Source organism: Erythrolamprus reginae, unplaced genomic scaffold (genome assembly GCF_031021105.1).
Source record: "Erythrolamprus reginae isolate rEryReg1 unplaced genomic scaffold, rEryReg1.hap1 H_1, whole genome shotgun sequence".
NCBI lineage: Eukaryota > Metazoa > Chordata > Lepidosauria > Squamata > Dipsadidae > Erythrolamprus > Erythrolamprus reginae.
In genome coordinates this window covers 865,384-1,009,562 of record NW_027248462.1, presented here as the reverse complement: position 1 = coordinate 1,009,562, position 144,179 = coordinate 865,384, and the positions used below count along the sequence as shown (strand labels likewise).

Here is a 144,179-nt window from a genome sequence, read left to right as displayed (position 1 = left end):
GGAAAGACTCATGGAGCTCAAGAGAGGAGAAAGTTGTGAGGGAGATGAGCACAGTGGGGTGGACAAAAATGTGAGGGAAAGACTCATGGAGCTCAAGAGAGGAGAAAGTTGTGAGGGAGATGAGCACAGTGGGGTGGACAAAAATGGGAGGGAAAGACTCATGGAGCTCAAGAGAGGAGAAAGTTGTGAGGGAGATGAGCACAGTGGGGTGGACAAAAATGGGAGGGAAAGACTCATGGAGCTCAAGAGAGGAGAAAGTTGTGAGGGAGATGAGCATAGTGGGGTGGACAAAAATGGGAGGGAAAGACTCATGGAGCTCAAGAGAGGAGAATGTTGTGAGGGAGATGAGCACAGTGGGGTGGACAAAAATGTGAGGGAAAGACTCATGGAGCTCAAGAGAGGAGAATGTTGTGAGGGAGATGAGCACAGTGGGGTGGACAAAAATGGGAGGGAAAGACTCATGGAGCTCAAGAGAGGAGAAAGTTGTGAGGGAGATGAGCACAGTGGGGTGGACAAAAATGGGAGGGAAAGACTCATGGAGCTCAAGAGAGAAGAAAGTTGGGGAGATGAACAGAGGAAGGGATAAAAATGGGAGGGAAAGACTCATGGAGCTCAAGAGAGAAGAAAGTTGGGGAGATGAACAGAGGAAGGGATAAAAATGGGAGGGAAAGACTCATGGAGCTCAAGAGAGAAGAAAGTTGGGGAGATGAACAGAGGAAGGGATAAAAATGGGAGGGAAAGACTCATGGAGCTCAAGAGAGGAGAAAGTTGGGGAGATGAACAGAGGAAGGGATAAAAATGGGAGGGAAAGACTCATGGAGCTCAAGAGAGAAGAAAGTTGGGGAGATGAACAGAGGAAGGGATAAAAATGGGAGGGAAAGACTCATGGAGCTCAAGAGAGGAGAAAGTTGGGGAGATGAACAGAGGAAGGGATAAAAATGGGAGGGAAAGACTCATGGAGCTCAAGAGAGGAGAAAGGTGTGGGGAAGATGAGCAGAGTGAGGTGGACAAAAATGGGAGGGAAAGACTCATCGAGCTCAAGAGAGGCTCTTTTCACCTTGCTTTGTTGGGACTGCCACCTCTTGCCACCTCTCGCTGTCCCTCCCCCCACTCCATTCTCCTCAGTTTTGTCTGCCCGCTGCTTTTTTTTTTTTTTTAGCCTTAATGTTTTGGATTTTCCTAATGGGCTTGCACGCATTACTGGCTTTTCCATTGATTCCTGTGGGAAACATTGTTTCATCTTACGAACTTTTCATCTTACGAACCTCGTCCTGGAACCAATTAAGTTCGTAAGACGAGGTATTACTGTATATCATTCAACTTCTGCCTACCCTAGATATTCCAATTAAGTGGGAAGCAAAGAATTCTATTTGCCTTAAGTCAGCTGCCATAGCTAATGGTACAGAATACTTTTGTATAGAACACTGTTTGCACCCAGGATAGATATGGAATTTCCCTAAATAATACAAAAGATTTCAAACCCTAGGAAAAAGTACAGTATACTTAATATATTTATTTACTATTGCATATATAGAAGCATCCAGAATTTTTATTTTGAATACTTATTTTATTAAACAGCAACAATATTTAAGCAACCAGTGATAGAACAGGGGATGTGACTCCTCCTCTCTGACATTCAGCACATCTGGAATCACTTCTTGACTGATACAGCAATTGACAATGAATGGAGCTGGGGAATAGAATAGAATAGAATTCTTTATTGGCCACGTGTGATTGAACACACAAGGAATTTGTCTTGGTGCATATGCTCTCAGTGTACATAAAAGAAAAAGATACATTTGTCAAGAATCATGTGGTACAAACTTAATGATTGTCATAGGGGTCAAATAAGCAATGAAGAAATAATCAATATTAATAAAAATCTTAGGATACAAGCAACAAGTTACAGTCATACAGTTATAAGTGGGAGGAAAACGATGATAGGAATGATGAGGGGGAAAATAGTAGAATAGAAGTGCAGACTTAGTAAAAAGTTTGACATTGTTGAGGAAATTATTTATTTAGTCGAGTGATGGCGTTCAGGAAAAAACTGTTCTTGTGTCTAGTTGTCTTGGTGTGTGGTGCTCTGTAGCGACGTTTTGAGGGTAGGAGTTGAAACCATTTGAAATAATTTGAATTTGAACAAGTTGAAACAATAAAGGCTGAGTGGCTAAGTTACTCATTTAACATAGGGGGAAATCCTGGTTAAAAGTGCAGATTTAGGTTTAAGTAATATTAGTAAGCAAATATTTTTCTCCATTTTATTATTAACTACTTAGTCAGCTGGGGTTTGCAGAGCTGGAAGAAAGCCAAACACTGAGGCATATAAAAAGAAGAATTGTTTGACTTGAAGAACAGGGACATTGGAGGGCCAGAAAACTCTTCACCTGTTGGTAAGATTCATTAGACAATTGAATGAAGAAGAGGAAAGCCACTGATAGGATGACTAGGATAAAATCAAGAACACAATTTTCTGATGTTATCTTTTCTCTCCACAACCAGAACATGGAGCTACCTTCTAACCTTGAAGATTTGGACCCCAAATTTGTTAAGCGTTGCTCACTGACAGAAATCGAAGGAGTCTCTTTGCCCACCACAACCGCAAAACACTGGGATCAGATAAAAAGCTTCCAGGCACGGCCGGACGACCTTCTCATTTGCTCTTACCCCAAAGCAGGTAAATGTCAAGGAGATAAGTAGGGGCCCCCTGATATTGAAGTGGGGAGAGGGTTTCTGTCCCTCCAAAAAGGCACTCGAAGTAAAGGTCTACTTGCTGTGCTGCTTAAGCGTTTTATTTAAAGGGTCTACAAAAATTGTAATTGGACCTTTTTTAGTCTTGGTCTTACAAAACAACTGATATTAGAGAAAAAAAAAGGCTTGAAGAAGGAAAAGGAAAAAAATAAGTTTGATGACAATTGATATAGCAGACCAGACTGATGGAAATATATTGTATGTACAGTGATCCCCCGTTTATTGCGTCCCCAACCATTGCGAACAGGGTACTTCGCTATTTTTCAACCCGGAAGTCAAAATACTATCTACGCATGCGTGTATGGGCACGCATGCGTAGATGGCAACCGGGAGATCAGCTGCTGGGCGGCTTTCCTGGGTCTTCCCCCTCTTGCTGGCGTCAGCGAGGAGTTTCCCCACCGCCCACGCAAACTCCTCGCTGCCGCCCGCCCTTCGCCCGCCCACGCCGTTCATTCTCGCCGCTTTGGAGCTGAATCCGGGAGCGAATTCGCTCCCGGATTCAGCTCCAAAGCGGCGAGAATGAACGGCGTGGAAAAGCCGTTCCTTGCCGTTCGTTCTCGCCGCTTTGGAGCTGAATCCGGGAGCGAATTCGCTCCCGGATTCAGCTCCAAAGCGGCGAGAATGAACGGCGTGGAAAAGCCGTTCCTTGCCGTTCGTTCTCGCCGCTTTGGAGCTGAATCCGGGAGCGAATTCGCTCCCGGATTCAGCTCCAAAGCGGCGAGAATGAACGGCGTGGAAAAGCCGTTCCTTGCCGTTCGTTCTCGCCGCTTTGGAGCTGAATCCGGGAGCGAATTTGCTCCCGGACTCAGCTCGAAAGCGGCGAGAGCCAGCACCCCCCGGACCCCCAACCCGGGTTTGGGGGGCTGCTAGGAAGCCCTCCATGCCGGCGGCAAACAGCCGCGCCGCCCCCAATCTTCGGCTCCTCGCTAGCGCTGTGGGAGTAAAAACACCATCTGCACATGCGCAGATGGTGTTTTTACTTCCGCAGCGCTACTTCGCGAAAACCCGCTCGTTGCGGGGGGTCCTGGAACGGAACCCTCGCAACAAGCGGGGGATCACTGTATTCTGATCCAGTGGATTCTGCTTTTCCCCCGCTTCTATTATTTCTCTGGGATGATGTGATATCTCTCCCTTTCCCTCCTTCCCTCCATCCCTCCCTCTTTCTTTCTTTTTTCCTTTCCTTCCTACCCCCTTTCTTTCTTTCTTTCTTTCTTTCTTTCTTTCCCTTCCCTTCCCTTCCCCTTCCCTCCTTCCATCCTTCCTTCTTTCCTTTCTTTTCCTTTCTTTTCCTTTCCTTCCTTCCTTCCCCCCTCTTTCTTTCTTTCTTTCCTTTCTTTTTCTTCTGTTATTGAATTTAATCTTAACTTACTTTTTTCTCTTCTAAGGGTAACATTGGTTTCTCAGAAACTCTTTCTTTAGCAACTCTAAACATCAAGATGGTGAAAAGACAATGGGAAAGAGTTCAGAGCAGTCAAGATGGCAACTATGAGCAGACCACTATAGCCCACCCCTTTTAAAACACACACACACACACAGACACACACAGAGAGAAGATTTCAATTCATGATCGTGACAGCCTTGTTGACTTCGTTGATCCTGCTATGGCTGCCCGTGGAAGAGTAGATCCTCAAGGTTTTAGACTTCCTATGAACTCTCCATTTTATACTCTCTTTTCTTTCCAGGGAGCACCTGGTTGCAGGAGACTGTGGACATGATCCAAAATGCAGACAATTTGCAGAAATGTGCTGAAGCCCCCATCTACAAGCGGATGCCCTTTCTAGATATGTTTCCTCCAATCACCTTTCCTTCAGGTAAGCATCTGCTGAGAGAATGATGAGAGTCTTTGTCAAACCTGCCTAAAGCAGTGATTTTCAACCTTTTTTGAGCCGCGGAACATTTTTTACATTTACGAAACCCTGGGGCACATTGAGCGGGGGGAGGGGGGAGGCTAAAAAAAAGTTTGGACCAAAAAAATTCTCTTTCTTCCTTTCGCTCTATTTCTCTCTCCCTCCCGCTTTTTCTCCCTTCCTTCTTTCTCTCTCCATCCCTCTTTCTTTCTCTTCCTTCCTCTCTTTTTTGCTCTCTTTCTCTCTCCCTCCCTCCCTCTATGTCTTTCTCTCTCTCTCCCTCCCTCCCTCTATGTCTTTCTCTCTCCCTCCCTCCCTCTCTTTCTATCTCTCTGTCTCTCTTGCTTTCTTTTTCTTGTTCTCTTTCTCTCTCTCTTGCTTTCTCTCTCTCACACTCTTTTTCTCTCTTGCTTTCTTTCTTTCTCTCTTGCTTTCTTTCTTTCTCTCTTGCTTTCTTTCTTTCTCTCTTGCTTTCTTTCTTTCTCTCTTGCTTTCTTTCTTTCTCTCTTGCTTTCTTTCTTTCTCTGAGCTTCGCGGCACACCTGACCATGTCTCACGGCACACTGTTTGAAAAACACTGGTCTAAAGAAGCGATGGAGGAAGAGTAAGTCTGAATCCGACCGAACACTTGTAAGAGCTCATATTAAGACTTACAAAGTGGCGCTCAAGGCGGCAAGATGTGCATATCATGCTGCCTTGGTTGCATCAGCGGAATCCCGCCCGGCCGCTCTGTTTAGAGTGACCCGCTCCCTTCATAACCAGGGTGGAGTTGGGGAACCCTTGCAGAGCAGTGCCGAGGATTTTAACACATTTTTCGCTGATAAAGTCGCTCAAATCTGGGCGGGCCTCAACCCCAATTGGATAACAGAGTTGACTGACAACGAGTCAGTCGAGGTAACTGGGGCCCATCCTTGTCCATCTGTCTGGGAGGAGTTTGATCTGGTGACACCTGATGAAGTGGACAAGGCCATTGGAGCTGTGAGTTCTGCCACCTGTTTGCTGGATCCGTGTCCCTCCTGGCTGGTTTCGGCCAGCAGGGAGGTGATATGGAGCTGGGTCCAGGAGATTGTCAACGCTTCTTTGGGGAGGGGGTCCTTCCCGGCTCTCTACAAGGAGGCACTTGTGCGTCCCCCTCCTCAAGAAGCCTTCCCTGGACCCAGCCATTCTTAACAACTATCGTCCAGTCTCCAACCTTCCCTTTAACGGTAAGGTTGTTGAGAAGGTGCTGGCACTCCAGCGGTCCTTGGAAAAAGCTGATTATCTAGGCCCTCAGCAGTCAGGTTTCAGGCCCGGCACGGAAACTGCTTTGGTCGCATTGATGGATGATCTCTGGCAGGCCCGGGATGGGTTTATCCTCTGTCCTGGTGCTTCTTGACCTCTCAGCGGCTTTCGATACCATCGACCATGATATCCTTCTGCGCCAGCTGGAGGGGTTGGGAGCGGGAGGCACTATCCTTCATTGGTTCTCCTCCTACCTCTCCGGTCGGTCGCAGTCAGTGTCAGAGGTCGACCTCTAGATTTCTGCCTTGTGGGGTGCCTCAGGGGTCGGTCCTCTCCTCCTGCTATTTAATATCTACATGAAACCGCTGGGTGAGATCATCCAAGGGCATGGGGTGAGGTATCATCAGTACGCTGATGATACCCAGCTGTACATCTCCACCCCATGTCCAGTCAACGAAGCAGTGGAACTGATGTGTCGGTGCCTGGAGGCTGTTAATGTCTGGATGGCTGTCAACAGACTCAAACTCAATCCTGATAAGATGGAGTGGCTGTGGGTTTTGCCTCCCAAGGACAATTCCACCTGTCCATCCATTACCCTGAGGGGGAATTATTGACCCCCTCAGAGAGGGTCCGCAACTTGGGCATCCTCCTCAATCCACAGCTTACATTAGAGAACCACCTTTCAGCTGTTGTGAGGGGTCGTTTGCCCTGGTGCACCAGTTGCGGCCCTACCTGGACCAGGAGTCCCTGCTCACAGTCACTCATGCCCTCATCACCTCGAGGTTCAACTACTGTAATGCTCTCTACAGAAACTTCAGATCGTGCAGAATGCAGCTGCGAGAGCAATCATGGGCCTCCCCAAATATGCCCATGTTATACCAACACTTCGCAGTCTGCATTGGTTGCCGATCAGTTTCCGGTCACAATTCAATGTGTTGGTTATGACCTATAAAGTCCTTCATGGCATCGGACCAGAATATCTCCGGGACCGCCTTCTGCCGCACGAATCCCAGCGACCAGTTAGGTCCCACAGAGTTGGCCTTCTCCGGGTCCTGTCAACTAAACAATGTCGTCTGGCGGGACCCAGGGGAAGAGCCTTCTCTGTGGCAGCCCCGACCCTCTGGAATCATCTCCCCCCGGAGATTAGGACTGCCTCCACCCTCCTTGCCTTTCGCAAACGCCTTAAAACCCACCTCTGTCGTCAGGTATGGGGAAATTGATTCCCCTGGGCTGTTTCCGCTTTATGGTTTGTATGAGATGTATGATCGTTTTTATATTAAGGGTTTAAAATGGTTTTTACTGTTTTTGTTGTTGTGAGCCGCCCTGAGTCTTCGGAGAGGGGCGGCATACAAATCTAATTAATAATAATAATAATAATAATAATAATAATAATAATAATAATGATGATGATGATGATGTCATTTCAGACTTGGACAATGCAGAAGCAAGACCTTCTCCACGCTCACTCAAAAGTCACCTCCCAGTTCATCTCCTAGCTTCATCCTTTTGGGAACAAAAGTGCAAGGTCAGGACACTTGGAGTGGGGTGGGACTGGAACGGTAGGAAAGCAGCTTAATATAAATCAAAATTCCATGTTGCCTTGGACGGGAAAGGAACACTCGGGCACAAAGCTGGGTAAAATGGGTCACTTTATTAAATATTAACAGAAAGACCTGCAGGAGTCGCTAAATGGGGCGGAGTTTCCTGAACACAAACATGCTTGGGCAACTAAATGGGCGTAACTCCATGCCAGGTCAGGGTGAGGCATGCCCCGCCTACACCCAGCCCGTAAGGCCACACCCAGCATGTGGGAGGGCTCACTCTGCATGACCCGGAACCGGAAATGACATAGGTGAGCCCCAAGGGCACCTCCTTCACACTGCTCCATCTGATGAGGAAGCATGAGTTGTGCAATGGGGGTGCCAATCATCTTACGAAAGATGCCCAAAGGAGAACACACAGTTGCTACTGATACCCTTTCCGCCTCGTTTCTGCCATATAGTGACCCAGTATATACACATCCAATCGTTGAGTCAAAACCTATTTACATACAGATGCACCCTGTAACCACAAATCCTTTCCCTCGTCAAGGATGGAGTAGGTGAAAAAACAATGCTGTGAGCCGCCCCGAGTCCTCGGAGAGGGGCAGCATACAAATTCAATAAAATAAAATAAATGCTATACAATTGCAAAAAATTCCTACTCGGCCCCAAACCAGGCGACCTATAAAAACATGCTGGATTGAGCGAAGGGTGGGTGGGTGTCCATTGTGTGGTGAGTTCGGGGGTCAAGGGAACCGGGGGATGCAGAGCAAGCCCTGATAAAGGGCGCACGCTCCGCCCCCGGCCCCCCAGTATGCCCCAAGCGGCCACTGGGTAGGCTGGGGCATTCCCCGCGGTAGCCTACCCAGCTGATGGCGGTGCCGAGTTGGTCTCTCAATCAGCAATTTCCTGGGTTGTTGACCACTTAAGGGGATGCTGAGTTCAGCTTTGGTATCTACGACTTGATCAAGAATTTATGAAATCTTGACCAAGTCAATGCTCTTCCTTCAACTTTCAAAGTTTGTAAGTGGTTAGGAGTTCTTTAACAATATTTGTGGTTTGGCCTTTTCTTTCTTTTTATTCTTTCTGGACCAAACACTATAGATAGAGCACGTGATAGCAGTGATGGGGTGGGGAACAGCTTGAAAATTGCTTTTGCATTCTCGTTTGTTTGCCCCTTTTCTTCAGATAATCTATATTGCCAGGAATGTCAAGGACACCGTAGTTTCGTATTTCCACTTTTATCACATGAACAAAACCTTGCCACATCCAGGAAACTGGGAAGAGTTTCTGGATAAGTTCCTTGCTGGGAAAGGTGAGTAAAACCATGGCTAAAGAACTACAGCTAGTCCTTGATTTATATCAGTTTGTTTAGTGACTGTTCAAAGTCACAACGGTACTGAAAAAAAGTTACTTATCACCATTTTTCACACATCGCAGCATCCCCTTGGTCAGATCATCAAAATTCAGATGCTTGGCAACTTACTCATATTTATGACAGTTGCAGAATCGCAGGATTGCTTTTTGCAACCTTCTGACAAGCAAAATCCACGGACAAAAGGGAGGAAAACTCGACAACAGAAATGTTGGGCTGAATTATGGTCATAACTTGAGGATTTATTCATTGATTGATGGAATGATTGAATTTCTATGCCACCCCTCTCCAAAGACTTGTGGTGGCTTAAAACATATAAAAACAGTAAATTACAATAACATTAATCCAATTAAATTAAAATTACATAACTATCTGAAATCCCTAATATATTAAAATCAATCACACCCATTCAAACAGCAATCATACAATCATTCCTTGGCCAGGGGCTAAGATTTAATCGGCCCAAGCCTGACAACATAAATTAGTTTTAAGACCATTACGAAAGGCGAGGAGGGTGGGGGCAGTACATATCTCCAGGGAGAGCTGATTCCAGAGGGCTGGGACCCCCACAGAGAAGGCTCTTCCCTTGGGCCCCACTAAACGACATTGTCTAGTTGATGGGACCTGGAGAAGGCCGACTCTGTGGGACCTAACCGGTTGCTGAGATTACCTGTATTTCTTCCAAACCATGTCACCTTCCACCTTGATCAACTGGAAACCATATTATAACCATGCAAAAAAAAACCCCTCTTATTGGGATAATAAAATTATTTTAATTGTATATACTTTAATAATTTTTTTCTAAAAAAAGGAAAAGAAATTATCCAGAAAAAAGGGTACAGGTGTCACCAATTTGGGGGCCATGACTGAAAAAGTTTAGAAGTTGAAAAACACTGTTCTAGCCCAACCCCCTTCTCAAGCAGGAGACAATATACCCGTTCATACTAGTGAAAACGAAAACTAAAAAGCAGTGGTAAAACAACTTCCTACAACAGCTTTCCGAAGGCAAGCTGTTCCGCTAGTTAACTGTTCTTACTTTTAGGAAGTTTCTCCTTAATTCCAGATTGATTCCCTCTTTGATTAGCTTCCATCTAACGTTTCTTGTCTTTCTTTCTGGTGCGTTGCAGAATAGGTTGACCACCTCTTCTTTGTGGCAGCCCTTCAAATATTGGAACACTGCTATTATGTCTCAGTCCTTCTTTTCTCTAGACTAGCCAAACCAAAATCCTGCTACCATTCTTCATATGTTTTAGCTTCCAGGCTTTTAATTACCTTAGTTGCTCTTCTTTGCACTTTTTCCCAAGTCTTAGCATTTTTGTAATTTGTTGAATAAGATGAGTCCTATTCTATAGGTAGTCCTCGATCTATGACTAAAACAGAGTGCCAAATTTCTGTTGCTCAGTGAGACAGTTGTTAAGTGAATTTTTGCCCCCTTTTATGACCTTTCTTGACACAGTTGTTAAGTGAATAATTGAAATCGTTAGGTCAGTAAAACAGTTATTAAGGAAACCTAGCTTCCCCACTGACTTTGCTTGTCAGAAAATCACAAAAGATGGTCACATGACCCAGGACACTGCAACCATCATAAGTCCATGTCAGTTGCCAAGCATGGTATTCACTGGGGATGCTGCAACTGCCAGAAGTCACTTTTTTCAACTTTGCACAGTCACTAAACAAACCTGTATTTTCTTTCTTTCTCTTTAAGAAGACAGGCTGAAGTAAATTTTACAATGTTCTCTAACGTCTGTTTCTAGTGATCTGCGGCTCATGGTTTGACCATGTCTGTGGCTGGTGGGAGGCAAAGAAACGTCACCCGATTCTCTATCTCTTTTACGAAGACATGAAAGAGGCAAGAAACTTCCCTTTCCATAACAAAATTGCCATATAAATGTTGCAGAGAGGGAATTCAATGATACAGGAAAGTCTTTCTCAGTTGGGTTCTGTTGTGATTCAGCCTGAGGCTCCTCAGGGACTGGCTGGAGCTCTGCCAGATCCATGCCCAGAGGAGGAGGACAGTGAACAGGAGGGGGAGGACCAAGCAGATGGGGGAGAGGAACGTCAGGACGAGGAGGAGGGAGAGCAGCTTGAGACCCCCGGGGGGGGGCTCTCCCCAGCTAGTAGCCTGGATTCATTGGATGAAGACGCACAGGCTATAATAGACATGAGGCAGAGACGTGCAGCTCAAAGAAGGGGCCAATTAGAAAGATATTTCCATCCCTGAATTGGCAACAGCTGGGTTTGGGTGTGGTTCTCCTCAGCAGGGTTGAAAAGGCAGGCCCGCCCTTACAGTCTCGTGGAGAGTTATCAACTGGGAGTCCTGTGACCTTGCTTCGATTCTTGGCGTCTCTGATCTTGGCTTGTGGCCTAGAAGCCTGGAAGACTTGGGGGAGGCGTGGGTTTTATTATCTCCAGCGTTGTTTTTGGCAGCAAGAATCCTGTTTTATTGCCTGGCCTTCGTGAAACCTCTGTGAAGGTTCATAGTGTTCCTGTCTGTAAGAACAGTTTTTGTTACCTGTGTTTGCTTTCAATTATATAAACTGCCTTTGCTTTTTACCAGTGTGTCTGGATACTCTTTTTGGTTGGTGTTGGCGTCTGGGGGGACCCAGACAGAACAGGTTCCATGGAATTTTAAGATTTGGCAAGAGTTGGTGGTGTGAAGATTTACAGCATGCACCACAACTTAGCTGCCAGTTTGCCACTTTGTTATTGTTGTAATTGGATGAAAAATGTGAATTGTATAGTGAAATGTTCACTTAGTTTCTGTTATTTTTATGCCACGTTTCCCTAAGGCTTGAAAATGATTTCAAGAATTCTTCCTTTGAGAAAGGCCGCCAAAGTCATTGGATTGAGATGTTCAAACACACATGGTCAATCTCCTATCAGTAACCGTTATCACTTTTTTCCTTCCCATTAACCATTTCAGCCCTTTCCCTAGGATCCAATTCGGGAAATGAGGAAAATAGCCAAATTCCTGGAATTAGAAGTTCAAGAACCAGTTCTGAATCAGATTTTGGAGCACACCCGGTTTGAGGCCATGAAAAGAAACACAATGGCTAATTATAGTACCGTGTCTCTCTATATCATGGACCACACTGTGTCACCCTTCCTCAGAAAAGGTGAGGATGGAAACCAGAGGGGGCAGATGGGGAGAGTGAATAAGCAATCAGATCTTTCACTTTCTAAATATGGCAGGGAGGGTCCTGCCTGGCAACACAGACAGAACCTGAGGTAAAAGTATAGAATAGAATAGAATTTTATTGGCCAAGTGTGATTCGACACACAAGGAATTTGTCTTGGTGCATATGCTCTCAGCATACATAAAATAAAATATATATTTGTCAAGAATCATGTGGTACGACACTTAATGATTGTCATAGGGGTCAAATAAGCAATGAAGAAGCAATATTAATAAAAATCTTAGGATATAAGAAACAAGTTACAGTCATACAGTCAACATGGGAGGAAATGGGTGATAGGAATGATGAGAAAAACTAGTAGAATAGAAGTGCAGATTTAGTAGAAAGTGTGACAGTGTTGAGGGAATTATTTGTTTAGTAGAGTGATGGCATTCGGAAAAAAACTGTTCTTGTGTCTAGTTGTATTGGTGTGCAGTGCTCTGTAGTGACATTTTGAGGGTAGGAGTTGAAACAGTTTGTGTCCAGGATGTGAGGGGTCAGTAAATATTTTCCCCGCCCTCTTTTAGACTTGTGCAGTATACAGGTCCTCAATGGAAGGCAGGTTGGCAGCAATTGCTTTTTCTGCAGTTCTGATTGTCCTCTGAAGTCTGTGTCAGTCCTGTTGGGTTGCAGCACCAAACCAGACAGTTATAGAGGTGCAGATGACAGACTCAATGATTCCTCTGTAGAACTGTATCAGCAGCTCCTTGGGCAGTTTGAGCTTCCTGAGCTGGCGCAGAAAGAACATTCTTTGTTGTGATTTTTTGATGATGTTTTTGATGTTAGGTGACCATTTTAGGTCTTGAGATATGATAGAACCTAGAAATTTGAAGGTCTCTACTGTTGATACTGTGTTGTCTAGTATTTTGAGAGGTGGAAGGGTTTCTTCTAAAGTCTACCACCATTTCTACGGTTTTAAGTGTGTTCAGTTCTAGATTGTTCTGGTCACACCACAAGGATAGTTGTGTAACTTCCCGTCTGTATGCAGATTCATCATTGTCTCGAATGAGTCTGATCACTGTATGGGAAAGACATTTGGAGGTGAGGAAAAGAGATGCTACCTAGGGAATAGTCAGATAAGAGACAACATATAAAGAACGGTTGCAGGGACTGGCCATGGCTAATTTAACGAAAAGACCAGGGGAGACATGATAGCAGTGTTCCAATATCTCAGGGGCTGCCACAAAGAAGGAGTCAACCTATTCTCCAAAGCACCTGAGGGTAGAACAAGATGCAATGGGTGGAAACTAAACAATGAGAAAAGTAATTTAGAACTAAGGAGAAATTTTCTGACAGTCAGAACAGTTAATCTGTGAATGGCCTCACTCTCTCCTCCCAGATTCCATCTTGCTCTAATAGCAGGAAAAGAGTCAGGACAGTTGGAGATGGTCTGGGTGGTGGTTCTGTTCCCAGGCTTTCGGAGTGAAATCACCAAATAAACCCCATTATTTTCAGCTTTAAATCACACTTTTTATTTAGAAACACAGCATTAAGCAGAAAGCAGATTGTTAAAATGTTGAGGGAGTATTTTTTTTCTCTGTGGCGAAATGATCAGATTAGGTTATGGGAAAGACGCCAACTTTGGCCTAATGGCATTCCAGTGAGATAATAAAGGGAAGGCAACATAGAAGAGAAAAGTCAGCTCATCAATTTTCTAACAGTCATGCAGCATCTGGCAAAGGGTTTTTAGCAAGGCAGAAAACAGGTTTCAGGGGGCCATTCTCGAGCACCCTAACTCTAACACATCATCCATGAAGCAATATTGAAATCCAAATTTCCCAAAATCCTTTGCTTTTATACTTGCTGGGAGTGGCGTCAAACCTCCAAGAGTTAAAATTTCAAGCTTATTTCCTTTTACCATACAAGTTCTATTGTCTTCTCAGTAATCTCCTGTATCTAGTATCTAAGAGTGGGTCATCCACACTAATGTCTTCTTCATCCTCCAACTGGGACCACTCCCCCATTGGTATATCAGCCCCCTCTGGTGGTTCCTCAGGTTCATCCAGATCACTTTCTCCCTCACTCTGACTCTATGCATCAGCTGGCAACTCCCTTGGCCCAGGGTACCCAGAGGGGCCTGGCTCATCCTCATCAGATTCTGACATGACCTGAGGTGGACCAGGAGCGCTCACAACAGTGGTTGACCAGGGGGTCTTTCATGTCTTGCCATGCTCTTAGCATACCACATCACTTGCAAAGACTTCCTTCATGACCATTGTCCTAATCTAGTAGATCTCATCTGCTCAGTCTGCCGGAATCTATCTTCACATGTTCGGGATATACAGGTCCCTATGTCACAGACAGCACAATCTGCAGCTGGACAGTAGGAAGGGCAAGAAGCTCTGCATGGACTCACCCTAATTTTGTCAAGCTGTATAAGAGATGCAAGAAATTACATTTTCAGACTTGCAAAATTTTCTCAGTGGAGCTTTAAATTAAGTAAAATGGCCCTATTGGTCTTATTTCCTGTCTGTATACCTGGTAAGGCTGACACCTGGGGAGGCTTTAGTCTCAAACCCTTGATGCGTGTCAAATTTTGGAAAGTGATCCTTGCAATGTTGAAATGCAACTGAGAGGTGTGGGAAAGCAAATAGGAGGAGAGGTGAGCTACTACAAAAGACCAGTTATCTAAATCTTGCTGGATTAGTATAGCACAAAAAGTAGCAGGGGAAACCTGGCAACTGAGTTTTGTTTCTCTCTCCACCCTTCCACCCCTCTGCAGGTATTGTTGGGGACTGGAAGGGACATTTCACAGTGTCTCAAAGTGAGCAGCTGGATGACCTCTGCAGTCAATTGCTGGAAGGCAGTGGCCTGACCTTCCGCACAGAGCTGTAAAAGCATCTCTTCTTCTCCGGACAGCTTCTCAATCAAGCCTGCTTATTATATCAGGGATCTCCAACCTTGGCAACCTTATGATTTGTGGGCTTCAATTCCCAGAATTCCTTAGCCAGAGCAGTGCACAAGTCATAAAGTTGCGAGGGTGGGAGACCCCTGGCATAAATGATTAATCTTCCTTGCATTTAATAAAATTAATCATGGATCCACAATCAAACGAGAATTCAAACATTATTATCCTTAAAAAAAAACCCACCACTGATTCTTGTTTAAATTAAATTTCCTTTTGCTGAAATTCTCTTATTGAGTTGTTTGGTTTCTCTCCCTCCCTCTCTCTTTTCTCTCTCTCTCTCTCTCTCTCCCCCCTCCCTCCCTCCCTCTTTTCTCTCTCTCTCTCTTCTATACTATATGATGGGAAAAGGATTGTCTAGTTTTTTAATTTAAAGACTTCTCTCTAATTTTTACTTAAATTTTCTTTTCAATTACTTAAAAAATTACTAGTAGGAAAAGCATTTCCAAAGGAAAGTGGAAAGAGAAAAAAAGGAAGGCAGCAGAAAGAAATAATGCTTTCCTGATATTCCAATCCCATAGGCAAGAGCCATAGATTTTATGGCTCACCATTTTTATGCTGTTTGGCTCAGCTTCCTTCATGGAAACTGGGGTTGAAATTTGGAAAGATTTCATAGAAACATAGAAGATTGACGGCAGAAAAAGACCTCATGATCCATCTAGTCTGCCTTGTACTATTTCTGTATTTTATCTTAGAATGGATATACGTTTATCCCAGGCATGTTTAAATTCAGTTACTGTGGATTTACCAACCACATCTGCTGGAAGTTTATTCCAAGCATCTACTACTCTTTCGATAAAATAATATTTTCTCATGTTGCTTCTGATCTTTCCCCCAACTAACCTCAGATCGTGCCCCCTTATTCTTGTGTTCACTTTCCTATTAAAAACACTTCTCTCCTGAACCTTATTTAACCCTTTAACATATTTAAATGTTTTGATCATTTCCCCTCTTTCCCTTCTGTCTTCCAGACTATACAGATTGAGTTCACTAAGACTTTCCTGATAGGTTTTATGCTTACTTCTCCCTTCCCGCACAACTTTTGATCCAGCAGGCAAGAAGGAAGCAAGTTAAATACTGTTTGTGCCATTTTTGCAAGCACCAGGGTTTAAAAAGATAAAAATGTCCATAGATATTGTGTTCCCCCTGGTGGCTATGGCCATGTAGTTTTCTTGGTGTATTTCTTAATTGTCATTGTAGACCCAAAATCCTATCTGATGCATTGCCCTATGTCATCCCCAGTGCGCATGTGTGTGCTGTCCAGTTGATTTTCAGCCCTTGTCACTCTCCTCAAGGTTCATGAAAGCCTCTTGAACCCTGGGGATGGCAAAACGGCCCAACTGGAACAAACTTCTGGTTGGCTCGTTGGCCCGTTTTTTTTGCAGTTCTCAGGCTTCAGGAGGCTTTCCTGAATCTCGGGGAGAGTGAAAAACAACCCAATGGGTCTACTGGAAATCTGGAGGCTTCCGTGAGGCCTGTGTGCATGCACAGAGGGGTGGGTTGCAGTGCAAGGGTTATGTGCATGCACGAGGGGAGGGTATTGCATTATGGGTGTGGACATGCACGTGCATGATATTGTGCATGCATGCACCCTTTTGGCACCCTAGCCAAAAAAGATTCACCATCAGTGGCCTGGAGCAAATTCTTTGTGTATTAGATAGCTCTTGGAGAATTTATCACCCAAGGTTTAGGAATAGGGACGGCTAGAGACCAATAGACCAATGAATTAATTCATTTTTTCCTTGACTTCTTTTTATTGTTATTGTTACTTGTGATTTACACTTTTGAAAGCCATTGGGCGGCATAGAAGTCTAAATAAATTGGGCAGCATAGACGTCTACATATATACATACATGGCTTTCCCAAATATGTCCATGTTACACCAACACTCCGCAGTCTGAATTGGTTGCCAATCAGTTTCCGGTCACAATTCAAAGTGTTGGTTATGACCTATAAAGCCCTTCATGGCACCGGACCAGATTATCTCAGGGACCGCCTTCTGCTGCACGAATCCCAGCGACCAGTTAGGTCCCACAGAGTGATTCCTCTCCGGGTCCCGTCAACTAAACAATGTCACTTGGCGGGACCCAGGGGAAGAGCCTTCTCTGTGGCGGCCCCGGCCCTCCGGAACCAACTCCCCCCAGAGATTAGAATTGGCCTCACCCTCCTTGCCTTTCGTAAGCTGCTTAAAACCCACCTCTGCTGCCAGGCATGGGGGAATTGAGATACTCTTTCCCCCTATGCCTTTACAATTTTATGCATGGTATGTCTGTATGTATGTTTGGTTTTCATAATAATGGGCTTTTAACTGTTTTTAGTATTGGATTACTGTATTATTATATGCTATTTTATTATTGCTGTGAGCCGCCCCGAGTCTCTGGAGAGGGGTGGCATACAAATCGAATCCATCCATCCATCCATCCATCCATCCATCCATCCATACATACATACATACATACATACATACATACATAGTTAGATCATTACTAAAATGTTTATTAGCTGATTTGTTTTACATTTTCCACTTTATCCTGCCTTCTGCTTTAATGAAAATGTATAATGCATTTTTAATTCTATTGTTCGGGGTTCCTTGGCATTTTCTAGCCAGGACCTCTTTTCCTGGAGCACTTCAATAAAAAGAAACACAACCTGCACCTCATGTCTGGTGTTTTTCATCAGCTTCGACACCAGGCTCAGACCTCAATTGAGGAGAACAATTTATTATTGTGTAGCTAGTCCTTGACATAATGCAGCTTGTCTGGTAGAAGATCAGCACTCGCGGATAAGCTGAAAATGGCAGCCATTTCTGGGATGTCCAAGGATGAACCACTCTGTTTCTGCTTCTTTAATGTGGTTTGCAGTGTTGTGAAAAGCTCCAGAGGCTTCCTCAGTGCTTCACAGATTGTTTTAGGACAGCAAAACGGGAGAAGGGTGAGAGCCCTCCCAGACCTGGCCTCCATTTTGCCATCACCCCAAAGAATTGTGGGCCTTCTCAAAATGGTGACCATTTCCAGGAGGCAGCCAGGATTTAGTGACCTGACCTTGTCTCACAATGAGGATTGGGGATTTTCAAAAGGTAAAACCCACAACATTTTACCCTCAAACTATCCACACTTGACCTCTCCAGATTCCTAAAAAGTCAGTAAGGGGTGTGCATAAGTGCACTACTGTGCCTCCTGTCCCCTGTCCTATTGTCTCTCCTATATCTCATATATCATATCTACTATTCTTCTATTCTAATCCTCTTATACTACAGTGTTCCCACGATTTTCGCGGGGGATACGTTCCGAGACCGCCCGCAAAAGTTGAATTTCTGTGAAGTAGAGATGCGGAAGTAAATACACCATTTTTGGTTATGGACAGTATCACAAGCCTTCCCTTAACACTTTAAACCCCTAAATTATCATTTCCCATTCCCTTAACAACCATTTACTCACCATTATTACTGGTACTCACCATTGAATAAGACACTTAGTGATCCTGATATTTATAAACATAATTATTTATTAACAATAATTAATTTTTTTGTTATTTATTTACAAAAATTATTAGTTTGGCGATAACGTATAACGTGATCGGGCGGGAAAAACCGTGGTATAGGGAAAAAACCGTGATGTATTTTTTAATTAATATTTTTTGAAAAACCGTGGTATAGGCTATCCGCGAAGTTCGAACCCGCGAAAATCGAGGGAACATTGTACTCTCATAACATCCTTCTATTCTCTAATTGATATATTCTATTCCTAAATTTTCACTTCTATTCTTTCTCTAATATATTTTACCTGAGTATAACCTCTATATAACCTTCATTATATTGTTGTGCATTGGACAAAATAAATAAAATAAATAAATAAATGGGGAGTGAGAGATGGGTGATTGTTGGGGAGCAGGCCTGATATAGCAAGATGGAGAGGCTGGATGGGGCACTATAGTATCCCTGTTATCAGTTATAAGGTCAAATGATGATTATGGCACTGTAGTGGCCATCAGTGTTCCCTCTAATTTTTTGGGGGGGTGGGCGGAAAAGTATAGTGTCTGAGCGGTAGTCCCTTCGGGACTGGGCGGCACTCTTTCCCTCTCACTCTTTCCCTCTCGGCTTCTGGGCAGGTTTGAAAAACTCTGAGTTGATGATGATTTTTAAGTGAGCCATTGCTCACTGCTCAGCTTAGAGGGAACTATGGTGGCCATAACTTTAAAACCATGTACCTTGTTTCAAAGTTATGGCCACCGCAGTGCCATGGTAGTCATTTGTGTAAGTGGTAGTGTTTTGGAGGGGGGCAAGGGGGTCTTTTGTAATTTTATTGGCTAAATGAAGGGTCATTAAGCAAGGGCTACCTGCATTGTCAGCAGAGCCAAATGCTTTCCTCTCTTTCTTACTTACTTCAAACCACAGCTCAGAGATGTTTAGAATGGAATAGAATTCTTTATTGGCCAAATATGATTGGACACACAAGGAATTTGTCCTTGGAACATATGCTCTCAATGTACATAAAAGAAAAAGATACACTTGTCAAGAATCAGGAGGCACAACACTTAATGATTATCATAGGGGGTCAAATAAGCAACTTTATTTATTTGTTAGTTTATTCATTCATTTGTTTGGATTTCTAGATCGCCCTTTTCCAGTGGACTCAGAGCAGCTTACAAAATATTTATTTATTTATTTATTTATCTATTTACCTATTTATTTTACTTACTTACTTACTTACTTACTTACTTACTTACTTACTTACTTATTTATTAGATTTCTATGCCACCCTTCTCAAGATGACTCAGGGCGGCATACAACATTAAATATAACAATATACAAGAAATCTAAATAACTATAAAAATTATAACAATTTGCTAAAAATCACATTTCAAAAGGATCCCATAAACACTCACACACATTATGTCCATTGAGATATGTTCATTGAGTTTCTAATTACAGATAGTCCTCAACTTATAACCACAATTTATTTATTTATTTATTTGATTGATTGACTGACTGACTGATTTTGTTTGCCGCCCTTCTCCTTAGATGCTGGGCGGCTTACAACAGTTAGCAATAGCACTTTGTAACAGAGCCAGCATATTGTCCCCATAACCAGGTCCTCATTTTAAGCTGGTGTTGAGATTTGAACCGCTGATCTGCAGATCTAGCAGTCAGCTTTAGTGGCCTGCAGTACTGCAATCTACCCACTGCGCCAGCCCGGCTCATTTATGCTAAGCAATGCAGTTATAAAGTTAACAAGAGGTATTTAAGCGAATCTGATTTCCCCCTTGACATTGCTTATCAGAAGGTCACCAAAAATGATCACATGACTCTGGGACACTGCAACTGTCATAAGTACATGCCGGTTGCCAAGCATCTGAAATCTGATCATATGTCCATGGAGATGCTGCGTTGGTTGTAAGTATAAAAAACAGTCATGCAGTAAGTCACTTTTTTTTCACTGCTGTTGTCCCCTCAGTCACTAAACAAACTGATGTAAACCAAGGATTACCTATGCATACAAAAAGACAAGATTTCAACTCCATGCTTGTGGAGGTTGAACACTTTTTATTTGACTTTTCAAAGCCCCACCCACCCTTATCACAAAGATAGAATGACAGGCTCTTTTTTCATAATGTTCCTACGGCTAAGATTTAACCCAGGTAGCAAAGGGACTATTGAAAGTTTTAAATGCATTTTATTATATTGATTGATTCATGTTGGTACACCATCAGTATTGTTATCCCCTCATTTAAGCAAATTTTGTGGTTGCACCAATTGAATTTACTTATACATTTTACTCTCAGAAGTACCATGACCATTTTCTTTTAATGTTTTTCCAACTTGCAACTTTAAGATGTGTGGACTTCAGTTCCCAGAATTGACTGGGGAATTCTGGGAGTTGAAGTCCACACAGTTTAAAGTTGTCAAGTTGGAAAAGCACTGTTCTAAATATAAGCTAAATTCAACTACTGTACCTCAAAAAGTCCAATTCATGTCATGATTTGTTATTCCTCTTCATTCTTTTTTTCACCCAGATCAAAACTCGCTGTGGTGAACTGGTCACTGCCAACTCACCACAGCCAATTTGTTGTGGGACAACTGGCCATGGCCAACTTTCTTCAGGACAACTTGTCACAGGATAAGAGCTACACTGATATTGGAAAAATGGTGAAATAAAATAAGGAAGGCAAAAGGAGGGACAAAATAAAATATGTGAATGACAAAAATCAACTTTTTAAAAAAATATTTCAACTACCATTTTTTGTGGACTATAAGACACTCCGAAGTATAAAATGCATTTAGATTTTGAAAAGGGAAAAAAGCTTTTGGCCTCTGCACATCTGGTTTTTATTTATTTTATTTATTTATTAGATTTGTATTGTTGTTAGCCGCCCCTCTCCGTAGACTCGGGGCAGCTAACAACAATAAGAAGAAACAGCATAAAACAAATCTAATATTTAAATTACTAAAAGACCTTATTAAAAACCAAGCATACGCACAAACATACCATGCATGAATTCTATAGGCCTAGGGGGAAGGAATATCTCAATTCCCCCATGCCTGACAACAGGTGGGCTTTAAAGAGCTTACGAAAAGCGAGGAGGGTGGGGGCAATTCTGATCTCTGGGGGGAGTTGGTTCCAGAGGGCCTGGGCCACCACAGAGAAGGCTCTTCCCCTGGGCCTCGCCAAATGACATTGTTTAGTTGACGGGACCCGGAGAAGGCCCACTCTGTGGGACCTAACTGGTCACTGGGATTTGTGTGGCAGAAGGCAGTCCTGGAGATATTCTGGTCCAATGCCATGAAGGGCTTTATAGGTCATAACCAACACTGAATTGTGACCGGAAACTGATCGGCAACCAATGCAGATTGCGGAGTGTTGGTGTAACATGGGCATACCTAGGGAAGCCCATGATTGCTCTCGCTAACTTTATAACTGCAGTGCTTAGCACTCTGCAGGCCTCCCAATCCTTCCACACATCCCATTTATACAAAAAACAAACCTCTTTTTAGTGAAAAGGGGACGCAACAGGGGTTTGGGACAACAAAAATAGGGCCATATTCGGTCTATAAGATACACAACATTTGCATCCACTTTTTTTGGAGGGGGAGAAGTGTATCTTATAGTCCAAAAATACAGTAATTAAATTGAATTGTTGAATTATCCTGCAATAAGTTATTGTGTTGACTGTAGTGAGTGGGCGGCAGTGAGTTAGCCATGGCAAATTGTCCTTGGAAAATTGTCCCATTCCCTTCCTCTAGAACAATGTTCTTCAAGCTTGGCAATTTAAGTGTGATGTCTCTGGTGTCATCTTTCCTGATCCATGCCACCACCTTTTTTCAGCTTGAAGTGTCCTTTTGCGCATGCGTAGTGATAGAATCAGTGCTTTTTTCCTGGGTTAGATGGCTTCTCAGCTGTGTTTCGGCTTGAAATTTCTTTCCGTGCATGCCTTGCGACGCGTATCGGTAGCGAAAGGAAAGTGGAATCCACCCCTGGTCTGCAATAAACATTCAAATTGTTAGCTGGTAGCCAGAACTACTGGCACAGATGTTTTTCCTAGAATCAGGATGCTTCAAGAGTTGGACATGCACCATTTAGAATAGAATAGAATAGAATGTGATTGGACACACAAGGAATTTGTCTTTGGTGCATATGCTCTCTGTACATAAAAAGACAATATACATTTGTCAAGAATCATAAGATATAACACTTAATGATGGCCAAAGGGTACAAATAAGTAATCAAATCATACTGGGAAACATACAATATAAACCGTAAGGATATAAGCTACAAAGCTACAGTCATGCAGTTATAAGTAGAAGGAGATAGGTCAGTGATGGCGAACCTTTTTTTCCCTCGGGTGCCAAAGCACGTGTGTGTGTGTGCTATCGTGCATGTGCGAATGCCCACACCCAGAATTCAATGCCGGCAAAAATAGCCTCTCCCGCATCCTCCGGGGACCCTCTGGAGGCCTGAAACACCCCATTTCCCAATCTCTGGTGGGCCTGATAGGTTCATTTTTCACCCTCCCCAGGCTCCACAGGCATCCCCCCAGAGACTCTCCATAAGCCAACAATGCCCTTCCAGAGCCTCCAGGCGAGCCGAAAATCAGCTGGCTGCCATGCACATTGGAGCTGAGCTTGGATAACGTCTTCGGAGAGGGGCGGCATACAAATCTAATAAATAATAATAATGGCTCACATACCAGCAGATATGGCTCTGCGTGCCACCTGTGGCAACCATGTCATGGGTTCACCACCACTGAGACAGGTGATAGGAAAGATGAGAAGATTAATAGTAATAGCAATGCAGACTTAGAGAATAGTTTGACAGTGTTGAGGGAATTATTTGTTTAGCAAAGCAATTTTCATACAGAACATTCACCCCAGCCATGGTTTTGCCCCTGCTGCTCTGAAAGTGTGGAGAGCAGGAGAGAGGGAAGAATGGGAGTCACTTTGGATAGTGAGATGGTTGCCATATCAATTTAATAAATGAACAAAATATTGTCAGAATATCTCCAATGCTGCATCGGTTTATTTCTGGGGCATTAAAATACCATGTCTCAAGCAGACTTTTGAAAGACTGCTAAATATAGGTTGAAAATGCCACCTGTAGCTTCAGTCTTGGAGCATAGGACAGTCCCCTGTCCTATTGTCTCTCCTATATCTCCTATATCATATCTACTATTCATCTATTCTATTCTTCTTATACTACTCTCATAATATCCTTCTATTCTCTAATTGATATATTCTATTCCTAAATTTTCACTTCTATTCTTTCTCTAGTATATTTTACTCCAGTATAACCTCTATAACCTTCATTGTGTATTGTTGTGCATTGGACAAAGTAAATAAATAAAATAAATAAATAACTAAATTTATTTTTATTTTATTTATTTATTTTGTCCAATGCATAAAACACATTGAAGAGAATAGATATGTAGTAATATAAATAAAGAAAAGGATAGAAGAAAAGATATAAAAGTATAGGAGAACATATATGAAAGGAAGAAAAGATAAATGAGATAAGGAGAGACAATTGGACAGGGGATGGAAGGCACACTGGTGCACTTATGCACGCCTCTTAGGAACCTAAGGAAACCCTCTTAGAAAACTGGAGAGGTCAATCATGGATAGTCTAAGGGGAAAATGTTGGGGGTTAGGGGTTGACACTACTGAGTCATGTAATGAGTTCCACGCTTCGACAACTCGGTTGCTGAAGTCATATTCTGCCTTATGCCGCACGAATCCCAGCGGCCGGCTAGGTCCCACAGAGTTGGCCTTCTCCGGGTCCCGTCGACTAAACAATGTCGGCTGGCGGAACCCAGGGGAAGAGCCTTCTCTGTGGCAGCCCCGACCCTCTGGAATCAACTCCTCCCAGGCATTAGGACTGCCCCCACCATCCTTGCCTTTCGTAAACTTCTTAAAACCCACCTCTGCAGTCAGGCATGGGGGAACTGAGACATCTCCCCTTGTCTATGCAGTTTTAGGTATGGTATGCTTGTGTGTATGTTTCTTATATGGGGTTTTTAGGTTTTTAATGTAAAATTGTTATTTTAGACTTAATATTAGATTTGTTATTACATATTGTTTTATCTCTGTTGTGAGCCGCCCCAAGTCTGCGGAGAGGGGCGGCATACAAATCTAATAAATAATAAATAATAATAATAATATTTTTTTTACAGTCAAGTTTGGAGCGGTTAATATTAAGTTTGAATCTGTTGCATGCTCTTTTGTTGTTGCGATTGAAGCTGAAGTAGTCATTGACAGGTAGAATGTTGCAGCATATGATCTTGTGGGCAATACTTAGATCGTGTTTTAGGCGTCGTAGTTCTAGACGACCTAGGATTGATAGTCTGCTTTTGTAGGGTATTCTGTTTCGAGTGGAGGAGTGAAGGGCTCTTCTGGTGAAGTGTCTTTGGACATTTTCAAGGGTGTTGATGTCCGAGATGCAGTATAGGTTCCAGACAGATGAGCTGTATTCAAGGATGGGTCTGGCAAAAGTTTTGTAGGCTCTGGTGAGTAGTGTGAGATTGCGGGAGCAGAAGCTGCGTAGGATCAGGTTAACAAGTCTAGAAGCCTTTTTGGCGACATTTTTGTAGTGGGCTTTGGTACTTAGATCATTTGATATTAGTATTCCAAGGTCTTTTACTGAGTGGGGGTTGACTGTGAGATTTTGTTTATTCAGTTTATATATGAGGTTCGGATTCTTTTTGCCGATGTGTAGGGTAGAACATTTGCTGGTTGATATTTGAAGTTGCTATGTGTTAGACCAATCTGAGACAAAGTCAAGGTCTTTTTGGAGAGTGGATGTGTTGTCCGTGGTGTTGAAAAGTTTTACCTCGTCGGCAAAAAGAACACGCTTGTGATATGATCGCAGAGGTCGTTGATGTAAAGAATGAATAGAGTAGGTCCTAGTACGCTGCCTTGGGGAACTCCACTTTTAACCGGTACAGGGGTGGAAATGGCACTTCCAATTTTGACAACTTGTTGCCTATTTGACAGGAATGCAGTAATCCAGCTGTGGAGAAATTCTGAGATGCCATAGGATTTGAGTTTTAGGAGTAGTTTGTCATGGACCACTGAATCGAAGGCTTTGCAAAAGTCAATATAAATTGCATCAATGTATTTTCCTTTATCTAGGTGGATAGTCCATATGTTTTTGCAGTGAAGTAGTTGAAGGTTGCAGGATAATTTCTTTCTGAATCCAAATTGTTTGTTAGAGAGTAGGTTATTAGATTCTAAGTAAAGGGTGATTGATTGATTTATAATTGATTCCATGACTTTACATGAGATGTAGCATAGCAAAATTGGTCTGTAGTTGTCAATGAGAGAAGGGTCTCCTTTTTTGAAGATGGGGATGACTACTGCTTTTGACTATAGCTTGGGGAGTGTGCTGGTCCTGAAGGAATTTTGAAAGATGATGCTTAGTGGTTTGGCTAGAGCAGAAGAAAGTTTTTTTTAGGAAGTATGCACAAAGACCATCTGGTCCGACTGATAGAGAAGGTTTTAGGTCTCGGATTGCTTTTTCAACATGGTCTATAGTGAAGTCTACTTGGGTTAGGTCATTGAGAGAGTTTGAGGTGCGATTTGTGAAGATGGGGGATGAGCCATTACTGTTAACGAAGACAGAGCCAAAGAAAGAGTTGAAGAGGTTAGCTTTGGATGGATCCTCATGGTATTCTTTGTTGTTGAGTCCAACGAGAGGTGGAATAGGTCTAGCGTCTTTGAGTTTATTGTTGACAAAGTTGTAGAAGGCTCAGTGAGATTTGGTGCGAAGGAGATTTTCCTCTTGTTTGCTGTGGTAGTTGAGACATTCTGCTTTTATTTGTTGGCAAATGCTTTTGTAGCGTCTTTTGAAGTTGGTTACTTGGCCTTTTTTTATTTTTACGCCAGAGAGATCTTTTTTGGGTTTGTAGTTTCCTTATCGAGACAGGTAAGTTATTTTTTGTTTTACTGCTGGTTGAAGTTAGTGGTACATGTAGTCTGATAAGTCTTTTAACTTGTAGTAAGAATGTGTTGTAGAAATCATCAATAGTGTTGCAGTTAGAAAATATAGTTCACCAGTCGAGAATTGAGAGATTGGCATCTATGAGTTCATAGTTGACTTTCCTAAAATTGTACTTAGGTGACACATTATACAGGTGAAAGTTATCCTGGTGTAGATTGAGATTGAAGTTAATCATACTATGATCACTATTGGAAAAAGGTTCTTTTACATGCAGACCAAAGATTGCGCTTTTGCTATTACAGAATATGAGGTCAAGACAGCTGTTAAGTCTAGTATTGTTTAATACTAATTGGTCAAGTCCCAGGCTGGTGACGGCATTGTATAAGGTAGTGTGGATTGGTTCCATGCTGCATTCATTTAAGGTCCAGTTAATGTGAGGTAGGTTGAGGTCACCAAGGAAGATAATGGGGTAAGGGCAGGAGGTTGCCCATGTTAGCAGTGAGGTTAATTTGGTTGCATGAGTGATGTCGGAGTCAGGAGCTCTGTAGCAAAGTAGGAAGCGAAGTGTGGTATTGAGGGTCTCTGGGAGGATAAGATCAAGTGCAACTTGGATGTTTTTTAGATTGAGTGATTTTTTATAGAATATAGCTACATCGCCTCCTCTGTGGGATTCATGGTGAGACCGAAGGACAAGGTAGTTACTTGATGGGATGATGGAGTCAGGATAGGATGTATTTAGCCATGTTTCACAGAAAAAAATCAAATCAAATAAGTTGGTGTCAAGAAGGAGGAGGAATTCAGACAACTTGTTAATTATTCTTCTTGCATTGATTAGTTTACATTTGAGATTGAGTTTGGGTTCTGAGTTGTAGTTGGGCTGAGTTGAGTTGAATTTAAATTGGAATGGATTGAGGTTGGATTGAACTGAGGAAGTAAGGAACGCACTTTCCTCTTCTTGGTTGGAAGTACTAGGGATGACAATTTGTTGATGAGGGGTGGTGGTTGGGAAGTGTGGGATGGTTGAGGAGGGATGGGATTTTTGAAGGGAGGGTTATAGGTCTTGGTTTTGTTGCATTCAGTTCGGTAGTCTAAGTATAGGTTGGTTTCACCAAGCTCAAGACGTCTCTTGAATTCAGCCCGTAGTTCACGAGAACGGATGCGTTGAAGTAGAGTTAGATCTGGTCTGGATCTGAATTTGTTGTAGTTGTCATTATTTCTAGCAATGGAGTTCATGGTTTTGATGAACAGTTGTTTGGCAGTTTCATTTTTGCAGACTATCCTACAGAAACGAGGGGCCTTTGATCCATCGCTGTACCTAAGTGCAGGGCTGTTTCTAGTAACCTCTAGGATGTCATCAGGGGCAAAAGTTTGAGGATGTAGGTGGCGGATGATGTTACGTATATTTGTTAAATCAGATTCCCCATTTTCCTCAAGGCCAAAAAGAATGGCATTATGTTGCTTTTGTTTGTGCTCCATGGCATCTTTTACAAGGGTGGGGATGTCAGTAGTTGAGCTTGCAGGTAAAGATTGTGGAGGACTTGGTGGAGTATAGACAGGTGGTGGTGGGGTAGTATAGTGTATTTGATTTGGTGGTTTATCTTTTATCAGATCTTGGATAATTTTTTCAATGGAAGCAAGCCGTGGTTCTATGTTCTCTATGTATGATTGTTGAGTTTTTGTTATTGCTGTTAGGGAGAGGATCTCATCAGTTAAGTTGTAGAGTGAGTCAGGTTTGGAAGTACAAGATGAGCAGAAATAATAGAACAAGGAATTATCCTGAAGAAAGGAGGCAATTTGTTTATTTATCTTAAGGCAAGTATGGTGTGCTAATTTGTTGCAGGAGTGGCATTTTTTGGATTCTTCTTGTATAATAATTGAGTCGTTGCACTTAAAGCATAAGTTGCTGATGTTATTTGCCTGGGAGTTTTGAGCCTTTTTTTTGGCCGGGCATATTCGGTCACTGGGTTTATTGCTTTGCCACTTGTAGCTTTATTGTTTTGTATCACTCTGGTTGGGGAAGGGGGCGATGGAATGTGAATGGCCAGAGATGCTTGAGGGTTTCTTCTCTTACAAGGTAAGGTAAGAGTTAATTGCAGTTTGAGGAGCTGCTATTGCAGAGCTGCTAATTGCAGTTTGCAGTTTTAAAGTTGGAAGGAATGCGTTTTCAGGATCCTCCGTTTTACTGGGGATCAGGCGTCTTCCAGGGTCCTTCACTAGCAGCTAGACTCTGGCATTAGCAGGGTCTTTCACTGCAGGCTGGGCTCCTACCGTTGAGTGTCTCAGCTAGGAATCTTAGGGTCAGGTAATTAATGATGGCTCTGCACAGCTGGGGGTCAGGCATCTTCTGAAGTCCTTTTGCAATGGCTGGACTCTTTTTAATGTTTATTCAGAGTCCTTTTGCTGTTGACATAATTCCTAACATTGAGTAAGTTGGGGCGCTGGTGAGTTCAGGAAAAGTTATGCACGGGTTGGGGTTTCTGGTTTGCTCTATTGTGTTCTGGTCATGTGATCGCTTTGTCCTTGGACGGCCACGTGGTTAGTTTGCCGGTAATGGTGACTGGTCAACTCCCTGGGATCCGTAAAAGTCACGTTGGGGCTGGAGGGGCTCTGAGGAGGTAGCTGAGGGACTCTGAGGGGATCCAACTGGCCTCGCTACTCTGCGGAGTAGAGATTATTGGAGGGCTCCGAGTCTTTCCTATGCAGGCTAGACTCCTGCCGCTGTTTCAGTGATCTACTGGGCTGGGAACAGTCTCAGCTGGGGATCTTTTGAATATCCTATGAAAATAGACTAACAATCCTGGGCCTAGAAAGCCTAGAACTACGGCACCTAAAACATGATTTGAGTATTGCCCACAAGATCATATGCTGCAGCGTCCTACCGGTCAATGACTACTTCAGCTTCAACCACAACAACACAAGAGCACGCAACAGATTCAAACTTAATACGAACCACTCCAAACTTGACTGTAAAAAATACGATTTCAACAACCGAGTTATCAAAGCGTGGAACTCATTGCTGGACTCAATTGTGTCAACCCCTAACCCCCAACATTTCTCCCTTAGACTCTCCATGATTGACATCTCCAGGTTCCTAAGAAGCCAGTAAGGGGCGTACATAAGCACACTAGTGTGCCTTTCGTCCCCTGTCCAATTGTCTTTCCTTTCTCTCACTTATCATATATATTTTCTTTCTTTCATATATCCTTTCCTCCAAGTTCACTTTACCCTTATATATATTATTACATGTCTATTTTTCTTCCTATGTATTTGTGTATTGGACAAATGAATAAATAAATTAAATAAATAAATAAATACTGTACAACTTGATTAGTTAGGGATTAGTTAGCAGCAGGACAGGCTTTGTTCCTGAAGGGAAGGTGGTTGGAAGGATTGTTGGGCTTCTGTCTCGGCTTTAGGCTGAGCACAGTAAATCAAGTGGGAGCCGCCACTCCGCTGGGTGCCTGCGCTTGGGGTTTTGATCGGTGGAATCAGCTAGGAGCCGCCCCGCCGCTTTGGGGACTGCCTAGCTGCTGGGTATCAGGTATGAGGAGAGACTGTGGGAATGAAGAAACTGGGGTGCATTGGGGATTCAATTGGTGGGGAGATGCCTCTTTAGGGTGCACGGTAGGATAAAGGGACTGGAGGGTCTGGGGTGCACTGGGGAATCAATCACTCTCGCTGGGTGCCCGATAGGATGAAGGGACTGGGGTGCAAAGAGGATTGAGTGGTGAAACAATCACTTACCGTCTCTGGGGGTCGGGTTTGCGTTCGTTCTTTTCCTCGGTGTATTGTAGTTTCTTTGTGGCTGGAGGATTCCCTTGTCCCTTGCTTCTGATGGCTCTGGATATTGTTGATTTGTTTATTATTATTATTATTATTATTATTATTATTATTATTATTATTATTATTATTATATTTGTTTGTTTGTTTGTTTGTTTGTTTATTTATTTATTAGATTTGTATGCCGCCCCTCTCCGTAGACTCGGGGCGGCTCACAGCAATGATAAAAACCATATATAATGACAAATCTAATAGTTAAACTCTAAAATAACAATAATACATTTAAAAAGTCTAAAAAACAAGAAATCCCAATATATAAAAAACATACATACAGTCATATCATACACAGAGAACTGCATAGGCAGGGGGACGCTTGACGACAGAGGTGGGTTTTAAGGAGTTTAAGAAAGGCAAGGAGGGTGGGGACAGTTCTAATCTCTGGAGGGAGCTGATTCCAGAGGGTCAGAGCCGCCACAGAGAAGGCTCTTCCTCTGGGTCCCGCCAAACAACATTGTTTAGTTGATGGGACCAGGAGGAGACCAACTCTGTGGGACCTAACCAGTCACTGGGATTCGTGCAGCAGAAGGCAGTCTCGTAGATATTGTTGATTTGAATTAGTTTATTTAGTTTGAATTAGTTCAGTTGCAGATTATTTAACTCCATTACTGTGGTTTTTTATTATATAGACTATTTTGATTATTATTATTTTGATTATCTAGACCAGAGGTCCCCAACCTTTTTTGCACCAGGGACCGGCTTTAAGCTAGACCAGTTTTCCATGGCCCGGTGGGGGGGGGGGAGCTAGCTGTCAGCGGCGCCGTAAAAGGGGCGATCAAGAGAGGAATGGGTGAATGAATGGACGGAGGGTGGGAAGGAAGGAAGGAAAGAGGGAAGGGACAGGAACAGAAGAAGGGTGCAAAGGAAGCAAGGAAAGGTGTGAAAGGGGAGAGTAAGAGAGGAAGGAGTGAAAGAAGGGAATGAGGGAGGAAAGAAGGGAGGAAGGAAAAGGAAAGCAAGAAATGGAGGGAGGAAAGGAAGGAAGGAAAGAAAGAAAGAAAGAAGGGGGGAAGGGACAGGAACAGAGGAAGGAAGCAAGGAAACTTATGAAAGGGGAGAGTAAGGGAAGAAGGTAGGAAAGAGAAAGAAAAGAAGAAATAGAGGAAGGGAAGGTAAAAGAGAGAAAGAAAAAGAGCAAGAAAGAAAGCAAGAAAGAGAAAGAAAGAAAGAAAGAAAGGCAACTTCAAAGAAAGGCTCACTGAGCATCTCTCACTCTCTCTCTCTTTCTATCCCTCTTTCTTTCTTTCTCTTCCTTTCTCTCTCTCCTCTTCCTTTATCTCCTCTCTCTCCCGCTCTCTTTCTCTCCCCCCTCTCCCCTTTCCCTCTCTCTCTCTCTCTCCCTCTCTTGCTATCTCTCCCCCCTCTCCCTCTCTCTTTCTCCCTCTCCCTCTCTTTCTCTCTCTCTCCCCCTCTTTCTCTCTCTTCTTCTCACTTTCTCTCTCTTGTTTTCTTTCTGTCTCTTTTGCTTTCTCTCTCTCTCACTTTCTTGTTTTCTTTCGCACGCTCTTTCTCTCTCTTGTTCTCTCTCTTTCTATCTCTTTCTCCCCCCCTTTCTCTCACTCTCTCTTTCTCACTTTCTCTCTATCTTGCTGTCTGTTGCTATCACTCACTCTCGTTCTCCGTTCTTCTCAGCGGTGACGCGCGCACGCCCTGCCCGCCTCACCTTTGCGAGAGCACTTTCGCCCCGGGCTCTCAGCAAGGGGGTTTGCAGGAGAGGTGGGGCCGGCGAAGGTGATATTCAATGTCGGGGGCACACAGGCGTTGCACGCGCTCCCTATCTCCCTGCTAGCCCACTCGGAATATTCAAAATAAGAAAAGCCTTCGCCGGCAAAGGTTTTTCTTATTTTGAATACTCCGAGTGGGCTAGCAGGGAGATAGGAAGCGCGTGCAACCGCCTGTGTGCCCCCGACATTGAAGACCTCCGCTTGACGCCGGCATTTCCTCTCGGCGTCAAGGAGGCGCAGCGGCGGGCGGAGAGAGGGAAGGGGGGGGGCAGCGGCGTCCCTCCTGGCCTTGGCGGGCTGCCCGACCCTCCCCACCTCCTGCAAACGCGGCGGGCGGCGGGGGGAGAGCGAGGAGCCGGTTCCGGCGGGCGCGGGGCTTGGCTGGCTGGCGGGGGGAGCGCCGCTGGTGGTGCGGAAAGGCCGAGGGGGCCCTGGCGCCGCGGACCGGCTGAAAACCCCCAACGGCCCGGTGCCGGTCCGCGGACCGGCGGTTGGGGACCTCTGATCTAGACTATACAGGTTGAGTCTATGCATCTGTCTTCATCGCCATCTTGCCAACTACCTAAATAAAATATAAGGGGTTTCGTTGTGGGGGAGAGGTAACTCTAATTCATGATAGCAGGAGAAGAGGGGAGAAAGGAAGATGGGGAGAACTTTTCCTTTGCTGATGGCCTTGGAGGCCAGAGAATTTATAACAAATTGACTCAGATTTCTTCTTTCTCAGGGAGGAACTGGGACTCCTGACTGTCCAGGAGAAAAGGAATCCCAAAGTACAGTTACAAGGAATGTGGTCTTAAGCTATATTTCAGTAGACTCTTTATTGAACGCACCAAAATGACACAGGCAGATATTAATTGCATTAATTCTCAAGGGTGAAGACTTACAGCTCAGTGCGGAAAACCAGGCCACTGCCTGCTAATAACTGGGAAGAGATTTCATCCACCTTTTCATTTTGAGCCACAGTAAGATGTTCCTTCCAGTCTCCTACAATACCTATAGATGGGAAACAATCCAAGAGAAATAAAACTGGTAACTTCTGTTTTCTGAGCTCTTTTACAACTATTTTAATCATTCAACAATAAAGTGGGCATTCTTCTTTGTTTTGGAGGGTCCCTCCAGGTAACAGCTTGGAAACTTTGGATTACGTAGTAGTACCACTGGAATAACCTGTTCCCAAAGAGATTAAAGGGAGTTTATGCGGGGAGGTGGATTACAAATAGAACACTGGATCCGCATGTCAGTATAGATTGTCAGAGAAATACAGGTAGTCTTCAATTTATGATGGCAATGGAGCCTGCTCTTTAAGGTCACAAGTTTTGATTGTTATGTATTGAATATATATATGTGTAGTTGCATTAAGCCCTGCTAAAGAGAAACTAACCTTTAAATCAGAGGTCTCGAACCTTGACAACTTTAAGACTTCTAGACTTCAACTCCCAGAATTCCTCCCCCAGTCGTGCTAGCAAAAAGGAAGTGTGCAGGAGGTTTGGTAATTCTGCAAAGGGCTCTTAGGGGCTGGGGGAAGGCAAAAATTCCCCCATTTTTGCAAAAAAAGGACCCATTTTTTCACCCATTTCTTTGCAAAAAACAGGGTATGCAGAGAGTTTGGGAAGCCTGCTGAGTGCTCCTAGGGGGTGGAGGAAGGCAGGCTTCTCAAACCTTCTGAACCACCCCCTTTTTTGGGGGGGAAAAGGTCAATTGTTTGCAAAAATGGGATGCAGGGGTGGAGTTTCAGGAAGCAAAAATTGACTGTATTTGGTGCATATGATGCACTGACATTTCCACCCTCTTTTGGGGAGCAAAAAAGTGCATCTTATACAGTGGTACCTCAACATACGAGTTTAATTCGTGCCAGAGCCGACCTCCTATGTCGATCAATTCGTATCTCGAACCAATGCATTTAGATTTGGCTTTTCGCGTTGAGATAACTGGAAAAAATGAAATTCTTGCACCACCTAGTGGACGCTCGGCTCATATCCCAAATTTGAGCTTGGGTGTCGAACAGAAATTTTGCTCGCGTCTCAGCTCCTAACTTGGAATATTCACATGTGGAGCAGCTCGTATCTAGAGATATTACTGTACTCTGAAAAATACAATAATTCATTCAACTCATTTAACTTTTCCCAAAATAACTCATGTTCACATTGTCCAAATAATAAGGCATTCAGATTTTCTATGACTTATGATAGACCAGGGTCTCCAATTCCCAGTCTGTGGACTGACATGGCCTGCCAGGAAGCAAGTGAAACCCCATCCATCACATGCATAACCACACAACCATGCTCCCACTTGGTCCATGGAAAAACTGCTCTTCACAAAACTGGTTCAAGGTACCCCAAGGTTTGGGGACTGCTGTGATAGAGCAGTGGATAGAATGAGGGGTGGAGGGGGGGAGGAAATTAACAACAACAAAACAACATTTTCTCTTTGAATTACAAATCTGTTTAGCAAACTACAGTATAGCCACTTTTCCTCTGCAACTGCCACCCTAACGTGACCAGATTTTAAAATTACTGAAGCGGGGCACCATTGACCGGGGTGGGGGAAGGGGGGGCTTCTTGATTAAAAATTTGGTCTATATGAAGCAAAAAACCCCTTTCTTTTTTTCTGACTCTCTCTTCCTCCCTCTTTCTCTTTCCCTTTCTTTCTTCCTCTCTCCTCCTTCCTTCCTCTCTTTTTTCTTTCTCTTTCTCTCTCCCTTCTTACCTCTTTCTCTTTCTTTCTCCCTCACTCTCCTTTCCTGCCTCTCACTCTGTTTCTCTCTCTCTTCCTCCCTCCACCATCATTTCAGCGAGGCTGGGCTCAGCAAAGGGTTGAAATCGAGAGTCCGTTTTAAGGTCATGCCACACGCCATGGCCGAGTCAGGGGGAGGGCAGAGGAAGAAGAGGAGGAAAGGGGAAGAAGGGGCTCACCAGCTGAGCCGCCTAGGCCTTTCGCATGGAAGAAGCCGGCCAGAAGGACTGACATGGGCGGCGGAGGAAGAGGAGAACTTCCCGAGCTGCCGAGGCTTGTCAAACGCCTGGTCATCACCGCTCTACGCCGCTTCGGTTTTCTCCTAAAACTGCTGGGCAGAGGTCTGTTAACATGGAGATTTGTTAAAATCAGGACATTTTTGAAACTCGCAGGATGTGGGACAAATTACTAAAAAGCGGGACTGACCTGCCAAAAGCAGGACATCTGGTCACCTTACCCTAACTGTTAACTCCAACTGTTTTGCAGGGAAACTCAGAACATTCATATTTGGGCAGGCTTTTTCAAGTATTATGATTGGTTAAGGCCTTGTGGGCCCAGAGTATAAATTAAGGCTCTAGTTTTCAGTCAATAAATGTTGTTGTAGCTATTCTGGTTTGTTTCTTGCCTGATGAAGCCCACTGCACAATATTAAAATAGGCCGATCATATGACTGTCTCAATTTTATGGTTTGGGTTTTTTTTTGCAACAATCATTAAATAGCCAAAATGATTGTAAAGCAACTGCAATGGTTATCAAGCAAACACAGAAGTCTTTTTGTAGAATATTGCTACTCTGTTTCCTCTGCGGGTTTCACGGTTGGGTTTGAGATTAGGGTTGGATTGGATTGAAGAAGTAAGGGGCACGCTTATCTAGTCTTGGTTGATGGTGTGTGGGATTGTTTTCTTATTGGGAGATGTTGGATGTTGTGTGGTGGATTGTGGATCTTGTTTTTTATGTGCTCAGCACGGTAATCTATGTATAAATCCACAATCTGAATCTGGGTCACAAGTAGCTGCAGATAAGTCCATCATAACTAAACAATTAGTACTAAAGTGGAGCTACCTGGAATGAGATGGTTCAGGGCAGAGCCATACTGAATTCTGTCTCTAAAATGTCTTCCCCTCTAAAACTGCACATGAGTGCTTTTCTTCACCACAGACCAGAAGTGGGTTCCTACCAGTTTGGATCAGTTCTATAGAACTATTGGTAACTTGGGGGCCTGCTCACTGGAACTGGCAACAACCCAGGCCTGCCACGTCCCTGAGCTGGTTCTCTTGATGGCACCGGCAGCAACAAAATCCAGAACCCACCCCTGCCACAGACCCTTTAAAATAATAATAATAATAGCAGCAACAACAACAACAACAACAACAACAACAACAACAACAACAGAGTTGGAAGGGACCCTGGAAGACTCCAAAAAGCAATGGACTCCAAAAAGTAACGATAAAAGAGGTGCGCTTATGCATGCCCCTTACAGATCTCTTACAATCGGGGAGAGGGGGCATGTACACAAACTAATGTTAAAATTTTGGGGGTTTGGAGAAGAAGCCAAAGTCAGGTAGTGCATTCCAGGCATTGATCACTCTATTGCTGAAGTCGTATTTTCTGCAGTCGAATTTGGAGTAGTTTACATTTAGTTTGAATCTATTACGTGCTTGTGTATTGCTGTGGTTGAAGGTGATATAGTCATTACTTCACCTTCAACCACAGTCTCTCAGCTCTGGTTGCAGCAACTGAGGAGCAGAGGACAAGTGCTCTGCGGCCTGCTATGGTTTTTTTCCCCATCACAATACAGTGTTCCCTCGATTTTCGCGGGTTCGAACTTTGCAAAAAGTCTATACCACGGTTTTTCCCGGCCGATGACATCATATGTCATCACCAAACTTTCGTCCAATACTTTTTAAAATAAACTTTAATAAAGAAACATGGTGAGTAATAATCTAAATGGTTGCTAAGGGAATGGGAAATTGCAATTAAAGTATTAAGGGATGGCTTGTGATACTTTTCATAGCCAAAAATAGTGTATTTACTTCCGCATCTCTACTTCGCGGAAATTCAACTTTCACGGGCGGTCTCGGAACGCATCCCCCGCGAAAATCGAGGGAACGCTGTATAGCAAAAACTGGAAAAACAATAGCAAGGTTCACCTACCCATGTTTGCAAGTGAGCCAGGTATCGTCTGCCCGAAGGTGTTGGAACATTGGGTGCCTGGAAAGAGCTGCTGGAAGCCGCAAAGAGCTGTGAAGATGGCACCTGGACACGAGCAGACAAGCTGGAGACGCTGTTAGAACTAGACATGCTGGAATGACACCTTGGTGCTGAGATAGATGATTAAATGCCTGGGGGTTGGAGAACTGTAGATACTGGGAACAACTCCCAGACATTGTAATCCTGCTCATACAGCAATCGGAGTCCGAGAACAACGGGTAGAGTGATCTGGACAGTGCGGAGGACAGAAGCAGGTTTGAAGAGCTACGAGGGCTATTTTGCTTTCTTACAGTGATTTCTTGTTCTGGCCCCTCTGATTCATCTAGCTTACCCCGTATAACTGATGACAGAGGAAGTCAGGGTCTTCAGACTGCTGCTGTTTAATGCCAGGGTGATTGTCAACAAAGCCCCCCTGGTCCAGGATATACACTTGGATGAGGGGGCCTACCTGGCATGTGTAACTGAGACCTGGCTGGGACACAAGGGGGGTATTTCCCTCTCAGAAATGTATCCAGAGAGGTTTCAGGTGCTGCATCAGCCATGACTCCAGGGAAGGGATGGAGGAGTGGCAATTATTGTCTGGAAGACTCTTAGCCCCCACAGGATCCCTGCACCGAGCTTGTTGGGTGGGAGTTTCTCCTTGTGAAGTTGGATCTAGGGGTTCAGGTGGGCTTGTTGCTAATGTACCTGCCTCCCAAGGGCATGGCAACAGCCTTACCTGTGTTGCTACATACGGTAGCCGGGCTGGCAGTGGAGTTCCTCAGGCTTGGGGCCCTGGGGGACTTTAACCTACTGTCTCTTGGAAATCTTTTGAGGCAGCATAGGAGTTCATGGCTTCCAATGTAGCCATGGACCTGGCCCAAGTAGTACTCATGAGGTGGGGACCCATGCTTGACTGGGTGTTTCTTTTGGGGCAGTGGAGTCATGATCTGATATTAAGGAGTAATAACATTTCTCCCTTCTCGTGGTCAGATCATTTCCTGTTAAGGATAGACTTTATGACACCAATCCTCCATCGCAAGGAGGTGGAACCGATTAGAACTGGAAGAGGAGCATTTGCGAACTGCGTTAATGTGACGTGCGCCGGAGCTGGGCTGGACTTGGAACTGAACTGCAGCCTCGAACTCGGGAGCTCAAGCTATAGGTATTCCATTCCAGACATCTAATGGACCCAGAGGGTTTCAGTGGGTGCTTGGGGAAAAACCTCACTCTTTTGCCCACAATCCAGTGGAATCCCTGGTAATGTCCTGGACTAAGGCCTCATCGGGGGCACAGGACCGGATTGCACCTATGTGACCTCTCCAAACAATGCTCCTTGGTTTATCAAGAGAGCTCCTTGGTTTATCAAGGAACTCTGCGAGATGAAATGCCAAAAGAGATGTCTAAGATGTATGTAAGGGGCGTGCATAAGTGCGCTTATGTGCCTAATGTCCCTGTCCTACTGTCTTATTATCCTTTCTATTACTACGTTCTACTTATGTTATGTTATACTTGCTTGACAAATAAAATAAATGAGTGAATGAATGAATGAATAAATAAATAAAAAATAGAGTGGCACTGGAGGACTAATAAATCTGAATCTGACCAGACACTGTTAATAGCCTTTATTAGGACTTATCTAGTGGTGATATGGGCGGCAAAATGTTTGCATTTTTCCGCACTTATTGCATCCGCAGAATCGTGCCTAGCTATCCTTTTCAGGGTGACCCACTTCCTTCTAAATGGGGAAAGAGCGTATGAGCTCATACACGATAGAACTGAAGAAAGTGTTCAGTTTCTTGAGGACAAAGTCACTTAGATTCGGATGGACCTGGTCTCCGATTGGGTAATGTCGACCGGGGTGATAGGAGCAAATCTTAGTCCTATAATGTGGGATGAATTTGAGCCTGTGACACTTGAGGAAGTGGACAAAGCCATGGGAGCGATAAGCTCCTCCACTTGCTTACTGGATCTGTGCCTCTCCTGGCTGGTTTGGGCCAATAGGAAAGTGACACGATGCTGGATCCAGGCATTGATCAATGCCTCTTTGAGTGAGGGTTCCCTTCCGCAGCTGCTAAAGGAGGCAATTGTGATACCCCTCCTCAAGAAGCCTTCCCTGGATCCAGCTAATTTTTTAAAAAAACTATCAACTAGTCTCCAACCTAACTTTATAGAAAAGTTTGTTGAGAAAGTGGTGGCTCTCCAACTCCTATGGTCATTGGACGAATAATGCACAGAAAGCATGACCTTGAAGTTAGGAGGAAATTCCTCTACCAAGATATCGGTCAGATAAAAGAAACATGAGTTTGGACCAGAACTGTAACCTGAGAAATCATCTCAGACAAGACTGTCCCTAGTTCTCATGAAGATAAAGGAAAAGAAAAGCGAAGTGCATTCAGACTTGCAAAACTTTGTTATTATAACCTTACAACCAAGGCATCCCGTGAGGATCTGGATTGGAGTTCACCTTTTCTGGTTCGTGTGCCAAAAGGGTGTGTGGGGGTGTGCTAGCATGCATGCATGCACGTGCCTACACCCCTTCCCTTCCCCCCATGCATATGCACTGCCCTGGTATGTGCACAATCCCCCCTCCCACCTCCATCCATGCGTACAGGCCTCACTGAACCCTGTGATGGGGATAAAACAGCCACACAGGCAAACTGGAAGTTGGGAAAATACACTTCCAGTCTGACCCCCTCTTCTGTGTGGTAGCCCCTCAAATATTGGAACACTGTTATTTATTTATTAGATTTGTATGCCGTCCCTCTCCGGAGACTCCTGTCTCCCCTGGTCCTTCTCTTCACCAGACTGGCCATGCCCAGTTCCTGAAACTGCTGTTCGTATGTTATAGTCTCCAGTCGCCTAATCATCCTGGTTGCTCTCCTTTGTACTTTATCTGGAGTTTCAATGTCTTTTTTATGCTGTGATGACCAAAACTGGATGCAGTACTCTAGGTGTGGTCTAACTAAGGCTTTGTAAAGTGGTATTAGTACCTCCTCTAACTCCTCTATTAATGCAATTTAGGATTGCATTGGCTTTTTTGGCTGCCGCTGCATACTGCTGACTTTAGCTGGTTGTCTACTAAGACTCCAAGATCCAAAACAAGATAAAAAACAGCCCTGTTTATAAATTGAGTGCATGTACACAATCACCCACTACTCACGCAAGTGGAGATAGACACATATGGACTTGCTTGCCAGTCCCGTGGCTTAGCTGTGAACAGCTCATGGCCCAGTAGTGGGACAGGTCCTGGAGGATGGGGACCCCTGGACTAGAAGAACTCCAGGATTTTTTCCCATTCTGTTATGCTATTAACTCATATCCTAGCTACCGTCTAGACCAGTGATTTTCAACCTTTTTTGAGCGGCGGTACATTTTTTACATTTACAAAATCCTGAGGCACATTGAGTTGGGGGGTGGGGGTGAAGGGGGGTGTATCTAAAAAAAGTTTGGAGAAAAAATTCTCTCTCTCTCTCTCCTTCCCTTTTTGTTCTATTTCTCTCTCCCTCCCTCTTTCTCTCCCTTCCTTCCTTCCTCTTTCTCTCTCTCTCCATCCCTCTTTCTTTCTCCCTTCCTCTCTTTTTTGCTCTCTTTCTCCCTCCCTCCCTTCCTCTATGTCTTTCTCTCTCCCTCCTTCCCTCCCCCCCTCTCTCTCTTTCTTTCTTTCTCTCTCTCTTGCTTTCTTTCTCTTTCTCTCTTTCTCTTTTGCTTTCTTTCTCTCTCTCTTACTTTCTTTCTCTGTCTCTCTTGCTTTCTTTCTCTCTCTTTCTCTGTCTCTCTTGCTATCTCTCTCTTTCTCTCTCATACACCACGCTGGCAACAGCAGTGCCATCGTGTATGGCGTCCAGCAACATGTTAAGCTGCCGCCGTCGGTGCCTCTGCCCTGGAGCTCCCACTTGCAGCTGCCACCCCCGAGCTACTGCTCGGTGCTGCTGCTGCCGGCGCACTCCTGCTGCCGGTGCCGGTACCGGTGCCCTCCCGCCAGGCCCCAAAGGTCACTTGACGCTGCCACAGAAGCTCCAGCCGGGTGGGCGCTGCCGGTGCCTCTGCCCTGGAGCTCCTGCTCGCAGCCCCTGCCCCCCGGCGACTGCCTGGTGCCGCTGCTGCCGGCGCACTCCTGCTGCCTGTGCCACTGCCCTCTTGCCAGGCCCCAAAGGTCACTTGACGCTGCCAGGGAAGCTCCAGCCGGGCGGTGCGCTGCCGGTGCCTCCGCCCTGGAGCTCCCACTCTCAGCCGCCTACTACCCGGTGCCGCTGTTGCTGGCACACTCCTGCTCCCGGTGCCCTCCCGCCGGGCCCCAAAGGTCACTTGACGCTGCCAGGGAAGCTCCAGCCTTGCAGGGCACTGCAGGTGCCTCCGTTCTGGAGCTCCCACTCACAGCCGCTGCCCCCGGCTACTGCTCAAAGCTCACCTGCTGCGAAGAAGTAAGCCGCAAAAAAGAAGCTGCGAAGAAGGAAGGCGCGAAGAAGGAAGGTGCAAAAAAGAAGGTGTGAAGACCCCAGCAAACCTGACCTTGTCTCGCGGCACACTACACTGGTTGAAAAACACTGGTCTACACCAGGAGTAGGCAAATTTGGCTCTCCTATGATTTGTGGACTTCAACTCCCAGAATTCTTGAGCCAATCATGCTAGATCAGAAATTCTGGGAGTTGAAGTCCACATGTCATAGAAAAGCCAACTTTGCCTACCCTAGGTCTAGACAAAAGATTCAACTTTTTACCTTCTTTCCAAAAATAAAAAGTAAAAAAAAAATCACAAATTGTGACTGCCATCTAATGGACCAAATAGAAAAAACTCTTGTTTGCACAATAGATTTCTGATTTGAATCCTCCGTTTTTATATGATCTACACCTATTGTTCCCAACCATTTCACACCTATTGTTCCCAACCATTTCACACCTATTGTTCCCAACCATTTCACACCTATTCTTCCCAACCATTTCACACCTATTCTTCCCAACCATTTCACACCTATTCTTCCCAACCATTTCACACCTATTCTTCCCAACCATTTCACACCTATTCTTCCCAACCATTTCACACCTATTCTTCCCAACCATTTCACACCTATTCTTCCCAACCATTTCACACCTATTCTTCCCAACCATTTCACACCTATTCTTCCCAACCATTTCACACCTATTCTTCCCAACCATTTCACACCTATTCTTCCCAACCATTTCATACATATTCTTCCCAATCATTTCACACCTATTCTTCCCAACCATTTCACACCTATTCTTCCCAACCATTTCACACCTATTGTTCCCAATCATTTCACACCTATTCTTCCCAACCATTTCACACCTATTGTTCCCAACCATTTCACACCTATTGTTCCCAACCATTTCACACCTATTGTTCCCAACCATTTCACACCTATTCTTCCCAACCATTTCACACCTATTCTTCCCAACCATTTCACACCTATTCTTCCCAACCATTTCACACCTATTCTTCCCAACCATTTCACACCTATTCTTCCCAACCATTTCACACCTATTCTTCCCAACCATTTCACACCTATTCTTCCCAACCATTTCACACCTATTCTTCCCAACCATTTCACACCTATTCTTCCCAACCATTTCACACCTATTGTTCCCAACCATTTCACACCTATTGTTCCCAACCATTTCACACCTATTCTTCCCAACCATTTCACACCTATTCTTCCCAACCATTTCACACCTATTCTTCCCAACCATTTCACACCTATTCTTCCCAACCATTTCACACCTATTCTTCCCAACCATTTCACACCTATTGTTCCCAATCATTTCACACCTATTCTTCCCAACCATTTCACACCTATTGTTCCCAACCATTTCACACCTATTCTTCCCAACCATTTCACACCTATTCTTCCCAACCATTTCACACCTATTCTTCCCAACCATTTCACACCTATTGTTCCCAACCATTTCACACCTATTCTTCCCAACCATTTCACACCTATTCTTCCCAACCATTTCACACCTATTCTTCCCAACCATTTCACACCTATTCTTCCCAACCATTTCACACCTATTCTTCCCAACCATTTCACACCTATTCTTCCCAACCATTTCACACCTATTCTTCCCAACCATTTCATACATATTCTTCCCAACCATTTCACACCTATTCTTCCCAACCATTTCACACCTATTCTTCCCAACCATTTCACACCTATTGTTCCCAATCATTTTATACCTATTGTTCCCAACCATTTCACACCTATTGTTCCCAACCATTTCACACCTATTGTTCCCAACCATTTCACACCTATTCTTCCCAACCATTTCACACCTATTCTTCCCAACCATTTCACACCTATTCTTCCCAACCATTTCACACCTATTCTTCCCAACCATTTCACACCTATTCTTCCCAACCATTTCACACCTATTCTTCCCAACCATTTCACACCTATTCTTCCCAACCATTTCACACCTATTCTTCCCAACCATTTCACACCTATTCTTCCCAACCATTTCACACCTATTCTTCCCAACCATTTCACACCTATTCTTCCCAACCATTTCACACCTATTCTTCCCAACCATTTCACACCTATTCTTCCCAACCATTTTATACCTATTGTTCCCAACCATTTCACACCTATTCTTCCCAACCATTTCACACCTATTCTTCCCAACCATTTCATACCTATTCTTCCCAACCATTTCACACCTATTCTTCCCAAAGATTTCACACCTATTCTTCCAAACAATTTCACACCTATTCTTCCCAACCATTTCACACCTATTCTTCCCAACCATTTCATACTTATTCTTCCCAACCATTTCACACCTATTCTTCCCAACCATTTCACACCTATTCTTCCCAACCATTTCACACCTATTCTTCCCAACCATTTCACACCTATTCTTCCCAACCATTTCACACCTATTCTTCCCAACCATTTCACACCTATTCTTCCCAACCATTTCACACCTATTCTTCCCAACCATTTCACACCTATTCTTCCCAACCATTTCACACCTATTCTTCCCAACCATTTCATACCTATTCTTCCCAACCATTTCATACCTATTCTTCCCAACCATTTCCTCCTATCCATGGCTGCATCACCTGTGGTTGAAACAACACTAATGATAAAACATAAAAGATAAAATCCAGATAATCTTGTTTCATCACCAGGTGTTTCATCTCTGCAAATCCATGTATGCTGCTAAATTAAACAATTAAAAATAAGATACACCCCAAAAGGTATAGCGGCATCTTTGAACATACAGAAATAATTATTACCACCTTCTGTTCCATTCTGTTCTGTTCTGAAATGATTAGATTTGCAAATTGCCCAGGTCACAGTGTTCCTTCAAAACTATTATGAGCTTAACCAGCCCCTCCTATTGGAGGCAGGTAAAATTCAGCTTTAGTTCTGATCCTCACCTTTTCTCATGAATGGGGACAAGGCTTGGTTCATCACGAAGGCAGGCAGAGTGACGTAATTGGCCATGGGGTTGTTTTTCATAGTTTCAAACTTTGTATGCTCCACGATCTTCTTCAGCAGTGGATCTGGGAGTTTAAAGTTGAGGAAGTGAGCGATCTTCTGGATTTCTCTGATTGGATCCTAGTACAAATATGGAGAGAATTCTGGCTATGTTTTGATACTTTATTGACTGAAATGGTTAGAAAATGGAGCTTGTTCTTTTTTCGGTTAGTCAAGAGGCAATCCACAATAAGCTCTGAGCTCCAACAAAACGGGCATTTTTAATAACTCATCTTCGGGCCCTACCTGAGTATACCTTGTATACCTTTTATCTTATGATATTTTGGATTTTATCATATCTGCCCATATTATACATATATAGCACTGGTTTCCAGTATCTTTCCAGGTATGGTTTAAAATGCTTATTATCATTTATAAAACCCTGCATGCTACAGGACCAGTTTATCATGTTTCTATCCATCTATCCATCATGTCCCTTCCCCTAATCCTAGTGACTCTCCCCTCATCTAGTGAGAGCAGGAAGCATGACTTAGAAAGCAGCTACTCCACCCAAGATCTGGCAGGCCCTTTCCCCCAACCTTTCTGGAAGATTTAAAATTCTAATCTTCCTTCCCTCCTCAAGTATAAGTCTGCTTATAGTTTCTTATATATGGTGTTGGTTTAGGAGACTGGGATTTGTGTTTTTATTGTTTAGAGATTTTTTAAATGTTTTTGTCACTGTTGCTGAGAGCTACCAAGATCTATGACTCGTAAGATATAACTCTACATGAAACTGCTGGGTGAGATCATCCAGGGGCATGGGGGTGAGGTATCATCAGTATGCTGATGATACCCAGCTGTACATCTCCACCCCATGTCCAGTCAACGAAGCAGTGGAAGTGATGTGTCGGTGCCTGGAGGCTGTTGGAGTCTGGATGGATGTCAACAGACTCAAACTCAACCCTGATAAGACGCAGTGGCTGTGGGTTTTGCCTCCCAAGGACAATTCCATCTGTCCGTCCATTACCCTGGGGGGAAATTACTGACCCCCTCAGAGAGGGTTCGCAACTTGGGCGTCCTCCTCGATCCACAGCTTACATTAGAGAACCATCTTTCAGCTGTGGCGAGGGGGGCGTTTGCCCAGGTTCGACTGGTGCACCATTTGCGGCCCTACCTGGACCGGGAGTCACTGCTCACAGTCACTCATGCCCTCATCACCTCGAGGCTCGACTACTGTAATGCTTTCTACATGGGGCTACCTTTGAAAAGTGTTCGGAAACTTCAGATCGTGCAGAATGCAGCTGCGAGAGCAATCATGGGCTTTCCCAGATATGCCCATGTCACACCAACATTCCGCAGTCTACATTGGTTGCCGATCAGTTTCCGGTCACAATTCAATGTTGGTTATGACCTACAAAGCCCTTCATGGCATTGGACCAGAATATCTCCGGGACTGCCTTCTGCCGCATGAATCACAGCGACCGGTTAGGTCCCACAGAGTTGGCCTTCTCCGGGTGCCATCGACAAAACAATGTTGTCTGGTGGGACCCAGGGGAAGAGCCTTCTCTGTGGCAGCCCCGACCCTTTGGAATCAACTCCCCCCAGAGATCAGGACTGCCCCTCACCCTCCTTGCTTTTCACAAGCTCCTAAAAATCCCCCTCTGCCGTCAGGCATGGGGAAATTGATTCCCCCGGGCCGTTCCATTTTATGTATGGTTTGTTTGGGATGTATGACTGTTTTTATATTAAGGGTTTTAAACTGTTTTTAATCATTAGATTTGTACTGTGTTTTGTTGTTGTGAGCCGCTCCGAGTCTCCGGAGAGGGGCGGCATACAAATCTAATAAATAAATAAATAAGATAGCTTTCAGTGCAGAATGAACTTTCCTTGGGCCAGTGTTTCTCAATTATTTTCTGTTATCCTCACCCCCAAGAAGGAGTAAACATTTTGCGCCCCTCCCCAACTCTCTGCCAAGATGATTGTTTGCAATATTCAGCATGTTTTCACTGAAAAAACTCAAGTGCTTATCAACGTGATTGAGGTGTAATGTGTTTAAGTGATGCCTTGATTTATTTGGTTTCATGCTTTCCACTGCCAACATTTTTGGACACAGTAAACATACCGGTCCTTCCTCATCTCCCATCAGAATCACAGTGAAGCCAAGCACTACATACGCTTCATCATCTTTCCTCCTTTTAGTTTTTGGGAGACTTACATTTCTTTCATTATCTCCATCTCTCTCCTCCTTTATTTTATTTTATTTTATTTTTATTTTTTCCATGGAGTTTCTTGAGGGTTTGTTATCTGCACTTCGTATCTCCTGCTCTGTGCTGTGTGCTATTGTCCGGTGCAAAAAACCTTTACTCCCTGCAGATCATGCATCCCCCCCTGGTATCGCTACACCCCACCCCGGGGGTGGGTGGGTGTTCCCACTATTTGAGAAGCACTGCCTTAGGCCCTACAATACAACTTGTATTGTTATCCATTATCTCATGTTTGAAATTTGTTCGGTGCAAATGTATTCTGTGTGTATGTGTGCAGGCATATGCAGCTTACTTCTTTTATGTCTTCATAAAAGAGATACAGGATTGGGTGACGGTCCTTTGCCTCCCACCAGCCTCGGACATGCTCAAACCAAGAGCCCCAGGCAACTGCAAAAGAAAAAAAAAATGTCAAGAGAATCTTGATTTACCCCTCTTTCCCTTCTGCTTCCTAACTCTAGCCCAGCGGTCCCCAAACTATGGCCTGGGGGCCGCATGCGGCCAGCTGAGACCATTTATCCAGCCCGCAGGTGAGTCTGTTGGTCTGGAGAAACCCCCGTGGGCTCTGAGCACCACCCGGCTTCTCTGGCTATGTCCGGGGACCACGCCAATGTCCCCTGTAAGGTGTGCTGCCACGCACACAAAAACAACCCCCCCGTGCAATCTTTTCCAAGGCTGCACTGGGGAGCTGGGCATTGGAGTTGGGGCGGGGAGCAACAAGGAAAGTGCAGGGAAGTCTTGCACCATTGAAGGTTCGAACACGCCTATGTGCGAGTTCCCCATTCCACTGCCAGCCTGCCATGCACCTGGGGGGGGAGGCTGAGCACTCCGCCGTGAACTTCAAAGAGGCTCAGCGGCTCCCTCGCCTTCCCTACCGCCTGTGTCTATCACTGGTGCCTCCCGCCAAGGTGGGGATTGTGCCCAGAGGAGGTGGTGTGTCTCTGTGCCTGCTCGCTGAGGCACCTCTGTATCCGAAGCCGGAGTGACAGCGGCGAGAATGTCCCCCTCGATCTCATCTCACCCGAGGTAAAGGAAGGCCTGCCGAAAGCTGAGCCGGGCACAACTCACACACATTCATGCACACACCCGCTTCCTCCTCCTCTTTGAGTTGCCAGCTCCCGTTTTCTGAAGGGGGATTGAATGGGAGTCCGGGGTTGGTGGGGGGTACAGGCTTGTCAGGCAAGTTCTCCGTGGGGAGAGAAGAGGGAGGGTGAAAGAGGGAAAAGACAGAGAGAGAAGTGGGGAGAAAGAAAGAAAAGGGAAAGAGTAGGGAAAAAGAGGGAGGAAAAGAGAAGTGGAGAGAAAGGAAGGAAGGAGAGAGGAAAGGAAGGGGAGAAAGAAAGAGAGAGAGAAAAGGAGGGAGGAAGAGAGATAGCAAGAGAGATAGTGAGAAAGAGAGAAAGAGAGAAAGAAAGAAAGAAAGAGAGAGAAAGAAAGAAAGAAAGAGAGAGAGAGAAAGAGAGAGAGAAAGAGTGAGAGAAAGAAAACAAGAGAGAGAGAAAAGGAGAGGAAGGAAGGAGGGAGGAAGAGAAGGAAGGAGGGAGGAAGGAAGAAGAAATGGAGGGAACAAGGAAGGAAGAATGAAATAAATGGAAGGGCGGGGGAAGGAAGGACTTTTTTGGGAGGTGTAAATTTTTTTAAAATTTTCTCTCAACATACATTCAAACAATACAGTGTACCATCTAATTTTCCATGAATAAAATGCGGCATTTTGTTAGTAATTAATATCAATCATCAAAAAAGATGCAAACGTTTTTTTCCTAAAGTTGTCATCCAGGTACATACTGTTCTTTTAATTAAATTCCCTCCTTAATGTTCCTTCAAAAAGTACAACACAATTATATTTCTAACGTATTAACCATTATGACAAAGTGCTTCCTTCTTTCTTTGCACATTTTTCTATAAACCAAGAAAACCTTATATAGCCAATCAGATGTTAACCAAAGAAAATTAAAATTAAAAAGAAAATTAAAAACAAAACATAAACTTTTGTTAATTTCAGACTTCCCTCCCCTTCTAAATAGTACATTCCCATTTTGTTTTTTACTTTAAAATAAGGTATGTGCAGTGTGCATAGGGATTTGTTCATAGTTTTTTTATAGTCCGGCCCTCCAACAGTCCGAGGGACCATGAACTGGCCCCCTGTGTAAAAAGTTTGGGGACCCCTGCTCTAGGCTCTACCAGTTTTCCCCACAAAATGGCTTTCTTGGGCCTTGAACTATCCTGGTTGGAAACGATAAGAACTATAGTTCTTGGGGGAAATGATGGCACATAGCTTCTCAGATTTAACTGTACAATGGCACATCTACCTAAGAATGTCTCTACTTACGAACTTTTCTAGATAAGAACCGGGTGTTTCCACTTACAGCCTCCGAAACTATAACCAGGAAAGGCACGGAGAAGCCTCCCTAGGGCCTCTCTGGGAATCTCCTAGGAGGAAACAGGGCCAGAAAAGGAGGGGAGAAGCCTCCATGGGGCCTCTCTAGGAATCTAGAAGGGGGGGGACATTAACATTTTCCCCCCAAAGTCACAAAATTATCATTTGCAGAGGGAGTTTCATACTTCTTTCTCAAGAGTAGTTCAGTAGCTATACTTCATGTTTTCTGTAGGTCCGATGATGACTGTTATCAAGAGTCCTCTAGTGTTGAGATGAGTGGGAAGTAAATTTAATAAATAAAGAAATTGGTGGTGATGGCACGATGGTATATTACTGTTAGGAATTCAGCCAGTATTCAGTTCCCACGTGCTTTTCATTCCTATTATTTCTGCAGTTTCTACTTACTCTTTGCTGTAAGGAAGTTCTCTAAAAATTGATTCCAGTTCCCTGGCTCTGGCATCGCCTTGTTCATGCGGTGAAAGTGGAAGTAGGAAACAATGGTGTCCTTAACATTCCTAGCTACATAAATGACCTACGGAAAGAATAGAAAATAATAAAGACGGATGATGTTATCTGGTTAGGTTAAGGTAACAAAACGTCTGCAAGAGAACAAGCAAGATCAGAGAGCAGCAAGAGGCTCATCATAAAGACTCTAGAATATGTTTTTCATATTTTACTTATTTGTTTTGTTTTTTTCAAAATATATACAAAATGGCAGATATTGGTATAAACATAAACAAAAGTGAAGTAGGTACAGGTAAATTCATGCATGCATAAAATTTAAAATTCAATGCCTAAAATGCACTACCTGACTCTGTGATTTCTTCCCCAAACCTTTAACTTTAGACTGTTTACAGTCGATCCCTCCCCATTTCTAAGAGGTCTGTAAGGGGCCTGCATAAGTGCACCCCTGTGCCTACCATCCCTGTCTTACTGTCATCTTTTATCATTACTTTTTACTTATATTTATACAAACTACTAGTATCCTATTCATGCTTGACAAACAAACAAATAAACAAATCTTTATGGTTTCTAAGAATTGACACACATTTGATGGCAAATAATCAAATCATACACATACAAACGCACATCTAGTTCTGCCTTATTCCTATCTCTGCCTCTTTTCCAGCATATAAAATGATTCAAACTCTCATCTACTCAGTTCAAACTATTAAGACTTTCATTTCTATATTCCTGCATACTGTATCTTCTTTTTATGATAATATCCGCTCTTGGTTTAATTTAGCAAGCTGAAAAAGGTACTGAGGCTAAATTCAGATGAGAATTAAGATTTGCTTCCCCATATAATGGGCAGAAGGTGTGACCATGAAGATAGGAGGAAATTCCTCTACCAAGATATTGGTCAGATAAAAGAAACATGAGTTTGGACCAGAACTGTAACCTAAAAAAACATCTCAGACAAGACTCTCCCTAGTTCTCATGAAGGTAAATGAAAAGAAGAGGGAAGTGCATTTAGGCTTGCAAAGTTTTGCTATTATAACTTTATAACAAAGGTAGGATTGGCCGGCATGACTTTCATTTCCTTATTGAGTCTACCTTGAAAAATTGAGATTCTATAACAGTTCTTCTAACCTTGCAATTCTGTTCCCAGAAGGAAGGTGGTAGAAGCTGGACCGGGAGGTGAGATTTCAGGGTGCGTGGGGAAGACATTGTCTTTGCCATTTCCAAACCTGCAAAATGGGAGGTGGGGAGGAGATGGATGAACATAATTCAGGTTCATGGAAAGGAAAACCTTTCCCATCACCTCCATGAAGCAGTACCTTGCTACTCACCTGAAGGTATGGGCTTCATAGGAAACAAATCTATGAAGGGAATCCGTTCATACATGGGAGCCCTTGCACATTTCTGCTTGTCTCCTCCATGCTGCACCATGTCCACTATTTCTTGCACCCAGGTAGTCCCTGATATGAGGAATGAACAGATGGTTCTTTCTGCACCAACTCAGGAAGCTCAAACTGCCCAAGGAGCTACAGAGGAATCATTGAGTCTGTCATCTGCACCTCTATAACTGTCTGGTTTGGTGCTGCAACCGAACAAGACCAACACAGACCTCAGAGGATAATCAGAACTGCAGAAAAAAGAATTGCTGCCAACCTGCCTTCCATTGAGGACCTGTATACAGCATGAGTCAAAAAGAGGGTGGTGAAAATATTTACTGACCCCTCACATCCTGGACACAAACTGTTTCAACTCTTACCCTCAAACCATCACTACAGAGCACTGCACATGTAGACACAAGAACAGTTTTTTCCTGAATGCCATCTCTCTACTAAACAAATAATTCCCTCAACACTGTCAAACTTTTTACTAAGTCTGCACTTCTATTTCTACTAGTTTTTTCTCATCATTATCATCCTTTTCCTCCCATTTAGGATTGTATGACTGTAACTTGTTGCTTGTATCCTAATTTTTTGTTAATATTGTTTCTTCATTGCTTATTTGACCCTATGACAATCATTAAGTGTTGTACCACTTGTTTCTTGACAAATCTATATTTTTCTTTTATGTATACTGAGAACATATACACCAAGACCTTGTGTGTCCAATTACACTTGGCCAATAAAGAATTTTATTCTGTTCTATTCTATTCTATTCTATTCTAGATTGAGCTAATTAGAGATTGGGCTTCTTGTTTAATTTAAGCTTTGTAGCTCTTTCCTCCAAAATTTTACATCATGATCTTCCATGTCTCCTCCCCACTTACCTGCTTTGGGATAAGTGCAAATGAGAAGGTCATCAGGCTGGGCTTTAAAATTCCTTAGGAGCTTCAGGTTGGCAGCAGTATTATCAAGTAAAAAGGTTCCTTCAACTTCCACCAGCTTTGAACGTCTGAGTAACCTAGGATCAAACTCTTCCAATGCTCTTCTTAAATATTCCATGATTGAGCTGAGAAGGCAGGAGAATGGAGCTTATAAGAGGAGGATCTGCTGAGATATGACCATAAATATTTGGGATTTAGTATTCCAGCTTTGCAAAGATTATGCTCCAGAGTTCCTTATGAATCAAAGTCAAGTTTTTTTCTGCACTACAGTATATAAATCCATGTCTGTCTCCACCCACTTTCTCTTTTGTTTCCTTAAATTTCTGCAAGGATTAGTAATTTGATGATGTATACATCTTCTAATCAACAGAGACTCAGGAAATGTTCCCTGAATCAATTTGCATCTTGCAAATGAGAGAGAGAGACCAAAGTTACCTATTAGCTTTTGCACCTGAAGAAAGTCAGAACTCATGATCTTCCTATTTCTAGCCCAACTTTTTAACCATTACACCAAACTATCTATGTTACGTACTTACGGATGTAGTGATTATTCACATAGTTGCTGCTGATTGGCTAATCTAGCGGCGGGAGAAATAAAACCCTGTCAGTGGCCATCACGTTTAAGGAAAGTCCTTAAAAGCAGCTTCCCTACAGCCTGCCGGAGTCTGTATTAGTTCCAGCTAATAGATAATAAAGGTCCTGAACTGTTCCTGTGACTCATGGCCAAATTCCAGACCATCTTCAATGGAGGGATAGATAAATATAAGGGCAAGCCCATATCAATTAAGCTAGATCCTATCATAACCCCTATTAAGCTATAGCCCTGCAGAGTCTCTTTCGCGCTCATACCTAAGGTTGGCGAGCAACTGGATAAATTGATAGCCCAAGAGTTTCTGGCACCAGTTGACCACACCACCTGGGAAACACCCATTGTGACCCCAATGAAGCCGGATGGCTCAATCACGGTACGTGTGACCACAAGGGGACAATTAATAAAGCCCTGTTTACCTTGTACATATTGTACAGCATCTATTACACTCTCTGGGCAACAGAGAGATTTTTGTTAAGCTTGACCTCACACAGGCAATCAATCAGATAATCAGACAATCAAACAATCAGACAATCCATCTATCAGACAATCAGATTGCGCAGGCAATCAACTAGACAATCAAGCCAGAGAGGTATGCTGCCTCCCTGGAGTGAAAATCATCAACATAGCACAGAAACTAACCAAAATAATAAAACCCACAGACTATTACCCCCACCATTATTCCATGTAGGAATAAACCACATAAAAAAGGACTTGAAAACAATAATGAGGCACTATGATCAGCTGGACAAGAAAGTCAAAGACATAGATGCACAAGTTGTTTTTTCGTCTATATTACCAATGAGAGAAATAAGTAAACCACTGGTTAAAGGGTTGGTGTCACCCAAAAAACTTTGGATTCCTAAACCAAGGACTGTACTCCCTCCAAAATGGCTTTTGGCAAAGGGCAGGTTACACCTCACTAAGACTGGAAAAAATGTCCTTGGAAAACAATTGGCCTAACTTGTCAGGAGGGTTTTATTTATTTATTTATTTATTTATTTTAATGGGGGAATATTTAAATAATGAATTAAAGGGGAGGGATAAAATGGCAGGAGCGAGCACCCAGTGGACTGTATTAAAAAAGGCCATCTTAAAAGCCACTGGACTGTATGTAAGGCAAATAACTAAAGGTAAAAGGAAGAAGAAACCGCTATGGTTTACCAATGATGTAAAAAAAGGCTGCCTATAGGAGGTATAAAGAGTCTGGAAGTATAGCTGATAGAGAGGTGTATAAAATGAGACAGAAGGAGGCGAAACAGATAATATATGCTGCTAAAGCCTCAAAAGAGGAAGAAATTGCCAAATCTGTAAAGAAGGGGGATAAAACCTTCTTCGGATATATTAGTGATAGGAAGAAGAAAAACTGCAGCATCACGAAGCTTAGTACCGGGAATAATACATGCATTGATGGGAATAAGGAGATCGCTGACCATTTCAATAGCTACTTCTGTTCAGTTTTCTCAAAAGACACCTTACAAAATAATACTATAGAGGGATATAGCATTGCTTCCAGCTGTACGGATTCAGCTCCAGTGATCTTAGAAGCCGATGTCTTAGAAGAACTTGAACGATTAAAGATAAATAAGGCAATGGGTACAGATGGCATCCACCCCAGAGTTCTTAAAGAAGTCAGATCTGTCATTGCTACCCCCCTGACTGATTTGTTTAACCAATCCCTGTTAACAGGAGATGTTCCTAAGGATTGGAGAATGGCCAGTGTTGTGCCTATCCACAAGAAGGGCAGTAGAGAAGAAGTTGGTAACTAGTTAGCTTGACATCATTTATAGTTAAAATGATGGAGACTCTACTCAAAAAGAGGATAAATCAGCACCTAAAAAAACAATAACTTATTGGACCCAAATCAGCATGGCTTTACTGAAGGCAAATCATGTTAGACTAATCTCATTGATTTCTTTGACTATGTCACAAAGGTGTTGGATGAAGGTGGTGCCGTGGATATTGCCTATCTGGACTTCAGCAAAGCCTTTGATACGGTTCCACATAAAGAGCTGATAGATAAATTAGTGAAGATTGGACTTAATCCCTGGATAGTTCAGTGGATTTGCAACTGGCTGAAGCGTAGACATCAGAGAGTTATTGTTAATGGCGAGTATTCTGAGCAGAGACAGGTTACCAGCGGTGTGCCACAAGGGTCTGTTCTGGGTCCTATTCTTTTTAATATGTTTGTGAGCGACATAGGGGAAGGTTTGGTAGGGAAGGTTTTCCTATTTGCCGATGACTCTAAAGTGTGCAATAGGGTTGATATTCCTAGAGGGGTCTGTAATATGGTAAATGATTTAGCTTTACTAGATAAATGGTCAAAGCAATGGAAACGGCAGTTTAATGTTTCCAAATGTAAAATAATGCACTTGGGGAAAAGGAATCCTCAATCTGAGTATTGTATTGGCAGTTCTGTATTAGCAAAAACTTCAGAAGAGTAGGATTTAGGGGTAGTGATTTCTGATGGGTGAGCAGTGTGGTCGGGCGGTAGGAAAAGCAAGTAGGATGCTTGGCTGCATAGCTAGAGGTATAACAAGCAGGAAGAGGGAGATTATGATCCCCTTATATAGAGCGCTGGTGAGACCACATTTGGAATACTGTGTTCAGTTCTGGAGACCTCACCTACAAAAAGATATTGACCAAATTGAACGGATCCAAAGACAGGCTACAAGAATGGCGGAAGGTCTTAAGCATAAAACGTATCAGGAAAGAGTTCATGAACTCAATTTGTATAGTCTGGAGGATAGAAGGAAAAGGGGGGACATGATTGAAACATTTAAATATGTTAAAGGGTTAACAAGGGGAAGTGTTTTTAATAGGAAAGTGAACACAAGAACAAGGGGACACAATCTGAAGTTAGTTGGGGGAAAGATCAAAAGCAACATGAGAAAATATTATTTTACTGAAAGAGTAGTAGATCCTTGGAACAAACTTCCAGCAGATGTGGTTGATAAATCCACAGTAACTGAATTTAAACATGCCTGGGATAAACATATATCCATTGTAAGATAAAATACCGGAAATAGTATAAGGGCAGACTAGATGGACCATGAGGTCTTTTTCTGCCGTCAGTCTTCTATGTTTCTATGTTTATTTTGTCAAACAATTATAGGGTGGTAATTTGTACAAATAAAACATTAGATAAGTAATGATAAAAAGTAACAAAAGAAGACAATAGGACAGGGATGGTAGGCACAGAGGTGTGCTTATGCACGCCCCTTACAGACCTCTTAGAAAGGGGGAGAGGCCAATTGAAGATAGTCTAAAGCTAAAGGTTTTGGGATTAGGAGTAGAATCCACAGAATCAGGTAGTGCATTCCAGGTGTTGATTACTCTGTTGCTGAAGTCGTATTTTTTACAGTCAAGCTTCAGCTTATTATTCTGTTGGGAGCCTGCTTCACATTTGTTATTCCCTTTTGACTGCCATGCTGGGATTGCCTCTAAGTTTTTGTGGTAGTTTGGAATTGGGTTTTTCTTCCCCTGTGACCCTGCAAGCATTCTGGCCTAACCCTTTCATCCCTACAGGGGCAAGTAGTAGAAGTAATTGGTTTGTTTAACATTTCTCTATCTTCTGTAATCCTGTTCATTGGTTTTATCCGAATATTTTTTTAACTTCTATTTCTTCTATCTTATCTAAAGTGACCAGATTATTACCTTGGTAAAGTGGGACACTGTTCGGGGGAGGGATAACACAGATGGACGGATGGCAGCATGAGCCCAAACTCACGCAGGCTTCAACCAGGGTATGAAACCAGCTTGCAAAAAGCACCGATGCTTAGGCAAAACAATTGCTGGGAGAGAGGGGGGGGAACCTCGGAGGTCAGATCAGTTGTTTCCCAAATTTACGAGAGAGAGAGATTGGTGATCGTTTAGTGGAACTTTGCCTGCTTTCCTGAGATCGGTGCCAGTGGAGGAGGCAGGAACCAAGCAAGGAGGAGCAGGAGCCAGAGCCACCAGCCCACACCATTCCATCTGCGGTTCTGGGAAGAGCTGCTCGGTGTTAGTCTTTTTTATGCTCCAGCCCTCCTTGCTCAGGGAGCACGCTCAGAGCCCAGAGTTGCCTCTTCACAGCCAGACCTTTGGATGTCAGATTTTTTAGGTGGCGCTCTTCCCGGCCAATGTCTCCAAGCCCAAGACCGTTGCAGATTGGCCCGATCCTTCCCCTTCACTTAAGGTGATCAGACGTCTCGTTTTTTTAAAAAATTAGGACTTTATGAAAACACCGCAGGATGTGGGACAAATTGTCCAAAAGTGGGACATCTGGTCACCTTAATCTTATCCTAGGTATGTGGGGGGGATGGGGAAGTCTATATCTGGGGTGGTAAAGGGCCGAAATATTCTGGTGTTGCTGGGGAGAGGCAGATATGGCAAGAGACATGGGGTAGGCCGCTCTCGGGGAATGAGAGCTTGCTGTTTGAAATCGATCCCTTGTTCTGGCCCCATGTGCTCAACCCAGGGTACTGGTGATGAGCGAAATCCGAGCCCTGGGCTCAGGCTGTTGCTACTCAATGCCAGGTCAGTTGTAATTGTAAATAAAGCTCCCCTCATCCGGTATTTGATCCTGGATGAGGAGGCCTACCTGGTTTGTGTGACTGAGATCTGGTTTGGCCCAGAGGGAGGAGTTCCTTTCTCTGAAATTTGCCCAGCTGGGTTTCAGGTTTGGCACCAGCTGCATGAAGAGGGGGAGGAGTGGCTATTATAGTCAAGGAGATTTTTAGCCTAAGCAGATTCACTGTTTCTGAGATTGCAGGTTGTGAGTCCCTCTTTGTGAAGTTGGACTTAGGGGTTCATGTGGGCTTTTTGCCCTTGTACCTGCCAGCTGTGTATCAACAGCCCTGCCTGTGTTGCTCGAGGAGGTAGCCGGGTTGGCGGTGGAGTTCCCCGGACTTATCGTCTTGGGGGATTTTAATCTGCCATTGCTCAGTGAATCCTCTGGGTTAGTGCAGGAGTTCATGGCCACCATGGCAGCCATGGACCTGACCCAAGCAGTTCAGGGTCTGACTCACGAGGGGGAGCATGCTCCCGACATGATATTTCTCTTGCAGCAGCTGAGTAATGGTCTGAGATTAAGGGGCTTATATGTTTTGTCCTTGTCATGGTCAGACCATTTTCTGCTGCAGCTTGACTTCAAGGCTCCAATCCTTCCCTGCAGGGAGGTGGAACTGACTAGGTGGTTCCGCCCCAGATGCCTGAATGACCCAGAGGGCTTTCAGGGGGTGCTTGGGGTTTACCAGATTCACTTGTACACAGTTTGGCAGAGTCACTCGCTGTGGCCTGGAATATGGCTGCGATGAAGGCTCTTGACTGGATTGCGCCATTGCGACCTCTCTGTGGCACTAGTTCACCAAGGAACTCCAATTGTTGAAATGCCAGAAGAGACATCTAGAGAAGCGATGGAGGAAAAGTAAGTCTGAGTTTGATCAAACACTTTAAAGAGCTTTTATTAAATTACAATGTGGCGCTTAAGGCAGGAAGATGCGCGTATCATGCTGCCTTGATTGCATCAGCAGAATCCCACCCAGACTCATAAGATATGACTCTTGTTGGGTGAGATCATCCAAGGACATCTATTTTGTTTCTTTTCCCTTTCCATATTGGTATTATAGGATTAAGGTCGGCTCATTCATTACATTCAATTTCTATTGTGCTATATTGTTTCTTAAGTTTGGGGTCACCCAGGCCATATCTATCTGTGACCATGATCTATGTGAATTGGAAAAAATATATATATTGGTTTTTTGTGTCTTGTAACTCTCTCCAGGTATTGTGTAAACAATATTCTTTTACTAAATCAAAAACATTTATGGTAATATATTTTCCTTGTTTTAATTTTTAATGAGTTTTGTAATCCTTTTTACTATCAGTTATTCCATTAAAGTCCCCAATAATACAAAATTCTTTGTACTGAAGTTCTGTAATTTTTATTTATTTTTTATTTATTACTTGGATTTGTATGCCGCCCCTCTCCGAAGACAAATTTTATTATGTACTGTCTTACAAAATTCATATTTATTCATGTTTACTGCATATATGTTGATCAAAAGTACAGATTTTGTCTCTATTTCCAATTTAACTATTAAAATTCTTCCTTCCTCATCTGCATAAATAAATTTAGATTTTATTTTGTCTGGTTACATGTTGCTACTCCTTCTTTTTGTTAATTGATAAAGATGTGTATATTTTTATATAATTTTATAAAATATATTTGTAAAATTTTATAATGTTATAAAAATATGTGTGTTTTTATTGTCCAATAGTTTTTTATGTTCATTTTTTAATATGGACTTCCTGGTGCAATATAATATCTAAATCCATTTTTTTTATTTTGCAAAGGTTTTTTTCCCTTTTCTTTGGAGCATTAAATTCATTGATATTGATCGAGATTAATATAATCTCATCTGCCATTTCTCCTCAAATTACTTCTTTGTGACCCTAGATTCTCTTACTACCTCTTGTGTTCTTTCCTCGTCTCTTCCTTGCTGTCTTTCTTCCATAGTTTCTTCTCCTCTTATTCTTTACCCTTCCTTTTTTTTGGTTCTCTTTTTGAATACATTTTTCATAAAATCCTCTGTTTTCTCCACTGAATCAATTTTTATTCTTTTATCCTGCCATGTTATTTGAATGCCTTCCAGTAATAGCCTCCTAAATGGTATATTATTCTTTATAAGTTATGCTGTTAAGAAATAATATTACTGTCTTGCCTTTCTAATTCTTTTTGATTTGTTTTAAAATTATTACCTCTTTTCCCATGTAAGTAAATCATTCCTCTTGGGACTTTTTTTAGAATATCCTCTCTAGTTGTTCTCCTTATAAATTTTAACATGCAATTCATCGGCCTCGATGGTACAATGGTTAGAGTGCAGTGCTGCAAGCTACCTCTGCTGATCACCAGCTGCCAGTAGTTTGGCAGATCGAATCTCAGTAGGCTCAAGGTTGACTCACCCTTCCATTCTTCCAAGGTCAGTAAAATGAGGACCCACATTGTTGGGGGCAATATGCTTGCTTTCTATAAACCACTGAGAGAGGGCTGTAAAGCACTATGAAGCGGTATATAAATCAAAACAAAAAAAATTCTCTCAGCAATTTATTCTTGTATCCGAGAGGCATCATCTATTTCTTAAATCATCTCCTGTCTATCTATTTGCAACCATTGCTGCTGGTATTTCTACTATTATTATTTTTTTACATTCTCATCCTTCTCTTCTTGTATATTTTGAAAATGCAGTTGGAAAGCTGCCCTTTCCCACTCTAAATACATGATTGATTGTTCCAGATCATGTATTTGTTTCATTTTCACTTCAATTGTTTTTATTTTGCTTTCATTTTCTAATATTTTTATTTTGAATTTTCTTAATTCTATCATTCATATTTTTCATTTCCTCTTTCATCTCCACATCTCTGTTTTTATTTCTATGTGATGAGATTTAGTTTCCTTGCAATTGTTAGCAATTGTTTCCTGTGTTTTATTTATTGATTGCTGAGTTGTAACTTTAGTTTCTTGAATGCTTTGTAATATTAATTGCATATTTTAGGATATTAAGTATTGCACTATCCTCTTTTTCCATTTCTGTCATTGTTTCTTTTAGTTTTTCTATTGGTGAGGATTTAAATTTAATATTAACCACTCCAAGCTTGACTGTAAAAAATATGACTTCAGTAACCGAGTTGTCGAAGCGTGGAACTCATTAACGGACTCCATAGTGTCATCCCCAAACCCCCAACACTTTACTCTTAGCTTATCTACGGTTGACCTATCCTGATTCCTAAGAGGTCAGTAAGGGGCGAGTACAAGTGCACTAGAGTGCCTTCCGTCCTCTATCCTATTGCACTCCTATATCTCCTATACCTTTCTTCTATTCCTATATCTCTTCTTCTATTCTTTCATTGATATGTTCATTGATATGTTCCTATATTTTCTCTTCTATTCTTTCTTAGATATATTTTACTATGAGTATATCCTCTATAACCTTCATCATGTATTTTACTATGTGTATACCCACTAAAACCCTCATTGTGTATTGGACAAAATCAATCAATAAAATAAATAAATAACTGGATTCAATATTATTTTTCCCCTAGTCTGGTCATCCCATTTAAGGTAGCCATTTTTATCTTACACACAGCTTTACACAAATTTTCAATTATTACTTTTCCCCCTAACTTTTTCTTTTCTTATAGTCTTGTCTTAACTACTGTTATTTAAACTTACAATTCAAAGCTAATCAATTATCTATAATCAATCTAGTAAAACTTCATAATTTTTTTCAATCACTCTAACAATCACAATTTTTAAAGAAATATCAAGCATTCTTAAAAGTAATCCAAAAATATATATAAGACAGATATTATTTAAAGATAATGCAAAATAGGAAAGCTTTTAGAACTTTTCAAGGCTTTTCTTCATTATATGTAGTCCAGAACTGGTTGGAGATTTGCTTAGTCAATGTTCAATCTTATTTGTACTTGTCCTGCTTCCAATCTAGTTTTTTTTAGTATTTTGGTTTTTTGGTTCTGCAACCCAACAAGACTGACACAAACTTCAAAGGATAATCAGAACTGCAGAAAAAACAATTGCTGCCAATCTGCTTTCCATTGAGGACCTGCATACTGTCCGAGTCAAAAAGAGGGCAGTGTCGCATCCTGGACATAAACTGTTTCAATTCCTACCCTCAAAACGTTGCTACAGAGCACCAAGACAACTAGACACAAGAACAGTTTTTTTCCTGAACGCCATCATTCTACTAAACAAATAATTCCCTCAACATTGGGGGAGGGGATTAAATTGATTACCTTCTTGTGATCTTTCTCTCTCTGTGCTGCAGGATATATTTTTTCTTGAGGGGAGGCCACCTGTCAAGCTGGCGCAGAAGTTGGTGATAAATAACAGCTTGCCACACTATCTGTAGAAAGCCTGATGTTTATGGGAACTTGGGAGGGGGGTGATTTTATGAGGGAACAGATGCAGCTACAAAGCATTCTGTAGAGAAGTTCAAGGTCATCATATGTCCACCACCTGGGCGAAAGCGGAAGAAGGAGTTGCCATGCTGGCACAATCTGAGTGGGCAACGTGACAAGTTTGTGGGTGGGGGATGCTGTGGTTAGCTCTGGCCCAGCTCCTGCCCCAAGGACTGTGGGTGTGGGGGAGACATCCACATGCTGCAGGCCTGTTTTGCTCCCGGTAGAATCTCCTCTGACCAAGAAGACATGAGTGACAGGGAGGAGGAGAGTGTGGCAGACAGCTCAGAAGGAGATCAATTATCTAGCTCCTCCTTGGATTCGGAACAAGAGTTAACGATACAGCCACGCATGTGGAGAGTGATGCATAGGCAGTAACAACTGAGAGATTATTATCAAAGAAAATGAGGCCACCTGTGGTTGGGTGGGACTGTGGTAATTAGTGAGGCTACTATAAATAGCAGTCTGGAGATTAGCTTGAGATTCCTGAGATATTATGTCCCCCAAAGTCAGTGGTGGGATTCAGTCGGTTTGGGCCAGTTCAGGCAAACTGGTAGTTTAATTGCTGCCCTTGCCCTGCCTCTTCCCATTCCACCCTTTCCAGGAATCCCATTTTGGCTCTCAGGTAAGTTCAGAGAGGGCCACTATGCCCAAAATAGCTCTCAGCCCATTTTCTCTCTTAGGAAGCTGCAAGAATGCCTACTAAGCCTCAAATGGGGCATGGGGTGGGTGGAGTGGTGGTAAGGCATAGCCTCCCCCTCTGCAGCCTGTTTTTACCCCCAGGAGGCTTCAGAGAGGTCTACTAGGCCCAAAATGGAGCACAGGGGATGTGCAATGGCCAGTGGCGGGCACGATTTGACTTCTGTGGAGGTAGCAAAATTGCGCACATAGCCACAGGTGCGCCTGTGTTTCGGTGAAGGTTTTTTACTTCCGCACATGCCAAAACATGGGTGCACCTGCGGCTCCATGTATGATTTTGCTACCTCCACAGGTGCTGAAGCAAAATTGTGTTGGCCCCACAAGCACTTACGAGCCACGCTGGCAAGCACAATTTAGCATTCCGGTTAGTAGCCCACTGCTGGGCGTGCCCCCCTGCAACCTGTTCTCATTCCCAGGAGTCTTCAGGGAACCCTACTAGTCCGAAAACAGGGTGGAGGGGCTGGCATGTCTCCCCCCCATGGACTGTTTGTGCTCCCAGGGGGGTTCAGGAAACTGAGTGCTACCTGTCACACACCCTGGCCATATCCACTATGGCCATGCCCACCCAGCCACTCATTAGGGCAGAGAACCGGTTGTTAAATTATTTGAATCCCCCAGTCCTTTTTTTCATTAAAGTAGACCTGCTCAATTCCAACAACATATTTTTTTTACATCTTTTACACCTTGGATTCTAGAACAGTGATGGTGAACCTATGGTACAGGTGCCACAGGTGGCATGTGGAGCCCTATCTGCTGGACATGAGCCATTGTCCTAGCTCAGCTCCAACATGCATGTGTGTGCCGGCCAGCTGATTTTTGGCTCACACAGAGGCTCTTGGAGGGTGTTTTTGGCTTCCAAAGATCCTCCAAGGGGATGAGGGAGGGTCTGGCTCCTGGGAAACCTTTGGAGTCTGGAGAGGGAGAAACACAAGTCCACTGGGCCCACCAAAAGTTGGGAAACAGGCCAATACTGGCCTCCCTTGCAGCTTTGGCGTTATATGTTTCGCAGTGAGAGGCTCAGCCCCTCTGCGGCCACAGCAGTTAATATTGCATTTGGGTGTGCCAGACGGGGAATTCTCAGTTTCACTATGCTTCCCACCATTGAATTTGAGTGACTGAGCCCTTTGATTATTGGCCAAGACTGCTGGCTACCATTTTAGTTACAGGGTATCATCAGTTGCCAGGCAGGATTTGGACCCAATTAGCCCTTCACGCAGCTGCAGTGGGATTTTGTGGATATCTAGGCATTCCTGTGTGCAATTCTCAGCTTGGCAACTGTTTTCCTCTGACTCAGAGGCCATTAGCCGTTACAGACTGTGCGCTTTCTGAAAGTTTCCAAATTATCGTCTTAGATTTCTCCTGTTACTATTCACTTATAAGCAAATCAGTCTTTGAGCTGTTGCTTCTGGGGGTGAGTCACTCTCCTTTTCCAGTCAGAGTACCAACTCAGCCCAAGGCTCCCATCCCAGAGCTCCACCCAGTGGTTTCTTAATCTAAATCACTCTCGTGGCTGACAATCATAGAATCATAGAGTTGGAAGAGCCCTCCAGGGTCATCGGGTCCAACATGTTATTTTAGACTTTGATATTAGATTTGTCATTGTATATTGTTTTTATCACTGTTGTGAGCCGCCCCGAGTCTACGGAGAGGGGCAGCATACAAACCAAAATAAATAAATAAATAGATCAATCAATCAATCAATCAATCAATCAACAAACAAACAAACAAACAAACAAACAAACAAACAAACAAACAAACATCCTGCTCAATGCAGGATTTATTAAACCATCCCAGAAAGATGACTGTCCAGTCTCTGTTTGGAGACCTCCAGTGTAGGCGATCCTACCACCTCTTGTGGTTTATCACCCTTACTGTTAGAAAGCTTTTTCTGATATCTAATCTAAATCTACCCCCTTGCAGTTTCATTCCATTTTTTCTAGTCCTTCCATGTGCTAATGAGAACAATGCTGATCCCTCTGCTCTGTGACAGCCCTTCAGATATTTGTAGACACCTATCAAGTCTCTTCTCAGCCTTCTCCTTTGCAGACTAAACATCCTAAAAGCACCTATCTCTGGGGTAGAAGAGGGTCGGAATATCCCGGTGTTGCTGGGGAGAGGCAGATATGCCGTGAGCCATGGAGCTAGCCGTTCCAGGGGAACGAGGGATCGCTGCTTAATAACGATACCTTGTTCTGGCTACGTGAGCTCAACCCTGGGCACTGGTGATGAGTGTAATTCTGGCCCTGGGTTCAAGTTGCTGCTACTCAATGCCAGGTCGGTGGTAAATAAAACTCTCCTCATCCGGGATTTGATCCTGGATGAGGAGGCCGACCTGACATGTGTAACTGAAACCTGGCTGGGTTCGGAAGGAGGAGTTCCTCTCTCTGAAATTTGCCAGCCGAGTTTCAGATATGGCATCAATCTCGACCCCGGGGAAGGGGGGGAGGAGTGGCTATTATAGACAGGGAGAGCTTTTGCCTACGTAGATTCATTGCTCCAGAGATTGTGGGTTGCGAGTCCCTCTTGGTGAAGTTGGACTTAGGGGTTCAGGTGGGCTTGTTTCTCACGTACCTGCCTCCCAGCTGCATGTCAAAAGCCCTGCCTGTGCTACACGAGGAGGTAGCCGGATTGGCGGTGGGGTTCTCCAGATTTATTGTCTTGGGGGACTTTAACCTGCCGTCGCTCGGCAAAACCTCAGGATTGGCACGGGAGTTTATGGCCACCATGACAGCCATGGACCTGACCCATGTAGTACAGGGTCCAACTCACGAGGGGGGGCACACACCCGACATGGTATTCCTCTCTGAGCAACTGAGTAAGGGTCTGAGACTAAGGGCATTAGAAGTGTTGCCTTTGTCATAGTCAGACCATTTTCTATTGCAGCTTGACTTCCTGGCTCAAATCCTCCGCCGCAGGGAGGCGGAACCGATTAGGTTGTTCCGCCCCAGACTCCTGATGGATCCAGAGGGCTTTCAGAGGGCACTTGGGGTTATTCCAGATACACTCGTACACAGTTCGGCAGAGTCTCTGGCTGAGGCCTGGAACAAGGCTGCAGCGGAGGCCCTTGACCCAATTGCGCCGTTGCGACCTCCCCGCGGCACTAGACCCCATAGAGTTCCATGGTTCAATGAGTAGCTCCAGGAGTTGAAATACCAGAAGAGAAATCTAGAAAAGCGATGAAGGAAGAGCAAGTCCGAATCCGATCGAATACTTGTAAGAGCTCATATTAAGACTTACAAAGTGGCACTCAAGGCGGCAAGATGCGCATATCATGCCGCCTTGATTGCATCAGCAGAATCCCGCCTGGCCGCTCTGTTTAGGGTGACCCACTCCCTTCTTAATCAGGGGGGAGTTGGGGAGCCTTTGCAGAGTACTGTAGTGCCAAGGACTTTAACACATTTTTCGCTGATAAAATTGCTCAGATCCAAGTGGACCTCGACTCCAATTGGAAAACAGAGTTGACTGACAATGAGTCAGTCGAGGTGACTGAGGCCCATACTTGTCCACCTGTCTGGGAAGAGTTTGATCTGGTGACACCTTATGAAGTGGACAAGGCCATTGGAGCTGTGAGTTCCGCCCCCTGTTTGCTGGATCCGTGTCCCTCCTGGCTGGTTTCGGCCAGCAGGGAGGTGACACAGAGCTGGGTCCAGGAGATTGTCAATGCTTCTCTGGGGAGGGGGTCCTTCCTGGATCTCTACAAGGAGGCGCTTGTGCGCCCCTTCCTCAAGAAGCCTTCCCTGGACCCAGCCATTCTCAACAACTATCGCCCAGTCTCCAACCTTCCCTTTATGGGGAAGGCTGTTGAGAAGGTGCTGGCACTTCAGCTCCAGCGATCCTTGGAAGAAGCTGATTATCTAGGCCCTCAACAGTCAGGATTCAGGCCTGGTTACAGCATGGAAACTGCTTTGGTCACACTGATGGATGATCTCTGGTGGGCCCGGGACAGGGGTTTATCCTCTGTCCTGGCACTTCTTGATCTCTCAGCAGCTTTCGATATCATCGACCATGGTATCCTTCTGCTGGAGCGGTTAGGAGTGGGAGGCACTGTTCTTCAATGGTTCTCCTCCTACCTCTCCGGTCACTCGCAGTCGGTGTTAGTGGGGGGTCAGAGGTCGACCTCTAGGTTGCTCCCTTGTGGGGTACCTCAGGGGTCGGTCCTCTCCCCCCTGCTATTTAATATCTGTATGAAACCGCTGGGTGAGATCATCCAAAGGCATGGGGTGAGGTATCATCAGTATGCAGAAAATACCCAGCTTTATATCTCCACCCCTTGTCCAGTCAGCGAAGCAGTGGAAGTGATGTGCCAGTGCCTGGAGGCTGTTGGGGTCTGGATGGGTGTCAACAGACTCAAACTCAACCCTGATAAGACAGAATGGCTGTATGTTTTGCCTCCCAAGGACAATTCTATCTGTCCGTCCATCACCCCGGGGGGGGGGGAGTCATTGCACCCCTCAGAGAGGGTCCGCAACTTGGGCGTCCTCCTCGATCCACAGCTCACATTAGAGGAACATCTTTCAGCTGTGACAAGGGAGGCGTTTGCCCAGGTTCGCCTGGTGCACCAGTTGCGGCCCTATCTGGATCGGGATTCACTACTCACAGTCACTCATGCCCTCATCACCTCGAGGCTTGACTTCTGTAATGCTCTCTACATGGGGCTACCTTTTAAAAGTGTTCAGAAACTTCAGATCGTGCAGAATGCAGCTGCAAGAGCTATCATGGGCTTTCCCAAATATGCCCATGTAACACCAACATTCCGCAGTCTGCATTGGTTGCCGATCAGTTTCTGGTCACAATTCAAAGTGTTGGTTATGACCTATAAAGCCCTTCATGGCACCGGATCAGATTATCTCAGGGACCGCCTTCTGCTGCACGAATCCCAGCAACCAGTTAGGTCCCACAGAGTTGGCCTTCTCTGAGTCCCGTCAACTAAACAATGTCGTCTGGTGGGGCCCAGGGGAAGAGCCTTCTCTGTGGTGGCCCCGGCCCTATGGAACCAACTCCCCCCAGAGATTAGAATTGCCCCCAGTGTTGGAGTAACATGGGCATACCGTGGGAAGCCCATGATTACTCTCGCAGCTGCATTCTACACGATCTGAAGTTTCCGAACACTTTTCAAAGGTAGCCCAAGGTTATCTACCTTCTGAAATTGAACCGTCCGTTTTCCTACCAGAAGTCTTATGATCTATTGTGTGCCTGTAAGCAAGCAGGAACAGAAGCTGGTAAATGTTACCACATCTTTGTAAAACGCATGTCTGAGCTGCAGTTACAAAAGTTAGATTAAAGACCTGCGTTATTATAGTTTGAATTAAAATTAAGATTTTTTTTGAGATACCAGACTAATGTGTATTCATGTGCCACCAACCTCCTTGCTTGCTGCAAAGCCAGATTTCATCAAGCGATTGCAGGCGTATGAATGCAATCTGGCCAGTTCAGAGCCAGTTCGCCAAACTCAATAAAAAGTTAGGTATAGGTTCTGCCAAACCGGTGAAAACTGGATGAATCCCATCACTAGAAAGGGACACCATATTGAGGAAGGCTGCCTTGAACAAAGTATGATGGGAGTGTTTGAAATTATTTAAGGCCAATCCTTGTCTTTCCCATCCTGGTAGAATAATAAAACTATTGATTCCATTTCACAAACATTGCCTTGCAATTAGGTGTAGTAACAACATGTATAATGTTGAAAGGCCTGTAGAGTTCACACTTGTTGCTTACTGCCTTGTTTTATTGGATGTAGATAAAAGGATAGTTATTTTTTTATTGTGGATTTTATGAAAGGTACAGAGGTGAATTTGCCTTGGGAGTGGAAGGTTGGGCCACTGCCTCAAATAACCAAGCACAAAGTTCATCTACAACTTCTCTTTCAGCCATTCTGAAAAAACTTCTTCTGATCTTCTATGATATATTCAAGCCTCTGTCCCTTGTTCAACTGAATCCCAGACAAAAAAATCTGGAAAATAAACTTTTCATTAAATATTCAGATTATGTGATGTATTTGGCCATTCTCGAAGATGGATTTGAGTCTATTGGTAAATCACAAGAAACGTCCTTTCCGTCTGTCCTGTGGCTGTTATGGACTTCTCAGTGATTAGATAATGGAAGAACAGATGATGTTTGCCACCTATTGTATTCATTGCAAGTCCTGTCACCACATAGAAACATAGAAACATAGAAGACTGATGGCAGAAAAAGACCTCATGGTCCATCTAGTCTGCCCTTATACTATTTCCTGTGTTTTATCTTAGGATGGATGTATGTTTATCCCAGGCATGTTTAAATTCAGTTACTGTGGATTTACCAACCACGTCTGCTGGAAGTTTGTTCCAAGCATCTACTACTCTTTCAGTGAAATAATATTTCCTCACGTTGCTTTTGATCTTTCCCCCAACTAACTTCAGATTGTGTCCCCTTGTTCTTGTGTTCACTTTCCTATTAAAAACACTTCCCTCCTGAACCTTATTTAACCCTTTAACATATTTAAATGTTTCGATCATGTCCCCCCTTTTCCTTCTGTCCTCCAGACTATACAGATTGAGTTCATTAAGTCTTTCCTGATACGTTTTATGCTTAAGACCTTCCACCATTCTTGTAGCCCGTCTTTGGACCCGTTCAATTTTGTCAATATCTTTTTGTAGGTGAGGTCTCCAGAACTGAACACAGTATTCCAAATGTGGTCTCACCAGCGCTCTATATAAGGGGATCACAATCTCCCTCTTCCTGCTTGTTATACCTCTAGCTATGCAGCCAAGCATCCTACTTGCTTTTCCTACTGCCTGACCACACTGCTCACCCATTTTGAGACTGTCAGAAATCACTACCCCTAAATCCTTCTCTTCTGAAGTTTTTGCTAACACAGAACTGCCAATGTATACCACCACCAATATATTCAAGCTGCTTCCCATTCTTGGCTGTTTTCAAGTTCTTCTAAGTTATGGGTCTCCAATGTTGGTAATGTTTAGACATGCGGCATGGTTGGCTGACGAATTCTGGAAATTGAAGTCCAAAAATCTTAAAGTTGCCATCATTGGAGACTACTGTTTTAACTAATTATCCATTTTTCCCCACTTTACAAGAAGACAATACCAAGTCTCTTCCAACAGAAGCCAGGGAATCAAATAAGCTAGTGAAGCCCATGGCATCAGTGGGACCCACACTAAGCACATGGATATAATTTTATATTCTATGGTGATTTAAACTACAAGAAACCCAATAACCCAAATACCTGGACTATGAACCTTTCCTTGAAATCTGCCTTTTCTAATGTTTAGATATACAAACACATGTAAAAGATATGGGACAATTTCCAATAGGCTGAGTAAGTTAATAAGTAATATACTAGATTGAGATATGATACAGCTGTTTAAATGTTAATCTGGCAAATGTTTAAATGTTTATTTAAAGCAAAAGGTAAGTCCTGAATTAATGGATTGAAGCAAGCTTTGCCAGGAAATTCAGCATTTAATAATTTATAAAGTCATTTCTAGTAAAATCAAATAAGTGAGGAAGTGCCACTAAAACCTAATTTATGGCTGCAAAATCACGTGAGTTTCTACCGAAATTATATCAGGTTTCAATCTTTAAAAAAATGTAAGATACACATTGGGGAACTTATAACTGACTAAGAACTTAAATCACAATAACCAGCCAACCACCATCTATCTTCACTTTGTTTTTATTGCAACTGAATCCTAATTACTAACATTGCAACTGTTGTAAGACAGAATAATATCTGAGAATTTATGGCTCCAGGCAGTGATAGCTGTTTGTGTTTTTTCCAAACTGTCAAGGAAATACCAACATATTTAAATACCTTTAACTGATAGATACTAAAACTGTCAATGGATCTCGAAATGAGCTTTCTGCTGTAGTTCGTAGTTTGTAACTATTTTTTCCTTTCTTCAATAAAAACTACTGGGACTCTTTTTCAGAAGAGTTTGCACAGATAATTTAAAGATGATATTGATTATTCATCTCTTAAATTTGTATGCCGCCCATCTCTTTACCAAGCAACTTTGGGTGGATTAGTTAGGCTATAAATAGGAACATACCAGAAGTGGCATTCAGCCGGTTCTGATTGATTCTGGCAAACCGGTAGCGGAAATTTTGAGTAGTTTGGAGAACCGGCAAATGCGACTCTTGGCTGACCCTTACCCTGATCTATTCTTTGCCTCCCTAATCCCAGCTGATCGGTTGGTCCTCGAAGAGGGGCGGCATACAAATCTAATAAATAATAATAATAATAATAATAATAATAATAATAATAATTATTATAATTATTATTATTATTATTATTATTATTATTTGTTGCCCTGAAAAGGAGAATGAAACTGAAGAGTAGGTTGGTGGGGTCGGGAGGGAATGGGGATTTTGCAGTATCCTTCACCTGCCATGCCAAACCACGTCCATCAAGCTACACCACATCACACCATGCCCATAGAGCTACACCCACAGAACCGGTAGTAAAAAAAGGCATACTTAATGAATTTTGTTCAGTAAGAACAATTAATGAGTGAAATGGCTTGCTTCCACGAGTCGATGCTCCATCATGAAAGTTTTTAAGAAGGCAGACATCCATTTGTCTGGAATGATTTAGGACAGTGATGGGAAACCTTTTTCTGGTTGCATGCCAAAAATGTATACATCTTATGCCTGCAATAATACACATGCATGCCGGCACCCACAATGCAATGCATACTCCACTTGCGCATGCGTGCATGACTGCCCCTATGCATGCATGCATGACTCCCACACACATACGTGCTTTCCCACACATTCTGCCCCAGCCCATTTTGGACTGGGAGGCCTCCTGCATCAATCTTTGTCAGTGCGAATGGTGTGTCGCCATTGCTCCTTCTCCTCCTCCCAGCCTTGCGCTCCAGACAGTGTCCGGCATGGATGTTCATGCCGGCAAATGTTGGTGCCTTGGACTTCTTCTTAGGGAGCATTTCTGGCCAGTGCAACTCTTACCACAGCTGCCAGGGAAGTGGCAGTGGGAGAACTGCTGCCACCAGGTGTGAAGAAATGGGGGGCTGCTGGGGTGTCCCTCTCCCCTCCACCAGAGCCTTTTTTCCTTTCCAGACCAATTCCAAGCAAGCAGTACACAAACATCAGAAGCTCTTACGCCGCCGCCTGCACCACTTGCTTGGCGCTAGTCTGGAAAGGGAAAAAAATGCAGCCGAATTATGTGGGATTCACCCCACCCAGTTCCCTCTGAATGAGTCCCCCTTATGTAGCCTCCATGTTGAATTATACGATCTGACATTAATCGCACACTCAAAAGGAGCCCGCCCTCTGAGCTCTTCCAAGCACTTTCTGCACTGACTGAGCTGGGGGCGTGAATCTTCCCCTCTACCTGCATGCTGTTTATTATCAGTTCTTCACCACACTTTACACCCAGCTAGCAGCTGGCGCAGGGGTGGGCAGCAGGCAGGACATGGTGGAACACAGTTCCACTGGTGGAAATGAAGATGCGTGCGCAGCTCCAGCTGATCGGTGGCTGTCACTTCCTGGAGTACTGGTCTTGGCTCGGCTCTCCTTTTTTCCCCCTGCTGCAGCTGCACTCCTTGCTTTTTTCCTCTTTCCTCCTTCCTGGCCTCGGACAAGCTTCCCTCTCTCCTGCCCAGCTCCCTTCCAGCCTCACGTGGCTACCTCCCACCTGAGATGCAACAGAAGGTATGGGTGGAAGCGGGGCTGGCAGCATTTATGCTTCAGGCAGCACCCATTCACCTAGCTACCCAGCCTGAGGTGGGAGGGCGACCCAGGAAAGAGAGCGCAGGAAACACGAAGCAAATTGTTACCCCAATGAGCGACACTTGAGGATTTAACAGTTCACTTGAACAATGATGATCGTTCAAGCCATTCCCACCTGATCACATGGCCGGCAAGCCACTCCTACCCAGTCACATGACCATTAAGCCATACCCACAAAATAAGCTACACCCATAGTGTGGCAGTAAAGATTTTGGCTGCCCATTACTGGCAGTAGCAACGTCCAGACAACCTGTTTCCAGACCAGCTCTGAGCAAGCAGTGCAGGCAGCAGTACAAGAGCTGTTGACCTTTGTACACATCTTGTTTAGAGGGGGTCTTGAAAGGAAAAATATTAGCTGAATTAGGTAGGACTCTCCACCACCCAGGTCTCTTTGAAGGGGTCTCCCCGCTGAACTACCCCAGTGTTTGTTCACCCAAAAGGAGCCTGCCCTCCAATCTCCAAGTGCCTGCTTTTTCCATCATGAATGAGCTGGAGGCACGAAAAGCACTTCCCCTCTACTTGTATGCTCTGCAACAACCCCTACCCCCCCAAGAGCAACAAGACGCCACTTTCTGGGTGCACAAAGGGGCGAAGAGCCAGTAATAAACAGCATGCAGGTAGAGGTGAAGAGGTTTTTGCGCCCCCCAGCTCATTCACTGCAGAAAGCGGGCTCTTGGAAGAACTCAGAGAGCGAGTTCCTTTTGGATAGGCAAACACTAGGGTAGTTCAGCAGGGAGGCTATGTAGAGAGACCTGTTCGGAGGGACCTGGAAGGGGTGAGTCCATGGCCACACGTTTTTGGAGCTTCGCTGGGTGCTGAGATTGGGTGGGTGGAGAGAGCTACTCCCAGCCCTGGAACAGGCAGTAGCAGGTCTGTCCATTGTCCCACACACCTTCAACAGTACCATGCACCAGCCGGAAAAGTTCTGAACATGCAGCTTTGCCTGGGATCCACTTCACTCGGAATCACCATTCCCCGGCTGGCAACAGCTCTCTCCATTTCCCCCAAACCTCGACAGCTGGAAAAGCTCAGAATGCATCGCGATGCCTAGTATCCTTCCCACTGGAAACCACCATTCCCTGGCTGGCAGCAGTTCTCTCTGTCTCCCCTACCTCCACAGCCAGAGAAACCCCTAATGCGTGGTCATGCTTGGGATCCTTCCTACTGGGAACCACCACTCCCTGGCCGGCAGCAGCTCCTTCTGTCCCCCCACACTTGGCCAGCCAGAAAAGCTCCAAATGTGCAGCCATGCCTGGGATCCTCCCCACTGGGAACCACCATTCCCCAGCTGGCAGCTGCCAATGTTGGGGGGCAGCGAGCTGCTGCTGGCTGGGGAATGGTAGTTCCCAGAGGGGAGGATCCCAGGCACATTCAGAGCTTCTCCAGCTGTTGAAGGGGGGCAAGACGGTTCCTGGCGGCCGAGGAACGGCGGCTCCCAGTAGGGAGCCACCCAGGCTACAGAGTCATCTGCACAGGTAGCCCACCACTACCAGCCTGCCCTCACTGTCTGCTCGTCCACCGGTGCTCCGGACCAGTTGGATCCATGTAAGGAGCCCACACGGGCAGGGAGAAAGGGAAGTCCGACTTACCTTGCTATGCCCTCGTAGGAAATGACCACCGGGATCCCCTCTCCGCACCTTTTGGCACACACTCCTGTTGCTAGTCTTACTCGCACTCGCACCAGAAACCAGAGCAACTGGCCAGCGCACAAGCACACTCTGGAAACAGAAAGATCACCTGGAGTGTGCATGCACAATGGGCCTCTGTTCTTCCAGTTTCTGGCATGCCCACCCACATGAAAACCAGCTGGCCGGCATACTGGAACCTCGAAGAGCGAGGGGCAATGGCTCCACGTGTCTGGAGAAATGGCTTTGTGTGCCACTTCCAGCATGCGTGCCATAGGTTCTCCATCACAGATCTAGGGGGTCTCCTCTCTGAGCATGAGTCTAGAACGAAGACGCCTTAAACAAGATCTAAGTATTGCCCACAAGATCATATGCTGCAACGTCCTGGCTGTCGGCGACTACTTCAGCTTCAACCACAACAACACAAGAGCACACAACAGATTTAAACTTAATATTAACCGCTCCAAACTTGACTGTAAAAAATATTACTTCAGTAACCGAGTTGTCGAAGCGTGGAACTCATTACCGGACTCCGTAGTGTCATCCCCAAACCCCCAACACTTTACCCTTAGATTATCCATGGTTGACCTATCCAGATTCCTAAGAGGTCAGTAAGGGGCAAGTACAAGTGCATTAGAGTACCTTCCATCCCCTGTCCTATTGCTCTCCTATATCTCCTATACCTTTCTTCTATTCCTATATCTCTTCTTCTATTCTTTCATTGATATGTTCTATTACTATATCTTCTTGTCTATTCTTTCTTAGATATATTTTACTATGAGTATCTCCTCTATAACCTTCATCATGTATTTTACTATGTGTATATACATATATACCCACTAAAACCCTCATTGTGTATTGGACAAAATAAATAAATATATAAAAATAAAATAAATAGAAGTCGTCTAAGCTCCCCTCCAACTCTGTTGTTCTGTATTCAACATTTTAGGCAAACAAAATTCCTAGAAATGTTCCTATAAGATAGTGAGTTTACACTTGTCCACTGGGAAAAATATGGAATGTTTTTTTTATGAGCATCTTTTTTATATATTTATTGAGGATCTGACAGAATAATTTGCAGTTACTGTATATTAGAAGGAAATGGTCTCTTTTTAGCCAACACATTATCTGAGATCTCCAAGAACTGTTGCCAAGTTCTCTTCAACTGCCATTTCCGTGCAATGTTTAGTGGAGAAGTAACTATTGCATTGGGGGAAGTTAAATGATATTTTATTGGACCACTTCTTTTACCACTTTGCTAAAGAATCAGGATAAAAGCACTTCCTGTGCACTTCATAGCAGATTGATCATATCAACAAGTGACGTTGTGTACAATTTGGAAATTAATTATATTGGATGATATATTTACAGCTAATATCAGAAGAAAATGCTGAAAAGAGATGGACAGTCTTACTAGGTCAACAAGTTTCCTAAGGCACTTACATTGCCTGCAGAAAGGATAAATAATTGTAGGTCTTTTCTTTCCCCTGGCCTAAGAATGTACCAAATGTACAAAGAATGTACAAAGAATGTACAAAGAATGTACAAAGTACAAAGAATGTACAAAGAATGTACAAAGGATGGGCAAGGTGTTTTTTTACAGATTGTCCTAGCCTTATGACAGAATTGGGACCAGGATTTCCATTGCTAAACAAGTTCTCCGAGTCATGCCCACTTTTATGATATGATGTTAAAGTGAATCATATGTTCGTTACATGAATCATGCAGTTGTTAAACTTCCTCTATTGACTGCTTGTGGGAAGTCAGCTGAGACGGTTGGAAATAGCAATCACATGATGCCAGGTTGTTGCAACTACCATAAATATATGCCAGCTGCCAAGTGCCTGAAATTTGATTGTATGGCCATGGGGATATTGCAATCGTCATATGTCACAGGCATTATAACTTCTGAACAATTGCTTAATGAATTGTTGTTAGTCGAGGACTCCCTAAGCAGTATCCACACAGTCGACCCATTTTATTTGTTTGTTTGTTTGTTTGTTTGTTTGTTTGTTTGTTTGTTTGTTTACTTACTTACTTACTTACTTACTTACTTACTTACTTACTTACTTACTTACTTACTTACTTATTTAGTCCAATACACAATAATACACAATGAAAGTTATAGAGGATATAGAAGAGAAGAAATACGAGATATAGGAGAGACTATATGACATGGGACGGAAGGCACTCTAGTGCACTTATGTACGCCCCTTACTGACCTCTTAGGAATTTGGAGAGGTCAACCATGGATAGTCTAAGGGAAAAATGTTGGGGGTTAGGGGATGATACTACGGAGTCAGGTAATGAGTTCCACGCTTCAACTCCTCGATTACTAAAGTCATATTTTTTACAGTCAAGTTTGGAGCAGTTAATATTAAGCTTGAATCTGTTGTGTGCTCTTGTATTGTTGTGGTTGAAGCTGAAGTAGTCTTTGACAGGCAGGACATTGCAGCATATGATCTTATGGTCAATACTTAGATCACGTTTAAGGCGTCATAGTTCTAAGCTTTCAAGACCCAGGATTGTAAGTCTAGTCTCGTCAAGTGGAGGAATGAAGGGCTCTTCTGGTGAAGTATCTTTGAACATTTTCAAGGGTGTTAATGTCAGTGTGTGGCAGCCACAAAAAGAGCAGTGCTTGATATTGGGCTTGCAGTCTTGCAGATTTTGAGCCTTCCCCAATTCCTCACCAAATACAGGAACACTTTTCTTTAACAGAATAATCAAGACCATGGGGGGGTCTTCTAGTCTAACCCCCTGCTTCTGCAGGGCACTCTATACCTGTGATGTCTAACCTTTTTGTGGTCACATGCCAAAAGAGGGAACGGAGCACATGTGCATGCCCACAGGCATGTGATTTCCCCACTCCCTCCCTCCCCGTGTATGCACATGTGAAACCCCCCACCCCCCATGCGCATGTGCATCACAGCCTCCTGCCTTATTTTGGGCAGGAAGCTTCCTGGTACCGCAAACGGGGAGGGGAGGGCAGGTGGGCGGTGCTAGGGATACTGCTGCACTAGAGTGCTGTGTGCTCTTGGCCGCCTGCCTATCGCTGCTTCTGTGAGGGAGGAAACCGTAAAAGTCTTCACCCGTAACTTTTGGGGCTGCCTGTTGGTTTCTGCTGAACTGCTGCACATTTGCCTTCCTCTCTGATTCATAGAAACATAGAAACATAGAAGACTGACGGCAGAAAAAGACCTCATGGACCATCTAGTCTGCCCTTATACTATTTTCTGTATTTTATCTTAGGATGGGTATATGTTTATCCCAGGCATGTTTAAATTCAGTGACTGTGTATTTACCAACCACGTCTGCTGGAAGTTTGTTCCAAGGATCTACTACTCTTTCAGTAAAATAATATTTTCTCACGTTGCTTTTGATCTTTCCCTCAACTAACTTCAGATTGTGTCCCCTTGTTCTTGGGTTCACTTTCCTACACTTCCCTCCTGAACCTTATTTAACCCTTTGACACATTTAAATGTTTCGATCATGTCCCCCCTTTTCCTTCTGTCCTCCAGACTATACAGATTGAGTTCATTAAGTCTTTCCTGCTACGTTTTATGCTCAAGACCTTCCACCATTCTTGTAGCCCGTCTTTGGACTCGTTCAATTTTGTCAATATCTTTTTCACATCCAGCTCGCGACCGGAAGATGCATTGCCCAGTGCAGCGCTATTATGAGGGCTGCTTGCTCACCCACTTGCGGGCTGGACTGGTCCAGAAGCAGCATGTCAAGTTATTCTACTGATTAATTGTTTTCCTTAGCTCTAGATTCCTTGTCTCCTTGATTAATTTCCACCTATTGCTTCTTGTCCAACCCTCAGGTGCTTTGGAAAATAGCTTGACTCCTTCTTTGTGGCAACCCCTGAGATATTGGAATACTGATATCATATCATCTCTGGTCCTTATTTTTATTAAACTAGACATAGGCAATTCCAGCAACTGTTCTTTATCTATTTTAGCCATGCCCCCTAATCCTTGTTGCTCTTCTCTACACTCTTTCTAGACTCTCAACATCATTATTTCCAGCTTTTATACTTTTATGTAGAGAATGTGGGTCCTTTCTCTCAATCACACAACCACTGCAGAACCTATCCCCCGCCCCCCATAATGATATGTACACTGCATCCTCATTTTTAATAGCAAACTCATTTATTGCAACAATAATGTATTGCAAGGGACTGTGTTTTACTTTATCAAGTCCCAGAGAGAATAATTTCCTGAATCTGTCATTCTTCCTGGAAATGTAAACTTGTCCCTTTCATCTTCTGCTGGTAATGTGCATCAAATACCTCTTTTTGAGCCACTGTGAAATAATTCTTCCAATCACCAACTTGACCTGGGGAAATGCAACAACAATAAAAAAAACTTAGGGGGTATTTCAGGATTAAGAAAAGCCTTAGATTACATCTGCAAACTCCATTCCACCATATTGTCTCCTAAAATCTGAGATCATATTCTTTGATAAAAGGTAGGTGTCTTTTCTCTCCAGCTTTCTCTGAAGAAGGCAGAAGAAAAATTAAGATTTTTTAAATAAAGCAAAACAAATTCTGGAACATCTCTCATATACATCATATCTGAATATCCCAAAGATGCTTTTTGAAAATGCACCTTTGGGATAATGAGTCTCCGGAGAGGGGCGGCATACAAATCCAATAAATAAATAAATAAACTGTGATGTGGATGACTGAGAATCTCCTTAGACAAGATGCCTGAACGGTTTTCCATATATGCTTTGATTTTGTGTGTAACATTTGTGTCACAGTTAATTTCATTTGTTCTTCTGGGTCAACATTAGACTTTCTCTACATATTCATTCACAAGTGCAACTTACTCCCAAGAAAAGTTTAACAAGATGGCACCCCAAATCAAGTTCTCTGAAGAGCTTGACACATCGGGAATGCAGTTGCTCACATAGTTAAGAAGCTGGTTTGAAGATTAGCAAGCCCACATTCGAGACCCAAGTGCTGCTGCCTGGCAGGGTGAACTCCCATCTTTTGCTTCAGTTCCTTGATGGGAATATTCAAAGTGTTGGTTATGACCTATAAAGCCCTTCATGGCATCGGACCAGAATATCTCCGAGACCGCCTTCTGCTGCACGAATCCCAGCGACCGATTAGGTCTTACAGAGTTGGCCTTCTCCGGGTCCCGTCAACTAAACAATGTCAGTTGGCAGGCCCCAGGGGAAGAGCCTTCTCTGTGGCGGCCCCGACTCTCTGGAACCAGCTCCCCCCAGAGATTAGAACTGCCCCTACCCTCCTTGCCTTTCGTAAACTCCTCAAAACCCACCTTTGTCGTCAGGCATGGGGGAACTGATATATATCTCCCCCGGGCCGATACAATTTATGTATGGTATGTTTGTATATATGTCTGCTTAATAATGGGGTTTTTAAAATATTTTAAATTGTAAATTATTAGATTTGTTGTGAATTGTTTTATTGTGTTGTGAGCCGCCCCAAGTCTACGGAGAGGGGCGGCATACAAATCTAATTAATAATAATAATAATAATAATAATAATAATAATAATAATATGAAATGAGCCCCTATGGGCATTCCCCAGGCAATGGTGATGTCACCAGATAATCCTTTTAACCCAGTAGTTCTCAACCTGAGGTTTGGGATTACTTTGGGGGTCGAACAACCATTTCACAGGGGTAACCTAAGACCATGGGAAAAGACAACTTTACAATCTGACCAATCAAGTGTTTACAGTGGGATATCCCTCTGACCTTCCTGTCAATGAACTTAAAGCTCAGTTGGGAGAATTGGCGCAAGACTTATTATTGGCGGTCACCACAACATTAGAAAGATTGGAAACCACTATTTTAACCAGTGGTGGCTTGCTGCTGGTTCAGACCAGTTCTTTTAGAACCGGTAGTGGAAATTTACCACCACATGCTGAAACAGCAGCGATGATCTGGGGTCTACCGGTCACCGCAGCTTGCAAAAAAAAACCTCTGTGCATGCACAAAAGCTTCCGCATGTGTGCAAAGGGTCATTTCTGGGTGTTTTGTGCAATGCAAACCAGTAGCGAAAGTACGTAGAATTTACCCGTGCTTTTAAGTGTCTTAAATAGTGCCTCCAACAAGAATGGGATGGCAGCTTCATACAAACAAACACACACACACAGAGAGAGGCTAGATGCTATAAATTTTGGACCAAAGATAAAGAAACTTTGTAGGATTTGACCTAAAAGTAAGTGGATAATTTACTGCCCCAAATGTTTCCTGAAGCCTCCAGCATATACCTAAATCATAGTTCCTAAATCACTGACACTGTTTCATGTTGCATTAGTGCTTCTCAATTATTTTCTGTTACACCCTCCCCATCAGGAGGAAGTAAACATTTCGCGCCCTCCTCCAACTCTCTGATCTGGACCCCAATGCTGTGTTAATATTTATTATTTTACTTATTATAAGCTGCACGCAAACGAGTCTACGGAGAGGGGCGGCATACAAATCCAATAAATAATATTGGCTGGGGAAGGCTGCTCTACCCACTTACCTGAAAGTAAGTCACATTGAACTCAGTGGAGTCTGTTTTCGGTTAGGCAGGCATAGGCTACCATGATTAGAACACTCTTTTGACATGGGGCCAGGCCAGCTTAATGAAGCCAATGCTTTGGGGTTGCTGGCCTGGCCCATTAGCACCGCCTTTACTGGTCACTCACAGTGAATGTGAGTGGAAGGAAGCTTTAGGGTGCCGTTCGGAGCTTTTGCCCAGCTGCACATGATGCTCCTCCTTGTCCAGTCGCAGGTTCGCCATACCGTTCATGGTTACCGCAGCACCCACTGAGAATAACAAGAACCTATGCAGCTGCCCCACCCCTCTTGGCTACCTTCTCCTCTAGGCTTGGAGCAGCATGCTACTGGGAAAACAGGCATCATCCAGGAAAATTGATCGAGAGAGACCATGCATATTCTATGGGATCACACAATCCCCCCTGGCATCGCTCTGCGCCCCCACCCTGAGAAATGCAACCCACTATTTGAGAAGGATTGCGTTACATTAAGGCAGTAAAACATAGCAATACTAAATGAATTTAATCCCTCCCATTCTATTTCCTTCTCTCAAATTCAGGGGGAAACAAGGAATTGCAATCACATCTCCATGTCTGACTGGATTGTCATCCATTTTATAGCCCTTAACCTTCACAAAATCTTCAGTGTCAATGGCCACCGAAACATTGCTTATTCCAGATAAAAAGGTTCCTAATTTAGAACTAGTTTAAATGGCCTGTTTTTTTCCCTAGTTTAAGGAAAGTTACTTCCTAGTTTAAGGAAAGTTACTTCCTAGTTTAAGGAAAGTTACTTCCTAGTTTAAGGAAAGTTACTACCTAGTTTAAGGAAAGTTACTTCCTAGTTTAAGGAAAGTTACTTCTTAGTTTAAGGAAAGTTACTTCCTAGTTTAAGGAAAGTTACTTCCTAGTTTAAGGAAAGTTACTTCCTAGTTTAAGGAAAGTTACTTCCTAGTTTAAGGAAAGTTACTTCCTAGTTTAAGGAAAGTTACTTCCTAGTTTAAGGAAAGTTACTTCCTAGTTTAAGGAAAGTTACTTCCTAGTTTAAGGAAAGTTACTTCCTAGTTTAAGGAAAGTTACTTCCTAGTTTAAGGAAAGTTACTTCCTAGTTTAAGGAAAGTTACTTCCTAGTTTAAGGAAAGTTACTACCTAGTTTAAGGAAAGTTACTTCCTAGTTTAAGGAAAGTTACTTCCTAGTTTAAGGAAAGTTACTTCCTAGTTTAAGGAAAGTTACTTCCTAGTTTAAGGAAAGTTACTTCCTAGTTTAAGGAAAGTTACTTCCTAGTTTAAGGAAAGTTACTTCCTAGTTTAAGGAAAGTTACTTCTTAGTTTAAGGAAAGTTACTTCCTAGTTTAAGGAAAGTTACTTCCTAGTTTAAGGAAAGTTACTTCCTAGTTTAAGGAAAGTTACTTCCTAGTTTAAGGAAAGTTACTTCCTAGTTTAAGGAAAGTTACTTCCTAGTTTAAGGAAAGTTACTGGGTTTTTGATCTTACCTTTCCTCATGAAGTTGCTTATTGACTTGTCAAATATGGAACTGGGTACGGATTCATAATTTGCCATGGGATTCTCTTTCATGACTTCAAATGTTGCCTTATGCACTATCTTCTGGACAATGTCTTCAGGCAAGTCGACTTGCAGGAAATCTTTTACACGGTGGATTTCACGGGCTAAATCCTGGCAGAAGATAGGCATGATTGGGAAAAAGACCACAGTGTGAGCAATGTAAAGTTAATTCACTGCATGATGTTAGATGCTGAACAGTAGTGGTGGGCGAACCGAACTTGTAAAGTTCGGGCTCGTGCCGTACTTTGCAGTGTTCGGCATGCCGAACCCAAATCCGAACTTTTTAAAAAGTTCAGGTAAAGTTCGGGTTCGGCGTTTGGCTGAACACGGCGAAACGCCGCCACCCAGGAGGAGAATGGGGAATCCCATTGTGGGATTTCCCACCTCATTTTGCTTGCGGTGCTGAAAGCAAAAGGAGTTGGGAAATTCTACGAGGGGATTCCGGGGGCGAGGCTTTGACATCATGGAGACTACTTCCTGGCCAGGAAGTAGTCTTAGTGATGTCAAAGCCCCGCCCCCGGAATCACTTTGTGGGATTTCCCAACTCCTTTTGCTTGCAGCACCGCAAGCAAAAGGAGGTGGGAAATCCCACGATGGGATTCCCCACTCTCTGGGCGGTAGTGTTTTGCGGTGTTCGGCCGAATGCTGAACCTGAACCCAAACTTTACCCAAACTTCACCCAAACTTTAAAAATAAGTTTTAAAAAGCGCTCCTGCTGTTTGGGTAAAGTTTGGGTTCGGGTTCAGCAAACTCACCCGGACTTCACAGCAAAGTTTGGGTGAGTTTGCTGAACCCGAACTTCCTGAAGTTCGTCCAACACTACTGAACAGTTTGATGAAAAGATTCAGAAAATGATGGAAAGAGAGTTTTACCTCCAGAAGTCAAATCAGATGATCTTTGGATCTATTTTACCTATATTATTCTCCTAGCATCTCACAAATGTCCTGGACAGTAACTTGGAGGAAGCAACAGATGTGTGAGAACAACTTCAATGTTGATATCACACACCCGTTCAACTTGCATACTTCTAGCAGAATGTTAAAAATACCAGATGGCATAGGTGTCAAGATAAAGGAGTGTTTATGCATATGTTTTGGGAATGCCCGGTAGTGCAGAACTTTTGGGAAAAAGTGCAAGAGGATATTAAAAAGTGCAAGAGGATGTTAAATATACGATGGACAATTATAAAGGAAATGGCAGTATTAGTTAAAATGAACAAGATGGGAGAATTTAGAGAAATAAAAGAGGCAGTGATAGAAAGTGTTCAGGCGGTAATAGTCTTGGGTTGGAAGGATGCGACAAAATGGACAATACAAAATTGGTACCAGTACATGGTGGATTATATTCAATTTGAAATTATGGACAAGAGGATGAATTCGGCCAATGAAACCAACTAGTGGGAACTGATGGGATGATGGGACAAGGTAATAACATGTAAATAGACATATTGCTCTTGAGTTAAAATGGTATATATAAAATATGCCCCCATTCCGGTGGAGGGGTACGAATGCTGTCTGGTGGTGGGCACAAATCACTGAGCACGTGTTGTATGTTGTGTGTGTGTGTGTTATATTTTAAAATCAATAAAAATAATTAATTTAAAAAAGAGAGAACAACTTCAATGTGAAATGGGAATTTTCTTATGATAAATATGAATTTTGAAAAGATGTGAAGGCTGGGAAAGAGGAGGAATGGGTTAATTAAAATATGGGTTAATAAAAAGATATGGGACAAAACCATGCGACTGAATTTTGGTCACATTACTATGTTTTGCAGGTGTTTTGCATTTATACTTCCAGTTTTCAGCCAAACCATATCCTTAGCAATTTGCTGGTTTGCTTAAACGATTGTGGCATTTCACTTTATTATTTATTATTTATTTATTTATTATTTAGATTTGTATGCCGCCCCTCTCCGAAGACTCGGGGCGGCTCACAACAAGATAGAACAAATCATAAATAATCCAAATAACTTTAAAATATTTAAGATTTAAAAGAACCCCATATACTAACAAACACACACACAAGCATACCATGTATAAATTGAACATGCCCGGGGGAGGTGTTTCAATTCCCCCATGCCTGACGGCAAAGGTGGGTTTTAAGGAGTTTACGGAAGGCAGGAAGAGTAGGGGCAGTTCTAATCTCTGGGGGGAGTTGGTTCCAGAGAGTCGGTGCCGCCACAGAGAAGGCTCTTTCCCTGGGGCCCGCCAACTGACATTGTTTAGCTGACGGGACCCGGAGAAGGCCCACTCTGTGGGACTTAATGACATCCTTAAAAAAAAGTTGTAAAATCAGATTGATCAGAAGACTAACCATCTTTCAGCTGTGGCGAGGGGGGCGTTTGCCCAGGTTCGCCTGGTGCACCAGTTGCGGCCCTATCTGGACCGGGACTCACTGCTCACAGTCACTCATGCCCTCATCACCTCGAGGTTCGACTACTGTAATGCTCTCTACATGGGGCTACCTTTGAAAAGTGTTCGGAAACTTCAGATTGTGCAGAATGCAGCTGCGAGAGCAGTCATGGGCCTACCTAGGTATGCCCATGTTTCACCAACACTCCGCAGTCTGCATTGGTTGCTGATCAACTTCCGGTCACAATTCAAAGTGTTGGTTATGACCTTTAAAGCCCTTCATGGCACTGGACCAGAATATCTCCGAGACCGCCTGCTGCGGCACGAATCCCAGCGACCGATTAGGTCCCACAGAGTGGGCCTTCTCCGGGTCCCGTCAACTAAACAATGTCAGTTGGCGGGCCCCAGGGTAAGAGCCTTCTCTGTGGCGGCCCTGGCCCTCTGGAACCAACTCCCCCCGGAGATTAGAACTGCCCCTACTCTCCTTGCCTTTCGTAAGCTCCTTAAGACCCACCTGTGTCGTCAGGCATGGGGGAACTGAGACATCTCCCCCGGGCATATACAATTTATGAATGGTATGTTTGAATGTATGTTTGTTTAGAAAATGGGTTTTTTAAAAATGTTTTTAGTAGAAATTTAGATTTGTTGTAATTTTTTTTTTCACTTTGTTGTGAGCCGCCCCGAGTCTGCGGAGAGGGGCGGCATACAAATCTAAATAAACATAAGCAACATAAACATAACCTATTTTATAACCATCGCGATTTACAACCGTGGTGGGTAAGCTACATTACCCTTATAAGTTGAAAACATTCTGTAATATGATTATGGTGTTAATTATGGTTAAGTTCACAGCAGATATTTTCTCTTTGCATCTTGAGAGAGAAACATCTGTTTCTGCCTAGAATTGAACTTTCAACCTTCTGAGTAGGAGACAAGAGTCTTCCCCTCTAGGCCCCAGGCACTGGTCACATGACTGAATCCTCAGAGCTGTGATTTATTCTACAAATCATAGTTTTACAAAGCTTGGCTTTGTGCAATGTGTGTATCAAGCAATATAATGTTTATTAGATGTACTATATTTGCACTCCTCTAAAGCAACAACATTCCTGAATTCCCTCCGCCCTTTTTCTCATGTTTCTAAAACAAAATTAAATTCAATTATGCAAAGCCACTCAGCATTTCTTCCAATCAGAAAAACAGATTTGAAAAACATTTCCAGTAACTTTAGTGCACTATAATTCACCCCAAAATATTTCAAAATAGCTACAACAGGGCAAAAACAGTAACTTGTAACTTGATCATTTAGTCATTTCCCTATTTACACATTATTTTGTACAAAAACTGCTGTGAAAGCTGTAACATTTTTAGAATTCCTCTATTTACAAGAGATCTAGGCAGGAAAGTAGTTATCTTAATGCAGAGATCTTCAAATTTGGCAACTTTAAGACTTGTGGACTTCAACTCCCAGAATTATCTAGCCAGTTATAGCTGGCTGGGGAATTCTGGAAGTTGAAGTCCACAGGTCTTAAAGTTGTTAAATTTGGGGACCCCTGCTATGAAGTAATCTTGAAACTTTCAGACAGATTGCAAATCATTAGTCCTTGAGACAACTGCAGAAAAGTCTTCGGACGTAGCTTGTTATAGCTCTTGCATTGCTGTAAAAAGACTAGAATTGTTGCTATCCTTAGGGTTTTGATGTAGGATAAACATGAGGACAGTAATTGGTGAATTCCTTTGGCTTTAATTCTCATTTGGTAGAAAAATGGCAACAATTCACTCACTAAGGGAGTTGAAGAAGCAGAGTTTGTAGGTGGAGTACTTGTAATGGTACTTAACCTCCTGAAGTTGCCTTATAGTCTACAAGTGCAGAGGTATTCCACATTTGTGAGGGGTCTGACTATTTCTGAATACAGATCTATCCTAATTTATAACTAAATCCAAAATTAACCGGGTTGACCAGTCGGATAGGAAGGGGTCAGTAATGGGCAGCCAAAACTTTTACTGCCACACTGTGAGTGTGACTTATTTTGTGGGTGTGGCTTGATGGTCATGTGACTGGGTAGGAGTGGCTTGCCAGCCATGTGACCAGGTGGGAGTGGTTTAAATGATCATCATCGTTCAAGTGAACTGTTTTTGCCGCACGATGCCTTTTCATCTCAGCTGTGGGCAGTGTGAGGGCTTCGCAAGGGGAAAAAGACCGCAGCCCAGACTATTTTGGCGCAGCACAGCTCTCCTGGCCTTGGGAGGCGGCCGCGCGAGGCTGGAGGGGAGTTGGGCAGGAGAGAGGGAAGCTCATCTGAGGCCAGGAAGGAGGAAAGAGGAAAAAAGTGAGGAGCGCACAGCAGCAGAAGCAGCAGGGGGGAATCTTTAAAAAAGATATAACTACCCTGTTTCCTCCCCAAAATAAGACATCCTCTGATGGTTATTACCTATAAAGCCCTACATGAGTCAGGGCCAGATTATTTATGGGACTGCCTCTTCCCACATACCTCCCAGGGACCAATAAGAGAACACAGAGTTGGCCTCCTCCAAGTCCCAATGCAGGTTGGCGGGACCACAGGGGAGGGCCTTCTCTGTGGCTGCCCCGGCTCTATGGAACCAACTACCCCTCGATGTCCGTACTGCTCCCACCATATTGGCCTTCCATAAGATCATGAAGACCTGGATTTACTGGCAGGCCTGAGCAATCATGAACTAACATTTGACAAGGCCAAATTGTATGAACGATATATATGCATGTGATCATGACTGTTTTAATTAATAGATTCTTTTTATTGCAGGTTTTATAATTTTAGATATTATATTTGACATATTTTTAGTTTTTGTATTAATATTATTATTGTAAGCCGCTCTGAGTCCTTCGGGATTGGGCAACATAGAAGTCGAATTAATAAATAAATAATAAATAAATAAGCCCAATCGGGCTTTTGAGCGCATGGCAATAAGGCAAAGTATTTATTTCAGGATTCAAAATATATATAAAAAAGAGTTTTATTTTCGGGGAAACATGGGTATTTTAAAAAGAAAAGAAAATTTCATAATCTTTACTACGAAAACATTATGGTCTCATAAGATTTCAACATTCTTATTGGAAAGTTTTCATTGTTGCCCAAGCTATGATATTTAGAAGCTTCATGAGATTTCACTGGTGTGGCTGTGAGTGTGTATCAACATTGTGGGATGCTGAATACATTGTTTGGGGACTGACAGAATCCCTGGCATCAGACTACTGATTAGCACATCATTCTGTTTTCCACAGCAGTCAATGAAATGCTGTACCTTGAAACCCCTTAACCAGGACATAAAAGCAATCATCCACTGATACTATTAAGAAACCGTGATTCAGATCTTTGCTTCAGCCCTAAGATTGCACAACACTGAAAGGATTTCTCCACCAACTTAAAACTTCCTCTTTTATGTGGATTCAATTTTTTTTTCACCACTTGGAACTTACTTTTTTCATATCTTCATAGAAGACATAGAGAATGCGATGATTATCTTTCTCATCCCAATAACGCCGCACATGGTCATACCAAGATCCCCAGGCAACTAAGGCACAAAGTAAGATGGAAAAAGAACAAAGATCATCATCCATAAATCAATTGATCAATAGCAGTGCAATAATGGGGCCCAGGGGAAGAGCCTTCTCTGTGGTGGCCCTGGCCCTCTGGAACCAACTCCCCCCGGAGATTAGAATTGCCCCCACCCTCCTCGCCTTTTGTAAGCTCCTTAAAACCCACCTCTGCCATCAGGCATGGGGGAACTGAGATACTCTTTCCCCCTAGGCCTTTACAATTTATGCATGGTATGTTTGCTTGTATGTATGATTAGTTTTACAATAAGGGTTTTTTAGTTGTTTTAGTATTGGATTTACATGCTGTTTTTTATTGTTGTTGTTAGCCGCCCCGAGTCTACGGAGAGTAGACAAATCCAATAAATAAATAAATAATAAATAAATAATACAAAGTCACTTACCTGTAAATTTTGCAAGAGTCAATAGTATTTATATATCAATAAGTTTTTTGAAACAAATGTGGCAAAAAAGAGGGGAGAGAAGTAATTGGGGGAAAAATGGGAATTAGGCTTTCAATTGGATGGAGTAGGCAGAAAGTAAAAATGAAAGGAGAACACTTTACAATATGTGTTGGGGTCAGTGTTCCCTCTAATTTTTTGGGGGGGTGGGCGGAAAAATATAGTCTCTGAGTGGCAGTCCCTTTGGGACTGGGCGGCACAGAATAAATAAATAGATAGATAGATAGATAGATAGATAGATAGATAGATAGATAGATAGATAGATAGACAAATAAACAAACAAACAAACAAACAAACAAATAAAAAAACCACCCTGTTTTGCCTCAGAGAATTTCAAAATAAAATACTGTACTGTGTGTCTATAACAGTGAGCTCATAATAGGGCAACTCTATCAATATCAAAATGCCACTTAAATAGTTGAGCTAGTTTCAAACTAGATTTTGATTTTCTTTCTCTCTTCCTTACTCCCATTCTTTTTCTTTCTCTTTTCCTTCCTCTCTTTTTCCTCTGTTTCTCTCTCTTCCTCTCTCTCTCCTTCCCTCTTGGCTTCTGGGCAGGTTTGGAAAACTCTGAGTTGATGATGATTAATTTTAAGTGAGCAATTGCTCACTGCTCAGCTTAGAGGGAACTATGGTTGGGGTACATGTCAGTATGTATTTCTATGGGAGGAATGGAAGCCATGAAAAAGAACAAAAGGACTTATATGAAACAACAGAAAGGAGCATGAATGAAAGGAAGAATGGAAGTGAGGAAATACAGGTAATTCTTGACCACACTTGAGTCTTAAATTTTCATTGCAAAGAAGAATGGAATTCTTTTTTTTTTTTACACAGTTGTTAAATGAAATCACTGCAGGGGTTAAGTGAATCATGTGTCCGTTTAGCAAATTTTGATTACAAGTGGCAAAGTGTAAATTGGGCATAAATGAATAGACAAGAGATATATGGCTCTTATTCTTCCCATTTTCAGCTGACATTAATCCCTGAAAAATTATCCAAATGGTAATTTGGCCGTTACAAACAAACAAACAAACAAACCCGCTACTTTCCCTTTGCTATACATATAATACTGGAGTCTTAATTCATTTATCATTCTATTACTTAATTAAATCCACATAGGTGAAGATACACTTTTATAAACAATTTATATATTTTTTTATCAAGCTTACCTGCACATATTTTAACTATTGTGAGAAATGAAGCATGGAACAAATGACAAAAATAGTAATTTTCAAAAGTTACTTAATTTAAAAAATGAAAAACAAACATGCTTCTTATGCAACTGAATTTTTTTTCTGTGTGTATAATGGATTGATCTGCTCTATTACAACCCTAATTGAAACCCTTTTGCCTAAAACTATAACTTTTGCAAACATTTTGTCCTTAGACCAACATTGAACTATTCCCTAACAGAAAGCAGATTTTAAGAGAAGCGGGAAAGAGAAATCAGATACAATATAGAATAAAACTCTTACTTTAAATCATTATAGATATGAAAAGACCATTGTGAGCACATTATTTCTGTATCCCAGATTGTTTTCACACAAGCCTAGAAATGGTATTTACACACAGAATGGGCTGCTAGGGGCTTGCAGGGATTCGGGAGAACCTCTAGCTAAGATTCTCTGCAGTTTGGAGAACCCTCAAATCCCACTCCTGGCTGTTCCCCCGTCCCCTCTGCTCTGCCCCTCTCAGGAGTCCCCACTTGGGCCATTTTGGATAAAGGTAAGTTCAGGGTGCGTGTGGAGGCTCAGGGAGGGTGAAAATTAAGCCTATTGGAAGGCCTGTTTCCAGCTTCCAGAGGGCCTCCGGAGCCCAAGGAGGCAGTTTTCGCCTTTCTGGAGGCTCAAAGAAAGCCTTGGGAGCCCAGGGAGGGCAAAAATACCCCCCTTCTGCCATGGAGCAGAAGGCCAACTAGGGGTAGGCAAAGTTGGCTCTTCTATGACATGTGGACTTCAACCCCCAGAATTCCTGAGCTAGCATCATTGGTACAGGAATTCTGGGAGTTGGTCCACAAGTCATAGAAGACCCAACTTTGCCTACCCCTGAAACTAGGCCATGCCCAACAACTGGGCAGAGAATCTCTTGTTAAAACTTTTAAAGCCCACCCTTGTTTACACGCCATGCTAAACTGGGTTATTTTCAACCCTTGCCTGTTTTTAGTGACTTAAGTAACACAGACTATTTGACTGATCTATGGGTTAATGTTTTGCAGAAATAATAAAAAAAGATTATTTACAAACAGATTGAACTGGTTTTGGGTTCACCAGAATGGACTGAGACACATTCTTCTCTCTCTGGAACTTCAGACATGATTGGAATCAAGGTCAATCATTGAAACAAGAGTCAACTAGAAAAAACAGTGGCTTCTTGGTTATATAAGGTGGTTTCCAATTTGAGAAGTATTGGATACTGATGCAGTATCCAGTACTTCAGTTAAAAAAAACCTACCTTGGGATGCAGGTTCCTTATTTTGGACAATTAAAAGTTGTCCAAAAATATATAATCTGAAAGTCATACATAAAGTGATTCCTGAAAGGTTTGTGGAGACATCAACTGAAATTTTTTTAGCAGATAACATTAAACCCAGTGACTTACAAGTTGGATAACATAACAGGAAACAGATGAGGGGAAAAATCAGCTTATGAAACAAAAGGGTGTGGATGACAATTAAAAAACTTCTGAAGGATATTTTTTTTGTCTTTTTGTTTTGGCAGCCTCTGAGTCAGTGATAGAATACAGAGCAAATGATCATGGCTGAATTAAAAATTAATGAGTAGATCAACTCTTTGTAATTCACAAGGAAAGGAGTTGAGATCACCCACAAGTACTTCATACAGCTGTTCCTCAAGAGAAGACCACAAGAGAGTAGTCTCTGGTAATTTTAGAACACTGGGAGATGACAGAATAGCCATCTTTCTCAAACTATGATTAGTGTCTTTTTAAAAATACACTAGTTTTGTGCATCTCCTTTTCTGATTACTTTCAAAATTGCTTGTTGACTGCTTTTCAGCTACTGGGAACTTTTGGATCAACTTTTGGACTTTCAATCCTGGGCCTAGAAAGTTTAGAACTAAGACGCCTTAAACAAGATCTAAGTATTGCCCACAAGATTACATATGCTGCAACGTCCTGCCTGTCGGCAACTACTTCAGCTTCAACCACAACAACAGATTTAAACTTAATATTAACCGCTCCAATTGTTAGTAAAATAAGCTTTAAATGCAAATTTAAGGACTTCAATAATTTAGAGGGGGAAATAAACAGCAAAAGGTTAATTGGAACATTGGTTATATAATGTTACAAATGGATTGAGGTTCCAGGTGATTTTGAAATAGAATTTTTGAATTAATTATAAGAAACACAGACTATTTGACTGATCTATGGATTAATGTTTTGCAGAAAACCTTTTTATTTCTGGCTGATCTCAGAGGGTCAGATTAGGTAATCATATCTCATCAGCCCTTATTCTTAACACTGGTACACCACAGGGTTGCATGTTGAGTCCCTTTATACTATTTATGTGCATGACTGTATTCCTATGCACAGCTAGTAATAGTATTACAAAATTTGCACATGATACAATGGTGGTGGGACTCATCTCTGAGGGGGGGGGGATAAGTCTACCTATCAATATGAAGTGGACTGGTTGGTAGAATGTGGAGACAATAACTTGTTCCTTAACACCAAGGGGCTTATAGTGGACTATAGAAAGAATAGATCAGACATCCAGTCCTTGCTTATCAATGGAGACCGAGTGGAACAAGTGGCCAGTTTTAAGTTTCTGGATGTTATCATAAAAGAGGACCTGACCTGGGACACTTACATTGCAGCGCTGGTCAAAAGGGCCCAGCAGAGATTGGCATATTTGTATATTGGTAGTATACAAAGATATAACAATGTTTATATACAAGATAATAGTAAGAGAGAAACATTAGGACAGGGGACGGTAGGGACCCTGGTGCACTTATGCACGCCCCTTACTGACCTCTTAGGAATCGAGTGAGGTCAACAGTGGATAGTCTAAGGGTAAAGTTTTGGGATTTAGGTGATGATACTACAGAGTCAGGTAGTCAGTTCCATGCATTAACTACTCAGTTACTAAAGTTGTATTTCCTGCAGTCACTGGCAAGGAGCTAACTTTTGTTTTAGCAAACATAAAATCGATTTTCCAATAAGCTATTACAAATCCTTGTAGCTTAGCCAAGTTAATATTGCAAATTCCTCCTATCTACATTTCAAAAGAATTGCTGAATAAGCTTTGGAAATTGCATCATGGTACTATAAGTCACCTTTGCTTTTAAATCTATACAGTATTGCTTAATTAATTAAAATCATTGATTGGCTTTACTGGAACTGGCAGATGAGATCTCAGAACCACTGAACTATATCTTTCAAAGATCTGGAGCACCCAGGAACTGCCAGAGGACTGGAAAAGAGCTGATGTACTTCCCATCTTCCAAAAAGGGAAAAAAATAGATTCAGGAAACTACAGACCTATCAGCCTGACCTCAATACCAGGGAAGATTCTATAAAAGATAATCAAGCAACGAATTAATGAACACCTAGAAACCAACAAAGTAATAACCAAAAGCCTACATAGGTTTGTCAAAAACAGATCATGGCAGACTAATCTTGTTGCATTCTTTGACAAAGTGACAAAATTAGTGGAGCAGAGAAATGCTGTCAGTATAATTTACTTGGACTTTAGTAAGGCATTTGATAAAGTAGACCATAATCTACTATTAGATAAAGTAGAAAAATGTGGGTTAGACACCAGCACCATCAGATGGATTCAAAATTAGCTGATGAACAACACTCAATGTGCAATGCTCAATGGAACTGCATTTACATGGAGGGAAGTATGCAGTGGAGTACCTTAAGGTTCTGTTTTAGGCCCAGTACTCTTCAACATTTTCATCAATGACTTGGACGAGGGATAGATGGGGAACTCATCAAATTTGCAGATGAAACCAAACTGGCAGGAATAGCCAAACTCTCCACAAGATAGGCTCAAGATACAGAAGGATCTGGCAGACTTGAACATTGGGCACTATCTAACAAAATGAAATTCAATAGTGAAAAAAGTAAGGTTCTACATTTAGGCAAGAAAAACAAAATGCACGGGTACAGTATATGTAGTACCTTCCTCAATAGTAGTAACTATAAATGGGAACTTGGAGTCCTCATGGACAACCATTTAAATATGTTCAGCAGCTGTCAAAAAAGTCAAAACAGTTCTAAAGTGCTTTAACAGAGGGATAAAATCATGCGAAGTGTTAATACCACTTTACAATGCCTTGGTAAGGCCACATTTGGAATACTCCAGAAAGCCTTAAAGACCTGGCTATGCGGGCAAGCCTGGGTCCGTTGATCAAATGATACACCTCCAGATTTGGCCACAAGAAGGTTGTATGATTCTATTAATGGTTTTTTCAATTGTCCTTTTTAGATATTGTACGCCACCCAGAGCCCTTTGGGAGTTGGGCAACATATACATTAAATAAATAATGAATTGAGTTTTGGTCGCCACAATGTAAAAAGGATGTTGAGTCTCTAGAAAGAGCACAGAGAAGAGCAACAAAGATGATTACGGGACTGGAGGCTAAAACATATGAAGAACAGTTGCAGGAACTGGGTATGTCTAGTTTAATGAAAAGAAGGACTAGGGAAGATATGATAGTAGTATCCAATACCTCAGGGGTTGCCACAAAGAAGAAGGAGTCAAACTATTCTCCAAAGCACCCGAGTAGAGCAAGAAACAATGGGTGGAAACTAAACAAGGACAGAAGCAACTTAGAACTAAGGAGAAATTTCCTGACAGAACAATTACCATATTTTTCGGAGTATAAGATGCACCTTTTTCCTCCCTAAAAAAGGTTAATAATTTGAGTGTGTCTTATACTCTGAATGTAGCATCCCCCCCCCCCCCGCCCTAACTAGCTGCAGCTAACGATCTTCCCAGTTCTTACCGTGCAGGCTCCTTCATTGTTTCTCTCTGCAAAGTATGTTTTCCAAGCCCTAAGTCTTTGCAGGGTTTTTTTAATTCCTCTAACTTGCTCCGAATAAGCTTCTTCCCAGCCCTAACCAGGTGCTAATGATGTTCCCAGCTGATACCCGTTTGCAAGCTTTTTCATTGTTACTCTCTGTGAGGAATGTTTTTCAAACCCTGTCTTTGCAGGGGTTTTTTTCATTATTGCTTTACTTGCTCTGAATGTTTCCAGCCCTAACCAGGTGCTAACAATGTTCCCAGCTCTTCCTGGCTTGCAAAATCTTTCATTGTTACTCTATGAGAATAAAAGTGTTTTTTTAAGCGGTAACCAGGGGATAAAATAATGTGCTGAAGCTGACCCGACTAAGGACGCTAGCCAGATGAATACCTGGTAAGCAGATACTTTTCCCTATTTTCCTCCCCCAAAACTAAGGTTTATCTCATATTCAGTAATCCGTGGAACAGATTGCCTCCAGAAGTTATGAATGCTCCAACACTGGAAGTTTTAAAGCAGATGTTGGATAATCATTTATCTGAAGTGGTGTAGAATTTCCAGCCTAATCAGGGGGTTGGACTAGAAGATCTGCAAGATAGCTTCCAACTCTATTATTCTATTCTATTCTATTCTATTCCATTCCATTCCACTCTATTCATTATTGGGTGCATTCACTGTCCCTTAAGAAAAATAAAAAGGAGGCAAACCCCAGTACCCAGATATTTTGAATTGAGGTGCAACTCTAAAGATCTAGAAAGATACACAATACTAGCTCAGGGATATCATTTTGGTGGATCATTCCTGGCCAGCTGAATGGATGTGGTGAATCTCTGATACTTTTTAATATTTACTCTAAAATTATTTCTGGCATTTCATTATGGTTTGAGCAATTATCTCTGAATTTTGATTAACGCATTGGCTACTGGCCACTGGTTTCAACACACCTTTGCCTTCCATGAATTTTGTAATATACTCTTCCCAGGTTCCTGGATCTGGCTGTGTTAAATTCATCTTGTCAAAGAAGTAATAGGATACCAGATTATCCTTAGCATTGCGAGCAACGTAGATCATCTGTAATGGGATAGAAAAGAGAATTGTATGTACCATATTTTCCTCTTAAAAGATGCACCATTTTCCTCTTAAAAGTGGCTAAACATTCAGGTGCATCTTATACTCTGAATGTAGCTTTTTTTTGAAGCTTTAACCAGGTGCTAACGATCTTCCCAGCTCTTACCTTGCAGGTTCTTTCACTGTTATTCTTTGAGAAGAATGTTTTCCACCCTAAATCTTTGCAGGGTTTTTTTCATTGATCTAACTTGCTCTAAATGTTTTTTTCCAGCCCTAACCAGGTGCTAACAATGTTCCCACCTCTTACCCACTTGCAAGCTCTTTCATTGTTACTCTCTGTCAAGAATGTTTCCCAAACCCTTTGTCTTTGTAGGGTTTTGTCATTGCTCCCAATGTTTCTTTCCAGCCCTAACCAAGTGCTAATGATTTTCCCAGCTCTTACTGGCTTGCAAGCTCTTTCATTGTTACTCTCTCTGAATAAGTTTTTTTTTAAATCCTAACCAGGGGAAAAAATAATGCCCTGACCAGACTAAGGATGCTAGCCAGATGAATATCTGGTAAGCAGATTTCTCCCTCTATTTTCCTCCCAAAAAACTATGGTGCGTCTTATACTCTGAAAAATACAGTATGTGAAAGTAGATTAGGGCTGAAGAGTGGGGCAAACATACGAAGGAGCCTTAAATGAACTTACTTTGCACTTATTTTCCCAAAAGCTTTTAGGGACAAGCTGGAAGGGGAGGTGGGTCTTGATCACACGAGGAGATGGAGCCTTCACCAATGTATCAACTCCTGAGGAAGAAGAGTAGAGTAGAAGACAACATCAGTCCAAAAGCCTATATCAGTGATGGTGAACCTATGGCACGGGTGCCACAGGTGGCACACGGAGCCATATTTGCTGGCACGTGAACCGTTGCCCTACACATCCAACGTGCATGCGTGTGCCGGCCAGCTGATTTTTGGCTTGCACAGATACTCAGAGAAGGCGTTTTTGGCTACCAGAGAGCCTCAGGGAGATGGGGAAGGGCATTTTTATCCTCCCCTGGCTCCAGGGAAACCTTTGGAGCCTGGTGAGTGTTGTGATTCAGCCTGAGGCTCCTCAGGGAACGGCTGGAACTCTGCCAGATCCATGCTCAGAGGGGGAGGACGATGAACAGGAGGAGGACCAGGCAGATGGGGGAGAGGAACGTCAGGAAGAGGGAGAGCAGCCTGAGACCCCCGGGTGGGGGGGCTCTCCCCAGCTAGTAGCCTGGATTCATTGGATGAAGACGTACAGGCTATAATAGACATGAGGCAGCGACGTGCAGCTCAAAGACGGGGCCAATTAGAAAGGTATTTCCATCCCTGAATTGGCAACAGCTGGGTTTGGGTGTGGTTCTCCTCAGCAGGGTTGAAAAGGCAGGCCCGCCCTTACAGTCTTGTGGAGAGTTATCAATTGGGAGTCCTGTGACCTTGCTTCGATTCTTGGCGTCTCTGATCTTGGCTTGTGGCCTAGAAGGCTGAAAGACATGGGGGAGGCGTGGGTTTTATTATCTCCAGTGTTGTTTTTGCCAGCAAGAATCCTGTTTTATTGCCTGGCCGTCGTGAAACCTCTGTGAAGCTTCATAGTGTTCCTGTCTGTAAGAACAGTTTTTTTTTACCTGTGTTTGCTTTCAAATATATAAACTGCCTTTGCTTTTTACCAGTGTGTCTGGCTACTCTTTTTAGTTGGTGTTGGCGTCTGGGGGGACCCAGACGGAACAGGGAGGGTGGAACATGAGCCTACTGGGCCCACCAGAAGTTGGGGAACAGGCCGTTTTCAGCCTCCAGAGGACTTCCGGATGGCGGGGGAAGCTTTTTTCACCCTTCCCAGGCGTTGAATTATGGGTTTGGGCACTCGCGCATACACGATAGTGCAACTGCATGCTCTTTCGGCACCTGAGGAAAAAACGGTTCGCCATCACTGGCCTATATATTCAAGGGTGGGATATGAAGATAGCAATGCTTCTTGGCCTTACCAGAAGGCATAGGAGGTGGAGAGCAGATTTCCAAAAACGGGATCCGCACGTGTATGGGGGCCCTGCGAGCCTTTTCAAAATCACCTTCGTTCAATATTAGATCCACAATTTCTTGCATCCATGTGGTACCTGAAAGCTCAGAGGACAGAAACAATTTGGACAATCTCTTGGTGACAGTAAAACCTCTCCCCCACCATTCATAACAGTAGGCCCATCCTTCCCCTTATATATATAGTGCCAATGTACTAAATTGTATAAATGGTGCAATATTAATATTGCCATATTTTTCGATGTATAAGACGCACCTTTTCCCTCCCGAAAAGAGGCTGATAATAAGGGTGCACCTTATATTCTGAATGTAGCTTTTTCCCCCCAGCCCTAACTAGCTGTTAACGATCTTCCCAGCTCTTACCTTGCAGGCTCTTTCATTGTTTCTCTCTTTGAAGAATGTTTTCCAAGCCCTAAGTCTTTGCAGGGTTTTTTCCCATTACTCTAACTTGCTCTGAAGAAGTTTCTTTCCAGCCCTAACCGGGTGCTAACGATGTTCCCAGCTTTTACCGGCTTGCAAGCTCTTTCATTGTTGCTGTCTCAGAATAAAGGGGTTTTTAAAGCCCTGAACCAGGGGATAAAATAATGTGCTGAAATTGGCCAGACTAAGGATGAATTTATTTTTATTTATTTTTATTTATTATTCAGATTTGTATGCCGCCCCTCTCCGCGGACTCGGGGCGGCTCACAACAAGGCATAAACGAATCGTAACAAATCGAAATAAATTTAAATATTTTAAAAAGTTTAAAAAGAACCCCAATATACTAACAAGCACACACACACAAACATACCTGATGAATACCCGATAAGCAGATTCTTTCTCCTATTTTCCCCACCCTCCCTGTCTTTCGTGAACTACTCAAGACTCATTTATACCGCCAGGCATGGGGGAGTTGAGATATTCCTTCCCCCTAGGCCAGAGGTCCCCAACCTTTTTTGCACCAGGGACCGGCTTTAAGCTAGACCAGTTTTCCATGGCCCGGTGGGGGGGGGCGCTTTGGTCAAATGGGGGTGGGGTTATGGAGGGGTGGAGCTTAGTGACGCAGCCCTCCACACTTCTCCACAGGGCGGGGAGAATCAGGAGGCTCCTTTGGCGGCTGGGGCCTGCCTGGCTTTGTGATTTTGGCTGGGGGGGGAGTTAGGAAGGTCCTACTTCTCCCCCCCCCAGCCAAAAACTCAAAGCCTATCTGCTGGATACGGGCGATGAGTGGGACAGAGCGGCGCAGAAGCCTCTTGCAGCAGGTGCCACAGCCACCGGCTTCGGCGCCGCTCGTCCCGCTCATCGCCCGTATCCAGCAGATAGGCTTTGAGTTTTTGGCTGGGGGGGGAGAAGTAGGACCTTCCTAACTCCCCCCCAGCCAAAATCACAAAGCCAGGCAGCCCCCAGCCGCCAAAGGAGCCTCCTGATTGTCCCCCGCCCTGCCCGACGCCCCACCCTGTCCTGCATAATGTCCTCTGCCGGGAGGGCAGTGGTGCCGCAGACCGGCTGGAAAACCCCAACAGCCCGGGCCTGGTCCGCGGACCGGCGGTTGGGGACCTCTGCCCTAGGCCATTACAAGTTATGCATGGTATGTTTCTGTGTATGTTTGGTTTTATAATAGGGGTTTTTAGTTGTTTTTTATTATTGGATTGTACATGTTGTGTTTATTATTGTTGTTAGCCGCCCCGAGTCTGCGGAGAGGGGCGGCATACAAATCCAATAAATTATTATTATTATTATTATTATTATTATCATTATCATTATTATCATTATTATCATTATTGTCATTATTGTCATTATTGTCATTATTGTCATTATTGTCATTATCGTCATTATCATCATTATCATCATTATCATCATTATCATCATTATCATCATTATCATCATTATCATTATTATCATTATTATCATTATTATCATTATTATCATTATTATTATTATTTTCTTCCCCAAAAAACTAAGGTGCGTCTTATATTCCGGTGCATCTTATACTCTGAAAAATATGGTAATCTTTCAACAAATGCACTATTGCATGTAGCAACACAAATAAATATTATATTTCACGTGAATTAAAACAGCACCACCCGCACATGACAAAAACAAATCTCAGCAGAGTTGGGGGGAACCCAAGATTTGTGAAAATAAAAATAGTTTTTGAAAAAATATCATACAGTAAATTTTGTGGGAGTGGGAGGGAACCAAACAGCTCAGTAAGGAGTCAGCATGCTCTTGTCAACAGAAAATAGTTTGTTGGGGAGTAGAAATGGAAAAAGAAGAATGAAGAATGGAGTTTATTCTGAATGGAAGCATTCAATGCATCTGAGGTCATCTAAAGAAGCTTAGAGAATACAGGACGGAAAAATGTCTCATGATCGTCACAATTACTTATTTTTCCATTCCTGTTTCATGCATTTTGAAATAGTAGAGTACAAATTATCAAGGAAGCCACTTACAGATATACAGTTTCCTACTGACATTTCTGAAATAGTTAATGTGTTAAAAAGCAAAACCTTGAGAACAGATTCTTTTTAAAAAAATCAAACCTGAGTTCTATTTCTATAAAATGACTGGATTCACATCTTTGAGAGGTATCGTATGACATTTAATCCACATAAACACTGATTTATGAAACTCAAGTGCCAGTATAGTTGGTTCTAGTTTATTCTAATGTGCAATTCTAGCATTAGCAAAACAAGAGCAGAGATTCTCTTGCAGGAAATTACTTAACCCTGGAAATACTCATGAAAAAAATCTACTGTTTTGGCAGACAATACTTCAGCCAAAATTCATTCAAAAGGTAAGAAGAAAAAAACCCATTACTCTCAGTTTTTCAGCACATGCTAAAAAAAGTTCTAAGAGCTGTTTGTCACATCTGAATAGAGCGATTGGTTTGTTACATTTCTGTGTGATCAGCGCTCAACTCCTCTCTTTATTATCCTGACTGTTGTTCTTGCCACCTTCCCTCTACTATATTGCCCCGTAACATCTCACCTGCTTTAGGATAAGTTGAGATGACCAAGTCATCTGGTCTTGCCTGGAAGTTCTCAATGGGATCCCATTGATTTGCAATAGGTACCATCAGGGGGATTCCACGGACCAGCTTCAGCGGATACCTATAAAAGACATGTGAATGCTTATGTAAAAGACAATCGTAGTCATGCGTTTCATCCATGATGTATTTTCAGGGTTGAAAGTTGTACAGTTCTCTAAGTTTTCCGAAGTTATTCTCTCAGAGTAAAACTCTCTTTCCTTCCTCTTGACCGTAGGCACTGTTTGCTGCACAGCCCTTCTATCTCATTCTAGAAAGCTCCGCTCTGTTCTCATTAGTATTGCCTCAGGAGAGTTCAGCACTACGAAAAAACTTTTTTGCATTCTGTTAGGTACAATCCAACCCATTGTTCACCAACCAATTAGAACGCCAGGAAATGGAAACACCCAGGGAGGCTGGGCTTCTGAGTACAAGTATTTAATCTCTGGATGTTTTCACGAAGTATTTTATTAAGCAATGGACCTGTTAGAGGATTTTACAAGGGCTTTGATTACACACATTGGGAGTCCTCTAGGTTTTATTTTTTTTAAACATGGCTTTTTAATTAACAAGCAACACAGAGAGGGGGGAGAGGGAGAGAGAGAGAGGGAGAGAGAGAGAGGGAGAGAGAGGGGGGGAGAGAGAGGGGGAGAGAGAGAGGGAGAGAGGGAGGGAGAGAGAGGGAGAGAGAGGGGGAGAGAGAGAGGGAGGGAGAGGGAGAGAGGGGGGAGAGAGAGAGGGAGAGAGAGAGGGAGGGAGGAGAGGGAGGGAGAGAGGGAGGGAGGAGAGGGAGGGAGAGAGGGAGAGAGGGGGGAGAGAGAGAGGGAGAGAGAGAGAGAGGGAGGAGAAGGAGGGAGAGAGGGGGGAGGGGAGAGAGAGGGAGGGAGAGAGGAGGGAGGGGGAGAGAGAGGGAGGGAGGAGAGGGAGGGAGAGAGAGAGGGAGAGAGAGGGGGGATGGAGGGAGAGAGGGGGGGGTGGAGGGAGAGAGGGAGGAAGGGAGAGAGGGAGGGAGAGAGAGAGAGAGGGAGGGAGGAGAGGGAGGGAGAGAGGGAGAGGGGGGAGAAAGAGAGGGAGAGAGGGAGGGAGGAGAGGGAGGGAGAGAGGAGGGAGGGAGAAAGAGGGAGGAAGGGAGAGAGAGAGGGAGAGAGTGAAGTAGACTCGGATATCAGGATTCAAACAACTCGGTACTTTTATTTTCAGCTCAGAGAAAGTGACTGGTTCAGCAAGGCAAGTGACTTCAGCGAGTACCGGCTGCTCTGCTAGGGAAAAGCCGCTTCTTTTATACTTTTGCGGCTCCCGCCAAAGCAAGAGCCAGCCGCGTCTGAGCCAATCAGGAGCGACTTCCTGCTTGGGCTCAGACAGCGCTTGAAGAAGGAACAAACTATTTACAAGGATACAAAGTAGCCATTACGGATACAACACCCCTCCCCTCACAGTTGGTCACATCCATCAGGAAAGCCATGTGACAAAGTCATCCAATCGCTGGGGCCTCCGCGCAGTTCGCTCCGACCTGCGCAGTTCAGTTTCGCTGTCGACGCCGCCGGAGGAGGATGGTTCGTTGCTGTGGTCTCCGCGCGGCGGACTTGGCCTGGTGGGCCCAACGCAGAGTTCGGAGGAGGAGGATGGCTCGGCGTCGCTGGATGGCTCCCCTAGGCCCGATAAGTTCATTTGCGTGTCTCTTAATTCGGGCAATGTTTCAAAGTCTGTTGAGGGGGGAGAGTCCATGTCAGTGTTTTGTTGCAATTGGCTTTCTGTTCGCTTCCGAATGTGGTCTATGTGTCGTTTCCACAAACGACCATCCTCTAATTTAACAATATAAGTTTTTGGTGCATTTTGTTTAACAACAATACCTTTTATCCAATTTACATTTCCATCAAAACTTTTCACATATACAGCTTGTCCCAAATACATTTCCCTTTCGGGTCTTATACACATTTGGTTATTGTTAATACAGAACCTTGGATTCAACCTATCTAGTGGTGACCTTAATTTCCTCCCCATCAACAATTCTGCAGGGCTTACATGTGTGTGCGAGTTAGGGGTGATGTGCTGAGTGAGTAAGAATTGGTCTAAGTTTTGCTGCACATCCCCAGGCCCTGACCTGCGCAATGCCTCCTTCGCCATGCGAACGTAGCGTTCTGCCAATCCATTAGCCCAGGGCGAGTAAGGGGAGATGAGGGCATGTCTGACCCCTAATCCATCTAGGAACAATTCGAATTGCCTGGCTGTTAGCTGTGGCCCATTGTCAGAAACCAGGATATCTGGGCACCCATGTGATGCGAAAAGTCTACTCAAAACCTTGATGGTGGCACTTGTGGTTATGTTGTTCATTGCTATTATCTCCACCCACTTGGAGAATGCATCCACCACTATTAGAAAATACTGGGAGCCCACTGGACCCGCGAAATCAATGTGGATTCTGGACCAAGGGCCAGCAGGCTGCTCCCACTCAGCCGGGGTTGTTTTGGGGGGATTAGGCCGTGACTCCTGGCATGGTTCACACTTTGAAACCCAGTTTTCAATTTCAGCATCCAGACCCGGCCACCATAGATGTCCCCTTGCTAGGCTCTTCATCCTGACCATTCCCGGATGGCCTACATGTAACATTTTGAGAACCTTTTCCCTTAGGCTTCTGGGGATGACCACCCTGTCTCCCCACAACAGACAACCCTTTACATAAGATAACTCAAGTCTCTTAGCTTTGAAATCATGCAATTCAGGTTTCACAATATCATTTTGCCATCCCTTAAGTACACAGTTTATTACTTGTTTAAGGATTTGATCTTGCTGCGTGTGTGCAGCTACCTCTTTGGCTGTGGTTAGTGGGTTGTCCTCGAGCTCTATTAATAATACATCTGCAGAAGGAACAGGATCCTCCACTAAGTCTGTTATGGGACATCTGCTGAGGCCATCTGCGTGATTAATTTCCTTCCCCCCCTTGTGGGTGAGCTCATACTGGTATCCAGAGAGGAAAAGGGCCCATCTGATAAGTCTAGGAGACATAAAAGGCGGAGTGGGCTTGTTTGGGGCTAGCAGACCCAGTAAAGGTTTGTGGTCTGTTACCAATTCAAAGTTCCTACCAAAGATGTAGTTGTGGAATTTCTTCACCCCTGCCACTAAAGCTAAGGCCTCCTTGTCCAACTGGCTATAATTCCTTTCTGTGCTGTTCATTGTTCTTGAAAAAAATGCTATTGGGGCTTCTGATTTATTGGGTAGAACGTGAGCTAGGACTGCTCCTATGCCGTATGGCGAGGCGTCGCACGTGAGCCTGATGGGTAGTGACGCACTATATTGGACTACTACGCTTTTGGAGGTTAACAGACTCTTTATTTGGAAAAAGGCTTCACGTTCAGTTTCGCCCCAGGTCCATCTGGCTTCCTTCTGGAGTAAACGATGTAGGGGTTCTGCTACTGTTGCCTTCTGCTTTAAAAAAATGGAATAAAAATTAAGGAGGCCTAAAAATGCCTGTAGCTCATTCTTATCTCGTGGTTCTGGGGCTTCCCTAATGGCTCTCAACTTCTCTGTTGTGGGGTGGATGCCTTCTTTGTCTATTTTGTATCCTAGAAATTCTATACTGTTGGTTCCCCAAACACATTTATCAGGCTTGATTCTTAAACCCTTGTCCTGTAGCCTCTTAAGTACTTCCCTTATTCTTTTGTTTACTTGTTCCTGGTTTTCCCCAGCAATTAGGATGTCATCAAAATATGGGATGGCCCCATTTACCCCTGACAAAAGGCGTTCCATAATGCTCTGGAAAATTCCTGGGGCTATGCTCACCCCAAACTGTAACCTCGTGCATTTAAATGCTCCCCTATGTGTTACAATTGTCTGTGCACACGCTGTCTGGTCATCGACGGGGAGTTGCTGGTAAGCCTGGGCGAGATCGATTTTTGCAAACCTTTTCCCCTCCCCCAGGGAGTGCAGGAGTTGCTGTACCACTGGAATGGGGTAGGGGTGGTGCTGGAGGGCCTTGTTAAGCGTCGATTTGTAATCTGCGCAAACTCTTAGGGAGCCATCTGGCTTTACCGGTGTGACTATGGGGGTTTCCCATGGTCCTTGTTCCACAGGGACCAAAATACCTTGGCTTATAAGTTTATCCAGTTGTAGGTCTAGTTTGGGGAGAAGTGGAAGGGGAACCCTGCGAGGTTTTAACCTGATAGGTGGGACCTTGGGATCAATAGAAAACGATATGGGGGGCCCCTTGTATGACCCCAAAGTGGGGCTGAACACCTCAGGGAACTCTTGTACAAAGTTAGGCATATTATCACAGTTCACATTGCATACACCCGAAATTTCAATTCCCAATGGTTCCATCCAAGCCAGGCCCAAGAGAGAGTGCTTAGCCCCTGTTACAACAAGCATGGGTAGGGTACATTTTACATTCTTGAATACAATAGGTACATTTGCTGTTCCCAGGATTGAGATCACCCCCCCTTGAAAGTCTCTGATTACTAGAGAGGTTTGTTTTAAATCAGATTTAGACATGTTAGGCATATACAGTTTAAATTTTTCCCAAGGCATAATAGTATATCTGGAACCTGTATCAAGTTCCATCGAGCATGGTTGGTTATTTAGCAATAGTGAGATAACAATTTTAGCCCCCTTTTGTGTTGTCGTGTTATTCACGAAAAATTTAGTGTTACCTCTATAGTAGTCGCGGTTAGCGGTTGAGTAGTTCCTTTGACTCGAATTTTGGAACGGTCTATTTTCTCGCGGTTGGAAGTTCTGGTTTTGAGGTCGTTGGTATCGTGGTGTGGCGAATGTTTCTTCTGGTGCTGTTGCTCTGCATGCGATGGCGATGTGGCCTCGACGGTTGCAGCGGCGGCAAGTAGCGTCTCGGAAAGGGCATCGGTGGCGTTGGTGGTTTCCCTGGCAGCCCGCGCAAGGGGCTGGGTGAGTTGACCTGTTGTGTCTCGGCTGGTCTTGTACGAGGAAGCAGTCGTCCACGTTGTGAGCTGGTTGGTTGGGGTCATCTGGTCCCACGGCGCGGGGAGATGCGGCATCTATCTTTGCGATGAGTTCTCGCCTCCCGTGTTCCTTTAATTCTCTGGCTGCTGCGTCGGCGGCTTCTGCGGTTTGCGCGAGTTTAATTACGGTTTGTAGAGTTGGTTCTTCTTCGGTGAGGAGTTTGTTTCTCACCGTGGCGCTTCTCATGCCGAAAACTAAAGCATCTGTGAGGCGGGCTTCCGGGTCTTTAAACTTGCATTGAGCAAGTACCGTTCGAAGCCGCGTCGTGAACTGGTTGATGGATTCGTTTTCCTTCTGAGCCATCATGGAAAACTGGTGCCGATAGACCATGGCTGGTTTGGTCGGTTTAAAATGGCTCGCTAGCTTCTCCTGTAGGACGTCCCACGCTACGGTTCTCGTTGGCTGTGGGTCGGTGAGAGTCTGGGCAATCCCACGGATCTCCGGACCACAGTAGTTTAGGAAAATTGCCCGTCTGCGATCGGCTTCGGCGTCCTGTATCCCAGCTGCCTCGAGGAAGATCTCGAAGGTGGTCATGTATTCATCCCAGGACGTTTTTTCGGGATCGAAGATTTCCGGAGCCTGGCCGATCTGGATTTTGTTCATGTTGCACGCGGTTTTCTTCCGTCCGTTCGTCGCCAGTGAAGTAGACTCGGATATCAGGATTCAAACAACTCGGTACTTTTATTTTCAGCTCAGAGAAAGTGACTGGTTCAGCAAGGCAAGTGACTTCAGCGAGTACCGGCTGCTCTGCTAGGGAAAAGCCGCTTCTTTTATACTTTTGCGGCTCCCGCCAAAGCAAGAGCCAGCCGCGTCTGAGCCAATCAGGAGCGACTTCCTGCTTGGGCTCAGACAGCGCTTGAAGAAGGAACAAACTATTTACAAGGATACAAAGTAGCCATTACGGATACAACAGAGAGGAAGGGAGAAAGTGAGAGAAATTTCTCTTCAGGGGTGGAGCCAGCCTCATAATAAACAAAGTACTGTATTAGTTTTAAGATCCCATAGAATTCTCGTTTCAAGATGAGTCTCCCACAAAGATGGGGGGGGGGGGTTGCCTATTGGTCACAGAAGGCATGCCTTCCAGCTTATTATTGACATAGAAAACAATGTCCAGCAGGAAAATGGTGACCTCTTATTGGTAAACAGAACAAAGTCTATTATGTAACCATTCCGATTGATTGATTGATCAATTGATTTGTTTGTTTGTTTGTTTGTTTGTTTGTTTGTCAAACATGTACAAGATAGCAGGTATGGGTATAAACATAAATTAAGTAAAAACAGATACACGAGGGCAATAGGACAGTAGGATAGGAACAGTAGGCATGCTGGTGCACTTATGTATGCCACTTACAGACCTCTTAGAAACGGGGATGAGGTTGACAGTGGACAACATAAGGTTAAGTATAAGGCACCCCTTGACACTAGGATTAACAACGTTGGGAAGGTTATAACCAGTGAAGGGCTACCAAAAAATTTACTACCAAGCTTTGGGCGTGGCTTATGCAGGACGCCCTGCATTTTCTTTTAACATCTTTCAGTGCAAATTGGAGCTCCATTTTCGCTACCCCACTGTGTTCCCCCCTCCCCCGTCCTGGTAGTAGCCCACCCCTGCTGGTTATAGCCCTCGAAAGACTGTAGCCCAGAGATTTGGCAGGGACATGAAGAAATAATTTTTTTCACGTTCTGAAGATCCACAGCTGCCGATGTTTCTCCAGCCAATATGCTGGACTACAGCTCTGCACTAATTATGTGCATGGAGAGAGGGAACTATTGGAGCTCCTATCTCTGGGACAATCTGAACTCAGAGAATAAAATTATAAGAACTTTAAGAAAAATGTCCAGGGACTTAAGACTAAGGATTCACCAGAAGAGCCCTTCACTCCTCCACTCGAAACAGAATACCCTACGAAAGCAGACTATCAATCCTAGGTCTAGAAAGCTTAGAACTACATCGCCTAAAACATGATCTAAGTATTGCCCACAAGATCATATGCTGCAACGTTCTACCTGTCGGCGACTACTTCAGCTTCAACCGCAACAACACAAGAGCACGCAACAGATTCAAACTTAATATTAACCGCTCCAAACTTGACTGTAAAAAATATGACTTCAGCAACCGAGTTGTCGAAGCGTGGAACTCATTACCTGACTCCATAGTGTCATCCCCAAACCCCCAACATTTTTCCCTTAGACTATCCACGGTTGACCTCTCCAGGTTCCTTAGAGGTCAGTAAGAGGCGTGCATAAGTGCACCAGTGTGCCTTCCGTCCCCTGTCCAATTGTCTCTCCTTATCTCATATATCTTTTCTTCCTTTCAAATATGTTCACCTATACTTTTATATCTTTTCTTCTATTATTTTCTTTATTTATATTATTACATATCTATTCTCTTCAATGTGTATTATGTATTGGACAAAATAAATAAATAAATAAATAAATAAAAATAAATCTTGCATGGACATTAGCCATATTTCCATCTTTATACTAACCCTGCAACTGGAAATTATCACATCAGCTGTTCTGCCCCCCATTCTTGTGGAACTGTGTCTTGCCATCTCCTTGGGTCCTGTATTGACTCTGCTGACCATATTTAGACTTTTCCTTTCATTGAAGGGCCCCTCTGATGTTATGCCCTACATCAGTGTTTTTCAACCAGTGTGCCGCGGCACACTAGTGTGCCGCAAGACATGGTCAGGTGTGCCGCAAAGCTCAGCAAGAGAGAGAAAGAGAGAGAGAGAAAGAAAGAGAAAGAAAGCAAGAGAGAGAGAGAAAGAAAGAAAGAAAGAGAAAGATAGCAAGAGAGAGAGAGAGAAAGAAAAAGAAAGAAAGAAAGAAAGAAAGAGAGAGAAAGAAAGAGAAAGAAAGAAAGAAAGAGAGAGAGAGAGAAAGAGAAACAAAGAAAGCAAGAGAGAGAAAGAGAGGCAGGGAAGGAGGGAGAGATAGAAAGAGAGCAAAAAAGAGAGGAAGGAAGAGAGAAAGAGGTAGAGAAATAGAGTGAAAGGGAGGAAGAGAGAGAGAGATTTTTTTTTGTCCAAACTTTTTTTAGGCCCCCCCACTGCCCCCTGCTCAAGGTGCCCCATTATTTTGTATATGTAAAAAATGTGCCGCAGCTCAAAAAAGGTTGAAAATCACTGCCCTACATGAATTTTTTAATGTAACCCTTTGCTATATTGTGGGAATTGCAGGATGTGGAGAATTGTGGGGTGTGGGGGAGGGAGGGGATATTTGTTAACCTGATAAGTGTTATTGTATGTCCTTATAAATGTATATGGCTCATTATTATGTCCTTTGGTAAAAGGGCACTACAAATAAACATTGTTGTTTTTGTTGTTTTTGGGTTTCGGGGGCGGGAAATTACAGAGTCAGGTAGTGAATTCCAGCCATAGATCACTTTGTTGTTGAAGTCGCATTTTCTGCAGTCGAGTTGACATTAGTTTATGTTAAGTTTGTATGTATTGTGTGCTCGTGTATTGTTGACATTTACATGAATGAAGAATCAGAGACCTGCAAGAATCCAAATAGTTTTCTCTCAATTCTTCTCAGTTCTTGTGGAAGGTACTGAATGTCACAAGGCCAATATTTCAGTCAATAAGCTCTTCAAGACTGAAGACGCCCTTAGAGGGAGCTCTAGAAGCTTAACACATACAGTGGTACCTCTACTTAAGAACTTAATTAGTTCTTAAGTAGAAAAGTTTGTAAGTAGAAGCAATTTTTCCCATAGGAATAAAGGTAAAAGCAAATAATGCATGCAAACCCATTAGGAAAGAAATAAAAGCTCAGAATTTGGGTGGGAGGAGGAGGAGGAGGAAAAAGAGGAGGAGGATAGTCCCTGCCGAAGGAAGAATGTGAGGTGAGGGGAATTTAAAAAAATCAAAAACATTAAGGCTTAAAAAAAAAAAGAGGAGCTCTCAGGCGGCGAGGAGCACGCACCTCCCACACACCAGGTACGAGGCTGCCTCCCGTACACTGCGCCAGAGAGAGAAATCCTTTGACCAAAAGGTGGCTGATGCTGCTACCTGCTTCCTCTTCCTTCCCATGCTGAAGGGCTCCCCTCTCGCTCACTCGCTTTGTAGCCGGCACCTTTCTTTCACTGTGGTGACCATAGTTCCCTCTAAGCTGAGCAGTGAGCAATCGCTCACTTAAAAATCATCATCAACTGAGAGTTTTCCAAATCTGCCCAGAAGCCGAGAGGGAAAGAGTGAGAGGGAAGGAGAGAAAGAGGAAGAGAGGAAGAGAGAGAAACAGATAGAAAAAAGAGAGGAAGGAAAAGAGAAAGAAAAAGAATGGGAGTAAGGAAGAGAGAAAGAAAATCAAAATCTAGTTTGAAACTAGCTCAACTATTTAAGTGGCATTTTGATATTGATAGAGTTGCCCTATTATGAGCTCACTGTTATAGACACACAGTGCAGTATTTTATTTTGAAATTCTCTGAGGCAAAACAGGGTTGTTTGTTTGTTTGTTTGTTTGTTTGTTTGTTTGTTTGTTTATTTGTTTATTGATTTATTGATTTATTGATTTATTGATTTATTGATTTATTGATTTATTGATTTATTGATTTATTGATTTATTGATTTATTGATTTATTGATTTATTGATTTATTGATTTATTGATTTATTGATTTATTATTTCTGTGCCGCCCAGTCCTGAAGGGACTGCCGCTCAGACACTATACTTTTCCGCCCACACCCCCAAAAAATTAGAGGTAACACTGGTGGTGACTCCTCGGTTTGGCTGAAGCCAAATTGATCTGGCTGGGGCATTTCCATGCCCAGACGCTCTGGGAGGCAACCTCGCGCCGGGTGTTGGGAGGCAGCGTGAGGGAGTCACCACAGCGAAGTGCCCAAAGAAAGGAAACTGCTCCGTTGGCTCTGGACTGCCAAAGCCTCCTTAAGCACCATCGAAAGGCTCTTCTGGCAGCCCAGAAAATCCTGAGATGGCCAGGATTAAAGGGGGAATGGCAGAAAACTGGCTGGGCCTTCATGCAGCTCTCAAATTTCCTTGGGAAAATTTTCCGGGCTCGGGTTCTTAAGTAGAAAATTGTTCTTAAGAACAGAGGAAAAAATCTTGAACACCCGATTCTTATCTAGAAAAGTTCTTAAGTAGAGGCGTTCTTAGGTAGAGGTACCACTGTACTTCTCATTTAATCACGGGCTTGGTAGCGCGAGCCTGTCATCCAACGTGCGGAGGCTGAGACTGGCGTGGATAGCTGGAGCTCACCAGTTCAAGGTTGCTCTGCTCCCGGGAGAAATGCCGGCCAACAGAAGGCCGAGTGTCTGAAGAAGGTTGCCCTAACTACTGTGGGGTGAAGTGACCTATGTCTGAATAAACTTTGTGCAGTGCTGGATGACTGGTAGTTATGACCACTCCTTGAAGTTCTTGCCATTCCAGTGTTCCCACGATAGTGTGATTACCATCCAGAGCAATTGACCAGTATTTCCATCTGTCACAGTGTCCCATGGTGACATGATCTGCTGCTAGTTTCCCACAATTCGATGGGGAAACTGGTAGGAAATTAGAATTAGAAATTTCATGATTATGTGAGGATCGTATTAAACAATGGTAGCTGGGGACGGCCAGAACACTATTGTTAAGCAGCATGGATATATGACATTGTGCTTTACAACTGCATCGTTTGGCAATGAAAACTCTGGTCCCAATTGTTGTAGTTAAGCAAAGACTATCCGCATTGCATTTACACATTTTTTTCCAAACTTGTATTTATTCTCAAAAACCCTTGTAAGTAAGCCTCTCTTAATACCATATGATGTAAAACCTAGGTGTATCCTAATGTTTATGTCTTTCCTTCAAAAGTCCCAAATAAATAGTTCTACCTTATTCACCATTCTAGATCTATGGAAAAGGATTATGGAATTTAGTTGGTATTTTATTTTCCATTCCTAGGTTGAAAAGATAACAAATAACTGGTTGGTAGAGAAACCTTTGGCAGAGTAACTTTTGATGATGTTTCTCTGCTGTTCTGCAATCCCAGCCAAGCCCCAATGCAACGAAGGATTCCCACTTTCAACACTTTCACTTTCAGTCCCATGATTGCTCCAATCTCATCCAGCACCCATAAATTCTCATTAGTAGAAACTACTCAATCCGCCTGAATTTGCTAGCCAACCCTATCCCAAAGAGAAAGCAATAGACTATGGTTTACCTTCAACAGCCACTAGCAGTGTTAGCTCTTCTGGCATCTTCACTATCAGGTAAAGCCTACATTATTCAGTTTTGGTGCCACGATGCAAAAAGGACATCTTTCTAGAGTGCAGAGAAGAATGACAAAGATGATTTTATTTTATTTATTTATTAGATTTGTAGATTAGGGGACTGGACGGAGGCTAAACCATATGAAGAACGGTTGCAAGAACTGGGCATGGCTAGTTTAATGAAAAGAAGGACCAGGGGAGACATGATAGCAGTGTTCCAATATCTCAGGGGTTGCCACAAAGAAAAGGGAGTCAACCTATTCTCCAAAGCACCTGAGGTTAGAACAAGAAGCAATGGGTGGAAACTAAACAAGGAGAGAAGTAACTTAGAACCAAGGAGAAATTTCCTGACAGTCAGAATGGTTGAACAGTGGAACAGCTTACCTCCAGAAGTTGTGAATGCCCCAACACTGGAAGTTTTTAAGCAGATGTTGGATAACCATCTGTCTGAAGTGGTGTAGGGTTTCCTGCCTAAGCAGAGGGTTGGACTAGAAGACCTCCAAGGTCCCTTCCAACTTTGTTGTTGTTGTTGTTGTTGTTGTTATTATTATTCCATTTCTTCCCTACCACCAAAGTCTCTCTGATTTTAAAGTACTTTTGGAAGTTTTTAAAATGGTTTCTCACTCTTTTTACTAATTCTGCAGCTGCCTCTCTTCTTCCTAGGAGCATTGTGTTCTAATCCTAAATCCAACTCCTTATCCGTAAAGTATCAAGCTACAATAGGGAAGCAGATTTTGCAGGCAAAGCATTGGATGAAAATGTGAATGTAACCACTGCGAGGATTGTACTCGCCAAGGACTGGAAAGGAAAAGAGATGCCCACTGTTGAAGAATGGATTTTGACTGAATTAGCAGAGATGGCAAAACTAATTGCTTTGTTTAGAGATACAGTAATGGATTAGACGGATTTATAAGAGACTGGAAGCCATTTATTTATTTTATTTATTTATTCAATTTGACTTCTATGCTGCCCAATCCCAATGGGACTCAGGGCGGCTTACAGCAATATAAAAAATACACTACCATAATAAAAAGAAGTCAAATATTAGGTATTAAAACAATATAAATCCCATTATAAAAACCTACAAAACAAGTAGTCCAATCAACTCATATGCATACCACTCGGTATACCAATTCGGCTGTGATAGATGTAAATATTCACAGCCCCCAGGTTTGCCGGCAAAGTCAGGTCTTCACAGCCTTTCGGAAGGCCAGTAGGGTGGGAGCAATATGGACATCGGGGGGGGGGGGGAGTTGGTGCCATAGAGCCGGGGCAGCTGCAGAGAAGACCCTCCCCCACGGTCACGTCAACCTGCCATGCTTAATCGACAGGACTCGTAGAAGGCCAATCCTGTGTGATCTTATTGGTCTCTTGGAGGTATTCAGCAGAAGACGGTCCCATAAATAGTCTGGTCCTAAACCATATAGGGCTTTATAGGTAATGACCAACACCTTGAATTGTGACTGGAGATTAATAGGTAGCCAGTATAGCACGCGGAGCATTGGTGTTATATGGGCCTACTGAGATGCACCCATCACGGCTCGCACTGCTGAATTCTGGACTATCTGCAGTCTCCAAACACTTTCAAGAGTAACCCCATGTAGAGCACATTGCAACAATCAAGATGAGAGGTGATAGGGGCCTGAGGGTGCGCAAAGCCTCCCAGTTGAAATAGGGCCGCAAGTGGTATACCAGGCAAATCTGGGCAAAGGTCCCCCTGGCCACAGGTGAGAGATGGTAATCAAGGCTCAGCTGTGGGTCCAAGAGGACACCCGAGTTGCGGACCTTGCCTGAGGGTGTCAAAGTTTTCCCTTCCCCCAGAACAATGGATGGACAGATGGAGTGGTCCTTTGGAGGAAATGTCCAGAGCCACTTGTTCTTGTCATGGTTGAGCTTGAGCCTGTTGGCTCCCACCCAGACCCTAACAGCTTCCAGGCACCGGCACATCACATCAACCCACTTCACTGAATTGGCATTTGTGGACTTTCTACAATAACAGATATTTAACAGAGAGATTTGAAGAGTAACATTTGCGTTAACCTATAGATCGGCTTGTCTTTTTTTTTCCTTTCATTTTTTAATGTATATTATGATTACATGTTAGATCGATTTAATTATTAGAGTTCTTCCCATCTGGAGTAATAGTTCATGTTTTTGTTGCTAAATGAAAAAGCTCATAACTATTTTGTAGACCTGTTATGTAAGATAGAGTAGAATTTATCAAGATATTACTTTTCTTTTCAGCATCCAGCCAGGGTGGGGCAAGAATGTTTCATGTTAAACTTATTTGATACTTGGATCGCTTTCTTCAAATTTTTTGGAAACAATTTTTTTTCCTTTTCCTTTTTTGTTGTTGTTAGTATTGGATGTATGTTTTTCTGTTTTGCATTTTATTCTTGTTGAATGTGCATGGCAAACTGCCTACCTCAAATGGGCCTCTCATACTTACATGATCTCACCAGTTCACATAGCCAGGATGATGTACAACACTATCCCTTGCTGTTACGTGATCTCATGTAGGTTGTATCAACAGGATGTTCTTAAAGATTGGTAAGGATAATTCACCAGTAAAAAAAAGCTGTTACTTTCTTCTACCTTTTGCTGCTTGGAAAACTGTATATAAAGCAATAAACACTGTGAAAACAGTCAGACATCTTAACAACTTTCTTTCTTTCTTTCTTTCTTATTTATTTATTTAATTTTTGTCCAATGATTTGTCTTCATCAGTCAATAAAACATAAATATATAAAATTAAAAAATAAGAAAGTTTTAGAACAAAACACTTTAGTGGGGCTCTGTCATCTAAACATTTGTCAAATTAGATTCTGCAGAAGTTTAAGGCTCTACAAAGACTTGAAGAGATACAGTATAAAGGGCTGCAAAATAGCCTCAAAGAACAGGATGAATAGTTCCAACCAAGACAACCACCAGACGAAAGACATTCATTCTCTAGTCCCAGAATGAAATGTGCTTTGAGAAAATGTTTCAGATAAGACTCTCTGTATTACCGTATTTTTCAGAGTATAAGACACATCTTAGTTTTTGTAGAGGAAAGTAGGGGAAAGAATCTGCTTACCAGGTATTCATCTGGTCAACTTCAGCACATTATTTTATCCCTTGCTTAGGGTAGGGCTTTAAAAAAAAACGTTATTTGGAGAGAATAACAATGAAAGAGCTTGCAAGCCATTAAGAGCTGGGAACATTGTTGGCACTTGGTTAGGGCTGGAAAGAAGCATTTGGAGAAAATAGAGAATGAAAAAAAAACCCTACAAAGACAGGGTTTGAAAAACATTCTTCGCAGATAGTAACAATGAAAGAGCAGGCAAGCCAGTAAGAGCTGGGAACATCGTTAGCACCTGGTTAGGGCTGGAAAAAAACTTATTCGGAGCAAGTTAGAGCAATGAAAAAACCCTGCAGAGACTTAGGGCTTGGAAAACATTCTTTGCAGAGAATAACAACGAAAGAGCTTGCAAGCAGGTAAGAGCTGGGAACATTGTTAGCACCTGGTTAGGGCTGGAAAAAAACTTATTCTGAGCAAGTTAGAGCAATGAAAAACCCTGCAAAGACTTAGGGCTTGGAAAACATTCTTTGCAGAGAGTATCAACGAAAGAGCTTGCAAGCAGGTAAGAGCTGGGAACATTGTTAGCACCAGGTTAGGGCTGGAAAGAAACTTATTCGGAGCAAGTTAGAGCAATGAAAAAACGCTGCAGAGACTTAGGGCTTGGAAAACATTCTTTGCAGAGAGTAACAACGAAAGAGCTTGCAAGCAGGTAAGAGCTGGGAACATCGTTAGCACCTGGTTAGGGCTGGAAAGAAACTTATTCGGAGCAAGTTAGAGCAATGAAAAACCCTGCAAAGACTTAGGGCTTGGAAAACATTCTTTGCAGAGAGTAACAACGAAAGAGCTTGCAAGCAGGTAAGAGCTGGGAACATTGTTAGCACCTGGTTAGGGCTGGAAAGAAACTTATTCGGAGCAAGTTAGAGCAATGAAAAAACCCTGCAAAGACTTAGGGCTTGGAAAACATTCTTCATAGAGAGAAACAATTTAAAAGCCTGCAAGGTAAGAGCTGGAAAGATCGCTAGCAGCTAGTTTGGGCTGGGGGATGGGGAAGCTACATCCAGAGTATAAGATTTACCCGAATTATCAGTCTGTTTTAGGGAGGAAAAAGGTGCATCTTATACACCGAAAAATACGGTACTATCAAAGGAAGGGAGGGGAGAAATACATTCAGACTTGCAAGATCCCATTGCTGTAACTATATAATAAAAACAGTAATGACATTCACAACTTGGCTCTCCTAGTTCAGTCCACTTTGAAGAGCTAAATTAGATTGTGACAAGGGGGGAAAGGGGGAGGATTCTAAGTAAAAAACAAAACAAAACTGATTTCCCCGCCTATTGCAGTGATAGTAAACCTATGGCACAGGTGTCACAAATGGCACGCGGAGCCATATCTGCTGGCACACGAGCCGTTGCCCTAGCTCAGCTCCAACATGCATGTATGTGCTGGCCAGCTGATTTTTGGCTTTCGCAGAGGCTCTGGAAGGGCATTTGTGGCTTCCAGAGATCCTCCAGGAGGATGGGGAAGGGTGTTTTTACCCTCCCCTGGCTCCAGAGAAGCCATTGGAGCCTGGAGAGGGTGAAACATGAGCCTATTGGGCCCATCAGAAGTTGGGAAACAGGCCATTTCCAGCCCCCAAAGGGCCACCACAGGGGTGGGGGACATAGTTCCCTCTAAGCTAAGCAAGTGAGCAATCGCTCACTTAAAAATCATCATCAACTCAGAGTTTTCCAAACCTGCCCAGAAGCCGAGAGGGAAATTTTATTATTATTTCTGTGCCGCCCAGTCCCAAAGGGACTGCCGCTCAGACACTATACTTTTCCGCCCACCCCCCCAAAAAATTAGAGAGAACACTGGTGGGGGAAGCTGTTTTTGCCCTCGCCAGGCATTGAATTATGAGTATGGGCACTTGTGTATGCATGATAGCGTGCATCTTCATTCTTTTGGCACCTGAGGGTAAAAAGGTTCGCCATCCCTGCTCTATAGTCACTGATGTACATCTGAAAGTTTATCAGCTGACACTCATAAGTCTTGTATCATGTCGAAACATTCATTTTGAGTTAGAGGCTTTGGCCTGCCACAAGTAGAATAGACTGTGGTAATTGGGAGGGGTGCTTGCATGAAGAGGAAAGAACAACAAATTCCTTCCAGAAGATTCAAGGTCGTCCTTAGTTCTGCACCAGCAGAAGTCAAGGGGAGGACCATGACCGTTCAGAGAACTGAAGTGGTGTATGCGATGAACTTGTAGCTGTGGGCATGAGGGATGAACCTTAACGTGGGTGAAGAATTGTCTCTGTGCATTTGTGGGAGGATTCTATCAGAGAGCTCGACAGAACAGTTTCCAAATGAGATGCAAAAGTTTCCACAGTCTGTGTTGATTTGGGGAGCCATGTCATCTATTGGTGTTGATCCACTGTGCTTCATTAGGTCCAGGGTCAATGCAGCCGTCCAGCAGGAGATTTTGGAGCATTTCATGCTTCCTTCTGCAGCAGATTAAAGGAACTAGGATGTTTAGTCTGCAAAGGAGAAGACTGAGAGGAGAGTTAATAACTGTCTACAAATATCTGAAGGGCTGTCACAGAGCAGAGGGATCAGCATTGTTCTCATTGGCACATGGAAGGACTAGAAACAATGGAATGAAACTGCAAGGGAGTAGATTTAGATTAGGTATCAGAAAAAACTTTCTAACAGTAAGGGTGATAAACCAGTGGAACAGTTTGCCACAGGAGGTGGTAGGCTCGCCTACACTGGAGGTCTTCAAACAGAGACTGGACAGTCATCTTTCTGGGATGGTTTAATGAATCCTGCATTGAACAGAGGGTTGGACCCAATGACCCTGGACGTCCCTTCCAACTCTATGATTCTATGATTCAGCCGAACTTTATGGGGATGCTGATTTCAATTTTCCAGCAGGACTTGGCATCTGCCCATACTGCCAAAAACAGACATGCTGAAAATATTTTGGTAGCTCTTTCCTTAAGTTTGCCTTGTTTAAATCTCCCAAAATAATGGCCAGTGAATCAGAGTACAGTGGTACCTCGAGATACGAGTTTAATTCGTTCCTGACCTGGGCTCTTAAGTCGAGCAGCTCTTATCTCGAACGACTTTTCCCCATAGGAATTAATGTAAATAATTTTAATTGGTTCCAGCCCTCAAAAAACTCACAAAGTTAGTCTAAATTATGCAGAAAGACAAGTTTTTAATGAAGAAATGTACATGTACATATAAATGAATAATGAAGTTTCTTTCACTTAACTTGTAAACTTTCTTAAACTTTTAAATTTACATATGTTCAACTTCTCTGCCACCCAATCCTGTAGGACAGAGGTCCCCAACCCTTTTTGCACCAGGAACCGGCTTTAAGCGATCAAGAGAGGAATGGGATAAATGAATGGACGGAGGGTGGGAAGGAAGGAAGGAAAGAGGGAAGGGACAGGAACAGAGGAAGGAAGCAAGGAAACTTATGAAAGGGGAGAGTAAGAGAGGAATGAGTGAAGGGAGGGAGGGAGGGAAGAAGGTGGGAAGGAGAAAGAAAAGAAGAAATAGAGGAAGGGAAGGTAAAAGAGAGAAAGAAAAAGAGCTAACTTCCGCGTTCAGCTTCAGGAGACAGCTGCGAAGCCGCGCGTGTTTTAAAAGGTTGCAGCCGGCCTGGGGGGCTCGGGGGGTGCTGGCAAGCCCCCCAGGCTGGCTGCAAGCACACCCCGAGCCCCCCAGGCCGGCTGCAACCTTTTAAAACACGCGCGCCGCTTCGCAGCTGTCTCCTGAAGCCGAACGCGGAAGTTAGCGTTCGGCTTCAGGAGACAGCTCCTTGGCGCTTGTATCTCGAATTTGGGCTTGTAAGTAGAACAAAAATATCTCTCCCCTCCCAGCTCTTATCTCGAGTTGCTCTTAAGTAGAGCAGCTCTTATGTCGGGGTTCCACTGTATTTGGCTTCAGCCTCCAGTCATGTTCTTAAAGCCTTGTTTACACAGGCTCGTGGATGTATATGCACAGCAATTAGTTATATTAATTGTTCTAACCGTCAGGAAATTTCTCCTTAGTTCTAAGTTACTTCTCTCCTTGTTTAGTTTCCACAAATTGCTTCTTGTTCTACCCTCAGGTGCTTTGGAGAATAGTTTGACTCCTTCTTTGTGGCAACCCCTGAGATATTGGAACACTGCTATCATGTCTCCCCTGGTCCTTCTTTTCATTAAACTAGCCATGCCCAGTTCCTGCAACCGTTCTTCACATATTTTAGTCTCCAGTCCTCTAATAATCTTTGTTACTCTTCTCTCTACTCTTTCCAGAACAGTGGTTCTCAACCTTTCTAGTACTACGACCCCTTGATACAGTTCCTCACGTTGTGGTGACCCCCAACCATAAGTCTAGAGCCAATTCTCCCAACAGAGCTTGAAGCTGATTGGCAGGAAGGTCAGAGGGAGACCCCTACTGTAAACACCTGATTGGTCAGATTGTAAAAATAGGCTCCAAGACGCCAGAATAGCAGCTTTAGTTCCTAACACCATGGGATATTTGTCTTTTCCCATGGTCTTAAGCGACCGCTGTGAAACGGTCGTTCAACCCCCAAAGGGGTCCCGACCCCCCAGGTTGAGAACCACTGTTCTAGAGTCTCAACATCCCTTTTACATTGTATTACATGTCTCAGTGTTTTCTAAAACACTGTCCCTCAGGAGTTGGGAGGCAGGGAGGAAGGAAGACAGAAAGAAAGAAAAAAGAAAGAAAAAGTGGGAGGGATAGATAGATAAATAGATAGATAGATAGATAGATAGATAGATATATCTTCCTAAATATTAAAGCAGCAGACTATGCTGTTTATCTATTTCAGGGTAAAATCTTCACATGCCCCAGCAATACTCTTCCGCAACTCTCCTCGCGAGATGGACTATTACAGGTATTGGATTCATTTTCCGGAAATGGCCGGCCTGTCAATCAACAGACAATTATATGTCCGACAGGAAGACCCACCCAATCCCCGCTCCACATCTCCCTAAAGCGGCAACCCATTCATTGCTTCTGCCGGGGAAAAAAAAGAAGGCGGCTGATTGAGGGCGGAAATGGCGTCGTCAGGGGCTGGTTTGGGCAAGTGGCAGCTGGAGTGAGGGCGGAAGTAGCGTCTATGGCCGAGGAGGGGGAGAACCAGGAAGAGAAGGCACGGTGCTTTGGGCGTGCGAGGCGCTGGAAGGGTGTGAGGGATGGTGCTCATTAAAGAGTTGTAAGTACTGGAGGGGCAGGAGTGGTTGAGAGGTGCGCGGGGGGGAGGGTTACTGGGAAGGTGGGAGTTGCTCATAAAAAAGGGGGCAGGCAACTGAGGGTCTCAGGAGCCGCTGTACACCATTACCCCTCCCCCCTCTTAATTTTACTTTTATGTAGCACCTAACGGTTATATAGCTCATAACTATTTTATGTTGTATTTTGGAAGCTGTGAACATATTACCAACCTTAGTTTAGATTTGATATTTGGGTGCAGTGGGCTCTTGGAGTACTTTGAGTTTAAAGCAACATTTCCCCCCCCTGTTTTTCGGAACAGCCTCAAATGGAGAGTTGGATTAAAACTTCTTGTTTCCCAGCCAGCAATGCCCCTTGTGTCTCACCACTTCTGAAGTTCTTCCAGCTTCTTTCCTGCTCACAGATGGCATCCAGTTGAGGAGACTAAGGATAAACATACTGCCACACAGCCAGTTGTCTGCAACTTAGAACTGACTCATTCCTTGTTTCCAGAGAAGATATTTTATTAATTACCGCCCACCCAACATCAATATTTTTTTAACTAATCTTCAGTAAGAAAAATAGGTTGTTAGGGAGTATCACAATAGTTTCTTGACTGTCATTTTTCAATCTAGAAACTGCTATACTTTAGGAATAGATTTAGCAGAACTTAATTAGAATAAATCCAGACATTTGCAAATGTAAACTTTCACCGCAAATCATGCTTAGACAGTAAGGGGAAATTTTGCAACAGATTTTCTTTGCTAACAAGTCAGGACAGATAAGAGTAGGAAATCTGAAGAGAAGAGGTGTTTGAGATAACAAAAATGAAGCACTACTTTTCTGTTTCATTTTAATTAAGCAATAGAATCTTGTAGGATTTTTATAAGGAAGATTGCAGACCTGGCATTTGTTGCATTTCACCCAATAATTTTGGTTCTGAATAATATATATCCAGTTGTATTTTACAATAGAAATTAGCAATTTGTGACTTCCAGATGATATTGAATTGTATATCCAGCACATCAGTTGCTGACTATTTTGGTTGGAGGTTTATAAAAGTTGGAGTCTAATTTAGTGAGATTTGAGTCATAATTTCTGACTCCTGTTTTTATAATAACTAATATTCTTCAGCCTTTTCAGCCAGTGTGTATATATCGCACATTTCACTTAACAGACAGATACAGTGAAGTGTGATTTAATAAACTGTGTAATCACAGAGTTTATTAATTTAGATTTATTGGTTTTTATTTAGTATTGTATGAACTCAGCCATTGTTTATAGACTATGATTTGATTTAGCATTTTGTGTGAATTCAGCAGATTCTACATTCGTCAATAGACCATGGTTAAGCAAATAGTGTGATCTTAATCTGAAATGTTACGTTCTATTCTGGATAAATATATGTGTGCCTCTAGATTAGGTTTTCTCAAAATGTGCTTCAAGAACCCCAGGGTGGACCATCTAATCCTCTCAGAGCTCTGCAAAATCAAAATTGTTGCCACAAAATACAAAATACAAATTAAAAGCCCATCAAACATGAGAAGCAATACTGGCAGCAAATATGTCAATTTTAATTTTTAATGTAATAAATATTGATAAATATAATTCATACAAACAGAACCTCATTTGCTATCCCCTATCATTTTTAAAAGTGGAAAAGATCCTGAGAGAGAGAGAGAGAAAAGTAAGAAACTTTGCTCTAGTTGACATAACAATAGCCTTCAATATTCACTCCATAATCTTATGTTGATTCTAGGAACTGCTGTCATATCTTCTTTGTGGAAAAAACAAGGCAGTTAATTACAGGAATATATTTATTTGTATTGCTTTCATGCTCAAAATTCTATCTAAGTTGACTCAGGCTACTGCATAGGAGAGCCAACAGGAAATATCGATATTTTGTGATAGATTAGATAATTAAATAGATAATTAATCCCAGAATAGTGCACCAGCGCCCACCTTTTTAACATGTCCAAGAAATCCACATGAAAATAGTTATGAAACTACTAGGATTCAGATTGGACTCAGAGATCTTTCCTTTTTGTGTAGGCTAATAAAAGCTAAAAACCTTTTTGGTAATAACTTTGATCCTGCCTGGTTGAGAATGTGGATTGCTAAATTTGGGGCTTAGCTTGCTTGTGGATTTCTGTTATGTTTTCTGAATGTTATTATTGCTATCTTTTTGAGTGGGTGGCCTTAACACACGTAGTAAATATTTAAACATTCATGTCTCAAATTGCAAAGTTTTCAATGATCTGTCCTGCTTCCTAGATGCCAATGTTTGTGTTACCTTAGCAAAAGGGGGCACAATTTCCAGTCCACTAATACCTAGACATTTGTACTTTCAAAACTCTAAACAAGTGTATTATTTAGTACTATAAAATGAAAACCCTTGGGGCAACAAGTTTTCTTAGCTCACATTGAAGTAAAATGGGGATAATTTACTATTTCTGATATGTTATTGTTATTTGATATCTGTAAGTCAAATGCCAGTTAGATGACCTTGCAAATTTAATCAGCTAAAGTAGTGGCTGCTGACACTTTAGTTTATGATAATTCTGCAAACAAGCCTCCTGTTCAGAGTATAATGAAAGCAACTACGCTCTGCATATATATTTATAATTGCTTTGAGATATTTTTTTTTAATGGGAAGCAATGTGCAATAATAATGCCCATTAATTAAATTGCAGGACCCCTTATAAATTACTTTGTAACTGAATATACGGTAGTTAGGGATTTTATCCATTCAAGATAGTCACATCCTTCAAAATGTTTCCAGATGAATAGCTTGCAATCAAAATTGTACATAACTATTTGTATGTAGCAATTTAATATTTTCCTCATGACATTTTAATACAAAAAAGGGAGGGGGGTTAAAAGGGGGTTAATGATAAGAAAGGGTGGAAAGACTTTGTATGTGTAAAAATTCTGTGGCTGAAGCAAAATGATTTGAAAAGTCCTTATCTCAGGTCTCAGGAAAGATGAAAATAAATATTATTTATTTATTGGATTTGTATGCCGCCCCTCTCTGGAGACTCGGGGCGGCTAATAGCAACAATAAAACAGTGTACAATAGTAATTTGGTATTAGAAATCATTAAAAATCCAATAATATAAAAACCAAACATATATACATACATATCATGCATAGAATTGTAAAGGCCTAGGGGGAAAGAGGATCTCAATTCCCCCATGCCTGGCGGCAGAGGTGGGTTTTAAGTTGTTTACGAAAGGCAAGGAGGGTGGGGGCAGTTCTAATCTCTGGGAGGAGTTGGTTCCAGAGGGCCAGGGCTGCCACAGAGAAGGCTCTTCCCCTGGGTCCCGCCAGGCGATATTGCTTAGTTGACGGGACCTGGAGAAGATCCACTCTGTGGGACCTAACTGGTCGCTGGGATTTGTGCAGCAGAAGGATCTGAAATATTCTACTGAATCAAAAGGATCATGTCCTTTTAAAAAAAAAATTCTAGTGAGATTTATTAAAAACAAACCAGGAATAAAAATCTAATTTGAATATGTTTCTTCTGGTCTGGTAAGCAGCCTTGTGGAGAATCCTTCATAGCTCGAATAATTCGGTGTATTTTCTAAGCGATCACAGTTGAGCTATTGGCAAAATATAGCAATGGGACTTAGACTTAGATTCCACTTTATATTACTTTATAGCAGTCTCTGAGCAGTTTACATAGTCAGCATGTTACCTCCAATATCTGGGCCCTCATTTTACTGACTTCAGAAGGACGAACTTTGAGCCCGTCAGGATCAAATTCCTGGCTCTATTCTACCTAAATATTTTATTTGTATGAGTATGTTCATGTACGCTTTTTATGTAGTAAAAAGTAGTGGTGGGAAATCTAACTATTTTCCTTCTCTTTCTTTTCCACCAAATCCAGTCGGGTGGTACTACCTTGCTCCGTAGAAGAGGTAAGTTATAAATCTTGCTCTGAGGGAATTCCTTCCCACAACCTTCTTAGCCACACTGATAAAGATTGTGGGTACCGGTGGGCTCCTAAAACATAGTCCAGAATTAGCTTTACTCTGGCTTGCTTTGCCTTCCACTCATGAATAGATATCAGTATTCTTTCCTTTTCCTCAGTGGGAAACATAATTTTCACTCAAACACATTTTATTATTTATTTATTTATTTATTTATTTATTGAATTTGTATGCCGCCCCTCTCCGTGGACTCGGGGCGGCTAGCAACAGTGATAAAAATAGAATGTAAAAATCCAATACTAAAACAGCTAAAACCCCTTGTTATAAAACCAATCATACATACAAACATACCATGCATAAATTGTAGAAGCCTAGGGGGAAAAGAATATCTTAGTTCCCCCATGCCTGACGGCAGAGGTGGGTTTTGAGGAGCTTACAAAAGGCAAGGAGGGTGGGGGCTGTTCTAATCTCTGGGGGGAGTTGGTTCCAGAGGGGCGGGGCCGCCACAGAGAAGGCTCTTCCCCTGGGCCCGGCCAAACGACATTGTTTAGTTGATGGGACCCGGAGAAGGCCAACTCTGTGGGACCTAACTGGTAGCTGGGATTCGTGCGGCAGATACACACACAGTGTCTTTTTGTCATCTCCAGTATCAAGTGGGACAACTATTTTCCGTGGCTGAGGCTAGTAAGAATAACACCGGTGGTGGTGAAGGAATCGAGGTGCTGAAAAATGAACCCTACCAACACGAGGGGGAGCAGGGGCAGTACACCCACAAAATCTACCACCTTCAGAGGTAAGAACTATCCTGGGGGTGGACAGGTGGTGGCCTTGCTTGACCTGAAGCCTTCCCTTGCTTCTTTCTCTCGCAGCAAAGTTCCAGGATTCATCAAGATGTTCGCCCCAGAGGGCTCCCTTGTTGTCCACGAAAGAGCCTGGAATGCCTATCCTTATTGCCGGACCGGTAAGCCTGCAGGGAGGGGAAAACGCAGCTGCGAGAGCTATCATGGGCTTTCCTAAATATGCCCATGTCACACCAACACTCAGCAGTCTGCATTGGTTGCCGATCAGTTTCCGGTCACAATTCAAAGTGTTGGTTATGACCTATAAAGCCCTTCATGGCACTGGACCCGAATATCTCCGGGACCGCCTTCTGCCGCACGAATCCCAGCGACCAGTTAGGTCCCACAGAGTTGGCCTTCTCCGGGTCCCGTCAACTAAACAATGTCGTTTGGCGGGACCCAGGGGAAGAGCCTTCTCTGTGGCGGCCCCGACCCTTTGGAACCAACTCCCCCCAGATATCAGAGTTGCCCCCACCCTCCTAGCCTTTCGTAAGCTCCTTAAAACCCACCTCTGTCGTCAGGCATGGGGGAATTGACATGTTCCCTCCCCCTAGGCTTATAAAATTTATGCATGGTACGCTAGTATGTATGATTGGTTTTAATTTGTGGTGTTTTTTAAATTAACTTAAATATTAGATTTGTTTTACATTGTATTGTTATTGCTGTGAGCCGCCCCGAGTCTGCGGAGAGGGGCGGCATGCAAATCTGATTAAACTTAAACTTAAAGAGACATCTTTAGTATTGGCAGGAATAATTATTGACCACCATCAAGCTCTGTAATTCAAATAAACATTTAGACTTCCATATTTCATTGAATAAGGCAATTTTATTTTGAGTATGCAGGCAGTCCTAATAGTCCACAATTAAACCAAAATTTATGTTGCTAAGTGAGCTTTTTTTTTTTTTGGCCACATTTGTTAAGTGGCAAATGTGGCAAGTTATCAAATTAGTTAACATGGTTGCTAATTGTATTAAATTTTATTTTATTTATTTATTTATTTCATTTTTATGCCGCCCTTCTCCTTAGACTCAGGGCGGCTTACAACATGTTAGCAATAGCATTTTTTAAACAGAGCTAGGCTATTGCCCCCACAACCCGAGTCCTCATTTCCCCATTAACTTTGCTTATCAGAAGGTTGCAAAAGGTAGATCACATGATCCTGGAATAGTCCAATTGTCATAAATATGAGTCAGTTGTCATTCGAATATAAGTCCAATAAATAAATAAAATAAAATAAACCAAACGACCATGGGGATTGTTAGGACTCTGTCCATAATGGTTGGGTTGACAATATATAAACCAACAATATATATTATAACAGCTATGTCTAGCTGAGGTGTTGCAGACTGCCACAAGAGGGAGCTAGAGTTTATAGCTTTTTTCTCCAAGTCACCCTCTTTGTTTCTTTGTCTAGCTACCCACTGTTCATGTCTACTCACTGTATGTATGCTCTGCAATCTCTCTGCACTTAGTTATGTATTATACCTAAAATGTATTTAGGCTTGATATCTTTGTTTGCTGATTATGATAAAGACAACTGGTAAGAGAGACCATGTACTTGGTAATATTTGGATATTCAGAAATGTTATTTCTCAAAGTAAACTTTAATTCAAGTTAGTATATCTATGTGTGACCAAGTAGTATTCCCAGCTAATCTCAATCTAAACATTTCTTTGTGTGCACAACCTTGATAAACGGATTAATTTGTTCATACATTAACAAGGATGCTTCAGTAGTCATAAGTGTGAAAAATAATAATAAATAATAAAAATAAGTCACTTTTTTCAGTACTGTTGTAACTTTGAATGGTCACTAAATGAACTGTTATAAGTCGAGGACTATCTGTATATTCTCAATGGCAAATAGGCAGTGTCTTGGTAGAGGACGAAGGGAGCACCCATTCACTTGCTTGCTTGTGGATGGAGTTTGGCATAATTTGCCAACAGATGTTCTATTATTATTATTATTATTATTATTATTATTATTATTATTATTATTATTATTATTATTATCTCAGTACAACACAGCAAACGAGATCACTATGCTGGATTTCGTATTTCATCATCAGTCGGGCGCTTCCCAAGCACCTAGGACTGCGTGATGTAGCGGCGAATTATGTTTGCCGATCCCAGTAAAGCGGCCTTTTGCAATTGACAGATGGAGATTTTGTCAATTCCGATGGTTTTCAAATGTCCGCTGAGATCATTTGGCACTGCACCCAGCATGCCAAGTACCACTGGGACCACTTTCACTGGCTTATGCCGGAGTCGTTGCAGCTCGATTTTTAGATCTTTGTATTTCACTAATTTCTCTAGCTGCTTCTCCTCAATTCTGCTGTATTATTATTATTATTATTATTATTATTATTATTATTATTATTATTATTTCTACATGCAACCTGAAAATACCAAAGATCTACAAAATTGGTCTGAGGGCATTGGTGCATTTAGAAGGGCATGAGATCATTCCCGTTGTGTTCTCTGATTCACTTTCTGCAATGTTGGCATCATATGAATACAAGCCTGCTAATTCTCAATTGCTTGGATTGGCAACCTGAGGCCTTTTTCAGATGCACTTACCTTTAAAAAAAATTAGCAACATGAATGAAATCCAAAATAAAACTTTTAGCATAGTTTTTTTAAAAAAGGAGAGGGAAGTGACTAAACTATACTGTAACCCAAGAGATAAATCAAAATTCTGGGATCTGAACCACATAGCTTATTCTCTTGCCATTATCTTTCAGGCTACTGGGCCCTGAGCCCTCCCAAAAAGGTTAAATAGAGTTCTTTGACACAAAAACATTCTCCATTTCGACTTTCTGAGCTCTGATGCCTGTAGCATCTTGCTTACTGGATGCTGGATGCTTGAGTCATGCATCATTATTACTGTACTTTTATTGTTGGGTCAGAATAATGAGATGTAATTATATATTTATATATATGTAGGTGTGTGTGTGTGTGTGTGTGTGTGTGTAGATTGTTCTGAGTTCGGGTTTCACCCCATGTAATATTTTGAGTGTCTATGCGACGTTTCAGTGAAATCACATTCACCATCATCAGGCTGAAGTTGTTAGCTTCGTGCTGCTTTGAATATAGTTTGTTTGCAACTGCCATTTGTTCCTTATAAATAGTGGTGGGGGTGGAGATTTGGTTGAATGTTGCAAATAGATTGGGTGGCTGTGTTTTAATGATTTGATTGGTTGTATATATATATACAGTGGTACCTCAAGATACGAACCCCTCGTCTTACGAACAACTCGTGATACGAACCCGGGGTTCAGCAAAATTTGCCTCTTCTTACGAACTTTTTTCGAGTTACGAACCTGCGTTCAGAGACTGCTGGGAAGCCGCCCGGCTGTTTTAAAAGGTAACAGCCGGGCGGCGGGGCTTCCCAGAAGCCTCCCGAACGCCGGTTCGTAACTCGAACAAAGTTCGTAAGAAGAGGCAAAATTTTGCTGAACCCCGGGTTCAGTTCGGGAGGTTGCTGGGAAGCCCCCCAGGCCGGCTGCGACCTTTTAAAACACCCGCGCCGCTTCGCAGCTGTCTCCCGAAGCCGAACGCGGAAGTTCGGCTTTAGCGTTCGGCTTCAGGAGACAGCTACGAAGCGGCGCGGGTGTTTTAAAAGGTCGCAGCCGGCCTGGGGGGCTTGCCAGCACCCCCCGAACCCTGAACTTTTGCCGAACTTCCGGGTTCGGGGTTCGGGGGGTGCTAGCAAGCTCCCCAGGCCAGCTGCGACCTTTTAAAACACCCGCGCCGCTTCGTAGCTGTCTCCCGAAGCCGAACGCGGAAGTTCGGCTTCAGCGTTCGGCTTCAGGAGAGAGCTACGAAACGGCGCGGGTGTTTTAAAAGGTCGCAGCCGGCCTGGGGGGCTTGCCAGCACCCCCCCGAACCCCGAACCTTTGCCGAACTTCTGGGTTTGGGGTTCGGGGGGGTGCTGGCAAGCCAGGCCGGCTGCGACCTTTTAAAACACCCGCGCTGCTTCGTAACTGTCTCCCGAAGCCGAACGCGGAAGTTCGGCTTTGCCGTTCGGCTTCAGGAGACAGATGGGAAGCGGCGCGGGTGTTTTAAAAGGTCGCAGCCGGCCTGAGGGGCTTGCCAGCACCCCCCCGAACCCGGAAGTTCGGCAAAAGTTCGGGGTTCGGGGGGGTGCTGGCAAGCTCCCCAGGCCGGCTGCGACCTTTTAAAACACCCGCGCCGCTTCGTAGCTGTCTCCTGAAGCCGAACGCTAAAGCCGAACTTCCGCGTTCAGCTTCAGGAGACAGCTGCGAAGCGGCGCGGGTGTTTTAAAAGGTCGCAGCCGGCCTGGGGGGCTTGCCAGCACCCCCCCGAACCCCAACTCCGGGTTCGGGGGGGTGCTGGGAAGCCCCCCAGGCCGGCTGTCACCTTTTAAAACAGCCGGAAAGCCGTTTTTTTGCGGGGGGGGGGGGGTTTGGTTGCACGGATTAATTGACTTTACATTGTTTCCTATGGGAAACAATGTTTCGTCTTACGAACTTTTCGTCTTACGAACCTCCTCCTTGCACCAATTAAGTTCGTATCATGAGGTATTACTGTATATTGTATACATACATACATGCATACATATATACATATATATATATGATTAAATATAATAAGATATAATAATAAGATTTACTGTTTTGCTTTGCCACACTAATAAGTTTTTTTATCTTTTCTCTTATTTTGGCCTTGTCTACTGCAGTTATTACGGTAAGTGACTTCTGAAATGAGTGGCTCTAGGAGGGGGCATTTTCCCTGGTTATTCCTCCCCATCCACAAAACATCCCTAGCCATGTGACCAAATTTGTTTCCTCTGATACAGCCATCCCCAACTTTTCGGGCTGTGTGAACCGCTCATGGCCTTGGGGGGGGGGGGTAGAGGGGGTAGAGGGGACAGTTTTACACGCTATCTCATTGTTTGTCCAAGTGGGGTTTCATGTGCTTGTTGCTCCTTGCTTAGCCCAGTCCCCAATAAGCCATTGGCCAAATCTGGCCCACAGCCTAGGGGCAGGAGTCTCCTGCTGTAATATCTTCCTATGGAGCTTATCGGTTCTATGAATTGAATTATAACAGTCAATTTGTAGTTGTATAAATTGACATAGAGGATTTCAAATATAACATATCCAGGAGTGGAATTCAGCTCATTCGGGCCGGTTCAAGTGAACCAGATACTAATTTTGTATGTGGTTCGCTGAACCAATAGTTGCAAGGACTGGCTGACCCAGTCCATCCCCTCCCAGGAGTCTCCACGTGGCCCATTCTGGATGCCAGTGCAGGGCCCGTGCAGAGGCTCTGGGAGGGCGAAAAATGGGCCTACCAGAAGCCCGCAGACAGGCCCGTTTCCGGCTTCTGGAGGGAGGCCGTTTTCACTCTCCCGGAGGCTCAAGGAAAACCTCCAGAGCCTGCGAAGGGCTAAAACGACCACCCTCCTGTGGTGCAGGAGGCTGAGTAGACCACGCCCCCATGGCCACGCCCACCCAGCAACTGGATAGAGAACCGATTGCTAAATTATTTCAATCTCACCCGTGATTGACACATCTCTGGCAAATGCTCTATGGCCTTAGTGTTTGCAGGTTGTATTGTCAGCACCAAGAATTCTTGTAACCTTATTTCCTTCTCCTCCTCGATAGAATGAATACATGAAGGATGACTTCTTTGTCAAAATTGAAACATGGCACAAACCGGATTTAGGTGAACAAGAAAATGTAAGTGGGAAGCCTGCAAATCTAACAGATTGTTTGTCCAAAGAATTGGGGTGCCTAAATCCTACTGAATTCTGTTCTTTACAAGAAGTCCTGGACTTACAAACCATTTGTTTGGTGACTGTTCAAAGTTATAGAGGCACTGAAAATAGTTGACTTGCAACCATTTTTCACACATACAACCATTGCAACATCCCAATGGTTATATGATCAAACTTTGGACTTTTGGCAACTGGCAACCATTTATGATGGTTGTAATGTCCCAGGGTCATGTGATCACCTTTTGCAATCTTTTGACAAACAAAGACAATGGGGAAAGCAGATTCACTAAATCAGTGTTTCCCAACCTTGGCAACTTGAAGATATCTGGACTTCAACTCCCAGAATTCCCCAGCCAGCATTCGCTGGCTGGGGAATTCTGGGAGTTGAAGTCCAAATATCTTCAAGTTGCCAAGGTTGGGAAACACTGCACTAAATGACCATGTTACTAAGTTTTAACAATTGCAGTGATTCACTTAACAACTTCAGCAAGAGAGGTCGTAAAATGGAGCAAAACTCTTTCTTGCTTAGCAATAGAAATAGTGGGCTCAATTGAAGTTGTATATCAACGACTATTTGTATGGACAATTAGATCTTGTATTGCTGGACTCAAGTTTTATTGCCTAGAAATATAATTATGGTTAATCAGTGATTAGGGAACATTCAGAACATCACAGGCAAGTTCTGGGTTTTACTCTTAGCTTCCAGGAAACATATGGAACAGTTGAAACATTGCAGTTCAGCTTTACGTATCCCTATCAGCATTTATTTTCACATCTGACTAATTATGTAGAGATTTTTGAATTGCTAAGATTATGTTCTTATTTGGGCTTACTTTGACACGGGAAACTGAGCTGTGCTTTATTTCCTTGAGGCTTGACATATTGTTCAAATTCAGCCATTAAGGTTTGTATTTAACATTTAACAAATACACTTTATATAATAAGTCCACTTTAATTACGATTAAACTCTGGGTTATTATAATAGGGATGTTTTAAACTCAACATTCGAGGCATACAACATACCAGTGTTCTCTTTGGAAGTTGGAAAAGACTGATTTGATTATTTAGAGAATGACTCTGGTTTTCCAGAAATAAATATCTCTCCCGAACTGGCTTGTATTGTCTAGGCGTGGGGGCAACAATAAGATTTTCATATAGCGCGTGACACCTTTAATAGGGAATATAGTACTTAGAGTAAAGAGATTATTATTATTTTTTAAAAGCAAAGCTGCAGCAAGTGCTTCCTTGACGCAGGAGCTCTAAATCAAAATAATTATGTTTAATCATGATGTACAAAGTAACAAAATGAAACAAGATTCTACAAGACAATATACAAAAGGAAGTAATACAAAATCTAAATAGGTTGGCATTCAAAATATCAATTGTTTAAAAGTCAAAGCAAATGCAAAAGACTTTAGCTTGATGACAATATGTCATAGAAAAAAATTGGAAAAAATCTTGGACAAAATTTCCAAAAGTTGATTGAAATCTCCAAGAAGATAGCGTTCCCATATGCCACCCACCTGTTCCTTAAATGAAGGCAGCTGCAGAGGGGTCTTTGAGGATCCCAGCACATTAAAAGAAAGCTGGAAGCAATTTTAGATACTGACTGCATTCCCACATGCTAGTCATATTTCTTTTGCTAAAGAAGCCAGAGATATAAATCAGTCTTTTAGACAAAAAAAAAATCCCATGGTTCATTTAAAATTTCCTAGATAATGCATTTTTTAAAAAAAATAACTCTTTACTTACCATAACTATGTCTTGGTAATAATAATAATAATAATAATAATAATTATTATTATTATTATTATTATTATTATTATGTCAATACAACACAGCAAACGAGATCACTATGCTGGATTTCGTATTTCATCACCAATCGGGCGCTTCCCAAGCACCTAAGACTGAGTAATGTAGCGGCAAATTATTGTTGTTTTTGTTGTTATTATTATTATTATTATTATTATTATTATTATTATTATTATTTATTAGATTTGTATGCCGCCCCTCTCCGAGGACCTGGAACGGCTCACAATATCAAACTATGATTGAATTTTAAAAATCATGAATACTTGCCCCTGTACACACATCATATTATGTCTAATATTAATATACTACACATTAATCCAGAGCATAATACCATAGTACCATGGTCTTTCGAGACCGAAGGATGCCAATGCAAATATACTACAGTACATTTAGAATCAGTAAGCCAACAAAAGCATTGTTTCAGATTGGTCGGGTGTTCTGAAACCATGATTATCTGATCTATATATAGCCATTAACCTGAGCAAAAGCCCACCAAAATAATTTGCTGGTGCTTCATAAATGGCCACAGGGTGATCCATATCTAGACCTTATCAAACTGTAAATTGTGGAAATGGGAATTTATTTCATTTTTCATTTAAAATATATAATGATTATTTCTTAAACTTTTCAATTAATGAACACAGAGCAATCATGTCTACGGAGTCTATGGAGAGGGGCGGCATACAAATCTAATAAATTGAATTGAATTGAATTGAATATCATTTTAATTATAATTAACATTCAATAGCAATAGTACTTATTTATTTATTAGTTAGATTTGTATAATAGTACTTAGGCTTATATATTGCTTCATAGTGCTTTACAGCCCTCTCTATATTTCCCCCAACAATCTGGGTCCTCCATTTATTTATTTGTTTGTTTGTTTGTTTGTTTGTTTGTTTGTTTGGTTGGTTGGTTGGTTGGTTGGTTGGTTGGTTGGTTCCAGAGGGCCGGGGCCGCCACAGAGAAGGCTCTTCCCCTGGGCCCCGCCAAATGACATTGTTTAGTTAACAGGACCCAGAGAAGGCCCACTCTGTGAGACCTAATCGGTCACTGGGATTCGTGCGGCAGAAGGCGGTCCCGAAGATAATCTGGTCCGGTGCCATGTGGGGCTTTATAGGTCATAACCAACACTTTGAATTGTGACTGGAAACAGATTGGCAACCAATGCAGACTGCGGAGTGTTGGTGTGACATGGGCATAATCTGGGAAAGCCCATGATTGCTCTCTCAGCTTCATTCTGCACAATCTGAAGTTTCCGAACACTTTTCAAAGGTAGCCCCACCTCGGAAGGTTGCCTGCAATTTGTAGTCCGCAGAATTAACCTGCAGCCCCACCCACTTCTTTTCAGAATTCAATTCTAGCCCGCCTACGCCAAAGCCCTTCAGTAAAAGTTACCTTGCCTTATTATGAAGTGTGAACTCAGTCTCTATCTAAAACAGTGATGGCAAACCTTTTTTGAGGCTTTCCGCAAAAGCGCCCTCCCCCATCCCTGGAGGCCCTCTGGAAGCCAAAAATTCCCTCCCAGAGCCTCCATGCGAGCCGAAAATCAGCTGGCCGATGCACACGTGTGCTGGAGCTGAGCTAGGGCAACGGCAGATATGGCTCTGCGTGCCACCCACGCCATAGGTTCGCGATCACTGGTCTAAAATATCATCTGTACAGTATGCATAAAAAGTAGAGGTCCCCCAGAATCATTTGTATTTGATACTCTTAGAAACATCTGAAATTGTAATTTCTCCTCTGCAGGTCCATGGGCTGGAGGCAGATACCTGGAAAGATGTGGAAGTTGTTCACATAGACATTGGTGATCGGACACAAGTATCAGATGATGTAAGAAGAAACCATCTAGGCCTGTGATTCTCAACCTGGGGGTTGAACAACCGTTTCACAGGGTTCGCCTAAGACAAATTTCCCATGGTGTTAAGAACTACAGCTTCTATTCTGGCACCTTGGAACATATTTTTACAATCAGGTTTTTACAGTGGGGTTGTCCCTCTGACCTTCCTGCCAATCAGCTTAAAGCTCTGTTGGGAGAATTGACACTAGACTTGTGGTTGGGGGTCACCACAACACGAGGAACTGTATTAAGGGGTCGCGGCATAAGAAAGGTTGAGAACCACTGGTCTAAGCTGTCCTTTGGCAATTGTCATGATAGGTGACCTGAGATGAAGGCATGGCAGTTTTGAGTCATGAAAAGAGGACTAGGAAACACCAGTGGGCTACAGATAATTCATTTCTGGTGGCAACAGTGATAATGATTTACATCAGTTCCACTAATTGCTTTGCTAAAGTTCTGGTATAATCCTCAGTCTCTTGTTTTTTACTGGCTTTTGGGTGTTAAGCATTGCCTATTTTAAACCTTCCTTTATAGCCAAGTTAGTTGTTTCAACTCAGCTGCTACAACAGGAGAGGTGCTGAATTGTTCCGGCTATTTTTTTAAATTCTCATCTACCGGATGGAGGAAAAAATAGATATCTGGATTCTTTCTGACACCACTACTTGCTAGGATTTATGTCCTGCATGCTGCCATTTTTTCTCAACTCTTTTCTCTTTCAGGATTACAAACTAGATGAAGATCCAGCTCTTTTCAAATCTCAGAAGACGGACAGAGGCCCTCTTGGCCCTGACTGGAAGGTAAGATTTACCTCAGGAAAAGAAGAAAACTGGCCTTTTAGTACATCTTTGATAGATTGCCTGTCTACTTCTCCCCCCCCCCCCCCCAATTTTTCTCCGTCCTCCCAGTTTTCAGACATTCTGTATTTCAAGATAGGCTTGGTGGGAAGCAAGCTCATTATAGAGTCCCCCAAATTTGGTTTGACCAACCAGGTGTTTGTGGTTGTCAGGTTGTTTCTCATCCAAAACAGGAGATCAGTCCTGTTTTTTTTTTTCCTTTAAGACTTGCTCACACACTGTATCCTCCCTGCTTAAATTTCCCCTTACATTTTAGGTGTTATTATGCCACAGAATTAATTTGCTTTGCCATAGACTAGCAGAGCCTTTCACAATTTGACACTCTCTGAAAATATTGCTGGTCAATTCCCAGCATCCCCAGCCGACATCTGGGAAGTATCCAGATGGAGATCACAGATTATTAGCGTGAAGATCTAGATTGAGTTCCTTGTCCTTAAAATATAACTGATGGTTCCAGACCAGCCACTGCATTCTCAGCTTAACATGACCTGCTTAAAGAAAAGTAATCTTGCTTTTGTTTGAAGGGTTGGAAGAATAAAAAATAAAGGGTTTTTTTCCTCCAATATATTATTTGTTGAGCAGTGCAAACTGCATAAGAAAAATTCACGTGGGAAAAAGTTTGATTTACTATTACCATATCTACTCTTTCTGCCTACCTCAAGAGAAACATTATTTTAAATTTCCAGGATGAGAGGTGAGGAAGAGAGGAATGTCTTCTCCAAACCTTGAGTGATGTTGCAATTTTTAAAATAAATCCTTTCCAATTCATCAGAATGATGGAAATGTGCAATTATGTAAAGTGACTTGTAATTCAAGTCCACCTGTCTGTCATCAGAAAACACTGGATAGAACTGGGCCCAATTTGGTGTATGGGACAAACTAGTGTGAGTTCAAAATAGGGCCCAGTCCAGCCAAGAGCTCTAGAGAACAAAAAAATCCAGAAAAATTCCCCCCATATCTTGCTATAATGGGGAAGGCCATTGAGTTCAGATGGTACTGCATGCTCCATCTAAGGCAGGGGTGTCCAATCTTGGCAACTTTAACTCTAAGCCTGGTGGACTTCAACTCCCAGAATTCCACAGCCAGCAAAGCTGATTGGGGAATTCTGGGAGTTGAAGTCCCCCAGGCTTAGAGTCACCAAGATTGGAGCCTTGTGATCTAAGGCCCCTTCCTTTCCCAGTCCACAAATTCCATTTCTGCATGCTTTCCTGTGTCAGAAGGAGAATCCCATATGTGATTGCAATGAGGTGATAAGACAGGTAATCCTCGCTTACTGACTGCCTCATTTGGTAACCATTAGAGTAATGATGATATTTTTTTAAAAATGGCTTTGTGACCAAGACCCATAATTACAATCATCCCCCACAATCACATAATTGCCATTTGGGTGCTTCACAACTGCAATGCATTTACAACTATCAAATTGTGTAGTCATACAACTGCCATTTATGTGCTTCACAGTAAGGTCTGACAGATAGAGCGAATGCAGAATATAATCACAGATTGTGGTCACATGATGTCTCAATGACTGGTGGTTTGCTTAACAACTGGCAAGTGACATTCAGACTCAATTAGTGTGTACTACTTTAATAATAATAACAACAAAGTTGGAAGGGACTTTGGAGGTCTTCTAGTCCAACCCCCTACTTGGGCAGGAGACCCTCTACTATTTCAGACAAATGATTATCCAGCATCTTCTTAAAAACTTCCAGTGTTGGAGCATTCACAACTTCTAGAGGCAAGCTGTTCCATTGGTCAGTTGTTCTAACTGTCAGGAATTACTCCTTTGTAATGAGGTGGGGTTTTTTTGCTTAGCAATGGAGTGCCGTGCCCCAATCATAGTCATTAAACAAGGATTGCCTGTGACTGTATTTAGTTTGTATTTGTATTTGTATTTATTAGATTTGTATGCCGCCCCTCTCCGAAGACTCGGGGCGGCTAACAACAATATAAAAAGACAATGTAAACAAATCTAATATTAAAACAATATTTAAAAACCCAATTTAAAGAACCACTCATACATACAAGCATACCATGTATAAATTCTATAAGCCTAGGGAGAAGGGAAAATTTCATTTCCCCCATGTCTGACGACAGAGGTGGGTTTTAAGGAGCTTGCGAAAGGCAAGGAGGGTGGGGGCAACTCTGATATCTGGGGGGAGCTGGTTCCAGAGGGCCGGGGCCGCTACAGAGAAGGCTCTTCTCCTGGGTCCCGCCAAATGACATTGCTTAGTCGACGGGACCCGGAGAAGGCCAACTCTATGGGACTAACCGGTCGCTGGGATTCGTGTAGCAGAAGGCGGTCCCAGAGATATTCTGGTCCGATGCCCTGAAGGGCTTTATAGGTCATAACCAACACTTTGAATTGTGACATGGAAATTGATCGGCAACCAATGCAGACTGTGGAGTGTTGGTGCAACATGGGCATATTTGGGAAAGCCCATGATTGCTCTCGCAGCTGCATTCTGCATTCTAATTACAAACCAAATCCATGAAATAGAATTTCATTTGTATTCTGGCCCATCCATTTGGAGGAGTGTGATTTCGGGCATGCCTTATGAAAAGGTCATATGCACCCTTGTCTGTAGGGAGCAGTGAAGCCTGATCCTGCCCTAACTCTTCTGATTTTAGTCTCTCTATCCCCCCTTTCCCCTCCCCCCCTTTTTTGTTCCTGTTAGCGGGAACTAGCCAACAACGAAGATTGTCCCCACATGTGTGCCTACAAACTTGTGACTGTGAAGTTCCGCTGGTGGGGCCTTCAGGGAAGGGTGGAAAAGTTTATCCAAAAGGTGAGTTCCGGGAAAGTTGGAAAAGTTTACCCCAAAGGTGAGTTCAAAGTGGACCGTTGTTTGCTCTGTTTTGAGAAAATTTGCTGGTTTGAACAGAAGTAGAATCCAAAGCTCTGTTTGAGGGGAAAAGCTCCTTCCCACCAGTAAAATCTAGCTGATATAGCTTTTGGTGGCATAATAAGATAGAGAGGTTGGATCTGGTAAAGATCGGGCCATTTTCTCAGGAGAAGCATAGAATTAACTATATAAGTACTCCTCGACTTACAACCCATTTGTTTAGTGACTGTTCGAAGTTACGACACTGAAAAAAGTGACATGATTGTTTTTCACACATACAACCATTGCAGTGTTCCCCCGTAGTCGCATGATTAACATTCGGACCCTTGGCAGCTGGCATGCATTTACGATGGTTGCAGTGTCTGGGTAGTCACGTGGTCCCTTTTTGCGGAAAAGTCAGATTCACTTAACAACCATGTTACTAATTTAATGACTGCAGTGATTTACTTAACGGGTCAAAACTCACTTAGCAATTGTCTTGCCTAGCAACAAAAATTTTGGGCTCAATTGTTGGTCGTAAGTCGAGGACTATCCGGGGTTCAAAATGGCTGCCTGTCTTACTTTTCTGTCTGAAGAACCTAGCCTAGATTTATTGCTGTGACTTAGATATCTAAAGGCTTAGAAAACTTAATTTGGTTCCCAATTTGGGCCGTCTTGTGTTCCCAGGATCTCAGTTTCTTAAAAGCTTCTCTTTCCTCTTGGACAGCAAGAAAGACGCCTCTTTACCAACTTCCATAGGCAGCTGTTTTGCTGGTTAGATAAGTGGGTGGATTTAAGCATGGCTGACATCCGGCGGATGGAGGACGAGACACAGAAAGAGCTTGATGAGGTACTAAGGATGGTTACCAGTTTGGGAGTAGAGTATGTACTGGATGGGATAGTAGAATAGCTTTCTTTCCCCAAGGAAGTCTCTGCTAAAACAAGAGACAAAACCTTTATTCTTCTGTAGAAGGAAATGAATATAAGGGTATGTTATAAAATGAAGTATTCTAGATAAAAATGAAACAAGCACTTTTCCCTTTCAAAATCATGTTTTATTCTTAAAAGAGTGCGAATAATAACTTTTTTTAAAAAAAAAAGACTATTTGTAGTAAGATGTAAAAATATTTACATTAATTGAAAATGTAAAATTAAAAGATTAAAAATGGTAGGGGTATATGTGATCCATGCACAATCTCTTCCCATCCTTTTTGTGTCTGCTATATTTTTTCTCCAAGATATTCTTTCTGAAATTAGGATTAAAAACATTATTTTTCAGCTTTTGGGCTAAAAGCAAGCCTAGTAACAGCATTAAAACCACCATATTTTAATGATACTATATCATCTATTTCGAATTAGAAAGATTTCAACCCCCTCCACCAAAAGTATTTTCAAATATATTTTTAAAAATTGGCCCAGTTATTATTTTGTGTTTTTGATGCCAATTAATTAAAAAGATAGTGTCTTGTTTTTGTAGCAGTATTTCTCAATCTTGGCAACTTGAAAATATGTGAGGATTTTAACTCCCAGAGTTCCCTAGCCCAGGGGTAGACAAAGTTGGCTCTTCTATGACATGTGGACTTCAACTCCCAGAATTCTTGAGCTAGCATGATTGGCATGATCCACAAGTCATAGAAGAGCCAACTTTGCCTTCCCCCTGCCCTAGCTAACCTCGCTAGCTGGAGAATTATGGAAGTTGAAATCTTAATGGTCAAGATTGAAAAACACTGTTCTACATATTTGCCTGTTTTGTTGTATATTAATAAACAGCCATCTATGATTAAAATATGGAAATATGTAAATACAATTGAATTCAGTTGTACTCGATCACTGCTAGGAAACCCAAAATTGTTTAGATTTCACAAGTGGAATCAATGCTAGGAGAATTCGAAATGGGCAAGACCGATTAGAAAATTATTCCCGCAAGAAAGAATAATCAGAAATTCTATATTTTATTGCAGATCCGCCAGAAGGGCTCAGTGAGAGGCATGACTGTCGGGGATGAATGAGTGCCCCCTATTGCCTAGGGGAAGAAATGACAAGGTTGGAAAAAACAAGAGTGGAATAAATAGCATGCTGGAAAAAATGTAGGGAGTTTATTGAAAAGCTCACGTTTCATCTTAATGCAATAGAAATGCAAGATGTTTGCTACACGTAGCATTTGCTCCTGCCACTACAGTGCAAAAAAACTAAAAAAATGACTATAATAAGCCATAAAGAGCCATTTTGGTATGATGGTTATGGCATCAGTCTAGAAACCAGGAGATTATGAACTCTAGTTCCACTAGTGCACAAAGCCAGCTGGCTGACCCTGAGCCAGTCATTCTCTCTAGCCCCCCAAAAGAAAACAATGGCAAACGCTTAGGGAAAATCCTTGCCAAGTACAGTGGTACCTTGTCTTACGAATGCCTCTTCTAATGAATTTTTTGAGATACGAACCCGGTGTTTAAGATTTTTTTGCCTCTTCTTCCGAACTATTTTCACCTTACGAACCCAAGCCGCTGCTGCTGGGATGAAGGGGTTTCTTTTTTTTTCCTTTTTTGAAGAAAGAAAAGGGAGGGGCGGCTTGGAGGGGGAAAGACTTTGCATTAACAAAAATAGGAGAACAGCATGCTTGCAGAGGCACTGAAAGGGTGTCTTTTGAAGAAAGAAAAGAGAGGGGCAGCTTGGAGGGGGAAAGAGTTTTCATTTAAAAAAGTAGGAGAACAGCGTGCTTGCACAGGCACTGAAAGGGTGTCTTTTGAAGAAAGAAAAGGGAGGGGTGCCCCCCTTGCTTTTCTTCCTTTCCACTCACCCTTTAGCCTAGCCTTGCTTCTTCCACCCGCCCCCTTTAGCTGCTCTTCCCTGCCCTCTGTTCGCCTCCCTTCTAAAGTTTGGGATTTTCCTGATGGATTTGCACGCATTATTTGCTTTTACATTGATTCCTATGGGAAACATTGTTTCGTCTTGCAAACCTTTCACCATACGAACCTCCTCCTGGAACCAATTAAGTTTGTATCATGAGGTACCACTGTACCTTGCAAGGTAGTCCAGGCTGTCACCAGGAGTCAACACTTACTTAAAGGCACAAAACAAAACAAAATACTATGTCTGCTTTAGTGCAAGCTAGGATATTCATGATTTAAAATTTGGCTGGGATTAAACAGGAAATTAGAGCTAATTATTGATTTCCTGACTTACTTGAATCAACTGTGAGATGGCTGCATACACAGGAAAAGATTTGTCATTCCTTATTAGCAGAGATCTGCTGTGCAGATGTGGTAAATATATCATGAAAAATGAGCGTATAAAGCTAAAGTTAGTAGGGATATTTTAAGGCCACTTTGTAATTTGCATTGCATTACTTTTGAAACCTTATCATTAGAGCTACACATTCAAATAAAGAATAGGATTTGCAGACTCATACTAGATTTATTTTTTAGTCAACGAAGTGTAAATGTAACTTCCTCACTTTGTTATCTTTCATATGTATTCTTTCAGATGTGTTGAGTTCAAACTCTTTTTGTTCTTGGCCAGCCTATGATTAATAATCTGAAACAGCTGAACAGCATCCATGGAGGAAAGCTGGTTTAAATATTTCAGTTAGCATTTATCTTAAACTTAAATAATGTCTAAATTGATTTATGCAATTATAAAATAGTCCATACAATGTTTTTTTAATGCTAAATTAAATTGTACTACAAATTCCATTTTAAAATGTAGAATGCAAGTACAGATACAATAAGCAAACTGACCATAAGCAATCTGCTTTTAAAAAGTAGAGTGGCAGACATTTTGATTGAAAGAACCCCTTTGAAGATTATAGCTTGGCACCCCAAAGAACATGTTTGGGGCCTAGGAATATCTTCCACACGAGTAAGGTTAAAAAATCCTTACTTTGGGGACTTACTATATATTAGCAATAACAATAGCAGTTCATAGTACTTTACAGCACTCTAAACCAAGTCGTGGCATTACATGATGTACCGGAAGTTTTTTCTCCTTGGGGGCAGTTTTTTCACCTTGGGGGCATAGCCCTTGGGCGATGAATTTGACACCCTTGCTCTAAGCTGTTTACAGACTCAGCATATTGCCCCTAACAATCTGGGTCCTCATTTTATCAACCTTGGAAGGATGGAAGGATGAATCAACCTTGAGTCTTATCAGGATTGAACTCCAGACTGTGGGCAGAATTAACCTGAAGTACTGCATTCTAACCACTGCGCCACCAGCTAGTTGAAGACTCAAAGCAAGGTCTCGGAGTTTTAAAGTACGTAGTTCTTTCATTCAAGTGGAAAAATAGTGTTTGGTAATCAGGAATAGCCTGTGTTTATTAATACACACCTTCCATTCATCTTCATCATCTAAGACCACATATCTTACAGATCTAAACTGGGCAGAAGTTTCATTAGGATTGCAGAGGACACCTTGATGATTTTAATAGAGAAGCAAAGATTTTTAACATCCTATTGTTTAACCAAAGCAAAAACAATATTCTTAATTTTAAATAAAATGCCATCATTTAAATTTTGCTCAAAGTGTATATTTTGGAAGCAGTATTTAATTCCTGTTTTAGGGATGCCAACAAGGCCTTTTCCTTGAGTTCAACTAGGTGTTTTGTGTTGGAATTCCTGATCTATGCCAGATACAATGTGAATTGGTAATATTATCATGTGCAATTCAGGGAAAGCAGGGGCTGATTATCCAAGCTTCCTTCAATTATTTTGATTCTGATCAATGGAACACAAGAGCCTAGTTCAGTGTTTTTCAACCTTGGCAACTTTAAACGGGTCTAGGACAACTCATCATGGCCAATTTATCTTGGTCAACTCACTGCAGGACAAGAATTATGCTAATATCAAATAAATGATGGAATAGAATCTTTAGAGAAAGAAAGGTGCAAGAGGAAGGACAAAATGAAATGCGATTGACAAAAATTAAAATAATTTTTTAATTGTATTAAATGTTCAAATTGTTGAATTGTCCTGCAGCAAGTTGTCCCACAGTGAGTTGTTTTGTGGCGACTTGGCCTGCACCAAAGTGTCCCGTTCTGACTTTCAAGCATGCTAACTGGGCAGTTCTTGAATTGGAGTCCATATTACCTTAAAGTTACCATGGTCCAAGAAATATTTTTCTGATTAAATGGGTAGATTACACAGGCTGCAGAGGCTGTCGGTCGTTTGTTTCTTAGGTGTGGAGTTTTGAATGCACCATCCAAGCATCCAAAAATAGAAGGCAAGGCATGCAAGCGGTTTGACACCCAAGGCAACTGGGTGTGAACATCCCTAGTGGTTTATGCAAAGTGGGAGGCAAAGAAAGCTGAATTCCACTAAGCCTGTTCGGGTTTAGACTCAAGTTTTCTCCGTAGAGAAAATATTACATTTTGCTCATTCCTCCCTGTTTCTTTTCTGCCCTAGATGCAGTGCCAGTTCTGACCTGAGATTGGACCTATATCATTGTGGGACTTTGCCTTCTCCCTCTTCCTCCCACTCGTCAACTAGGAAGGGGGGAGATGAGCTCTTTCTTTCATTCCATCTACTTGGTCTTAAGATATTCCAAGCTGTCCCTGATTTTACCAACCTGGGAAGCCCCATGAAACTGCTGCATATTATTTACTGATCATGGATTAATAGGTGTCCTTACCGCATGAATGGGATATCAAAAGGGGCCAAGGACTTTTTCAGGGGCTGGGGAGCATTTTCTTTTTCACACTGCAGAGTCAGCAATGCATGAATATTAATAACATTAATCTGAATATTCTTTAGAATCATACGTCAGCGGGTGGGTGGGGAATTTATAGGAAGTGGGGAAAACTGGGGGCGGGGGTTGAATTGGGAGGAGGGAGATTTAAAGTTAGGAATATAGTTAGTTTCTCTTTCATGGTGGAGAGTTTTAAGCTGCCCATGAAAATTGTTTCTCCCTTTTGGAAACTATTCAGCTTCCAAAGCTGTTGGGGGGTTAAAATGAAGTTTCTACTCCAGGAATTTTGCTATGCATGCTACATGTTGGAGTCAAACATGCCACTAGGCAGGGCCAGTTACAGGCAGAAATATGTCTCCCATTTGATCTTATTTTTCAGACATGGCATAAATTGCACCATGGATATTTGGTAGGACAGTTTTCCTGCTATATTTTTTCTGCTTTGGAGCAGTACCGGGACGTTTTTCTTTCATTCAGGGTCCTTTTCCTTGCTTCTCCCTCGCCTCCACCTCCTGTTCCAGTGAAGCTGGGAATGCAAATGGTTTTCCATTGGGAGAAGAGGTGAACAGAAGTATTTCAAGCCTTCTGGGAATTAAGGAGAAAGAAACAGACACGGAGTCCCTGGGCTGTAGTTCAAGGACCTGCAACAGTATTTTTTTTAAAAAAAGAAAACACTGAAAATCTTTTTTTTAAAAGTAAAACAGTAAATAAACTTGAAACTTGAGTTTGTTCAATTCTTATACTGGGTGAGCGTTATTTCAAGTATTTTTTGGAATTTGTGTTCTCTTAATGCACCAGACCCCATGTATAAACGTGCGCTTTTCTGATGGGTTGGCTTTATACCCTAGAACAGTGATGGCAAACCATTTTTCCCTTGGCTGCCAAAAGTGTGCTATTGTATGTGCGTGTGTGCCCATCATTTAGAAACATAGAAGTCTGACGGCAGAAAAAGACCTCATGGTCCATCTACTGCCCTTATACTATTTTCTGTATTTTATCTTAGGATGGATATATGTTTATCCCAGGGATGTTTAAATTCAGTTACTGTGGATTTATCTACCACGTCTGCTGGAAGTTTGTTCCAAGGATCTACTATTCTTTCAGTAAAATAATTTAATGTGTCCTTGGCCCTTCCCCCATTTCCCGACTTTCGGTGGGCTCAGTAGGCCTGTTTTTCACCCACCCCAGGCTCCAGAGGCTTCCCTGGAGCATGGGGAGAGTGAAAAGTGCCACCCCACCACCTGGAGGCCCTCAAGAGGCCAAAAATACCCTCCCAGAGCCTCTGCATGAATCTAAATCAGCTGGCTGGTGCACACGTGTGCTGGAGCTGAGCTAGGGCAACAGCTTACATGCCGACAGATAGGCTATGCGGGCCACAGGTTTGCCATCACGGCCATATAAATTCTGGGTTTTTTCTTGGAAAACAAAGCAG

At 42.9% G+C, this 144,179-nt stretch overlaps 4 protein-coding genes across 4 annotated transcripts; 2 read left to right on the top strand and 2 right to left on the bottom strand.

Moving 5' to 3' along the window:
* Positions 1–2,505: 2,505 nt before the first annotated feature.
* On the top strand, positions 2,506–14,995 carry LOC139155265 (sulfotransferase 1C1-like). Its single transcript, XM_070730379.1, has 7 exons — positions 2,506–2,677; positions 4,434–4,562; positions 7,247–7,344; positions 8,549–8,675; positions 10,490–10,584; positions 11,671–11,851; positions 14,634–14,995. The coding sequence occupies exons 1-7, from the start codon at positions 2,506–2,508 to the stop codon at positions 14,744–14,746; spliced, it is 915 nt and encodes a 304-aa protein (XP_070586480.1). The 3' UTR covers positions 14,747–14,995.
* A 17,691-nt stretch (positions 14,996–32,686) lies between these two features.
* On the bottom strand, positions 32,687–51,705 carry LOC139155271 (sulfotransferase 1C2-like). Its single transcript, XM_070730393.1, has 7 exons — positions 51,531–51,705; positions 50,599–50,727; positions 50,399–50,496; positions 49,211–49,337; positions 46,724–46,818; positions 44,128–44,308; positions 32,687–32,799 (listed from the first exon to the last, which is right to left on the bottom strand). Exons 1-7 carry the CDS (start codon positions 51,703–51,705, stop codon positions 32,687–32,689), a joined length of 918 nt encoding a protein of 305 aa, XP_070586494.1.
* Positions 51,706–77,340: 25,635 nt separating this feature from the next.
* On the bottom strand, positions 77,341–100,112 carry LOC139155272 (sulfotransferase 1B1-like). Its single transcript, XM_070730394.1, has 7 exons — positions 99,743–100,112; positions 96,723–96,851; positions 95,420–95,517; positions 94,605–94,731; positions 87,096–87,190; positions 81,219–81,399; positions 77,341–77,546 (listed from the first exon to the last, which is right to left on the bottom strand). The coding sequence occupies exons 1-7, from the start codon at positions 99,921–99,923 to the stop codon at positions 77,437–77,439; spliced, it is 921 nt and encodes a 306-aa protein (XP_070586495.1). The 5' UTR covers positions 99,924–100,112; the 3' UTR covers positions 77,341–77,436.
* An 18,673-nt stretch (positions 100,113–118,785) lies between these two features.
* Positions 118,786–143,481, top strand: LOC139155241 (phosphatidylinositol transfer protein beta isoform-like). The gene is made up of 12 exons (XM_070730352.1): positions 118,786–119,230; positions 123,113–123,143; positions 123,803–123,948; positions 124,025–124,116; positions 128,697–128,704; positions 129,625–129,699; positions 133,299–133,382; positions 134,109–134,186; positions 136,922–137,032; positions 137,796–137,918; positions 139,030–139,111; positions 142,465–143,481. Exons 1-11 carry the CDS (start codon positions 119,211–119,213, stop codon positions 139,075–139,077), a joined length of 816 nt encoding a protein of 271 aa, XP_070586453.1. The 5' UTR covers positions 118,786–119,210; the 3' UTR covers positions 139,078–139,111; positions 142,465–143,481.
* Positions 143,482–144,179: the final 698 nt, after the last annotated feature.

Coding starts and splice junctions, on each gene's coding strand:
- LOC139155265 (XM_070730379.1), top strand. CDS start 2,506: ATGGAGCTACCTTCTAACCTTGAAGATTTGGACCCCAAATTTGTTAAG. Junction 7,345..8,548: donor TTTGGGAACAAAAGTGCAAG/GTCAGGACACTT, acceptor CCTTTTCTTCAG/ATAATCTATATTGCCAGGAA. Junction 11,852..14,633: donor GTCACCCTTCCTCAGAAAAG/GTGAGGATGGAA, acceptor ACCCCTCTGCAG/GTATTGTTGGGGACTGGAAG.
- LOC139155271 (XM_070730393.1), bottom strand. CDS start 51,705: ATGGAATATTTAAGAAGAGCATTGGAAGAGTTTGATCCTAGGTTACTC. Junction 49,338..50,398: donor TCTGGGAACAGAATTGCAAG/GTTAGAAGAACT, acceptor TTCTTTCCGTAG/GTCATTTATGTAGCTAGGAA. Junction 32,800..44,127: donor GTCCCCATTCATGAGAAAAG/GTGAGGATCAGA, acceptor TCCCATCTATAG/GTATTGTAGGAGACTGGAAG.
- LOC139155272 (XM_070730394.1), bottom strand. CDS start 99,923: ATGGATGAAACGCATGACTACGATTGTCTTTTACATAAGCATTCACAT. Junction 81,400..87,095: donor TCTATGAAGATATGAAAAAA/GTAAGTTCCAAG, acceptor ATCTTCTGCCAG/GATTTAGCCCGTGAAATCCA. Junction 77,547..81,218: donor AAGCAACTTCATGAGGAAAG/GTAAGATCAAAA, acceptor GCATTTCCCCAG/GTCAAGTTGGTGATTGGAAG.
- LOC139155241 (XM_070730352.1), top strand. CDS start 119,211: ATGGTGCTCATTAAAGAGTT. Junction 134,187..136,921: donor CTCTTGGCCCTGACTGGAAG/GTAAGATTTACC, acceptor TGTTCCTGTTAG/CGGGAACTAGCCAACAACGA. Junction 137,919..139,029: donor CACAGAAAGAGCTTGATGAG/GTACTAAGGATG, acceptor ATTTTATTGCAG/ATCCGCCAGAAGGGCTCAGT.